General features: G+C 34.8%; 1 protein-coding gene and 1 pseudogene across 1 annotated transcript; both read right to left on the bottom strand.

Annotated features, from left to right (window-relative positions):
- Positions 1–10632: 10632 nt before the first annotated feature.
- Positions 10633–105873, bottom strand: CNGB3 (cyclic nucleotide gated channel subunit beta 3). Its single transcript, XM_051974290.1, has 16 exons — positions 105836–105873; positions 85682–85836; positions 84175–84327; positions 81057–81265; positions 77531–77581; positions 74226–74312; positions 65790–65854; positions 64916–65038; positions 55883–56024; positions 53687–53846; positions 50588–50685; positions 40274–40357; positions 33713–33831; positions 13669–13815; positions 12951–13125; positions 10633–10932 (listed from the first exon to the last, which is right to left on the bottom strand). Exons 1-16 carry the CDS (start codon positions 105871–105873, stop codon positions 10654–10656), a joined length of 2085 nt encoding a protein of 694 aa, XP_051830250.1. The 3' UTR covers positions 10633–10653.
- On the bottom strand, positions 44883–45535 carry LOC127544261 (calmodulin-like; annotated as a pseudogene).
- Positions 105874–144179: the final 38306 nt, after the last annotated feature.

Here is a 144179-nt window from a genome sequence, read left to right on the forward strand (position 1 = left end):
AGAATATTATTTTTTGAAATTGCTACTCTCTTGCCAGTATTGTGGCTGCTAGATATCATCAGTATTATGAATGCCAGTATGGAACAATTCATTTAGTTCATCTTTAGTGACTGATGATTAATTGACTGAATGATTACAATATGGGTTAACTTTCCAGTGGCAAGCACTGATATTCTGTTTGCCTGACATCAGTTACCTTAAATAGATACCATTTAAAAAAGGTTTATTGATGCCTTTTGTTTTTAAATCAAAACGATTTCCAGAAATTTTATAGGAATATATCTTTGTCTTTAATTGGGATCTTTCATAGGTTCTTCCATGCATCTTTTAAGTATGTCCAGTTTTCCCAATATGGAGCCTGCTTTTTCTGAGAGGATATCTCCTTTGACTGGCTGTCTGCATCAGCTGTCTGCAGCTGAGCCTGAGGTGTTTGCTCTCTTTTCCATCTTTTAGCTGTGTTCTTTTCAGGGGCTTATTTCTACTACATCCAATGTGGGTGTCATGAAATGAACCAGTGAAAAGGGAAGGGCTTGTCTTTCTTGGCTTACTTCTCTTTACCTTTATTTGGAGAAACAAGTCTGGTGGTGTTTGTTTCTGTCTTGTTCTTATCATTTTTGTCTTCAGTTCCACATGACAGAAGTGATCAATATGGCCCTTGTTGTCTGAGCCATGGTAACTTTGCAGCCAACATTGCAGGCAAAGTAATGCAACCAAACCAGGCTTGCAAGAAAGCTCTGAGAAACCAGGGTGCCTGGGACTTGAGCCTTACAGTGTGTTTTTCTTTGTATATTTTTTGGTAAATATTTCTTTGTAAAAAATCCAATGTCACATTGTTAAGCAAAATCAACTGATACAGTGATGGTAATGGACAGAATATACAACATTCTGTGCCCTCTTTCTAACAGAAGAGCAAAAAGTGTCTTTTACCATCTGTTTGCTAAAAACAAAATTATGATTGCTAAGATTTTGGCTCCATTTTAGTTTCTTTATAGTTACATTATTGTAGTCATCAGGTATATTGTTCTCTTTATTTTGCTTACTTAATTACATCATTTAACTTAAGTTTTTAAAAAAATAAATATCATTTTTTTTGAGCAAAGAATTATAATATTTAGCTCTGAATAGGCTTCTGCTAATAACTGTTTAACAAACAGGTCTCTGAAAAAATGTATATACAATGCATGTTTAAGTTTAATATGCATTATTAACACTTTCTCCATCACTTTTAAAAGTCTAAACAATCAGCAGTACAATACATTAAGCATTGATTTACATTGATGCTCACAATGAAAATTTAGCAACTGACTCTCAGCAGCTGGTTCAAATTGCCTGCAGCATATTCCTACATCTGAGCAACCTCATCAAAACTAGTGGAAAACATTTAATTTAATAAACATTTATTTAGTACCAGGCAGGGTGCTAAGCATCAGGGATACAAGAAAAGACAAAAGATAGTTCCTGCCCTCAAGGAGCTTGCAATCTATGGGGGTGAAGGAGTAGGGACTGGCAGCATGCAAACAAATATATATAAAGCAATCCCTATGTAGGATAGATAAGAAATAACAGAGGGAAAGCACTGGAATTGAAAGGGTTTGGGAAAGGCTTCCTGTAGGAGATGAGATTTTAGTTTAGACTTGTCCTTTGTTTTCGAAGAGGACCAAAATGACATCACTATGTTAGAATTGAGTTACAGTGTGTTCAACTGTGACTGAGCAGACCAATATGGGCTTAGAATGCTCTGCCAGTTCATATGAACATTGGTGTGATTTCTCTAATTTTGTATATTTTGTGTTTCCTTGGGGTTAATTCAATTCTGCTTTGTTCATATATAGCACAGCACCTTCTCTGATGAGAGCACACCATGCTTGATTCTAAAAATCTTTAGAGATATCTTGAGAGTGTCCTTGTATTATTATTTTTTGACCATCTTGTGAGCTCTTGCTCTGTGTGAATTCTCCATAGAATGATTATTTTTTGGCAAACATTCATTAGCCATTTGAACAATATGGTCAGATCAATGGAGTTGTGCACTCTGTAGTAAAGTTGGAATGCTTGACAATTTAGTTCAAGGAAGGAGTTCGGTGTCTGGTATCTCATCCTGCCAGATATCTTCAGAATCTTCCTAAGACAATTCAAATGGAAGTTTTTCAGTTTTCTGGCATGGCATTGGTACACTGTCCAGGTTTCACAGGTATACAACAATGAGGTCAGCACAATGGCTCTGTTGATCTTCAGTATGGTAGCCAGTCTAATACCTTTCCTTTGGAGCCTACCAAACAGTAAGCTAGTTCTCTGGCAATGTGTTTGTCGATCTCATTATTAATGTGGACATCCCTGGGAAATATACTGCCCCAGAAAGTGAACTTATCTATAGCATTCAAAACTTTGCCATTTGCTATAACTGATGGTTCCACAGAAGGATGGTGTGGTGCTGGTTGGTGGAGTACCTGCGTTTTCTTGGTGTTAATTGTTAAGTCAAAATTCATACAAGCAGCAGAGAATTGATCCATACTTTGATGCATCTCACTTTCAGAGGCTGCATTGAGTCCACAATCATCTGCAAACAGAAAAATCATGTACCAACATCCCTCCACTTTGGTTTGGCTTGTAGCCTTTTCAAGTTGATTTGTCATCAGTGCAGTAGCTGACTTTGATTCCATGTTTGTCCTCATGGAAGGTGTTTAACAACATGGCTGAAAACATGATGCTAAAAAGCATGGGAGCAAACACACAGCCTTATTTCACTCCATTGGCAACTGGGAAAGTTGAAGAGCATCGCCCATTTTCCAGAATCCGGGCAATCATGCCGTCATGACTTACTATACATGTACTGCTCTGGGTAACCTAATTTTGACATAATTTTCCATAAACCTTCACAAGTGACAGTATCAAAGACTTTGGTCAGAACTACAAATGTTGAATGCAGACCTTTGCTCTGCTCCTGGCATTTTCCGAGAGTTGTTGGGCAGTAAATGCCATCTCTGCTGTTCCTTGGCTCCTTCTGAAGCCACACTGGCTCTCAGGTAAATGACTTCTTTCCAGATGTAGAATCATCCTGTTAACGAGGACTCTAGCATCTGCACTTGCTGCTTTGTCACTTGCCTATCTCCACAGGGCTTTGAGATAGGTAGAAACGGCAAATGGTATGTCTTTGGACTCGTGCATAAATTGCATTTCAGAGAGGCAGAGTTCTTGGAGTCATAGCCTTACTCTCTCTTCTAAAGCCATTATTGTTTAGTGGAAGGAAAGAGTCAAGATGACTTAAGATGCGATGGATGACTTTGATCTCTAAGTGCTCCACAACACCTGCTTCACCTGCCTTCATGGCCTTGGAACAAATTGTTCTCATCCACTCATTCTGCTAGGGAAGTCTTTACATGTCTGGGAGAGACACCCCCCTAACTCACAGTAGGGTTTGAGACCCTTTGATTTTCCTCAGCCTGATTTAGCCTGTCTGCTGAAATGGTTTACCATGATACAGCCACTGTGCGTGCTACAGCTTCTTGGGGCCACAGGTGAGAGCTAGGTGGCTCAGGTGGACACCAAAGGTGGAAAGCAGCCCTGCAAAGGGCTCCATAGCCTTCACACCAGCTGTACTAGCCTTCTCTGAACACACCCTACAAATAAGTTTAGACTTAAAAAGAAGCTGAGGAGGTCAGTAGTCAAAAGTCAAAGGAAGGAGAGTATTTCAGGCATGGGGGAACAAAATGTCTGGAGCTGATAGAGGGGGTGTCTTGTTTGTGAAAGAGCCAGGAGGATAATATTGGTCTTTTCAGAGGCAAAGAATGAGATACTGAGAAATGAAATGATTTGTCTAGGTCACACAATTAGTAGTAAAGTCAAGGTAGGCTTCAAAATCCAGTTGTACCTGAGCACTCATCAATACACCATCTTGCCTCATAGTTATTCAGCAATTATTGATTGATGTCTCCTATATGCTAAGGTGTATCACTATTGATTATCTGTATTCTACTTTCTACACGAAGCTTTTTCTGATTTTCCTGAATTCTAATGCCTTCCCTCTGTGGATTATCTGCAATTTATACTGTCTATAGTTTATTTATATGTGATTGTTTATATATTGTCTTCCCTATCTGCAATTTATACTGTATATAGTTTATTTGTATGTGATTGTTTATATATTGTCTTCCCTATCTGCAATTTTTACTGTATATAATTTATTTGTATGTGATTGTTTATATATTGTCTTCCTATCTGCAATTTTTACTGTATATAATTCATTTGTATGTGATTGTTTATATATTGTCTTCCCTATCTGCAATTTATACTGTATATAGTTTATTTGCATGTGATTGTTTATATATTGTCTTCCCTATCTGCAATTTATACTGTATATAGTTTATTTGCATGTAATTGTTTATATATTGTCTTCCCTATCTGCAATTTATACTGTATATAGTTTATTTGCATGTGATTGTTTATATATTGTCTTCCCTATTAGGCTGAGAATTTTTTGAGAGCAGGGACTGTCTTTTATCTTTCTTAGTATCTCCATCACCTAGCACCACCCCAGGCATTTAGGAGGTGCTTAATAGATGTTTGGAATATACAGGGTGTTCAAGGAAGGCCAGCACCTCTGGTGTGAAAGTTTGCTGAGTCCTTTTCAGGGATGTTCATCCATTAGGTGATCTGTCACCTACTTTCATCTGTGGCTCCAAGAAATTATAATATGTCCAGCAGCACACTTGGGTAAACTATTACTGAAGAAGGGCTAAACCAGATTGAGGGTAACCAATATCCTCAAATCTGCTAGTGAGTTAGAGGGAATGTTTGCTCCAAGCATGTGAAGACTTCCCCTGGCAGAATGGGTAGATGAGAACAATTTGCTCCAGTGGCCCTGAAGGCAGCTAAAGCAAGCTCTGTGGAGAGCTCAGGAGCTTTGTCAGACATTGAAGACTCCAGGGTGACTTATTGCATCCTAGACCATCCCCAGTCATCCTGATTTTTGTCTTGCCACTGGACTTCAGTGGCTCAGAAAGAGAGGGTGAGGTTGATGACTTTATGCAACTCTGCCTCACTTAAACCTAGAGTCAAGACATCATCCACAGTATCATCGATCCTCTAAAAATGTAGAACAAACCAAAAAAAAAGATTATAGATTGATTAGAATAAAACTCTCTCCTTCCTCTACAAAAATGAAAAAATCTTCAGGATAAAAAAAATCAGGGAAATATATTTTTTTCTTCCTTTCAGTTTTCTTGGTCTGTTTTCTACTTATCCTTGGATCCCATTCAACCCTCGCCTCCCCCAGCCATCCATCTCCTAAGACTCTCCCATCCTCCCTTCAACACTCATCTAGGTTTTTGTATTTTTTAACATCTGGCAAGAGAGTCATGATTAAGGGGCTGGAGGTTGACTTTGGAGTCAAGAACATTTAGGTTTAAATTCTGCCAATGACAAGTACTTACCATGTGGCTCTGGGCAATCACTTAACTTTGAAGAGATCCAATTATCTCCTTAAAATTATAAATTCTAGATGCTTTGGAGATAGATATTAGTGGAAAAAAAGTCTCTATACCAAAAAAATCACAGGTTCAGATTCCTCCTTCCTCCCCCATCCCAAAGCCTTTAGCACTTACTTATGGGAACTCTGGGGCTGGTGTCTATTGAAAGAAGACAATAATTTGAAAAAATCCAAACATTTCTCATGGTTGTTGGAATTAGCATAGTTAATATCTACAAAAAAATTACACATTTAAGGCTTTTATGGCAAGTAGTATGATGAATAGACTATTGGATTTAGAATAAGGAAGACTTGTTTTTAAACACTGTCTCAGACACTGCCTAGCTTTGTTACCTTAAGCAAGCCATTTTTTTCTGCCTCAGTTTCTTCAACTGTAAAATAAAAATGATAGCCAATATCTCACATGGTTTACATAAGGGACACATGATATCTCATGGAAAAGCATTTTGCAAACTTTAGAGGACTTGATAAATATTAACTGTTAGTATTATGTGTCTACATTTATTGATAATATTCTTTTCTGTTCTATTTTGATTTTTTAAAACATATTTCATATTTGTCATGTTGTGTAAGAAAAATCAAATCAAAAAAAGAGGAGGGGAGAATGAAAAAGAAAACAAAAATAAATGGTGAAAATACTATGTTTCAATCCATATTCAGTCTCCATAGCTCTCTCTCTGGATGAAGATGACATTTTCCATCCCAAATCTGTTGGAATTGGAATCTATCACAGTTGATCATCACATAATTTTGTTGTTACTGTGTATAGTGTTCTGGTTCTGCTCACTTCACTCAGCATCAGTTCATGTGAGTCTTTCCTGGCTTTTCTGAAATCAATCTGCTCATCATTTCTTACAGAACAATATTAGATTACCTTTATATACTATAACTTATTCAGCCCTTCTCTGATGCGCATCCACTTAATTTCCAGTTCCTTGACATGATAAAAAGGGCTGCTACAAACATTTTTGCATGTGTGGTGGACTCTATCTTTTTAAAACCTTCTATACCATGACTTGGAGCTGGCAGAGTAGGCTGTAGACTTCAGCACAACTTATTGATAATATTCTTAACAAAACAACTCATGTACATATTAAAGTTTGGGGCTGTGTGAGCAGAGGAAATGAAGGCATGTGCTGCAGAATCTAGACTCTCTTAGCTGATTGGGGTCAAAGAGGTAGGCCCTAATCAGCTGATGGAATGAGAAGTCTCTTCTGCAAGTGCTATATTTGGGCAGAGCAGTAGGAGGGGCTGGGGACTATAGTCTGAACCCTCTGACTGCCCTTAGTTCTGTTCTGCAGACTCATTAACCAACACAAACTTCCCCTGGCTCCTGAGCACCTGACAAATGCAATTTTCAAGCTTTCTTCCAGACCATACATTAAGCGACCTCCTCTTCCTGATTTTTGTGTTAGAAAGTCAGGAATGTGATGATTTTAATGGCTGTTTCTTGGCTTGCTTCACCCTTCCCTTTTTAGATTTTTATAGGGAAAAGCCTATTTTTAAAAAAACAATTTGATGAAGTATCAAAATGGTTTCAGAGAGTTGTAGCCCCCTCCTTTAGCCTCTGTAGCTGCATTAGTAGCATTCTTTGCTAGGGAGAGGCTTATTAACCATTTCACCATCCCTTTGGTGGAAGGGACTGAAAGAAATGATTATATGTGAGGATGTTCAACTGCTTGCAGGTGAGAAACAGAATGTGGTGGAGAGGAGTGGACAAGAGTATGATGAGGCTTCAGAGAGTTGAAGGTTAAGAGTAGTGAGATGTTGTATACTCATCATTTATATTTCTTATGGGTGCTTCTTCAATATCTAGATCTGTGTCATATTCTGAAAGTATTTAAAAAATTTTTATTTTCATTTTTACTTTTGTCATTTCCATCCATTTCTAACCAGTGATCTTCCACATATAAAAAAGAAAGACAAGTAAAACAGATACTTCATCTGAAAGTATATGATTTTATTTCATTTTTTCAATTAATAAGCTTTTTTTTTCCTTTTCCCTTGCCCCTCAATGAAACAAAAGAAAGTCTTTGTAACAAATAGGCATAGTCAAGGAAATCCCTAAATATCTGAAATTGGATTTTTTTTTGATCATCTTATAGCATAATAGTATTTCATTACATTCATATAACATGTTCAGCCATTCCTCAAGTGATGTCTTTCCTTGTCATTCCAAAAAGAGCCATTCTAAATATTTTTCTATATGTTGTTCTTTTTCTTTATTTTGATCTCTGAGAGGTGTAAAGCTAATAGTGTTTTTACTGGGTCAAATGCCATGCACAATTTAGTGATTTAAAGGGCATAATTTTCAAATTACTTTTGAGAATATCTGGACCAATTCACAACCCTATCAATAGGAAGTCTCATTTTCATGAATTCAAATCTGCCACCAGATACCCTACTAGCGATGTGAACTTTTTGGAAAATTATATTTATTTACATTTATTACATTCAGGGAATGGCTGAATAAGTTATGTTATAAAAAGGTAATCGAATACTATTGTTCTATAAGTCATTTACAAATAAGGGTTATTTAACCCTGTTTGCCTCAGTTTTTAAAGTTGTAGAATAAGCTGGAGAAGGAAATGGCAAATTTCTCCAGGATCTTTGCCAAGACGCCATAACTGAAAATGTCAAATCAACAATATGCCTTTTTTCCTGAACACTCTCCAATATTTGTCCCTGTACTTTTTGGTCATCTTTTCTATTAAGTGTGAGGTAAATACTTTCCAATTATTTTAATTTATATTTCTCTTATTTTCAATTGTTTGGAACGTATTTTCTCATAACTGTTTGGATTATTTTTTATTAGAAAACTTTCTATATCTTTTGATCATTTATCAACAGGGGAGTGGCTCAAAACCTTATAAAACATTCTCCATCTCTGGTTCATTTTCTTCCTATTGAAAACTTGATGCATTTTCTCTTCTGTTTCCTTATCCAAGTTGGTCATTATAATTACAAGGCATTTAGCTGTGTTTTAGTGTTGTCAGTTATCATTTTTTGGTTCTTCTTACTTCACTTATCATTTTATGGTCTTCCCATTCCTTTGAATTTCTAATTTTTTCTTGAAATGCAGTAATATCCCAACTTTTATTTAGTACATTTATATAGTACAACTTGTTTGGTTCTCTAATTGTGGGATCTCTGGGTCAAAGGTTACATGAACAATTCAGAGATTTATTGCATAATTTCAAATTGTTCTCTTTAATGGTTGGGCAGATTCACTGCTCTCTCTATAGTAGATGAGTGTTTGTCTTTCTATAGCTTCTCCAACATTGACTATATTTCCATCTTTTTTAATCTTTGAAAATTTGTTCACTATAAGGCAAAATCTGTTTTAACTTTTATTTCTGTCATTAATGATTTGAAACTTTCACATAATTGTTTATAGTTTGGCAAAAAAATGTTCATATTCTTTGACCAAATATTTATTGGAGGATGCTTCTTGATCTTAGTTTTAAAATTTCTATACATACACCACACATCAGACTTTTATCAGTAGTGTTTCATGCAAAGATTATCCTCCCTCTCCCCCCCCCCATTTATAGTTTCCCTTTTTTATCTTAACTGTATTTACTTTACTCATTAAAAAACTCCTAATTTAAGAACTTGAAACTTTTTTCTTTTATTTTCTGCATTCTTTAGTTAAATGAAGTTATTTATTAAAATGGAAGCCTACATGTCTCTAAACTTCTAATGAGTCTTTTCTAGCTCTTAAAATTCTGATGATTCTTCTGTGAAGAATCTGTCACTATCTGCTTCCTAAGGACATCAGATTTTGTTAGTTTAATTGATACTAATTAAGTCATCAAGCCAGCATCCTAAAGTGTTTAATTAACTTAAGAGATTTTTTTTCAGCATGTTTTTAAGTATACTTCAATTGGACTCATGGATGCAGCTTGTCTCTCTGATCCTGAAACCTTTCCTAGGGCTTGAATTTATCAGTACATTTTAGATCTGCTATCCTTCAGAGTAAGACCTTAAAGAAATGGCTCAGTAATGTATCTTCAATTTGTATGAAAGCCTGGGAGATTTGATTCCTTTTAAAAATAATTAAACTAAAACAAGCCCCAAATGTCTAACAACAATAAAAAATCCTTTTACAGGCTTCATTGAATCACAGATTTTTGGAGTTGTAAGAGGCCTCTGTTGCCACATAGTTAAGTACTATCTACAACATACTCATCTGAACATTGAACCTTTGTTTGAGATCCTTTGATGCTCCATTATTTCACAAAACTTCCCATTCAATTAAAAAAAAAAACTCCAGTGGTTATTTTGAGGCAAAAATTTCCTTTTTGCTTTTGCAACTCAATTTTATGTAGTTTAGATCAAATTATTTGGTTGAATTGTTGTTTTGTGTGTTATGTAGGGAAACTGATAGGAGTATGAAATTTGTTTCCTTAGAACATCATGTAAAGTTACATTCTACCCTTTTTTTACCATATTATTCTAATCTACCAAAAAAAGTTAGATCTGGCTAGTTTCCAAAGTGCTTGAATATGTATGTTGAGTTTAGACTTTTGTATGGGGACATTTTTCATCTGAAGTGCATATTACAAGACTCCTGTTTGTTTCTAGTTGAGTGGCCTGTTTCTTATTTGGTTTTGTGAATACCATTAATATGTACATTAATGTGAAGGGTCATTAATCTTTGAATAGAAGTCATCAGACTTTTGATGGTAATTAAACCCACATTAGTTATCAAGGTAAAGTAGACAGAGAGGAAAGAAGAGAGAAATAGGCATATATATCTAAATAGGGTCACATGAGAGAGGGCTACAAGGTGGGGTTTATCCAGAAAATAAGAGGAACCAAGAGCCAATTAAGAATCAAGATAAAATGAGGATGATAGGAAGAAGCAAGGACCAAATGGAGAAGAAAACAAATGGAACTAGAAAAAAGAAATGAAAAATGAGTAAAATTATCAAGGTAATAACCAATATAAATCTGAGTGATTATTAATATTCTTCTAGATATTCTTATATAAAATAGAATTTTCAAATCAAATTCAAGAGTAATTCAAGTAAGCCAATGATTTGTCTGTGAAAGATCTCAGAAGTAGAAGAAACAAAACCTTTCTTCTTTCATTCATTTAAGCTATGCTCCTGGATATTCTGCCCTTAGGAAAATGCCTAGACTTTTATGAAATCAAGCATTTATTACTGTGCCTTCTCTTTGATTTCAACTGTAAGAATTTCTTCTTCTGCATTAGAGGAAGGGGTCATGGTGATGATAAGTGATTCTTTAGTGTTTCCCCTGGGTAGGAGTGCATTTGGCATAGGTTGGGACACTCCTTCTGTAACAGGTGTGGATTTACATTTGAGCTTGTCCTCTATTTTTCCTGTTTCATCTCCTGGTTTACTTTTGGCCCCATCCACTTGTTTTTCTGCTACTTCATTTCCTTGGTACTCTACTCCTTCAATTTTCTTATCTTTTTCCTGGAAAAAAAAAGTGTTGACACAGAATTAGCCCTAAAATCACAACCAAGGGTTCTCAACTTCATTTGACTAGTGGTTACCTTAATGGCTCAAGGTTATTGCTTAGAAAATGAATCTCTGAATTCTTCTCAGGGGAAGAGAATCTCTGCATGTCGTCTCTACAAGTCGAGTGTAATGTTAATATAGAACTTCTGAGTTAGGTTGAAGGGTAGAGTTGGCCTATGCATTTCTACATTCACCAAATGATTTTCCACTTAACTGTGCCATGATTTAAATAGCAGAAGCATCAGATTTCAAAATACTTAGGAATATCTTTTTTTCTATGGATACAAGTTGCTAAGAAAGAATGGAATAGAAATGATTATCTTTTTCTGAGGAAGATTTCCTTTTATTTGTCACAGATAGGCTTGGACAGAGGCCACTTTGTGTTCTAGATCTAGTACAAGTATTTTAAAATAGGGGTGATGAACTTATTTTGAATTTTTTTTTTTGGATAACTGATAATTTTAACATAATTGATTTTATTTTGTAATCCTATTGCAGCAGCTAGAAGGTAATGTTGCAGTAGAGCCAGGAAGACTGTAGCCCACATGCAACCTCAAAAACTTACTAGATGTATAATCCTGGGCCATGCACTTAGCTCCTGTCTGACTCAGTTTCCTTATCTGTAAAATGATGATAATAGCAATAGCATCCACCTCTCAGGAGTTTTTTGCAAGGATCAAATGAGATAATATTCACAAAACAGTTTGCAGACCTTAAAGCACTATATGTAAATGTTAGTTTTTGTTTTATTGTGTTTGTTAAAAAGCACTTTTCTGGGTTTTAGCTATTTTTTGTCTCTAACTAGACTGGGCCTAATGTTAGTATTTATAAAATGAATTGGTTGGATTCACTGGGTTGCTAAGATCTTTTTTGTCCTAGATCTATAATTCTTTAAATTTCATCATATTTCTGGTCCCTCATTTAGTAATAATTTGAATTAGATATAAGTGCTTATGAAAGGCAGAAAGTGAATAAAAAGACAAATCTGTGATTTCATTGGTTTAGAGAGAATAGATGAATAAAAAACAAATGCTTATTATGTTTGCCACGGGCTGTGCTATACTTTGATATTCACATCCCCAGTATTTGATTAGCATAACCCATGACAATATAGTTTCTTTTTGGTCAGAATCCCTGAGGGTCTTCCTTTCCTAGATTTATTTTATTTTTTGGACAAGAAAAAGAAGCCATTCTCTCCTTCCTTCTTCTCTCCCTTCCTCCCTTCCTCCCTCCCTTTCTTTCTTTCTTCCTCCCTCCCTCCCTTGTTAGATTGTAGACTCCTTGAGAGCATGAATTTTTTGTGGAATAGGGAGTGAGAGGATGGAAGTTTATCTCCAGATCACATAGTTACTTGGTAGTAGGAGTTTAATAAGTGCTTGTTGACATCATTTCTCTCAGCCTCAGTTTCCTCATCTGTAAAACGGGAATAATGCTAATACCCTTCTTGTAAGGTTGTTGTGGTCATCAAAATATATAATTGTATATCACGTGCTTTTCAGACTTTAAAATGCTATATAAATGAAATTTCCCCCTTCCTCTGTCTGACCCCCTCTCCTCCCCAGAAGTTAATTTTTTGTTGTGCCACAGGTTCCCTTTTAATGTCCTGACCCAGTTTCTCTAATTGTCCTACTCAGTTACTCTGCCTTAGGTTATAACCATTCCCTCTTAATGTTTGATAGGATAAAGGTCTTATATTTTAAACATCATTAGAATATCAGGAGATTCTCCAGTTCCTCCCTCCATTATGTCATCCTAGGTGCCTGCCTCCATTGTGTCATCCTCATCCTAGGTACCTTTCCCATTTTGTCACCTTTCTTGTTACTTTTAAAAGAATCTTTCACAGCTGGATTCTTGGGATCAAACCATGGATCCATTTGGTCCCAGTAAATCTCTCCCTTTTAAAAAAAAATATTAAATTGTTCTCTAATCTCTATCCTGCCTCAGTTTCTCCGGCATTACAATTCATGCATTACCTGAGCTGCGATTTCTTTCTTCAGTCTGAGTAGTCTTGCAAGACTTGTTTTACCTGAGCCACCCAATAAAGCTTTAAGCATTTTGGGTGTCTCTTCTTTGGACTGGACAAGAAGGGCAAAACCTTTCACTGGAGGTGGGGCCTCTGTGGGCTTAGCCTTCTGCTTTAGAAGTAATCTGCAAACAGACAAAAAGAGATATCCTTAAGGAGCTCTGGGAAAGTTTGCATAAAATCCTGACCATTACTTCTCTATAAAATATTATCTACTTGTACAAACTAAATTATGTAAAAAACTTAAGAGAAAGCACTAAGTAAGCCAAGATCCTATGGTCTATGGTCACTCTTCCTCCTTTTGTATTGCTTACACACACACACACCCCACACCATTTACCTTATGTTAAAAAAAAAAAAAAAAGGAAAAGAAATAGGATATCATCTAGCTATTATCCTTACCAGTTCAGGGTCTTATCTTACTATTTAAGTCTAAAAATTATATCTTCCTACCAAAGAACACTAATTCTGTGAGCATAAATGGTTTAATATGTCAATTGGACTAAGTTGTCTGTTGCCATCAAGCATCCAGTTCTTCCCTTATGAAAGTTCTCAATAAATATTCAAGGTATTCCTGTCTGATGTTTTCTCCCCTCTTTTCATGTGTGTACTTCTCAGTTTTTTCACAAATTAAAATCCTCTTTCTATGGATTTTCTTAAGGACGTACTTGGCTTTCTTCAGGAGGATCTTTTCAGAGTCTGGATAGTGCACTAAGATTTCACTGAGTGCCTTTTTGTTAAGGATAAAGAGATTGGCAAATCCATGGGCCACCACATTAGCTGTCCTGCGGTTTCCTCCACCTTTTGCCAGAAGGCTGTAAGATAGAAAAAGGTCATTTTTACCTTTTGTGATATCTCTCTCTTTTCTTCCTTTGAGAGTCTTCAGAAATCCCTGTAGTGTCCAAAATTTAGAAATGGTACCACTTTAAGAGGTGCTTCCTCACCATCAAGTGATCAGGTATGCTTCCTGACAAGGTCAGGGATGTTATGGGGACAGAACTTATTTCAACCTGAAGTATATGTGAGGTCTTTATGGCTGTAACACATTCATATATATATATGATCTCATCTGCTCCTCAAATGTTACCCTGTGAGGTAATAATATTAATTGTGACTCACATTTCTGTAGCTTTAAAACTCAAAGGTTTTCCTTACAATGATACCCTTGCCAAGTAGAGAGGGGAAGTGTCAAGTCTCCATTTTCCAGTTAAGCAAAAAGACCTGAAAGATAGCATTTCCTTCAATTGTGAATGGAGGAGAGAAATATTATTCTGAGGAGAGCTTAATAGGCTTCCCCAGACTGCCAAAGGGCTCGATGACCCAAAAAATTAAGAACATTTACTCTAACTAAAAGTAGTCTCTTTAGTCTTTTCAATTTTCACTGTACCATGTATGATATCATGACTCTAGAATGAATTGTATTTAAGTAAGGCAGAGTTACAGAAAGTCTGCAGTCTCACTTTCTCCTCCTGACTCATTGAAGTCTAGTGGCAAAACAAAAGTCAGGATGACAGATGGCCCAGGATGTAGTGGATGAACTGGGTGACCAAATTTAAGTGTTCCACACTGTTTCAGCTGACTTCATGGCTGTTGGAACAAATTGTTCTCATCCACCCATTCCTCAGAAAGGAAGTCTTCACCTGTTCGGGATAGACATGCCTCTAACTCAGGGACAGTTTTGAAGCTTCAACCTGAGTTAGCCCATGTGCAGAAAAGGTTTACCATAGCATGGCTGCTGCCTAAGCTACAGCTTTTTGGAGCCATATATGAGAGTTGGGAAAAGGTGGATACCAATGATAGATGAGCAGCTCTGAAAAAGGGTTGGCAAGCCTTCACACCAGAGATGCTAATCTTCCTTGAACACTTCATGCATTCTTACCACATGGTAAGAGCTATATAAACATTAACTATTATTATTATTATTACCTTAAGTCAAGAAGAATTTTATCTTTTTCTTCAGTGTGAAGTTCTTTGTATATAGCAGATGCTCAACAAATATTTGGTCAAATCTGAGTGAATGTAACTAAAGGATCCAACATACCAATGAATGAGGAAAAAAGGTGAATTTCCAGAATATGACAACCCAAAATAATATACTATAAATTCCCTCAAAGCATTTAGAGAATACATTGTGTCAGGATAAGCAGGAAGATTTTATCTTTAGAGTCAATTAGTAAGAAATGGGGAGTGAAGGAAAATGTTAATCAAAAATAAAATAGTTAAAGAATAAAAAGAATTCAGAAAAGTCCTCAGAAATAGTAATGTAGAGATTCTTATGACACTATCCTGGAATGACAGTTTGGATAAAACCAGAAACAGACAGCTTCTTCATTCTATGGCAGTACTATGCCTAGGAATATTGATCAAGCACACGCCCTGTTATTGCTGTCATTCAAAGTGAGAGAGAATATTGCAAAGAGAACAGAATGTTGATCTTAAGGTCAGGAAGATTTGAGTTCAAATCCTGTCTCAGACACCTTCTATCTGTGGGACTTTGGACAAGTCATCCATTCTCTATATATTTCAGTTCAGTTTTATCATCTTAAATTTAGGGATTGGAGTCCATTGATCTTTAAGGTCCTTTCCAGCTCCAAATCTATGTTCCTATAATTTAGGGCAAATAAAGTAATCCATAATTCCACTGGTTAATAGTAGACTTTATTGCTTTAAATACCCACCTCCCCATAAATCTCACTTTTTTCCCTTTCTATCTAAGAATAACATCTATCTGCTTCCTCCAGAATCCACCCAAAAAGGTACTTTGATGAAATCCAGGGCTCGTTTAAGACTTGTTTCCAAAATGAAATATCTCTGTTAGCATTTGGAAAAAGTCTCTTGAATCTATAGTGGTTAAATCCATTAATACCTTTTTTTAATTGTTATTTTTATACCTCTGTATCTGCTGTTTTATATCTATATAAACCTATAGGGCACAGTGACTTGCAAATAAGCATTTAATAAATGCCTGTTATTGATTTCCCCTTGTTAGTCTTTGCTATTCTTTCTGTTAAATATCTCTCAACCCAGAAAATAGAGTAAAAATTTTAAGTCTCAGTTTTCCATATTCTTTAGGGAAAAGAAAAAAAAAAGACATAGGTCTGAGATTTTGTCCAAAGCAATATCCTTGCTTTGCTTTTGTAGAAGTGAAATAAGTGATAGAATTTAAACATCAATGGCTAACTGGACCCCACCACAGGATTACCCAGTTGAAAAGCTAGTCAGTCACTGAGCATTTGACTGTTGAAGATGGATAAAGGCAGCTCTGAAAGCTGCCCAGTTTTGATCTCTGAGTGAGACTTGAGTGTTTATGCATGGCTGCCAGACTGTGAGAGCAGAACAGAAATAGAATATTTAAATGTCAGGTTATTTTGAGATTTCTCAAGCTTTAATTAAACTTGCCTATAGGTCACAGGTTGAGAGATCTTGATGAGCTTTTGAAGCGGAGTAATAGTCTGTCTGCCAGATGGATTTTACCCAAACTTTCTCAGCAATGTTTAAAATAGCTTCTTTTCTTTCTTGTCCATAGAGTATTTTTCCAGTTCTCTGGCAAAGGAAGGCTTTGCTCATCTAATCACACAGTTGAGCTTCAGTATGGCACCATAGAGAGAAAACTAGTTTAGGAGTCAGGAAGATGCGGGACAAATTTCGGTTGTGTGGTGCTGGGCAAGTCTTTTAACCTCTTAGGAACTAAGAGTAAGTTGCAGAGAAGATGCTTATTGATATTGGAAGAAGTTCATTGACCAAAATCAAAACAGCGAGCAGAATAATGAACTGGTAATGTAAGGATAAAGCCCAAATCCACTACTTATTTTCTGGGCAACCTTGAATAATTCATGATGTTTTATGGGCTTTAATAATCAATCAAGAAGTATTTGTGGGATTTATTAACTGACTATTCTCATCAGAAAGTTTTATACCAGCTAGTGATTTTTTTTTTTTTTTTGGTATAGCACCTCCTAGAATCTTGTATTTAAAAATCTTTTACTGATTCACTGAACAGGGGAAGAAAGAATGTCCACACAGAGAACTTGGTGTTTTGAATGCTCACTAAGTAAGTGTTCAGTGAATCAGAAAAAGATTGTTAAATACCCATGATGACCCAGGTATATGCCAGGTGATGGTAGTGCAAAGGCAAAAATGGAACTGGTCTTTGCTGTCATGGAACTTAAATTCTATTAAAGGCATTTGTACATACAGAATCAATACAAATAGACATAAGAAATAGAAAATAAAAGCCAAACATTAGAAAGGGCACTAAAAGTTTGATGACTCAGAAAAGGCTTCACAGAAAACATACTGTTTGAGCTGATTCTGGAAAGAATTGAGAGATTCTGTGAGACTGAAGTGAGGAGAAAATATATTTCAGGCATAGAAAAAGATTTGTGCTAAGTGTCAGAGCCCTCAGAAATGGAGGGCTACATATGAGGAACATAGGGAAGCCTAGCTTGGCTAGATCATAAAAGGCAGGTAGAGGAACATTAATATATTAGCCATTTTAACAGAAATAAGGAAAATCGATTTTTCTCTTAAGCAGCTGACTCTAGTTGGGGAAAGGAGACCAGGAACAGTGACGGACAACAATGACAGGCAAAAAAGACGATGGTATCGAATTGTAGAGTACAGATTAGAAGTTCTGGAGAAAATCAGAGAGGAGAAAAATGAAAGAAGAATGAAGTACTCAAAGTAGTTATTGAAAAAAGTAGGACTTTAGTTCAAGCATAAAGCCTGAAGGAGAGAACATTTTAAGTGAGGGAACTAATAAGAAGGAATAAAGGCACCGATGTGGAAATGAGAATGACATTCACAAACACTGAGGAAATTGGCTGGTTCAGAGCGGAGGAATATATATACAGAATAGAGGGAAATAAACTTGTAGTAGTGGGGTCATATTAACAGAGAAATAGTAATGGGAACAGGTAGATTGTATAGTGGTTAGAGTCAGAAAGACCGAAGTTCAAATAAGGGTTCAGACACTTATTGGGCAAGTCACTTAAACCTGTTTGCCTCAGTTTCCTTATCTACAGAATGGGGGTAATAATAGCACTTATCTTCCAGAATTACTATGAAGATCAAAGGAGATAGTAGTAAAGCCTTTAACATAGTACCTTTTATATAATACGGGATATATAATATTAGTTATCATTATTAACTATTATTATGAACAGCCTTAAAATTTAGGTGTAGGGGAGTTTAGGTGTAGGTCCAAATCTGATGCAGTAGAAAATAGGGAGCCATTGAAAGTGCTTGAGCAGGAGCATTGAGATAAAATTAATATTTTCATCCTCTTTTCAACAAGAATTGAGATTATGTATTTCTCCTTTTCATAGCTATTTAATGAATCTCTGGTCATTTGTCTGTTTTTACCGCCAATCTCTATATTACTCTCATTGTTACATACGTTCTCAAACAATCATATTTTCCTCTCTCTGACAATGAATCCAAATTGCCATACTTTATGTCAGGTATTGGCAAAAAAAATGAGGAGACAAGTAAGATTTTTGAACTGGTGGAGAACAAGGAAAGAAAATAGGAAGCAAGTATTTTATTAAGCCTACTATGTACCAGGTAGTAGTATGTATTTTAGAAATATTATGTCATGTGATCCCCAAATAAACCCTGTGAGGGAGGTACTTTTACAGTTAAGGAAACTGAGGGAGAGATTAAATGATTTGTCTACACTCACATAGTAAGCCTCTGGGACTGGTTTTAAACTCATGTTTTCCTGAGTTCAGGCCCAGTGTTATGGACCACCTATTTGCCTATAAAAAAGACTTTTTTATTTTGGCACCTTCTGTTGCTAACTAGATTTCTGTTAGAAGTCATGAGTATTACCAGTATTGTAAGGTTATTGGGTAGGATAGAGGAAGTGGGGGATAGATAAAATTAAATTTTGCTTGGGTTTACATTTTAATTCTTAAGATATAATAAGATAAATCACACTAGGGAGTAGAGGTGGGGAGTAATAGGGATTTATTGGCTAATGAAAATTGGTCATAGAGATTGATGGATTTAAAGCTGGAAGAGGCTTTGAAGGCTATCTACTACAACTCCTTAATTTTACAGATAAAACTGAGGCCCAGGGAGATGAAGTGATTTCTTCTTGGCTCACAGGTAGTCAGCATCAAGTGGGATTTAACTCTACAGCTTTTGTCTCCAAGGTGTGGACTGTTTCCACTAGATCATATTGTTTCCTTCTAGAGCTTGTTGCCTAGTGTTTATACCATTTAACTTAGGATTTATATATGAAGCCTAGGATCTGGGAGGCAGAAATTATATAGGGAAGAGAGATAAGGTTGTGGGGTGTGTGTGTGTGTGTGTGTGTGTGTGTGTGTGTGTGTGTGTGTGTAAGAAGTTACATTTATAAGAGAGTGACAAAAATTTTAAGCGCCTACTGTGGGTTAGGCATCTGAGCTATAGAAAGAAATGTGAAACAATCCTTTCTCTCAGGGAGGTTCTGTAACAATAAAATAATTACTTCTTTAAAAAATAGGATTTTAAGGTTTGCAAAGCACAATATTATCTCATGTGGTGGCTGATGATTTTGGGAGGAAAAAGCATTTACTGCTTGGGAGAATGAGGAATAACTGAATGAATGAGCTAAATCTTGAAGGACACAAAAATTCTAAGAAGTCGAGATGAGGAAGGTGTGTGTGTGTTGTGTGTGTGTGTGTGTGTGTGTGTGTGTGTGTGTGTTTCATGTGTGAGAGATAGTCAGTGACAAGACTGAGAAAGTGTCATGTATGAGGAACAGTGAGAAGGTGAATTTGGACTGAATTGTAGATTGGGAGGAAGAAGATATAGCAAAGCTGAAAAGATGAAATTGTGAAGAACATTAAATTAAATTAGAGTTATATTAAATGAGAGGGATTTGTATATGATCCTAGAAATAGTAAGGAGACACTGGACAAAAAGGAGACAAAAAGGGATGACGTGGTCACGCTTGGCCCTTAGGAAAATCACTTTGGGAGTTCTGTGTAGGATGTCTTGGAAAGGGAAGAGGCTTAAGGTAGGAAAACCAATTGGAAGGTAGCTGCAATAGTGCAGGTGAGAAGAAGTGAAGATCTATCTAGGTTGGAGACTGTGCAGCTGGAGAGAAAGGGACTGAGTGAGAGATGCTGTGGTTATAAAAATGATAAGCTTTGGCAACTGTTTGGCTTTGTGGGTAAGGAGCAGAGTATAATGGAATAACTGAGATGAGCAACCTGAGTGACTATTGTACTAAACGGAGACGTGTGATGAGAGAGCTTACCTCAGAAGTGCCAGAGCATTTTGGTACCTTTTCTAGTGTTGGAAGGATATTGAATTTGGAGACAAATGACATTGATGGAGTGTACAGAGTACTGGGACTGGATTCAGAAAAGTTCATCTTCCTGAGTTTGAATCTAATCTCAGAAACTTACAAGTTATGTAGACTGGGCAAGTCACTTAACTCTGTTTGCCTCAGGTTGCTCATCTGTAAAATGAGCCAGAGAAGGAAATGGCAAACCACTCCAATATCTTTGCCAAAAAATCCCAAATGGGGACACAAAGAATCAGACACAACTGAAAAATAATTAAACTACAACAACAGCACTTACTAGCTACATGACCTTTCTGAGTCTCAGTTTCCATATCTGCAAAATGAGAGACTGGGATTAGCTGACTATGGAGGTCTCTTGCAGTTTTAAATACATGATTCTTTATTAGAATGACTATGCATTTTATCTCCCTTCCTTAACTCTGCTTCTGTAAGGAAGGGAAGGAAGAAAACAAGCATTTATGTAGAAACATGTATGAGGTATCATGTTAAGCACTTTACAAATATTATCTTATTAAATCCTCACAATAACCATTATTATTATCCCCATCTTACAGCTTGAGAAACTGAGGCAGACAAAAATTAAGTGATGGGTTCAGGGGTCACACAGCTGGTAAGTATCTGAGTATCAAATTCGAACTTGGGTGTTCTTGACTCCAGACGTAGCCCTGTGCAATTGTGATGCCTTAGTTGTCATATTCACAAAATATTTTCCTTGTAACAGTCCTGTAAAAAAAAAATTGGTGCTAGTGTTGTCTTCATTTTTACAGATGAGGAAGCTGAAGCATGGAGAAGTTAACTGATTTATTCATGGCCACATAGCTGGTATAAAGGCAACATATGATATAAGGTTGTCTACAAATTTAGTTTTCTTTTCCACTACATATACTTTCGGGACACATGGGGGAAAACAGGCAAATAATTGGAGGAAAAGATATTTGGACAAGGAAAGTTTGGGAGACTTATTAAATTAGAGATAATTCTATTCTGACAGCATTCACTGTCACTTGAGATATTTTTTATGGGAGAAACAAAGTCTAGTGCTCTCTATTTAGAGGTCACCACATCAAGCATTGAGATAGATGAAAACTTTAAGCATTTTTAGCATTAAACACACATTTCCAACTGGGGTCACAGTTTGTAGAGAGAAAGGTCAAGTCTTTACTTTCTAGGCCTCTTTAGGGAAAAATTTGCATCTAGGTCAAAGTTATTGAAAAAAATCTGCTGCTAGGGATTTTTAACAACTTCTTAATAATAAATTTGAATATAACTCTTTGTTTCTCTCTTTGTCTCTCTTGCCCCCATGATAATAAGATAATAAATCTGAATAAAACTGTTTCTGTGCCAGTATGTGCACTATGAAAATTTCAGAAGACATTTTAGGTACTTCCTTACTCTGGTGTCTTTTTCCCCATACACACTTTGATATTCACAGATCTGAGGGTAGCAAATAAATGTGGAAGTTCAAAAAGTTTTCTTTTTTTTTTTTAAAAGAAAAACATTTTGAGGAGAATCTGCATCCATAGATTCTTTGTCTATAGATTTCATAGATTCTCTTCTAGAGAATTCAGAGTCTGCAGGGAACAAAACTCAGATTCTTTTTTTTTCATAAAGTTTTGATTCTGAAATTGACTATAGGTCAATTTCAAAAAAGGTAGGGGACCAACTAAAAATTGGGAGATCAGTAAAGACAGGAAAAGAAATAGATTAAAAGCTATCTTTTAAAAGTTGCTCATGACTTGTAGGCTCTCCAGAGAAAGGTCAACTTCATTTCATCCCATATTTGTTTATTTTTTGCTTTTTATCTTTTAGGAGACAGCATTATAATTTCTTGAAAGATGATGTCCAGGGTCTTTTTTTGATCATGACTTGTAGGTAAACTAATAATTTTAAAATTATCTCTCCTGGATCTATTTTCCATGTCAGTTGTTTTTTTTTTCAATAAGATATTTTATATTTTTTCCTATTTTTTCATTTTTTGGTTTTGCATTGTTATCTTAATTTCTCGTAAAGTCATTAGCTTTCATTTGCTCAATTCTATTTTTCAGGACTTATTTTCTTCAGTGAGATTTTGTACCTCCTTTCCCAATTGACCAATTTGCTTTTTAAGGCATTCTTCTTATTAGCTTTTTGAATTTCTTTTTGTATCACTCTCAGTTTTTTCCCTAATTTTTCCTCTATTGCTCTTACTTGATTTTCAATGTCCTTTTTGAGCTCTTCCATGGCCTGAGCCCAATTCTTATCTTTCTTGGAGGCTTTGTATCTAGGAGCTTTGACTTTGTTATCATTTTCTGAGTATCTTTATCTTCCTTGATACCATAATAACTTTAAGTGGTCAGAAACTTTTTTTTTTTTTTATTATCCGTTCATTTTTTAGCCTATTACTCGTCTTTTAACTTTTTGTGAAAGTAGGGCTCTCTTTCCAGCATGGAGGGTGCATTGTCCCACACTTCAGGGGTTTTGTGCAGCTGTTTTCAGGGATCTCGAGGAATCTGACCACAAGCTCTCTTTCCTGCCCTGAAGCTGTCGGGACTGTCCCTGCCCCATAATAGCAGTAAGATCTAGTGTGCCAAAGCAATGTTGCCAGACTTGGGGCCTGAGCTGTGCCAGTGGGGCCTGCCCTGGGATTGCACACCCAACTCCCATCCTGTTGCCACAGACTCTTCCTGCTGACCTTCCTGCTGTCTCTGGGCTCCTTGCTGATGCTGCTTACTTCTAAGTTGCCTTCAGCTAGAAAATGTTCTACTTCATCTCTTTGGGTATTCTGATGTTCCAACATTTGTTTAAAGTCATTTAAAGGAATTTGGAGCAATTGGGGGAGAGGCTGGGCAAGTTCTTGTTTATTCTGCCATTCTTGGCTCCGAAGTGATAGCCTATACAGGAGAAAGAATGCTAGGCTTGAGGTTAAAGGACCAGGCTGGAAGTCTGGCTCCACTGACTTTAAGTCACTTGATTTCTTAGAATTTTAGGTTCTTAGGGAAAGTGGGGGTGATAATATGAAATGGAAGTGACAATACTAGCTTTACCTTGTGCAGGAGTTTGTTGTTAGGAGAAAATGAGATAATGATGTTTGTAAAGCACTTTGCAAATGTCATTCTATTCAAGAGGATGTTCATGGTAACAAAAAGTTGTATGGCTTTGTCTCTAAGTCTAGATCTCAGTCTTTTCTCAGTCCTATCTTTGTTTGTCTTTTCTTTATTTTTGTTTCTGTCTTTCCTTTGTTTCTGCCCATAGAATAGCCATGAGTTTGAGATAGGATGGTCTGTGCTTTTGCTGATGCCATCGTAAAGCCTAGAATCTGACTGGGTACCCTGATATCCTGCAGGATGGTTTTGTTAAAAGACATGGTCCTATCTGTAGTGGGACTGGTCTGCACATATTGAGACTTGGTGGTCCTCGGAATTGGGGATTGCTGATGTCCTTTGTCCGTGGATCCACTGGCAGTGGTGATCTGTGATGGATTTTATCTGACAGATTCCTGTCTTGTGGCAGGGATCTGATAATTTTCCCTTGAGAATAAACAGTGCTTTATAGTGACTAGCATATAGTAAGCACTTAATAAATACTCAACCTACCTGTCTGCTTGTTTATCTGCCTATCTCTCTCCTCTCTCTATGTATTTACTTATCACTAGGATAGAATGAAGACTCTAATTAACAACAATGGTAGTTTCCAATTTGGTTTGAGTCCTCTTACTTCCAATCATATTCTATTGCACTCACCTTAGCTCATAGGCAGGTAGGTAGAGTATAAATAAAGCACCAGGTCTGGAGTTAAAAAAGATCTGAATTCAAATCTAGTCTTAAACACTTAGTAATTGTGTGAGATTAGGCAAGTAACTTAATTCTGTTTGCCTTAATTTCTATATCCATAAAATGCGGTGGAGAAGGAAATTGCAAATCACTTTCAGTATCTGCCAAAAACCTGCCATGAAGAGTTGGACAGGAATGAACAATTACAACAGAATTCTGTCCTATGGAGAATGGATCTTGGAGACCATCATTTATTTATTTATTTATTTATTCATTCATTTATTTATTTATTTATTCATTTATTTATTTATTTATTATTATTTTTTAATGAAGACTTTGGGCAACTTTGCAGAGGATGGATTGGAGACGAGAGAGAAAAGGTAGAAGAAGTCAATTAGGGACCTTTTACAGTAATCCAGGTGAGAGTCGATGAAGACTTGAACCAGGGTAATAGGAATGTGAGTAGAGAATGTAAAGGATGTGAGAGAGATGATAGAGGTAGAATTGATAAGAATTAGCGATTGATTGAGGGGTAATAGAAAGGAAAGCATCAAGGATGATTTTCAGGTTATTGATCTAAGTTATTAAAAATGGTATTTCTTTATAAAATTTACAAACAAAAAAATAGATGGCAAATAATCACATAGAAATGAAGTCTTGCTATTAAATAAATGTAGGTTAAAACTTTAAACCAGAATGATAATTAAATATGGCAAATGTCCATTGTAGGCAAATGTGGTGCTCCTATGTATTTATTTATTGTTGTGAAAGAGCATTTGGGAAACTTGTAACAAAAACTACCAAATACGAAAATAGTTTAAATCTTTTGACTTGGAAAGTCAATTACCCTCTTCCTCCCCTCCTCCCAGGAGAAAAGATAAGTGTGTGTGTGTAGCAACAACAATTATAAAAGTAATACAACCCAGAAGAGGGGAAAGGTTTAACTACATATTCTAGTACATTAGCATAGTAAAATCCTTTAGAACTATTAAAACTTTTAGTGATTATGAAATGCCATTACATATAAAGTGTCTAAGAAATGCTGATGCCAAAAAATAGCATATCAGATAGTTATAATCAATATGACAGGCTATACAAAAATTTGTGTAGGTTCATGAACAAAAATAGGAGAATTTGAAAGAATATAAATAATTGAGAATTTAATTATCAATAGATTGAGTTTTTTCCCTTTAAAATTGCTGGAGTTACTAACTTATAAAGATGTTTTGCTTTGAATATGATTACAAATGAATTTCTGCTGACATGACCCATCGTATGTGCTTTTCTTGCCTTGGCCCTACTGTAAATGGAGTAAGTAGACATTTTTATGGTTTGCTTTTTAGGGGACTTAAGGACAGCACCCAGCTTTCCATAGGGCACTTGGGTTAGGGTATTAACTCTGTAATGTTGGCATTATACCTGGAAGAGAAATACATTAACCCATTACCACACTGAATCTGACAGTTCAAGTGTCACTCTCTACACAAGAAGGATATAATCTATTTCTTGTCATAGGCCCTCTTTGACAGACTAATGAAATCTATGGAAATATTTTCAAAATAAGGTTTTTGATTTTATAAGGTTGAAAAGGAAACCAATTATGTTGAAATATAATGATCAAAATATAAAACAAACCACTTCATAAACCCCATGATACTGTCTACACTACTCATATACTGTTTTCAGCCAGTGTTTCCTTCTAGTCTTTCCCTCCCCTTTCCTCAATGAAAGATCTATTTTGGGTATATTTTTGTATATACCCTTGTGGAGAGGGAGTTGATCAGGATATGCTGACAAATTGATTTTTTTCCCCTTCCCCCTCTCTGCCCCGAGCCCAGCTGACAAAATCACAGATTGGACAGGTAACTGGGCAAACCTGTTCCTGTTACCCCTTTATGAAGTGTGAAGACTTCCCTGATGGAATTGAAGGAAAAGTCTCATCAGCTGGCTGAAAATTGACCACAATCTGGGTGGACTTAAAAAAAAAACCCAACTAGTTTTACAATGAGAAACAGAGGGAGGGGAGGAGAAGGTGGGGAAGGAGAAGGGAAAAGGGGAGGAAGGGGAAAGGGGAAAGAGACACAGAGAGGGGGAGAAATGGGGGGAGCACACATCCAGGTTTATGGAAGAATGTTTTGTAGTTACTGTTCTTACTTTTCCAACTTAGTAGATACCTTTGTTTTGAACTAATTGTGTTTACTGATATTTGAGTGGGAGCTTGTAAATTATTGGTAGTAAAGATTTCTAGAGTACTTTTATGCCTTGAAACTTGGAATGGAAGATGTCCACTAGAGTACCTAACCCATGAATTGAAGCACAACTGTGAATTAGGAGAATAGCCCCAAAGTAAGTGCTATACCTATATAATGCTATTATATAATTTGATTGTAGGCTTCTCAAGGACAGGGACTATTATAGTTTCGTTTTTGGATCTTTACTGCCTGGGACAGTACTTAGCATAAGGGAGATGCTTGTTGATTTATTAACATCAACACAGTTCATTTATCAAATTAGTAGAAAGTAAATTAAGATTCTGGGGGAATGGGACATAAGATAGTATGTTTTGACAGAGGGAAAGGTAAATATTTTAGTTTGAGAAGAAATTTATCATATGTAATATTGCTGTGGAGGGGAGGTCCATAATTAAAGGAAATTCTGGACAGGAAAGAGAGGAGAAAGAGTATTTGGTGCTTTGTTGGTTGGAGAATAGGATTGAGAAAAGAGACTTGTTTAAGATTTTTGGAGAAGATGTTGAATAGGGATGAAAGAGGAATAGACGAAAAATGGTCTATTTTATATTTTTCCTTACATAGCTCAGTCATCAGCAGTATGTCCTTCTTCCATAGCCCTATTACTAATAACACAAATAGTATTTACAAAAGTTCTTTATTGATATTTAATGCTTGCTATATGTATTATCATTACAAAACACAAATATTCTTATCCTAATTTTGCAGAAGCTGAGGCTAAGCTATCAAGTGACTTACCTAAGATTGCACAAATAGAAAGGAGTAGAATTTGTGCTAGACATCCTGTGTATTGGCAAACTATGGTCTATACACCAAATACAAATTTTGTATTTGGTTCTGTTCTCAAATTATGGGTCATAAAGAAAGAATTGACAGACTTATTGTGATCTGTGAGCTAGAGTTTGCCAACCTGTGTTCTATGCCATGCTTCCTTCCCCTTGAATTTTAATGAAACTGATTTTTTATGAATTATAGCAATACATAATGAAGAAACACGTCTTCAGATACTTATCAGTTTGATATTGCTTCACCTAAAGAGGGGAAAAGAGAGAATTCTAACAAATGAACAAGAAATCTGTATGGAAAATTATTAAATAAAATACTTGGACCAAAAGTCTTGCTGCTTAACCCATATTCAGGGAGAATGGGAAAGTTGACCAATAGTACCAAAACATTTCTTGTCTAAGTCCAAGGCTTCTTGTCTAAGATTAGATAATTAAGTTTTCCAAAATGCAATTTTGATTAAAATGTGGACATGTAGTATGCAATTTCTTTGTGGGCCATTATGGATTCTCAGTTTAGTTTTGTCTCCCTCCATATTGATATGTGCTGCCTCTGAAACCTTCAATTCTCCTCTATCATGATTTTTTTCTTTTTGAAAAAAGAGAAGAACCCCCTTAAAAAAAACCCAATGATTCTGCTTAATTTAGCTTTTTTAAACAAAGGTCATGGAATTTTTGAATAGTAAATGCCAGAGGTAATTTTTTTTTTCAGGATTCACATTTGGCAGACATTTGAATGGCACCTCTGGAATAAAAAGCCTAGGGCTCTGCGTGCTAGTGAAAGCTGTGGGGAAGGCATATGGCTTGGGACCATCAGGTAGTTGAACAAAAGGCTGTGGCACTCCTCTGTCTGTATAGACAAAGCACTGAATAGGAAGGAGGCAATTACAAAGTCCATTCAGGCAAAAAACTACCATTTGTTTGAATCATCCAGATAATTGAGTGTGTTTGTGGCTTGATAGATCTACCAGTTCCCTTTTGGCTGAGCTAACCTAGTTGGTAACAGGAAAATTTACACAAGCAGCTGCTACCAGGAATGAAGGATTTCATTCATTTGTGATTGAGTAACACCTGGATTCTATTCCTAGGGCTATTTCCTCCTGTGATAATAGCAACAGGCAGCGATTATAATATTTTTTATTTACAAAGCACCATTCTCTTGGGAGCTCTCAATCCTTTATAGATGTCAGCTAATTAATTTTCACAGCATTTCAGAGGGAGTAGAGAATGGCATGTTTTAAGATCCCAATTATTATAGCTATTATTAGCTAAGTCACAGAAAGGTTAAATTACTTTTGCAAGGTCTCATAGTAAGCAAAGGATAGAATTAGATAGAATTTAGTTCCATGGCTTTATGACCAGTGATATCCTCCATTGCCTTTAAGGATTCTCTAAAAAAAGATTGAATGAATGTAGTCCCAGATGTTCAGTGAGCCAAAAGGGGAAAAAAAGTAGTATTTCATGAAGTCAGAGAACAGAAAAATATACTTGAAAGCATAGAGGCCCAAAATATTTGAAAATAGAAAAATCACAGAATTTCAGTTGGAAAAGACCTTAGAGGCCTCTACTATCTCTTGTATTTGCCTAACAATCTCCTTTTTAGCATCCTCAACAAGTAGTCTTCCTTCCTTTGCTGGAAATCTCAAGTGGGGTGGAGGCCTCTGCTTCCCATGGCACTCTATTCCATTTTTTGGACAGCTAAGAAGTTTTTTCTTACATCAAAACTAGGTCTACCTGTCTTTAATATCCACCCATTGTTCCTACTTCTAACCTCTGAGGACATGCAAGACGAGACTGGTAAGCAATTTAATATAAATATCTAATCTAAAAGCCATTTATTAAAAAATTCATGGGATCTGATAGTTTCTGGAATATCAAAATTTGAAATGACCCAGAAGACAATGCAGAGTCACATAGTGGGTCTAAAAGCTCTTGACTAGAGCATATGATTGATAATGATGTTGGTCAGAACAAGTTGGACAGAACACATCCACAAGTGGAAAAGGATATGGACAGATCCATTATGAGAACAAGGTATTATTAATTTAATAAGCATGTATTAAGCACTATTGTGTGACTACAAGTACTTTACAAATATAATCTCATTTGATTCTTTTTTTTTTTTTTTTTTTTTTTTTTTTTGCTGAGGCATTTGGGGTTAAATGACTTGCCCAGGATCACACAACTAGGAAGTATTAAGTGTCTGAGGTCAGATTTGAACTCAGGTCCTCCTGACTTCAGGGCTGGTGCTCTATCCACTGCATCAACTAGCTATCCTTCATTTGATTCTTAACAGCAGTACTTCAAGATAGGAACAATCATTATCCCCATTTTACAGCTGAGGAAACTGAAACAAACAGTTTAAGTGATTTTCCCAGAATCACACAGCTAGTCTGTATTTAAGACAAGATTCGAACTCATTTTCCTGATTTCAGGCTCAATGCTCTATCCACTTGTACTACCTAGCTGCTGATAGGATAACAAATATACAGGATAAATATTTCAGAGGTCCTTATAGAATCTTAAAAGATCAGAAGAAGATCTATAGTACATTGAGTGGTCTGCTCTAAAGAATGAAAGGAAGGAGGGAGATGAGGATCACATAGGATAAGAAAGTATGAATGGATTATGATCTGCATAGCAGTAGACAGTATCCACACCAATGTGACTGTGACATGAAAAATTGAAGATGTAAATTATCATGTTTGGTTATCACTTTGGCACAAATATATTTAGACTCATAATCATTCTTTATTCATTATAAGTTTCTTCTGAGTTGGAGAGCTTCATTCATTACTTCATTAGGAGTAATAATAATAAATAATTTCTATCTTTAGAATGATAGAAAATGAGCTCTAAATTCTCTTCTAATTTTATGATTCTATTTTTTTTTGATTTTTTTCAATCAACAAACATTGTGTTTGCTCTATATCTTGGCACAATTATAATTCTTACCTTGACCTTCTCATACTTTGACCCTTGCAGACTTATATAAGATTTATTATCTGTCTTGGCAGAGAGAAGTAGATAAGTCAAACCAATCAACCAGAAAGTAGATAATCCATTTGAATATAAATAAAAGCCCAGAAAATACATATTGACTCATCTCATTTGGTCTCAGAGAGGATGGAAGAGGGAATGAAGAAGAAAATGTGCCTAACAGCTTAGGCAGGGTCATGGAACAGAGAAAATGTCTGAACAGTACCTTTCTCTTCAATCACTTTCCTTTAACTTGGTGAGATAGGAAGAAAAATAAAAAAATGATGGTCTATAAGTAAAGGAAGTCCTATTTCATTTAGTCACTCATGAATTATTCATTTATTTTACATGAATAAAAGAAAATTTTGTTTCTAAAAATAGGATAAATGGACAAAGGAATATTATTTTACAAATAGTGATAATTATATTAACTAGTTTAATAAAGTACATATTGATACATATATACATATACACAGACATATACACATTCACACATACACACATATATATGATATAAACGTATAGATTTAAAGCTGGAAGTAACATCAAAGGTCATTTGGACTACCCTTTCATTTTACAGTAAGAAAACTAAAGCTTAGGAAGTTAAATTACTTGCCCATGATAACATAGGTAGTAAATTATAGAGCTGGTATTTGAGCCCAGGTCTCCTGCCCTTAAATCCAGCATCCCTTGCATTATGCTTCTTCCCTGTATTGATGTACCAGGTATCAGCAGTCTCAGCTATTTTCTCTATTTATGGGTTATTACAAGAACTCTCTTTCAGAAAAATTGGCAGTCAATCAATTATATGCTGATAATTTTTTAGGATTATGTAGTGTCAAAGACAATTGTCTGAGTTACAAGGGGTTAAATGCTGTACAAGAGGCAAAATATGATTAGAGACTGGTCACCATACAGTCAGGTAGCAGAGAAATGATGAATAGACATCCTGTAGTCCTTGGTCTCAGAGTCTGAAACAGTGTCTTGATTTTTAATAGACTTTGTTGCCTGATCACTATTGTCAACACACATACAACAGGAGAATTTTTTGGAGTTTGTGGTCAAAAACCAATATGTTAGATGCTAGAGGGTTTCTGCTGTCTTTTAAACCAGAGCAATTTAGGCCAATTTTAGTCTTCTCTCACTTTTCTTTCTTGACGCCTCTTTTTATAGACTTAGCTGTTTCTGATTAGATTTCCTTGTTTTCAGTAGTATTTGTCTGTGGCACCTTTTCAGGAAATATAGGGGAGCTACAGACTTGTTCAGAGGCTAAATTAGGAGCATTGGTGCTTGGACTTTTTAAAAAATATATCACATTGCTTATTAGAGTTATATAATGTGTGTAAATGAATAATGAAAATTTCTATCTGGAAAACACCAGCCTTAAACCCTTGGAAAATGGAAATTAATTGAGTATTAACTCTTTAAGAATATGCATTTTTATTGATTTGTTTCCATATCACCTTTAGCCTATGCTAACTTCAGGGGTTTAATTGCCTTCAGTTTAACAATAAGAAGTTTTAGCCAATTTTTATGATAAATTAATGTTTCTAATGAAAGTAAACCATCTGGATTGAGATTCACTACAAATTTATTTTATATAGTCTCAACTGGGTTTTTGTTTTTGTACATCAATCTTTTTATATTTTCCTAATTAACTCTCTACCAAATTCACAATAGATATTACAAACCTTTTTTCCTTTCCTCAAATCTTATAAATCAAATCCTCTCTTTTCCCTTGCATGTAAGGATCTTAACTGAGAAAATGGAGGCAGTCCTTATTGAGCTGCTTCTTCTCTCCTCCATACCTTAAAAACTCCTTTTCACATTCCTCATTCTCTGGTTTGTTCTAATGCTTGTTCAAGAGATAGTCCTCCTCCTTGTCAAGAGGCAATCCTCATTTGTGTTCTTAATCCTATCTCCTCATGGTCTGCCTTATGAGTTTGACTCCTTGATTGGTCCTTCTTTTTCTCTCATCTTCAATCTACATATATTTTAAGGTCTCCTCATTCTTTTTTTTTTTAAATATATATGTAGATTTTATTTACAAGTTATATGCATGGGTAATTTTACAGCATTGACAATTGCCAAACCTTTTGTTCCAATTTTTCCCCTCCTTCCCCCTATACCCTCCCCTAGATGGCAGGATGACCAGTACATGTTAAATATATTAAAGTATAAATTAAATACAAAATAAGTTTACATGTCCAAACCATTATTTTTCTGTACTTTCAGAATCATACTCTGAAATATTATACAATTAGCCTGTGAAGGAAATAAAAAAAAAATGCAGGCAGGCAAAAATATAGGGATTGGGAATTCAATGTAATGGTTCTTGGTCTCCTCATTCTTAAAGATCTTCACTATGTCTCTTCACTCCCCCTTCTCTTTTTCTCTTCTCTTTTTCAGTCAAACCTTTAGAAACTATCATCTACTCTCATTGTCTCTATTTCCTCAGCTACCAATTTGCTTTGCAAGTCTTTGCAATCTGGCTTCCTATGTAACTATTTGACTAGAGCTGTTCCCTTCTAAGGAATTTATTTTAGGTCCAATGACCTTTTCTCAGTCTTCATTCTAGACTCTGTAAGATTCGACAATGTTGATTGATCCTTTCTCCTATATATACTCTTTACCCTGGGCTTTGCTAACTCTTGATTCTCCTCTCATATGTCCATCACTATCTTTTACTGTGTTTTTGTCTTTCTCCCACCCACTAAAAAAAGCTTTATCCTGGACCTTCTTGTAGGCTCTCCCTATACTTCCTTCCTCACTGATCTCATCAGATCTTATAGGTTTAATTGAATTTTTATGCAAATGTATGTGTTTACAATCCACTCTTCACATGTCTTTACAGTATTTACAATCCTTATGTACTTACAGTCTTGATAACTCCCCTGAATACACCAACTGCCTACTAGAAATTTGTGTTGAGCATACCATTCAAACTCAAATTTCTTTCCAAATGCAGTCTTCCCCTGATTTGACCGATTTTGATTGAAAGAAGTTAAGAAAAAGATGTAATTTTTTTTCCTATGCATCCTTTTAGTCATCCAGGGTCACAACCTTGGAGTCTTCCTTAGCTCTTCTTTCTCAACTCTTCCCTTTTTTTCCCCCAACTTCTCTATACAAGTCATATTGTTTCTGCCTATACAGCATTTGATTTAATTTCATGTATATGTGTTGTTTTCTTCTAGTAGAATGTAAGTTCCTTTTTTATTTTGTTATGTGTCCCCAGAGCTTAGCAAGTCATCTTGTACATAGTGATGCTAAATATATGTTTACTGTATTGTAAATGAAGTTAATCTTCCTAGATTTTTCTATATTTCTTTTTTCATTAATTTTTAATAAGGTTTTTTTGGATAAAATCATGAGTATATCTGTTAAAGGCAAAATTTTGGTAATTATTTAGTTTATGTGATCCAGTAGAAAAATATCAATAAATAATCATTTAAGTGATAGGTATTAGGAAAACAAGTATAAAAGTGTGATAGTCTTTGCTTTTAAGAATCATATATTATATCAGTTAGAAATATCTTTAAAGGCATGATATTGGTAAATATGGGCAATGCCATTGAAAATTTTGTAGGAAGATAAACATTTTTTCCTTGGACGAATGATATTTTTAAAACAATCACACAATGTCTTCAAGATACCTGATTTCTCCAAAGACAGCTCCAGCTTTCAGAGTAACCAGAACTTGTCTGTCATCAGGGCCTCCAAGAACTTGAACTTCTCCTTGTTTAATAATGTACATCTCTCTACCTATTTCTCCCTAGAAGCAAAACATAAAGAAGAAATAATAGTCCATTTTAAAGATCATTTTGTGCATCCACAGAAGAAAAGAATTTGTCCATTAGAAGGAGTGGTTATCAGTCCTACCCCTTATCTTTTTTCTTGGCCCTTTTTTGTTCATCATGGATTCTTTTGGTAGTTTTGTGAAGCAAATATGTCCAAATATTTGTTGTCTATATTGGTAATGGAAGGAAATTCTAAGTTTTAGTTAGAAGTTAGGAAAAATAAAGATGTAATTTTTTTTCTATCCAAGTTCACAGACTCATTGAGATCTGTCCATGGACCTTTCTGTGGACAATAGGTTAAGAACTTCTGCCCTGAAGGAATCCCCACTATAACTTTTTGAGAAGTGGTGGTCCAGCTTCAACCTGAAAGAGAACCCATTATTCAATGTTTTTCTAAGAGTAGCATTATTATAAATAACTATAATAAAACCCCTGCAATATGTAAATTTATATCTCTAAAATAATAAAAAGAAACAAGACACAAGGACAATCAAAGAAAAGCTATTTGTCATAGAATCAAGATTTTATGATACACACTAATTATATATGCTTTGAAACTATAGATCAACTATGATCATAGTATTCTTAATCCCGGAACCAGCTTATATCATGGTTTCACATGCTGTTCATTTCTTTGTCCTGCCAATTTGTGGGAAGGTTTAACTAGTATTAACTAATGTTGAGTTTTAAAGGAGTTAAATGGATGTACCATCACTCCTCCAACAGCAGGAAACAGTACTTAGCTCCGAAATTGCTCTTGCACCTTTGGAATTTTACTCTGGGGCCAAGAATCGGGAAAACCATATATTACTGAATATATTTCTATTTTTAGCATATTTCTATTCATTACTTTTTGATAAAAGAATAAGAAACTTATAAATTGACTTAAGTTGTACATATATCAAAAAGGGTTCTTAGACCATTCTAGCTTCCTACTGTATCACCAGATTTTCACCCCTAAAATAGATCAAGATTGGTACAATGAGATGAGGTAAAAATCATCTGAGTTATTAAAAAATATAATACACATTATTACATAAAATTAAGGGATGTTTAGTTTAATCAAATAATCTGACCTATCATTCTTTCACGTAAGTCAAATTTTGATTCTTCATCATGGTGTGGATGTGACCTTGGGTTCCTAAAGATGTCAGTAGAGTGTAAGGTCTGTGAGATCATAGTGGAAGGAGCACTGGTCCCTTAAATACTAAAGTTCGGGCCTTGACTGATACGTATTCTTTTTAGTTTGATAATGTTCAGCAAGTTAGTTACTTAGCTTTTCTGAGCCTCAATAATTTCATTTGTAAAATAATAATAGTAATAATAATTTTTGTACTGTGTGTCTCACAGGATTGTTGTGAAGAAAGTGTTTTGCAAACTTCAAAACTCTTTAGTTATTACTTTCATTAAGCTACAAAGGCTTTGAATATAGGCCTGGAAATAGATTGTTTGTCATCTCAGGATGATGGATGATAAACATAAAGGGGAAAGATATAGCTATGATAAAAAGATATAAATTTTATCAACGAGATATCCTAATGTTCAGTGGGCTGCCTTGGTTTGTAGTGAGTTCCTTCTCACCTGAGGTTATCTATGATCTTTAAGAGAAGGCTAAATGACTACTTGTTGGCCATCTTGTTAGATATATTATTTATATTGGGGATTTTGGGTTCAATCTGGGTTGAACCAGGTCACAGAGTATCAAGAGTTTGAAGAAACAAAAAGGGTTAACTAATAAAATGTGCATCTGAACAAGACTGCCTTTTATAACATATACAAGATAGTAGCTAGATGGTGTGGTGGATAAAGTATATTTGCCATAGGATCTAGATTTTATTAGACATTAATTAGGTATGCTTTGAAACTTCAGAGCTGAATCAGAATCTGATGGACCTGGAGTCAGGAAGACTTGAGTTCAAATTCAGTCTTAGATACTTATTAAATGGGGAAGTTACTTAACTTTTCTTGATCTTGATTTCTTCTTCTGTAAAATGGGAATAATAACAGTAATACTTCCCAAGATTGTTGTGTGGTTCAAATGAGATAATATTTGTAAAGTGTTTTGCAAAATCATAAAGAACTATATGAATGTAGTTAATATCTAGCCTTTTCTTGAAATCTTCTAATATCAGAATCCACTGCCTACTGAGATAACACACAATATCTGATAGCTTTCATTATTGCAAAGTTTTTTTTTTTAAAAACAAACCTAGTTTTTTCTTTGGAACTTTTGACTCATTGCTCTTACTGCTGCTATCTTGGACCAATCACATTAAATCTAGTTTCTCATCTTCAAGATAGTCCTTTAAATAAAAAAATACAGTTATATCTGTCCGTTTTTCTTCTTTTGTTAAATATTTTAAATTAAATATAGTTAAGTTAATTAAATATTTAAGTTAATCAATTATCAGATGATATGGCCCCTTATCATTTGAATTGCCCTCCTCTGTATGTCTTTAATTTAACTTTAACTTAATGTGAATATAATACTTCAGATGTGATTTCACTAGGAGACTGAACAGTGGGGGCTTAAAACCTTCCTAGTCCTGAATATATCTCCCAATGTACTCACCATTTCACTTTACTGTCTTATACTGAGATTTCAGTATAGCTTTGAAATTTTTTCAACATGAATATTCTTTGATTCCATATCCACTTAACTAAATTTAGAAATGAAAATGGAGTGCTTTCCAATAATGAGGGAGAGCCAGAGAAAAGGCTGGGCAGTGAGAGATGGAGAATCTTGTTCATAGGATGGCAAAGAGGTCAGTGTCATTGGAATGAAGAAGTTGGGCAAGGAATAAGACATGGGAATACTGGTAGAAAGTTGGAGGTGGGGATATGAAGGAGGCTAGATATGAAGGAAAAGCTTGAATACCAAATATTGGGTTTTCTATTTGATAGTTGCAAGGGTACTTCAGAACTTTGTCATCCCTCAGGGACAAACATCATGAATTTAAATTGTCATTGTAAACATGGGGAAATGCTGATTATTAGGATTTCTGGTTGCAAGAATACCAAAGAAACACACTTTTTTTTTTTTTTTACATAAGATTCACAAAGTACTCTTAATTTCTAACAGACTTCCTAATTTATTTCATATTATATCAATACAATTCTTATTTTCACCTTTACTTGATATAACAACATAGTCATTTAAATCAAAGTTTCTTAAACTGTGGGTTGTGACCCCATTCGGTGTTGTATAACTCAATGTACAGGTTACAAAATTATGAATTATTATCAATAAATGTTTGATTTATATACCTATTTTATATATTTATATGCCTGGTATCACATAAAAATTTTTCAGGCCAAAAGGGGACATTAGTGGAAAAACTTTAAGAAGCCCTGATTTAAATTATCAGTTCAAAATCAAAATTAGAAGTAAAACTAGGGCTAGCACTCAGGTCTCCTCCAGATCAGAGATTTCATTTCAAGTTTGTATTTATCTTTAAGCATATATTTGCATTGAATGAAATTTGATTATTTTGTAGCATTACTAGCATCATGATAAAACATTGCTAATAATAAATGAAACATATAAGACAAAAGTTGATTTTAAGTGCATTGGTAAGCAAAATTGCCTTTCCCCCCTTCTCAATATAAAATTATGTGTGTTTAATAAGGAATAATGGAAACATTCTGCAGGCTATAGTTGTTCAAGAAACACTGCAGAAGGTCATGATTAGAAGAGCATCACATAGCAATGTTCTAGGATGACTAGTTGTAAATGACTTTATTATTCTCAGTAATACAATCATCCACATCTACTGTGAAAGACTTATGAAGAAAAATCCTATCCATACTCAGAAGGAATTGATCAAGTCTGAATATAGACTGAAGCATTCTTTATTACTCTATCTCTCTATTTTAAATTTCATTTTTCTTGAGATTTTTATTTTCATTAGGGTGGGAGATCTATGTTGTCTTCCACAACTTGACTTTTATGGAAATACTTTGCATAACTTCATATGTGATTTCTTAATTGTGGATGGAGATAAAGAAAATAATATAGAACTCAAAAATCTTAAAAACAAATGTAAAAATATTTTTAATATAACTGGAAAAAATTATTAAATAAATAAAAATTAAAACAAAAGAATAGTATCACATTTCTTCTCCCTGATATGAATCAACTTGAAAGGACCTGAAATGATTTTTTAAAAACTTGACTAGGGGAAGAAATATATAATGGCTCTTAAATATAATTCAGCGTTTTAAATTAATTTTTTAATGGTGTTTCCATAATTTTCTAAAGAGATTACAAAAAATTAACAAGCTAAGCATTTACCGTTCTATGCATATTTTAAGCTAATTTAAATTTTTTTGGATGTTTATTTAGTATCCAAAGGAAGTAGACATTCTCTAGAGTAAAGAATTACATGATAAAGTCAAATCAATCAGATTCAGAATAAGAAATACAATTTAAACCCAGTCCTAAGCAATATCTGCTAAAAAAGGAAATTCCACCATAATTTTGTGGAGACTGAATTCCAGGGAGGATAGACCTCTTTGCTTTTCTCTATTCCCCCAAATGCAAGCTACCCCATAGCACTCAGGGGAAGCTCCAATTATTCCCTGAACTCATCTGTAATGTTCTAAGTAAAGCTCCCCAGCTGGCAATTGTCCACTGGGGATTACCAGTCCAGATAGATTAGTTAGCAAATTAGTTAACATGCAAAATATAAAATAAAAGCCTTAAAAAAATTTTTGTGGATCTAACTATACCTAGGTGACTAAAATCTTGGGAATTCAGTCTTTAAATCTCACATGAATAACTGAAATAATATAACTGAACATATTAACTCAGTATTAAATAACTGAATAAACAGTTCAGATAATTAAAAAAACAACCAAAAATTCAAACTCACATTTAGATAAACAAATCTATGGATATGGAAAAGTGGCACTGGCTTCGGAGTAGAACTTGAAAGGAAGGTTAGGAATTCCACAAAGAAATTGAAATGCTCATAAACCCAGTCCTATTCTGGGTGCTATTTGGATAAGCATGGATCCAGTCTGTTAGGGAGATGCATTTATAATATATCTCAAAGTTTGCCAAGCAATTAGAGCTACTTAAGGATAAGGCTCAAAATAGGAATAATCATCACTTGCACTTTCTGATGCCATTTGGACAATTTGGAATACTTTTTTGGGGATGTAAGGCTATGTCAACATAAGAACTTCCAAATATAGGGTTGTAGCATCAGTGTCCTGAAAGTAGAATGGAAGAAGTAGGATTGTTCCAATTTATATTTTGCATTTTTGTCATTAGGATTCCTTAACAACAGCCTCATTCTTAACTGGTATAGATTTCGATTTAAAATTTGTTTTCTTTATTTTTCTGATTATATATGCACATTACTTTAAAAAATACATATTTCTTTATGAATCACGTTGAGAGAGAAAAATCAGAACAAAAGGGAAAAACATAAAAGGAAAAAAAAAACAAAAAAGAAAAAAAATAAGCGAAAATAGCATGTATGGATTTACATTCATTCCCCATAGTTCTGACATTTTCTATCCCAAGTTTTTTGGGATTTCCTTGGATATGCTTGGGATTGCCTTGAACTGCTAAGAACCAAGTCTTTCATAATGATAATTGCACAATTTTGCTGTTACTGTGTACAATATATTCCTGGTTCTACTTGTTTCCCTCAGCATCAGTTTATGTAGATCTTTTTAGGCTTTTCTAAAATCAGCTTGTTCATCATTATAGAACAATAATATTCCATTGTTTTCATTGATATAGACTTCTTTAGGACCCGAATTAGTGGGGATTTTTTGACCTGATGGTTGAGAATTGATTATGTACTACTTTTTGTAGTAAGATTCCCAGCCAAATGATTTAATATGTATTCAATGGCTAAGTGATCCTTGGACTAGAGCTGAATTAAGTGATTTTTGCTCCTGGAGCAAGGGACATAAAATATGCCTGGGGAAACTTGTGAAATGTGTCTGAATTCCATTAAGGAGTGGGGAGGGTGGGAATGGATATACTGATTCTGAGATGTCAATGGGGAGAATGGGTCAAAGTGGGATAGTTCAGTTAGAAGGGGGTTGACCAGGAATGAAAGTGTTGGGAGTGAGGGGAGATTTATGAGCCCCTTACTAGACTCTTCATTTTACTAATTATTCTTATTTACAGGTGCTAAGCTTATTTGTTTCTGCTTTGCTGAAGGTGCTATCAGTATCAAAAAATTTTTTTAGACTTCCTGGGACAAAGCTTTGGCTTGGAGAAATAATTTCATCTTTTTGGGGGTCTTAAAAGAAGACTCTGACATAGGATTCTAAATTTAGAGCTGGAAGAGACCTAGGACAATATCATTTCTATCATTTCATTTTTGGCCTATATTCAAACTCCATTTTGAATCTACTGGTTATTATTGCATTTGAAAAACAGAGTTTACTCACCTTTTTGCAGATAAAGTCACCAGGTAAATACACAGTGGATTTCAACTTCAGTAGCACATCATAAAGCATCTGTGTATCACACCCCTATTGTAAATGAAAAAAAAACCACCACATTTTTTTCTAGACTTGAGTAATATAACTTTGTTTATGATCTTTTAAAAAAATAGCCCAAATGACTTTTTAAGCAGAGTAGAAATAATCAATATTGTAAAGTAGATAGCAAAGCATCTGGCAAATAGTGAATTCAAACCCTGGATTCAGATGCTGATTTTAACCTGGCTATGAGCAGGTGAGTACCTATATGGAGCACACTGCCCACATTTATAAAATAAGAAGGTTGGACAACAGGGTCTCTGAGATCTCTTTTAGCTCTTCAATGTTGATTCTATGTTATATCACTGATAACTAGAGCGTGAATTTGTCAATGTGTCACCTTTCTCAGATAGTAAGCATTTTTCATCAAGGATACAAAAGTTTTCTTTGAAAAATAGAGTGACTTGATGCAATTTTTAAAAATGTGATGAACTTTTAAAAAAGGAATTTTAGTTTCTCTTTAATGCTTTGTATCTACATGAAGGCAAGCAAGTATCTAGAGAAGAACACTTTTATCTACAGTTTTGAGTATGAAGTCAGTCTTAGGGAAGGGAGTGAATATAATAATAGGCACTCAATAAATACTCACTAAAATGAATTAAATTCATTTGTTTTATGTTCCCCATTAGTGTACAATCTTCTTGAGAGGCAGGATCATTTCTGGGCCTCAGTTTACTTATCTCTATATTGATTTGCATCTGTGTTTTTGCATTGAATAGGTATCCAATCTATTTTTTTTTTCTTGATGATGATAAATTCACTCCTGGGTCTTTAATCCTTCTTTATGGCTTTGATATGTGTGTCTCTGAATAGAAATTTAATCTGTACTCACAGTATTGTTGGTTTTTTTGAATGTCAGCTATTTTCCTGGGCTTTTATGGTTGGCTTATTCTACCTATTTTCCTTCCTTTCCCTTTGGAATCTTACCATTACTATAGGACCATTTGGGGGGGAAATGGAGACATGAGAATCTTGATTAGGAGAAAATTAGGAAGTACATACAATGGATGGATAACTATATAGCTTTATGATTAGTTATTTTGGTTGGTCAAACAGTAATCAATCATTTTTATTTGATAAAGTAAGAATTGGGCCAAGATTATGGGATTTTTGTTCTGCTCCATGGCTATAGGTTATGACTTTTAGGATTAGCATATTGCCTTGCAAACATATTATTCTTCATACAAAGGGTGTGGGGAGGCAGAGCCGTGCAAATGTATCACGGCTGAGGGAGAAGCATTTTACATAGTGAGCTCTGTTCCCAGGAGGCTGCAGTCAAGTTTGTGCCAAATCACAGGAACATCACTTTGTGACTTCAAGCATCCACCTAATCCAAAGCAACAAGCAATTTAATAAGTTAATATACAATACACATACCCACACACAAAATGAAAAAGTGCTTATTCTAAATGAATTCACATTCTATTTGGGGAAGATGGATAAAACATGAAAATATGGAAGTATACATACATGATTATTATGGGAAAGGCATGTGGTAAAACATAATGGATGGATGGAAGACTTTGGAGTAAGGAAAATCTGGGTTCAAATTCTGCCTTTGACACATATTATTAGCTCCCTAACTGTAGGCAAAATTGATTAACCTCTCAGTGCTCCAAACATCTCTCTGAGACAATAAGTTACAGAGAAGTTTGCTGGTTTGTGTTGCTGGACAGTGTTTTCACACAGGAAGTTTCCCACACTGATAAAACCATAGGTTTGGATGAAAAAAATTGAGGAAGGAGAACACACTAATAATTAGGAGATCAGGAAAGGCTTTCTGTTGCAGGAGTCTGAGCTGCACCTTGATGAATGTACAGGGTTCTAAAAGGTGGACTTGAGCATGGCCCGCATTCTTAACAGGAGCACAGTTATACAAAGGTGTGGAAGTGGGGGATAATCTCCTAGTTTAAGAAGCAAGAAGTAGACTAATTAAGTAGTATATAGAACATATGAAGAACAGTTATATGAAATAAACCTAGAATGGTAAACACGAGTGAGATTATGAATGCCTTTAAAATGCCAATATGGGGAAATTTTGTACTTTGTCCTGCATTGATGACCTCAACTGAATTGACAATATTAAGTTAATTACCAGGTTTCCACTTGAATTAATATAAGCACAGATCTTACTTTCCCTGAGTCACTGAAACTTTGACTCCCCATTTTTGGGTAGGGTACCTTTGAGAGGAGTTTTACTTTTTATTCAATATTTGTTTTTTTAATGCCTTTCCTTCTGAGAAATCTTTTTTCCAAAGCAAATTCTAGGCAGCTAATATTATGATTTCATTTGATGAGTCATCTTCTAAGACTTAGTTTTCAGTGGTGACTCTCAAAATAAATTATCCTTTGGGCACAACCTTCTTATTTGTTTCTCAGTTGAAAAGACATTTTTTAGAAGGAAGGCATCCCAATCATTTAGAGGGGATTTTTTTCCCTTCAAAGCAACTTCAAATTGGACACAAGCTCTCTCCCTTTAAGGCCAGTAGTGCCTTTGATGTTGAAGAAAATGCATTAGACATATGCTTGGTGGTGCCTAAGCACACAAAGATGAAGTCTTTTTTTATTGAGATAGAGTTTACTTTCATATTTCCACACTAATGCAGAAGACTTGGGAAAATAAGTTAAAAATAGTAGATAGAATGAAAAATAAAATCATAAAATATATAGTGGGATTGTTTTAAGGCTTTAGTTTCACAATAATAATTATATTTTGATTAGGTCAAAATCAATTTGTTTGATCACATACCAACTGAGAGGATGTTGATGAAAGGAAAACCACTATTGCTGAATTGCATTGATAGGAATTATTAGTTAATGTAATTATATTTACCTTGCATAACAAGAGTTAATACTAATTCTTATCTAATCTGGATTTGTCTTAATGAGATGTAGTTTCTGTTTAATTCTTTATATTCTGCTTGACTTTGGCTCAGGAGGATCTGAGTTCAAATCTAGTCTTAGAAATTTACTATGTTGTATGATACTGAACAGTTTACTCTTCCTCAGTTTCTTCTGTAAACTCTGTAAAATGGAATAATGATGGTGCCTACCTTCTAGTGTTCATGTGAGGATATAAAATAAGATATTTTTAAAATACTTTATAAACCTTAAGATACTCTATTAATGCTAGTTATTGTTAAAATTATTATTTTCTTTCAATTTAATAGAATTAGTGTTTATTGAGTGATTATTATATGACAATACTTGGTCCTGAAGATATTCAGGATGAAAATGAAAATGGTCTTGTTTATAAAGTTTACATTCTACAAGAGAAAATGATAAGTCCACAGTGACATAAATTCAAAGTATATGCCAAGTAATTTTGGGATGAGGGGTATAATATGAATTTTACTGTTCAGTTATGTAGCTATGTTTGACTTTATGTGACTGCATGGACTTTTGTTCCTTGGGATTTAGTAACAAAGATGAATTGTTATTTCCTTTTCCAGGTCATTTTACAGATGAGGAAACTGAGACAACCAAGGGTAAGTGACTTGTCCAGGGTCATACAGCTAGTACATCTATGGCCAGATTTGAACTTAGATCTTTTTGACTCAATGCCTGGTTCTCTATCCACTGTGATGTCTAGCTTTCTTTTATGATCAATATTAATATTATGAGGAATAATAGATCTGGAATGAGCTTTAGAAACCATCTAAGCTAACCTCATTGTTTTAGAGATAAGGAAATTGAAGCCTAGGAAACTCAATCAACTTGTTCAAATCATACAGGTAATAGGCAGATGAGACAGGATTTTTTTCTAATTATAAATTTTAAAATTGGTAAAGAAATATACAATTTGGAATGCATTTGAGGCAAATTGTTTTCCAAAATAGGCATTTTTAATTTTAAAAATTAAGTGACTAACAACATTTAAAAAGAGGGGCAGCTATGTGATGCCGTGGATAGAGTACCAGTCCTGAAGTCAGGAGGGCCTGAGTTCAAATCTGGTCTCAGACACTTAATATTTTCGAGCTGTGTGACCCTGGGCAAGTCACTTAACCCAATTGCCTCAGCAAAAAATAAAATAAAACAAATGTAGAAAAACATCTGATACAAGACCAGCAGTACAACTCCCCCCCAAAAACAAACAAACAAACAAAAAACAAACAAACCAAAAAAAACACTTGTCATATGAGTAGTTGGATACAATACACCCAAGTGTAGACAACACAATGTTTTATAGCTCCGTATTTCAATAATATGCTGATCTTTCCTGTAGAAAGCTACTTCTTTACTAAAAAAAAAAAGCATAACCTGATGTTCCCTCATTTGACCAATTCTAGCTACATTTAGTTGTGCAAAAGGGCTTAGATATATCCAAAAGAATCCACATGTAATACATTACCTCATCATTTCCCCAAAATAAAATTTTGGCACAAAAACATAAGATAAAGGGAAGAGAGACTTGGAGAAATGAAGTAATAGGGGAAAAGCCTTTTATAAATAAGCAACAAAGGAAAGGCAAATAAAATTTTCTGTATCAGAAATTTAATATATTTTAGCTTTTGCTTCATTTTGCTATCATCTTTTTTACAAACTTCTCATCGTTGACAACTATCACTATTAATATCTGCTTCTCCAATCATTTCATCAACCTCTTTCTCTGGTAACTTCTCTCCAAAGTCTGTCATCCTGTGACCAAGTTCTGCTGTGCTAATTGAACCATCGCTATGCTCAGCAAACACACTGACTGCTTCTCTAATTTCACATACTGTGTCTTTCATTTTCTTGTCATCATCAGCAGCAATTCTGCAAAGTCAACTGTGCCATTCCTATCAGCATCTAATTCATTAATCATATTCTGTAATTCCTCTTCTGGGGGGTTCTGCCTAAGTGACCTCATTACACTAATTCCTTCATCTCCATTTTAATCAAACAGTGAAAAGACTTCTTTGAATTCTACAGTCTGCTCTCCTGTCCGTCAATCAGCTGTGTTTCAAGGATTGCCAATGCCCAGATTTCTATCAGATAATCCTCCTCCTTAGTAGCTGTGCTTAGATTCCATAGGCAAGATTTTAAGTCTAGTCTGACCTTTCTGCTGCAAAGCCAGTATACTTTCCAAAGTTATGTTAAAGCTTATGGAACGTGAACGTCAAAAAGAGGCTGGTTTGTTTGCAATATAATGTAAGGGAAAGTAAGATGAAATGATTTTGGAAAGAAAGATCAGAGCAGATTTTGAAAGATATTAATGACCAAACAGAGAAATTTGTATTTTATGGGAGAGACAACAGGAAACTACTGAGACCCTGTAGCAGGGGAGTGACATGGTCACAACTGGGCTTTGACTGTGTCAGTTTGGCATTTACTCATTGGGAGGATTCCCTTCCCATATCACTTGCTTGTCAGTGCTTCAAGATTTTGGTTGTAAAAGCACTCCAAATTAAAAATTCTTCCCTACATAGGCATTTATAATAATATATCATATGTATAATTTGTAATTATATATGTATATAATATAATAAATATGTAAATATATTTGCAACCTGGGATAATAAAGTCTACGTACTGAGAGATGAAGAGTATTGTTATTTCCTCTGTAGATGTACCTTTTCTCCATTTTACTCTGATGCTCTATCTTCTGATATTCTGTCTTTGACAAAAACAATAGTTTTATCATCGGGAATGGGCCCAATGACCTGCTTCCAGCTCTACTTCAGAGCTTATTTCCTCCCAGGAAATTCAGAATAGATTATTCATTGAGGTAAATAACTAGAGGAAGACAAGGCTTTTTTTTTTTTTTTTTTTTTTTGGTATGTGTCTAATATTGTTTTCATAGTAGTTCTTAATTTGTAATGCATGAATTTGCTTTAAAAATATTTTGTTAATTGATTTCTTTTGTATTTTATTTTGTGCATTTAAAAACATTATTCTGATAAAGGATCCCTAGACGGCATCAGATTATTCCCTAAAAAGATCCATGAAACCCCCATTTTTGTTAATGTTTCTCCTATTTCCAGTGTATCTTTGAGCATTTTTCTAAAACTCTTAGCATTCTTATTAAGTCATAACTTTAATTAACATCATTCTGTGTAGTTCCAGGTACAATGTTACACATTTGTATTTCAAGAATGTGGTGTTCATCTAGGACATGTCAGTTCCTATACATAAAATGAACATAATAATAAAAATAGATCAGGATTTAAGCACACAACAGTGCAAAGTCATATTAGAACAAGTAGTTTGAACCACACATGAAACACATCAGAAAAAGCCAGATCCTAATTTTAACTTGTAAAGCAAAGAAAAATAATTATTTTTTCTCTAGCAGAATCTCTGTAATATTCAGTGTCCAAAATGGATATATCAGATGAGCTCCGATTCAATAGCATCTGAATTTACTGCCCTGCCAACTTGACGAATGGGTTCTTTAGTCAAAGCAACCCAAGCAACCCTATATAAATCTAGATACTCTTACAACTATGGTGAACAAATCCTACTCTGATAGTGACGTTTATGAATCAGAGAAATGTGCAATAGTTTGTTCAAAGCAAAGACACTTAATGAAATAGCATAATAAGAACTAGCTGAATAACTTACTCCAAAGAACAATGATTAATTAATTTATGAACCTTGAGAGAGGTTTCTATTATAGTCTCCTGGATATGTGTCTATTCTTGGTCCTATGCTGTTCAATATTTTAATAAATTGCTTAGATAAAGACATAGGGACACACAGAATTTAGAGATAAAACAAAAATAACCCATCATATGTCAGAGATATTGTCCTAAGAGATATTACTATGCTAAGATGATCTAAATCTAATAAAATGAAATTTTATAGGAATAAATGGAAAGTCCTACAGTTGGTTTAAAAAATCAATGGTATTAGTTGGGAGAGGGGGCAGTCAGACAAAAATTAATGTTAAAAGCCCACTTCAACCTCATTATGTGTCAACAAGGTGACAATAATAGCCCAAAAGCTATGATCAAGCTGCATTAATAAAAGCATAATTCTTGAAATGAGGGATATAAACCATTCCTCTTTAATTTGCTTCAGCTAGGCCACATATGGAGTCATAGAGTCAGATTTGGACATCATATTTTAGGAAGGACATTGGGAAACCCAATTTTAGTAGTGAGACTGGAAACCATTCTATATACATATTAGTCAAAGCAATGGGGGATCATTATTATAGTGAATATTGATTTAGAGATGGTATTATAAATGTTGTTTAATGTCTTAAATGCTATCATGTGGGAGATACATTTTGCTTTTCTTCAGATCACAGAACTAGGAGCAATGAAATGAATTTGCAATAGGAAGACATTAACTATCTATAAGAACAGATATTCCAATATTTAAAACTGTAAAAACACAGAATGCACTGCTACTGATTGTCTTCTAAGGAGAAGATGGATGAACCCTTATTGGAAATGTTATATGGAAGATGTATGTTCAGGTACAATTATAACATATATTTATACATACATATATACATGCATATATATATGTGTGTGTGTATGTATATATATATATATATATATATATATATATATATATATATATATATATATATATATATATATTCCCTGAGATGTAAATAAAAAAATATAGTTTGTGTCACCTTCTCTCTTTGCAGTAGGCTTTTAATGGAATCAGGCTACCTTGAAATTTAATTGACTTGATCCAAAATGGCAGGACTAGGACTAACATGTGGAAGTCACTAAGACAGATTTTTGACTAAACAAAAAGAAAAAAATAACTTTCTAACAATCAGAACTATCCTAAAGTGGAATTGGCTGTCTTGGGAAATAATAAGTTGGGGAGGGATAGAGGAGATTTTTCAGTCCTCAGGGAAAGCCTGGGTGGGTATTTGTTAGGGATATTTTGGCTAAGATTTATGATCTGGATGATTTTGGATAAGATAATCTCTGAGCTATTTTCCAACTCTAATGTCCCACGATTATATAGAATTGCTTTTCATTTAGCAAAAATATAAATGGAAATGGATTGTTCTGGAAGAAATAGGCTCTCTAATGGGAATTTTAGAAAATAATGACTCAATTTATATAGAATCTTAACAAATGAATATTTTATTTTTTCAATTAGATCTGCTTTAGAATATGGACTTTATGGATTTCAAGGAATATATGTTAAAAGAAAACTGGAAAAATTGAGTTACCAAGGTACCATTTTGAAAATAAGAGATAATCTCATATAAGCTACTAGTCTCTGATTTAAAAACTTCTCATTCAAAGAAGGGAATTAATAACTGGTATGAATATGAGAAAAGTAAGTTAACAGAATAATAAATATTTATTCCTTAAATTAGTATGACATTTTCAAAGATCTAAACTAAAGAATTGTATTTAATCACAGGGATAAGGATTGGATCTGTGATTTTATTGGTACGAGGAACTCCCAGATGAAGAAACTCCCTCTACCAAAGCAGATTAACATTGCTTGCACAATGCTTCGAGAAGTGCCTAAAGCACTGATTAAATGATTATCCAGAGTCATAATCCAGTATATCCAGCTACATGATGCCAGAAATAATGCTGGACCTGGAGTCATGAAGACCAGAGTTCAAATCTGGCCTCAGGTATATACTAGTTGTGAGAAACTGGGCAAATCACTTAATTTTTGTTTGTGCCTGCTTTTTCATCTGGTAAATGTGACAATAATAGCACTTACCTCCAGAAATGTTATAAGAAAGAAGTGAGATAAATAGTAAAGAATTTAGCACAGTGCCTAGCACATAGTAAATGCTCTATGAATAGTAATAAATACTAGTGGTGGTGGTGATGGTGATAATGAGGATGTGTCAGAGGAGGGACTTAAACCCAGACATTCCTGGCTTTAAGACCAGCTAGTCATTTCTTTTTAATCAACTAGGCTGTATTAATCATAGGATTGTAGAATCTGAATTGAAAAAAACCTTGGAGACTACCTATTGAAATAACTCTGTAATATGGTCATTCATTCTCTGCCTGAATATTATCAGTGATTTATACCTTCTTAAAATAGCCCCTTCAGTTGGAGTTTGTTGTTATAAAGTTCTTCCTTATTTTGCCAGTCAGTCAAGAAGCATTCATTAAGTGCTTGTTATATGCCAAATACTGTGCTAAATTCTGGGGTTTCAAAGAAAGGAAAACAACAGTCCTTGCCCTCAAAAAGCTGTATTAGAAGAGACAACATGTAAAAAAGGTATAAAGAGTCAGATAAGTACATAATGGATAAAATACTGGACCTGGAAGTTCAAAATTCAAATTCAGCCTCAAACAATATCTCTGTGACTCTGGGTAAATCACTTAACAACTGTCTATCTCCATTTCCTCATTTGTAAAATGACATAATGATAGCACTTATTTCCCCAAGGAATTGTGAAGATCTAATGAGGTAATTTTTATAAAGTACTTTGCAAATTTTAAGGTACCATATAAATACTAGCTATTATATTGTCACAATGATGATAAAGATGCTTATATGATATAGTTAAATATTTATTTATGTTATATGTAGATAACACACACACACATATATAAAACATATATAAAATGAGAAATAATTTCATAGAGAAAGATACTAGTAATTGGGAAGACCACAAAAAACCTCCTGAAGAAATTGGTATTTGAACTGAGTCTTGAAGGAAGCCAGAGAAATTAGGAAGCAGAAGCTCCAAGGTTAGCTAACTAGCTCTCTATGGACTATTCTTCACTTAAAGGGGCTTAACAAAGCTGCATAGTAAATTGTATAAGAATTTAAAGATTTAAATAAATCTCTACTTTACAGATATGTAAAAAGAAAGGTATTTCTACAAAAATTATAGAGAAACCCCCCTGAAAAATTTAGAGGTTTAGAACCCAAAGCCTTCAGAACGAGAGACATCATGAAGCTTGATAATGCAATCTTTGAGCCAATCTGAACCTAACTAGGATCTTGCTCAATAGACTTAGCTAAAGCACATTCAGAAAGCAGACTGCCCATCTGTACCATAATAAAGTAGAATTATATTTAAATTAGTGCAAATTAAATTAACAGTCTGAAGAAATCACTTCTTCCTTGATTTTAATCAAGAAATAGAGGCTAAGAGACAAAGAGGATCAAATGAAAACTTTGCTGAAAAAAGACCTGCAGTGACTTTCTTATACGTATATATATATCCTTAATTTTTGAGTGTATTTTAGCTTAGAGTAAAAGTTATTTCTCTAACCATGATTCAGATTCTACAGACCCCAAGTATAGTGTATTATCCCTCATTGTATAAGCACTTGCTTTGAACAAGTCGATCTTAGTCACGATGTTGAAATTCATATCGATGGCAATGGCCAATTGCATCTTGAGAGGCAGGTTTTCCAGGAATTCTGATTCATCTTCAAAAAAGGCAAAAAAAAGAAGATGTAAACATTCACCGAAATGGGAAGATTATTATATAATAAATAGGAATAGGTAAAATAGATTAGATGAAGGAAATAGAGCAATGAAAATTAATGTTTTGCACATCTATAGAAACAATATTAAAAAATGAAACGAGTCAAGTCAACACGTATTTATTAAGTGCTGCTCTCTATATCAGCAGAGAAAATGCTAGGATGGAAGTAAATAGACCCATATTCTAGATTGAGCTCTGCTGGTGAGTCTAACTATAAAATGATGATAATGGTAACATTTTTTTTCTGCATCAGCAACATGTCTAATGAGAGCCTACAATATGAAAATATTTTTGAACTTTTAGGATGAAAGATACAATATGAAATATTATTAATTATAATCATTATTATCAATATGATTATTTTCTCAATAAGATCACTTTTTCTAGACTTTTTTTTCCCCATGGTAATACAAACAAGACACAAAATAATCTTTCAAATAAAATGACATAGCTGATTCATAGGTGCTAATAGAACATGTTTTGCCTCAGGGGCTGAGAATCATGGAGTACTGGGAGAGTGTTATTAGGAAAGAGGGAAGTATCTTGATTCTTTTAATTCTGTCCTTCTTTACCTACTTTCAAGATGGCTTTAAGAGCTCTTTTAAGGTATATATTCTGTACTGTCCTCCCCACTTTCTTCCCTCCTCCAATCCCTTTTTCTCCATGAAGATGATAGCAGGAGGAGGGATAGCCAAAAAGGACAGGAGGGGAAACAGAGAATGTTTAGCCTTCATCACTAGTAAGAAGCATTGCTAGGGGTTAGTTTTTAGTCTTTAAACCCAATAGTTCCCAGAGGCTCTAAGAGGCTGCCTTATTCTTCTTCTCATTGAACTTTTTAGGGCATAGAGTTTGGCTTCAAGGATATCATTTATCAGCAATAAGCACTGCAAATTGCCCTGGGGGACACAACAACTTTGTGGCCACCAGTGGCATTAATTTTTTAAGGTCACCAAGATACTAGTTAACATACTAAAGAAGCCACTTAGTTGCTTGAATTATGATCTCTCTGTACATACTTATTGAAATCCCTAGGGGTGGGGGCATAACATGGCCTTGGAAAATCTGGTCAGCTTTTTAAGAAAAAAAAATCTCTATTTAGTAAATTCCTTATATGAAAACTATGACTTTTTAAAGACATATGTATTGTGGAATTATTTGCTTTTGAGATTACCTTTTATCAAATCCAACTAGCTCCAGTTTCTGTCTCAAAATGAGGGTATGCTTTTAATAATAATAATAATTCATTTTTATAGATCACTTTCAATTTAGTGTATTTTAATAAAATAAGCATTTATTTAAAGCCTGCTATGTAAAAGGCACTATGCTAGGTTGTTCTTATCTTTCGTGCTTGAAAAAGACCAAACTGATATTGTATTGGGTTCTGATTATGGCTGATCAGACCAATATGAACTCTGAAGGCTCCACCATAGGTTGAGCAAAATATTCATGTGAATATTTGGAGTAGCAATGTCTCTAAATTTATACTTCTCGTGTTTCTTTTGGCTATCACAATTCTGCTTTGCTCACGGAGGACAGAATATTCTCCCATTCTATGCTGGGAAGTTTTTGCCAGCATTTCCCATGTCATGCAAGTGATTCTCAAGTTCTTATGAGAGACTTTGAGAGGCGTCCTTGTATCTATTTTTCTGACCTCCATTTGAGGGCTTGATTCGTGTGACCTCTTTATCAAATAGTCTTTTAGGTAAATGTACATTTGGCATTTGAACAATGTGACTAGCCCATTAGGTTGTGCTTTGTATGGTAGTTTGAACACGAGGCAATTTAGCTCAAGAAGGGACCTAAGTATCTGTTACCTTCTTTTATCAGATGATCTTGAGAATCGTTCTGAGACAATTATATGGAAGTGAGTTAGTTTCCTGACATGCTACTGGTACATGTTCAGATTTCACAAACATACAAGAATAATAAGATCAGCACAATGGCTCTGTTGACCTTCAGTTTGGTAGGCAACCTACTATGTCTTTTCTCCCACATTTTCCTTCAGAGCCTCCTCAAAGCTGAATTGACCCTGGCAATAATATCTGTCAATCTCATCATCAATGTATACATCCCTGGAAATTATGTTGCCAAGGTAAGTGAATTTATCCATAGGATTGAGAATTTTTCCATTTGCAGGAACCAATGGTTCCACATATGGAACCTCATCAAGCTTCATCACTAATGATGGTGACATGGAGCATTCCTGAAAATGGCATTTGTATTGTCATTCACTTCTTTTAGGGGTCATACAAGCTTGTTGACCAAATTTGTTTTGATTTTAAACTGACACTAGCTTTATATGCTGCTCCCCATTACTGTGCCCACTCCAGAAAAACCCATGTCCAGTTCTGATTTTGATCCTAACTCACCAACAGTTATCCTTAACCTACTTTAGCCCATGAGATGCTTTATCAAGGTATGGCCACTGTGTATATTAATTGCAATTTCTTGCAGCCACAGATGAAAGTTGGGTGACAAATATACACCAATGGTGAATGAGCAGTCCTGAAAAGGGTTCAACAGCCCTTTTATCTGAGATACAAGTTTTCTCCAAATGTCCATACACCCCAAATAAGTAATGGGAATATGAAGATAAAGATAAAATTACCCCCATCCTCTGGGAACATTCCTTATTTCATTGACAAAATGCTTTTAGGTAATTTTCTCATATAATAATATAATATGTATAATGTAGAAATTCACTCACCATGTTATGGTATATACAGAACTCATCTCACCCTATAAGATATGTAGTGAATCTATTATTATTATTATTATTTTACAGGTGAGGCAACACAGATTAAAATGGATTTTAAGTGATTTGTGCAAAGACAAACATGACATGAGACAGAGTTCACCCTCATCTTCAAGTCTTTGTAGTCCCAGTCTAATGCTCATATCACTATCTTTCAGGAGTAGAGTGAATAGTTAGGTATACCTACCCAATATTTTTTGAGAGGCCCAAGTATATTCATACCAAGTTCGAACACGGTTCTGTACCAATTTGGGTATTGAATATGTGTTCATATAAGAGACGGTATCATCCATGCAGGAACGGAAGAGGTTCTGATGGGCAGTAGCTGCTCCAATGACATCTCTCATCTGAAAAATAAAAAGTCCATCGTTTCTGATTTTTTATCTGATTTTACAAGTGGTACCAGAAGATAAGTTAAGAAAGGAAAGGTTTATGAAATTAGCTTTTTAATTTGATAATATTCTTATTCCTTACTGATTTATAGGGCATTCATGTTTAAAAATCCCACAAAATACACGGGTGATGGGCAAGAGAGAGGGAAACAACACAAGTATCTATTATGTGCTAAGTACTAAGAAAAATGCTTCATAAACACGATCTCATTTGGTAGCAGAATGAAGTGGAAGCTCAGTAACTTCTTGGCAGAATAGCTGGCCAATCCAGATGTCAGAAGTCAAAGTGAATTATGTACATGGATTATGCAAGTCGAATGTCTAAATAATCCTGATTCATTGGGATAATTGACAACTTCCAATTTCATTTAGTGCTATTTATATAATGTTAGATAAATCTATGTTTAGAATATAGTATACATACAAATTTAAAATATGCTGAAATTATTTAACTATCCTCAGCAGCTATAGTAGTAATGAAGGAATTATTGCATTTCAAGTTATAGATGCTGATAACTGTGATGTAAAAATTCACTGTAAATTAAGCCTGATCTTTAAGATCAGTCTAGAAATACATATATTCCATCCTTTGTATTCATCTCCTATTTCTCTCCTAAACCATGAAATAAATGATTGATATTTGCTTTGTGTATTAAAATGGGGATGGATGGTGGTAATTAATGACCTCTTCATCTAGAAGAGGTGAAACTATATGGCATTTCCCCACCTCTGTCTAGCCCAGGACATGTGCTATAAAAAATACATAAGTGGATGAAAGCCAAATAATATATATATTACTAGTTATTAAAATACAATGTGCTAAAGCCAGGTCCTGGTTGGTGAGAATCATAAATCCTGTGAAGTGGTCGTGTGTATTTAAATTTTTACTATTCAAAGCTATAATTATGTAAAATATGATAATAGTTCCAGTCGAATGGAAATATGCAGTGCAAATAATGTGACCACTTCACAGGATTCATGATTTGAGTTAATCAGGAACAAGATGTAGAGTACAGTAATAATACTGTCTTTGGAGTCGGGAGTGGTTTAGGTTCAAATAACAACTTTCACATTTATGTACCAATCATGTACAAGTCACTAAATTTCTTTAGGTCTGTCTCATTGTCAGTATAATGGGAATAATAAGGCACCTACATCATAGGTTTGTTGTGGGGATTAAATGAGATACTATAGGTAAAGTACTTAGTAAAACATTAATATTCTTCCAATAGCCTCAGAATATTGTCTATAACGCTATTTAAAATAAAATTAACCAATATCCTACCATAAGCTCAAAATAGACTACAACCTGAATGTCATATTATTTTGAAAAAAATAGATGAAAATGAGCTCAAATACTCTACATAGCTTTGGCTAGGAGAAGAATTCTTAACCAATAGCAAAGAATGCAAACGAAAATACATATGAAATTAAAAAGCTTTTACATGAACAAAACAATTGTACATTTTCTTATTTCTTCTTCTTTATGGCAGCAAGAAAATTTGAATTCAAATTCCTTCTCAGATATTTACTAGCCATGTGACCCTAAGCAAGACACTTAACCAAATCTAGCATTCTTGAACACTATTCTTCCCTGCTAACATATATAATTATAAAACCAATGTAAGTGCAAAGGAAAACAATTAAGCTGAGCATTATTTAATTATAATGATCAAACTTTATCTTGAAGAAGAAAGAAGAAAATATACAATCATCCTTTCACTACAAAGATGGAAAACTATGGCGTGTGGAACATTATATATCCACTGTTAGACTCAGTTAATATGTTGGTTGATTTTGAAGATTTCTTTTAGTCTCATTTATCTCTCTCTCTCTCTCTCTCTCTCTCTCTCGGTCATAAGGAATGCTTCTAGATAGGAGAGAGATATTATTTGGAAATGAAGGTGCATTAAAAACAATCATAACTAAGAATATAGATTAATGCTAAAAATGAATCCAATATATATCTCACTTTTTTTTTTCCATTTTACCTGTCCAATTAAGCTGGAGAATACAAAAACCCCAGAGAAAAAATTCAAGAGTTGGAATATAATCTCAAATGTGCTTTGTGGTTCTGGAAGACCACCAATGGTAATTAAAGTTCGTACTGCCCAGTAGTAACATCTCAGATAACTGTGAATAGAAAAAAATTTCATTTAGATTTTTAATCTGACTTTGGTCACTAATATTGAAGAACCATGATGACTACTTATAAACTCTTTTCCTAACTTATCTATAAGCATATATTGACTTAAATATAAGAATATATACATATATTTCAAAAATATAATTTGTCCTGGCAATGGTTTATACACATGCATATCAAAGTTACTATGTATTATCTTAATATATAAAACATAGAGGAATGCTATATGCTAGATCAGATGAATGGAAGTAGGGGAAATGTTATTGGAAAAAGTATAATTTGCCAATGACAAAAATTCACCTCTTGTCAAAAAAAAAATACTGTAAGATCTTCAGTGCCTTGAGATAGTCAAAATTTATGGTTCCAATAAAAAGAACATTTATTAACAAATTGTAGTTTGGTATAATGCTTTGCATTTCCTTTTCATTGGAGAAAAAGAATTAATTTGAAATTCATTTGGACAGAGCCAGAGCAAAATACTTGAGATACCTTACTTATTGCCTTTGCCTTGCTCACTCTCTAGGCACGCCATGGGACCTGGGAGGAACCTCAGGAAAAATAGTTATTCAACTATTGCTGGCAGAGGTTGGGATTGTGTGGAGATAAAATTTGGAGAGGATTAAGAAACCGGACATTCTGTCAATCAATAAATTTTAAAGAAGTATTAGCTGTGTTCTGGGAACTGAGAATATCATATAAAGGATGAACGTCACTAGGAGTTTATGTTCAAATGGGAGACAAAAATAAGAGGCTTCTTTATACCAAAAATTGTTAGTTACCTAGGATCTAAAGATAAAACCAAAACATTTCCTGTTCTCTCAAGGAGTTTTAAAAAAAAAAAGAAAATATATAAGGATATGGAAAATACATGGAAAGCAGGTACAAGGTAGATAGAAGGGAAAACACTAATCGCAGGGGTGACTAGGACAGATCTTATACAGAAGGTGCAACTCAAGCTGAAGCTTAAAGGAAATAAGGAATTCTAAGAAGTTAAAATGAAGAGAGAATATTCCAAAAAATGTAGGACAGCTATTGCAAAGGCCTATAAACTACAGATAGATTGTGGTAGAGGAGAATTAGCTAGTGTGCTAATATGGCTGGATTTAAGTATTGGAGGGAAATAAAAGGTGGGAAGGTAAGATAAGACTATGTTATGAAAGCTTTAAATACTAAGCAAAGGAATTTACATTTGATCCTACAGGGAATAGGGAAGCCACTGGAGTTTATTGCTGAGGAGGTGGGGTTACATGATCAAATCTGACATCAGAAAAATCACTTGGTGGCTATGCAGGTTAACTTTTGGCAAAGGAGTATATCACTGATTTTTTTTTTTGGAAAGACAATTTTTGTATCTTTTTAATGTTCATCTTTATATAAAAGACAATTCTCATCTTTGAATAAAAAGACTCCACAGTGCCTTGCAAACAGTAAATATGCAATTAAAAATAACAAACATGCTTCTTGTTGATTATACTCCATATTAGAGACCAGAGAATCTCTTTGCCTGGAAACTTTTATTCCTTTTAAAATAGATTTTTACTTATTTTGTTAAATATTTCTCAACTATCATTAAGTATATCCCAAACAACCATTTAAAAATTTTTTGTTCTTCCTCTGGTCTTTTTCCTGGTACCTCCCCACTTCTCAAGAAGGCAAACAATTTGATATTTATTATACTGTGAAGTTATGAAAAACACATTTCCATATTAGCTATGTTATAGCTAAAGAAAACACAGTTCCCCCCTCCACAAAGAAAAATTTTTGAAAGTATGTGTCAACCTGAATGAAAATAGCTATTTATTACAGCTGGGGAGTGAGCAGTGTGGAGATTAAAATTTGGAGATCATTAGAAACTGAACTTTCAATCTTTCAAACAATCAATAAATATTTAAGAAGTTCTGGCTATGTGCTAAGAACTGAGGATACTCTATGAAAAATGAAATAGTCATTAGAAGTTTATGTTCAAATGGGGGACAAAAATAAGAGACTGCTATGTGCCAAGCACTGTTATATAGGATGTAAAGTCAAAAGCAGAACAGTTCCTGCTTTCAAGAAGTTTTTCATCATGGGTACTTCGAAATATCATTGTTGATCATAGATCATGTGATCATTGATCATAGAAAGATCATTGTTTTGATCAGGCTAGCTAATCTTTCATAGTTAATCATTCTTACAATATTATTGTTACTGTGTATAATTTCAACTCATAAAAATCTTTTCAGGTTTTTCCAAAGCATCCCACTCGTCATTTCTTATAGGACAATAGTATTCTATCACAAGCATATGCCATAACTTGTTCAACCATACCCTAGTCAATGAAAACTGTCTGTTAATATCTTCTGATCATTTATCAACTGGGGAAATGACTTATTTTTATAAATTTAGCTCAGCCCCTATATATTTAAGAAATGAGACCTCTATTGAAGAAATCTACTATAAAAGTTCTCCCATTTTCCTATTTTCCTTTGCAATTTTGATTGTATTAATTTTGTCTGTGTGCAAATATTTTAATTTCATGAAATCAAGATTATTTATTTTACTTTCCATGATCTTTTCTATCTCTTGTTTGATCAAAAACGCTTTATCAAATCCATTTATCTGACAGCTACATTTTCCCATGCTTCCCTAATGTAATTTTGATATCCATCATTTCTAAATCATTTATCTATTTTGACTTTATCTTAGTATATCTTTGCAGTTTTTGTAACATTTTTGTCAAATGTTGAGTTCTTACTCTCAAAATATGGATTTTTGGATTTATTAAACACTAAAATGCTATGATGATTTACTCTTATGTATTGGTTGACTAATGTATTCCACGATCTATCACTCCTTAATTCCATTACTTTTAAATCAGATTGTTTTGATGATTGCTGTATTGTAATGTTTGAAATCTGGAATTGCTACTCTTCCTTCTTTAATATTTTTTCATTGATTTCTTGATATTCTTGATCTTTTGTTCTTTTAGATGAATTTTGTTATTTTTTCACTCTATAAAATAATTCTTTGTTTATTTGAATGGTATGGCACTTAATACATAAATTAATCTAGAAAGAATTGTCATTTTTGTTATATTGGCTTGCCTTTCCTGTAAGCAATTAATATTTCTCTAGTTATTTTTATTTCTTTATTTGTGTGAAAAGTTCATATAATCTCTGGGTATGTATTGACAGGTATACTCCATGTATTTTATATTTGGAGTTATTTTTTAAGGGAATTTTTCTTTTATATCTTGCTGCTTGGTTTTGTTGGTAGTATAAAGAAATGCTGATGATTTATATGGGTTTATTTTATATCCTGCAGCTTTGTTGAAGTTGTTAATTGCTTCAACTAGTTTTTAGTTGATTCTCTAGGATTCTGTAAGCATACCATCATATCATCTACAAAAGTGATAGTTTTATTTCTTCATTATTTTTATTCCTTCAATTTCTTTTTTTTTTCTTATTGCTATAGCTAGTAAATCAAGTAAAACATTGAATAATAGTGGTGATGAGGGACATACTTATTTTACTCTTGATCTGACTGGAAGAAATGATTTATGTCTCCACAACAGAAAAAGTTTGCTCTTGGTTGTAGATATTTCTTATTTTAAAAAGGCTCCATTTAGTCTTATGTTTTCTAATGTTTTTGTTTTTAATAAGAAATGGGTATTGTACTTTATGAATATTATTTTTGCATCTATTGATATAATAATATGACTTTATTGTTTTTATTATTGATATAAATCAATATGATCGATTATGTTGATAGTTTTCCACCAAATTCTTTCTGGGCATAGCGTATGATCTTTGTTATATATTTCTGTAATCTCCTTACTAGTATGTTATTTAAATTTTTTGCATTGACATTTATTAAGGAAATTGTTCTTTAGTTTTCTTTTTCTGTTTTTGCTTTCCCTTGTTTAGCAATCAAAATCATATTTGTACCATAAAAGGAATTTTGTGGTACTCCTTCTTTCCCTAATTTTTTATATAGTTTATAAAGCATAGAGATTAATTGTTTCATAAATATTTCATAGAATTTACCTTTAAATCCATTTGGTCATGGGGATTTTGTTTTAGGAAGCTCATTTAGGAAGCTCAATATGTTTTTCTAAGATAAAGTTGTTTAGGTTCTGTCAACCTGGGCAGCTTGTATTTTTGTAAAGATGCATCCATTTTCTTAGATTGTCTGTTTTAATATATATTAGTTATACTAACTACTAAGTAATGACTAATAATAATCGTTTTAATTTTGTCTTCATTGTTGGTATATTCCTTTTTCACATTTTTGGTTTCTTTTTCATTTAAAAATAAAATTAACCAGTGATTTGTCTATTTAATTCTTTTCTCTTCTAAAAACCAACTCCTAATTTTATACATTAATTCATAGTTCTTTTTAACTTTCATTTTATTTATCCATCCTTTGATTTTCAGGATTTTCATTTTGGTGTTTAATTGTGGATTTAAGACTTGTTCTTTTTCTAGCTTTTTAAAAAAAGTTTTATGGCCAATTCATTGATCTTTCTCTCTTTTATTGATGTACACATTTATAGATACACATTTTTCTCTAAATACTATTTTGATTGCATCTTATAAATTTTGGAATATTGTTTCTGTTACCATTCTCTTAAGTGAAATTATTAATTGTTTCTATGATTTCATTCTTTGAACCATTATTCTTTAGGATTAAATCATTTAGTTCCCAATTAGTTTTTAATCAATGCTTTCATTGTTCTTAAAAATGTAATTTTTTGTGCATTATGGTTTTAAAACCATGCATTTAACATTCCTTTTATGAATTTAGTTGTGAGATTTTTATGCCTTAATACAATTTTTGTGAGGGTACCACTTACAACTTGGACAACTTAGAAAAAAATATAATCCCTTCTATTTCCATTCAGTTTTCTCCAAAAGTCTATTATACCTAGCTTTTCTAAAATTTTATTAATCTCCTTAACTTCAGAGAATTAAGTTTTATTCTGTTTTGGTTTTTCTATTTACATTGTTGTAGTCATTGTGAATGTTTTCCCCCCAGCTTAGCTTACCCCATTTTCATTAATTTAACCTAATTTTTCCTATGCTTTTCTGATCTTTTCATATTTATTGTTTCTTATAATATAGTAATATTCTATTACATTTTCATGTCACAATTTGCTTAGGTTTTCTTGTGTTCCTAAATATTTGCTAGATGTGTACCCCTACAGAAATCAAAGAAAGAAAGTTTTCACATGTGCCAAATTATCCATCATTGCATTTATTGTCAAAGCAAAGAACCAAAAACAAGGATCTATAGAGAATATATGAAAAATATTGTCAGAGATTGTTAGATACTATTCCAAACTTAACATTTGCCAAATTGCTTTCCATTTTTTTTTCTCTGTAGTTCTTATCAAACAGGGAGTTCTTCCTCAAATATTTTATGGTCTCAGATGAACTGAATGTTCTGTTACTGAATTCAGTGTAACAATGCATTCTTAAGACAAAGTTAACAAGTTTACTGCAAATACTATCCATTGCTTTTTACTTTCTATCTTCAGATCTTCCCAGATTTTGTCCAACAACCAAAACTTACTACAATTTAACTTTTTGACCACAGTAAAAATATCAAGGAAATTCTGAATCTTGACAAAAGTACAGTGCAAAGTTTCAAATTATTTCAAATTCAAAGACTCAGTTTTCTATATTTTTTAAAACAATGTTTCTTAAAACTTTTTAAAATCATAAAATGTTATATAAATTCAGGTTGCTGTTGTCGTTGTCATCATCATCATCATCATGACATAGTCCAGTTGCTTTCTAGTTCTAGTTGTAGTTTTATACATATTTGACAGCTTGTTATTTAGGTGAAAGGTCACCTAAGGTTCTAGGAGGAAAATGGGGGAAACAATTTCTCTATTACTGTGAAAGAATTGATCACCACCAGAATTGTGATTCATTTGTTTTCCTTTTTTATCTAATTTGAAATGGAATGCTACAGTCATCTATCCTCTCTCCCTTTTCCTAAGCCGCTAGGTGGTACAGTGGATAGAGCACTTGAATTGGAGTTAAGAAGACCTCAGTTTGAAGTTAGCTCCAGATGCTTACTAGCTGTGTGTATTCCACTTTATTTTTATCTGTATTAGACTTCAACTATGAGAATGACATTGTATGCCCCAAATGTATTTGATTAAAGTTCCAAGCTAGTAGGTAGATTGGTGACTACACTTGGGTGATGTCCTAGTTTGCTATTTTCTTGTTACTGCTAAAGCTATTCCCCAAGAGGCACTTTTGCTTGTGATTATACTGTTTACTTCTAGAATCTGTGCATCAGAGATGAACCTAGAAATCTGATGAGGGAAATGCCCAGAGCATTTTAGATCAGAAAGATCTTAGTGAAACAAAGAAGCAAGTACTCTGGGAAAATAGTACTAATATTGGAAAATCAAAGCAATCTGGTTTATATACTAAATATCACATCAGGGACTATTCTATTCTTAAAAATGAGATGTTACTGTCTTTTGGAAAATACAAACTAAGTCCTATCAGGTTCTATTTCCAATGTCTCTGGAAACGGTATTAATGGTTCCTTTCTCCATCAACTACCAAGAACCTTCTGAACAGTTTACCACATTGTACATACCAACAGGGACCTGACATAAATGTCAGGACCAAGATCACTTGACATTCTGCATCCAAATTTATCACTAAATCACATCAAGGAATTCCTGGCTCTTAGAATTGCTACATTTTCATTCTTTATTTATTTACTCAGTCTAAAGATGCAATTAATTCACTTTAGTTAAATATAAGTACACATACATTTACCTTTTCTTCTGTGGATCAAAAATCATCTTAGTTGGCGGAATGTTTTTGGATCAATAATATACTTGGCTTAACTCCCAGCCTGGCACTCTTATTTACTCCAGTATTTAGATGCCCTTTCACGTGCACTTTTGAAAGATCAAATTCAGTACAATACTCAGCTTGCCAAATTCTTTTTGAATCCTGAATTGACATATAGTGTATTAGCTATCTTTCTCAGCCTTTTGTCATCTGAAAATCTGGAAAACATGTTGTCTTCTGTGACTTTAGTCCAATCAGTGACTGGACTCCTCTTTCCCCTTCTGGTGCTTATCTGGAGGATTTAATCAACCAGTTCTTTGCTGCTTGTATTTGACAAATATGGATGGTTTTATGGTACCATTTACTGCAATATAAGATTCAGATTTTTGATTTGTGAAGACCTATGATTCATGGATTATCTCTGCATATCCTTGTCTACAAGGAGAGTGACTCTGAGTTTTATAGAATTCATTTTTTAAAACCATCTTTTGCTTCTCTTCTGCCAAATTTTTCTCCACTTCTGCATTTTTGTGCTCTGTCTTTCATTTTTGCTTACAGAACCTCTGTTATTTTAGAAGGAATATTAACTTCTGCATTCTGATTTCACTACTTACCCTCAATTCTGCATTGATAGCTCTGATTTCTGAGCAGACTTCATTCTTGGGGGAGAAAATTACCTGTGTCATCCTGCCTATAAAAGGAAATCTGTAGAGGGGATCTTTTATCATGTGTTTTTATGAAGGATGGATGATCTTAAACCACTGAAGAGACCATTCTTATAAAATTCAGTACAAAAGAAACAGAATTGCTTCTTTTGTGCTTTTCTCACTGTCTAGGTTAGATTCTTATTGAAATGATTCTAAAATTCTTTGGTTCTTATGTCAGAATGCCCATGACTAGTTTTGGACACTGTACAGATGTTCAGGCAGACTGTTCTCCAATGTGAAAGAAGTAATTAAGATAGACTCTGAGTCTCCCAACATTTAGACATAACCCTTTATCATGCAGATCGTTACCTACCCCTACCCCTCATCAATTTTAATTGTAAACTCCTTGAATCTATGGTCTGTGTTCTTTCTATCTGTGTATTATTATTTCTGGACATAGCATATTATATTGTGCTTAAATTATATTTGTTGAATTGAATCATTTCAGAATAAAGTTATGACTGAATAAACTGAACTCATTGCCTGAATATATTGAAATATATGCTCACATATGCTTTCTGTTAGTGTATTTTAAAAGCAGCTTAATTTTCTATCCTAATTAGTCATTTGGATTGAGGGAGAAAAAGGGCAATTCTATTTACATTAGTTTATTTTCCAAAGGAAGGGACCTACAGGATTGGTTACAAGCCTTTCCAACAAACCATTATCTGGTTTTTATTCCTGTCAGTGGGCCTCTATGATTTTAAATTCATTAAAACCAGGTATGGAAAAAAAGTCCAAATACTTTTCTACCACCCCTTGTTCATTCCAGGTACTATATTTTTCTAGTGTTTCCACTTTCTTTCCTTTATCCTATAATTGCTATCCTTCCCACAGCTGCTATGAGTTGCCCTTGATAGTACATACTAATATCTGCTACTTTCCAGCAAGGACATTGCTTTACAATATGCCCATATGTGATTTTCACTGGTGCAGAAAACTAGTGGGGCCTTTTTTAAGCCCAAGGCCTTTGTCCCTTCGGAAAGGAAACTTCACTGTTAAATAAACCAGTGACATCTTGCTGTATAACACATTCTGATTCTACTCCACTAATCTTTTCAAATGATCTCTTATGCCTTGAACACTTGCATGCCTAATCGGCAAGTTTAATTTACAGCCCTTGTTACTTTCTAAATGTTTAATTGAGTTAGTGGTTATAGCTGACTCATAAACCCATAAAACCCCTCAGTGGTAAACTAATTATTCACTGCACCTGCCCACCAAATAATTAGCATCATTCATTACTAACAATCAGCAGTAGGGATGTTGAAAAGTTAGTTATCCAAACTGTTTTTTTTTTTTAAAGACATACCTTGAAATAGAAGCTGAGAAAAATCAATAAATGTTTTTCTCAAAATTAGCACTTACCTATTTCCTGTGCCATCATATACCCATTTACTGCTACCAATTCCTTCATAGTCTGAAGCCCAGTAATAAATGCATGCATTAAGATGTAAGACAAATAGCAGATATCCAGTAGTTCGAATGACTCTGTCAGGAAGAACATATGCCAAGCAAGAATTAATGATTTTACTGAAATATGACCTATTTTTTTCCCTTGAAGTTTCTCCCAGGCCCTCTTGCCTTCACATCTAGTTATATTAACTCTCATTAGGACTATTGAGAATGATGGTGCCTTTTGCCTGTTTTCTGGCTTCAGCATCTTGACTGGATCTGACAAAATTGGAAAAAAAGATTTTGTTTTCTCCATTCACACATGGTATGAATCAGCTCCAAGAAAGACTTGGCCTCCAGACTCACCTCTGTGTTTGGAGCCTCATAAAGCATAGCTTACTAATTTAACTGGATATCTCAGAAAGGCTTATGGGATTCCATCCCACAATTCAATATGACTAAAGGACACTTTGTAAGAAGATCAGAATAGCAAAAAGAATATATTTCAGATTAGGTCTGAGGTATGGTGACAGAGACATACAATGGACTTGTAAAAGAGCTTGTCTGTCTAGAGTAATCCCAACCAAAGCTGGTAATAGTCTTCCCCCACCCCCCACCCACAAGAGCTAAAATCATGTAAAATCATAAAGTAATCCTTATACTTACATCTCATTTAAAAATGTGCCCATCAGATCAGCCTTGTAATGAACCCCCTATGTTTCCATTCTAGAAAATGTCTTCTCTTTGCTGAAGAGGGAGGTCATGACTTAATTCCACCCACAGGTCTGTCTGATTGGTTGGACCAATTAATCTCTTCCCTTTTCCAAAAATTTGAATTATACTCTACCTGTAGATGTATGCTTTGTTCATTCTTGATTCCAGGCGGTCATTAAACTCAAAGAATGAGGTATACTTTGTAGATGGCAAGTGAAATAAATCAAGTAATATGTTAGTTTTATAGATACCTTCTTTAAATGTAGCTGCTCCTAATGAAATTAGCCATTATAATCTGTGTGCTTATATAATGATATATTTTCATTATATTTTCATTTATAAATCTTCCCTCCCCCCCAAAAAAAATCAGCTTCATTTTCTATAGGTACCATTTTAGACACAATACTTTTCTATGTTATTTTAGTAACATTATCAAATTACTGACTTTTTGATTAATGAAAATTGGGATAAAATCAACTATATAATACTAATTTTTACAAAGATTATATAGGAAGACAAAGAGTATAAAGAAAACAAAATTGTTTTAGAATCGGGAGTCCCAGTTCAAATCCAACCTCTAACTAGATGTGTGATTCTGGACAAATCAATGAATGTTTCAGTGCCCTAGGTAAGTAACTCTCTAATACTATAAGTTACCTGTATAGGTAGAGGGTACCTGTCTGGGAGTTTTTACACCAATAAAGCCACAATTTATGATTTATAACAAACAAATATTGTTCTCACATGGATGCTACTCCTGTCCCTTACATCAATATAATTAAGGGATTTTATGGTGTGTATGTGTGTGTGTGTGTGTGTGTGTGTGTGTGTGTGTGTGTGTGTGTGTATGTGTATGTAGCATCTAAATTTTATGCATATAGTTGATTGATTGACCGTTGGAGTCAATAAGATCTGAATGCAAGTTCTGCCTTGGATAATTATTATCTGTGTGAACCCAGGCAAATCACTTGTTTGTGTCTTTTTCTTCATCTACAAAATGGAGATAACAGTAGCATCCCAGGGTGGTTGTGAGGATCAAATACCATATTATATGTGAAGTGCTTTATACATTTAAATATATAAATTTATTATAAATATATATATGTATATATATATATGTAAAATATATAAATGCTATTTTTAGGGAAAAAAGGGAAAGAATAAGCATTTATATAGCATCTACTATGTGCCAGGACTAAAGTGCTAAGGACTTTACAATTATTATTTCATGAGATCCTCACAACCCTAGGAGATAGATGCTATTTTCATATCCATTTTACAGTTAGGGAAACTTAGGCAAATACATTAAATGACTTGCCTGGTCACATAACCAGTAAATGATTGAGTCAGATTTGAACCTGGCTTTCTGACTCCAGGATCAGTGCTCTATCTCCTGCTCTGATAGCTCTTATTTCAATTAAATTCAACAACTATCTAATGGCAGCATTAATTTGTTGTTGCTCAATCATTTCATTCCGATCTGACTTTTTGTGATCCCACTGAGGGTTTTTGGCAAAGCTGCAGGAATAGTTTGCCATTTCCTTTTCCAATTCATTTTACAGATGAGGAAACTGAGGCCCACAGAGTCACACTGTTAGTAAGGGACTGAAGCCAGATTTAAACTTGAGTCTTCCTGACTCCAGGCCCTTATCTCTAGCCAGTGTGTCACCTAGTTGTCCCTAATCTTAAAACTGGCCATAATACATATGCATAAAATACATATACTCCTTTAGGACTTGCTTTGATAATTTTCATGCTTTTAAACATGACAACTACTTTTTCCTTTAAGTTTATTATTTCTCTTCCAGGTTCATAACTACATCCCAAGTGGTTAGAATTGCTAAAAAGTCTTATCATTGGATAAGAAGGATGTTGCTAGATAGGTAGGGTGTTATATTCTTTAAAATATCTAAAATTATATTGCAACATACAGATAAAGTTGCACAAATCTACTAGTAACAGAAAAATAGTTTTAGTTAATTATTTAGTTAGTTTGAAAAAGTTGTTCACATTTCAAAAAAAATTATTCCCCTATTCTCAAAGATATATATTTTGATAATGATTTTTTGATCAGATTTTTTTGGGCATAATGATCCAATAAAACACCCTAGTCAAAAGTCATACAAACAACTGGACATCATTGATATGGGCAAGAGATCCCAAATGGAAAATATGATCCGTTCATATGTTTATGCTTAGAACATGTAGTTTTAGTTCTTGTACCTCAAGAAGATGGGAAAAATACAGATAATGTTAACTCAGAGAGCAGGTTCTAAATGATTAAATATGATGGGAGTGAAGAGAGCAATCTATGACTTCACCAAATCCTGGGATTTGGTCCTGGGAATAGCAGGAAATCCTTGGAGCTTGAAAGAATTTCTTTCTTTCTTTCTTTCTTTTTTTTTTTTAAACAAATGGATACAAATGCTACTTTACATATGTAAAATCAGGGGTCTAATTGGTGAAACATCAGTGTAGATCACACAGTGTAGATCATAAATTTAGAGTGTTGCTTAAGGTTCAGAGAGGTTAGAAAATTTGTCTAGTCACATAGTCAAATATTAAGACTAGAATATGAGTACAGGACTTCTAGTTTCCATGTGTACCACTTTAATCATCATAACTTGCTATCCTTAATTTTTATATAGAAACAATAAAATGTATTTATTTATTCAACAAGCATTTATTAAGTGCAAAATATTATGCTAGGTAGTGGGGATGTAATGTCAAACACAAAATATTCCCTGGCCTTAAGGAGCTTATATTTTATTGAGGGAAACAACTTTTGCATAATGATATAAAATAAGTTCAAAATACTCTTTCTGAAGGAGGATCAAAGAAAGACTTTGTGTGGCAGGGGGAAATTGATCTTAGTCTTATGTAAGAGGCTCTGGACCTGACCCTCCTGGAGTGAGTTGAGACGCCTTTGTGTCAGGCTCACCCTAACCCGGATCCCTGGACTACCACGCTGGCACTGCTGGCATGGTGGAGCCTGGACTGGTTGGGGGACAGGGGAGGCACAGTAAGGTTGGGCTCCTCCTTCGGGGAGGGATTGGGGAGGACTCTCTACCCCGATTGGTGTACAGCAAGGAGGAAGGAAAAGAGCTATAAAAAAGAGCGGGCACAGGACGGTTTGGGGAGACACGGCTGACTTGTAACATCAATAAACATCACTTTGTTCTATCAACCTCGGCTCTCTGTCTGGTGATTCCCTCCTCCCGTCTCCATGAGGAGGGCCGGAGACGTCGGAAGCCTCGTCAGGCTCGGGGAAGCTGGAAGAGCAGTCTCTGTTGTGGTTTCCCGTTTTCCTGTGACCTGGCCCGGCCCCCAACAGTCTTAGAAGAATATTAGGATTCTACAAGGCAGAGGTCAGGAAAGAGTCTGCTCCAGGCATGGACACCTTGCGTATAAGCATGGTAATGGAAGATGGAATATGGAATAATGGGTGATGTGTGAAAAATATCTAGAAAGCCAGTATGGTTGAAAAGGAGAGTGAGGAAAATAATACATAATAATCCTGGAAAAATGAGATAGGGTCAGATTGTGAAGAATTTTTAAATGATAAGTATATATATTTTTGATCATAGAGGCAATGAGACAGAGTTTGTTCAGAAAGGAAGTGGTGTGTTGGACCTGAACTTTAGTAACATCAGTTTGGCAGTTATGTTGAGGATGATCATTCATTGTTTGTCCTGCGTTCTTGAAGAGGATCATGACATCAGGAAGGTGATGTCATGACTTGCAAATGAAATGGATTTAAGTGAGGGAGGATTGTACAAAGTCAGCAGCCTTACTCTTTCCTCCTGAGCCATCTGGGTCCAGTGGCAAGATAAAGATCAACATCATTGGAGCGAGTTTCTGATGCAATGAGAGACTTTCAAAGCTAAATCTTTCCCAGCTCTCAGTTTGATTGAGGTAACTCCCATTCAATGATTAAGGCTAAGTAAGAAATGAGGCAAGGAATGGCCTCTTTTATCTAGTCAATAAATAAAAACAAAAACAAAATCAACTTGGGAGGGGAAGACCCTCAGGATTTCTAGCCAAAACAGAAATAATTGTCATTTATTCTCACTCTAAGTCCTCATGAAAATCACAGACTATCTCATGAATTAAAAGTATTTGAGGCCCCTGGAAGACCCAACTGAAACCTGTGAGCAGTTACTTGAAGGGGGAAGCTCTTGAGGAGCTGCTGCTATACACACACACACACACACACACACACACACACACACACACACACACACCCTTTATATATATCAAAAGAAAAAAGGTAATCACTTTTAAGCAGATTGGGAATTTATAAGAATAACTTGATTCTGCTTTAAAATTTCTTAATGGACCAAAAAAACCAAACCTTCACAACAGACCAACCAAAAGTATGACAGATCTCAAATAGTATTTAAAATATTTTGACATGGAAATGGTATCTTTCTATAAATGTGTTAGGCATTTGTGAAAACATTCATATTAAGCATTAGACATTTTGGGAGAGAGATAAGAAACTCATTTTAAGCAAAAATCACTGAACATTTAACACAGTGACTTGTTTTACAATTGTACAGTTATTTATTTCAACCTATACATTCAATTTATTTGTGATTTGGGAATAATAGAATGAATTTTGAAAGGTAGAATGTAAACTCCTTGAATACAAGGCCTATGTAAATTAAAAAAAAATCTGTTATGACCTCAGCAATTTCCCACAGGACTTTGATCAGAGTAGGGTCTTAATTAATATTGTTGAATTTTAATTTAATTTCCTTTAACAAAGATCATAATTGAGATGCATATTTCCAGATTTTTTGCTTCCATCTTTTTTTTTTTTTTTTACAAAAACTTGTTGCCAATACTTAATTACTGTGCTGATTTATAATTAAAAGACAAACACTTGGTTTAAAAAAAAAAAAACCTCTCTAAGAATTGGTGTCTCAAAATGATACCCTTTTTAGGACACTGAAATGACCTATAGTTTGGTCAAAGTCAAAGGTGGCATAATTATTAGTAAAGACTGCAGGATATCTGTAAGATATTTAAAAGTTCAAGGGCTCTAGTTCTTCTTTGAAGAGGAGGGTGAGTACAGCTATAGATCATGGCACATTTAAGGTCCTGGAATCTCCCAATCTAAGCTCAGAAAGATCCCAAATGCATTGAATTCAAAGGAGCTTAATGGGTCAGGTTTAATACACCTCCACTTGAACTGGAAATTTGGTGAGGGCTGAGAGCTGGGTTATCAACTCCAGGAATCCTGTGACTCTTTGAGATGATTATGGTCCTTGAGGTGGCCACTAAGAATTCCTTAATCTGAACCTATATTCCAGAGATCATTGCATATGGTGAAAATATTTCATGACTTTTTAGTGTTACTATCTTGTATAGCTTAGACAGCATATAATCTTCCAGTTAACTAGCATTTTTTGTTATCTTCTAGAAAGTAATATAATTATGAAGTCTTCCATTTGTGGTTTAAAAATGCAGAAATATAATAGTTTCTACTAAGCTCAAGGAACTTACATACAAATGGGGAGACAACATGTGAACACATATATAAATATCTCTTATAAGTAGTCATATAGAAAACCTGAAAAAAGTAGATACAACATGACATTGAAGGTGAAGCACTACCAAGTGGGGGTGACCAGAAAAGGCCTCGTGCAGCAAGAAACATTTGAGCTAAGGCTTGAAGGAAAACAAGAGGTGGAGATGAAGGACATGAGTGCATTCTAAGAATGGAAGACAGTCCAGAGGCATGGAAATGGAAGATGTAGAATTGCATTTTAAATTGTAGATCATTTGGATAAGTTTTACATAATGAATAGACTATTGATGTTGGGGTTAAGAAAACTTAGACTGAGATGAGATTTCTGACACAATTACCTTTGTCACCTTGGGAAAATCACTAATCTAGATGTTCCATCTAATTATCTGGGGTGACTGAGAACTCCTTTAATAGAGGGAATTCTCATATCAGTAATTAATTATTCATGACATAGGTTTTTCATGTATTGCTATTAATAACAAATATGTAGCATTTCTGACTTTTTAAAAAATGTTTTTTCTTTTTTTAGGTACAAAAGAAAGTTGTTAACTAAATACTTATTCCCTAGATTCTTTTGAAAGTTGTTTATTTTCACATAAAAGAATAGCCTAGATTTTCCCTTTATAAGGAAATGTAAATGTAAACATTTGTACTTTGCAGGGATTTATTTAAAAATGAGCTTACTTGGAAGTGTTAGAAATAACTATTCCAATATGTAAAAAACCCAACATCAGTTTCAATGATTAAAAAACACATTATTTGTTTTTAATTTCTATTATGATTTTTGCTGTTGATTTGGGTGGTAGACTAGAGGGAATAAATCATCATGGAATTGAGAAGCATTTGAAGAACACTGTGTATTTTTTTTGGAGGGTGGGGACTGGACCCATGATTTTATCTATGTAGTCAGTCAACAAACAATTATTAAATGCCTATTATATGCCATGGACTGTGCTATGTTGGAAATACAGATAAAAAGACAATACCTGCTCTTAAGGAGCTGTCACTCTAATGGGGGAAGACAATATACAAACAAGAAAATATAAGTAAGTTAGAGTCAGGGAAAACTGAAGATTATTTTAGAGGGTAGACTTTTAGAAGGGTAGGACAGGAAAGGTTTCATGTAGAAAATAGGGTTTAGCTGAGGCTTGAAAGAAGCTGGTAAGCAAAGATGAGGAAGGAAAACATTCTGAGCATATAGTACAAGACAGAGAAAAATGCCTAGAATCAGGAATTGGATGTTTAATTTGAAGAACAACCAGAAGACTGGTTACTGGATCACAGATTAAATTGGGGCAATGAGAGTTCCCACGAAGGGGTTTCTACTTATGTAGTAAGAACTTTCTCCATAAGATATAGTCTTGGAGAACTGTTTAGGTTATTGAGAGATTAAGTAATTTGCTTAGGGTCATTCAAATGGTATGGATTATAAACAGGATTTAGATTCTTCTTGACTTTGAGTTTGGCCCTCTATTCTATTATAAACATTCTTCATATGTGTATATGTAAATGAAAACATGTGTTTTTTTTTTATGGGAGGGGACGCTGAACCTATAATTTTATTTATTTGGAAGTTTCTAGATATGGAGATTATTTTTACTCAGGCAGATCATCAATCCATTGGTATATTACTAATTATTATTATTTTTTAAATGAAGCATTAGGTGGCAAAGTGGAATAGTATAGGTCTGGAGTCAGGAAGATATGAGTTAAATTTGGTTAGTTACTTAGCTTCTCCTCAGTTTCCTTAACTGTAAAATGGTAATCATAATAGCATCTACCTCTTGTGATCATCAAATAAGATAATATTTATAAAACTTTTAGCATAGTGCCTGGCACATAGCAGGTGCTTAATAAATGGTCCTTTTCTTTTTCCTTTCCTTCTCTTCCCTGCCCCTTTCCTCCCCTCCCCTGTCCCCTCTCTTCTCCCTTTCCATCTCTCATCCCCTCCTTCCCTTCCCTTCCCTTCTCCTCCCTTCCTCTCCCTTTCCCCCCTTCTCTCCCTTTTCCCCCTCCTCTCCTTCTGTCTCTCTCTCCGTTCCTCCCTCTCTCCCTCCTTCTTCCTTTTCTCCCTCTTTCTGTTTCTCCCTTCCTCCTTCCCTCTCTTATTCCTTCCCTCCCTCATTCCCTTTCTCTCTCTCCTTCCCTCCCTCCTTCTTTCTTTCCCTCCCTCCTTTTCTCTCTTCTTTCTTCTCTCCCTCTCTCCTTTTCTCCCTCCTTCCCTCCCTTCACTTCCCTTCACTTCCCTTTACCTACCTTCCTTCCTTCCTTCCTTCCTTCCTTCATTCCTTCCTTCCTTCTTTCCTTTCTTCCCTCCTCCCTTCCTTCCTTCCTTCCTTCCTTCCTTCCTTCCTTCCTTCCTTCCTTCCTTCCTTCCTTCCTTCCTTCCTTCCTTCCTCCTTCCTTCCTTCCTTCCTTCCTTCCTTCCTTCCTTCCTTCCTTCCTTCCTTCCTTCCTTCCTTCCTTCCTTCCTTCCTTCCTTCCTTCCCTCCTCCCTTCCTTCCGTCCTTCCTTCCTTCCCTCCGTCCTTCCTTCCTTCCCTCCGTTCTTCCTTCCTTCCCTCCCTCCTTCTCTCTCTTCTTCCTTCCTTCCTTCCTTCTTTTCCCACTGTCACAGCTAGTCTATGTCAGAAGCAGTCTTTCTGGATCCAAATACAGCACTCCATCCAGATTGTATAGTAAATAGAACATGGAGTCAGGAAGACTTTTAAATCCAGTCTCAGATATTTACTAGTTATACAAGTCACTTAACCTTTCTTGCTTTAGTTTCTTCATCTGTAAAGTGAGAATAATTGTAGCACTTACCCCGAGAGTTATTGTGAGAATCTAGGGAGATGATAATTGTAAAGCATTTAGTACAGTACCTGACACATAGTAAGCATTGTAGAAATGTTAGCTTATAATGATGCTATCATATAGACTGTGGAGATTAAAAAAAATTAAATTTAGAAGTAAACATCTGTTGAACTCATTAACTTTGTGGCTGTTTCACTTAAATTGTTTCAGAAAGAAGCATGAATTATAGGTAACTCACCTTTAGTGTCCTATTTATTCTAAATACTGGATTAAACCCCAAAATGAAGTAAAGAACATCAAATGGTATTATTGACATGAGATCCAGCTGTTGAAAGAGTACAATTGACAATTATAATGGGTTTACACCCCTTTCTGAACATTGCTGGATTCAACAGTCATTGCGTAGAAAAAATTTGTCTGTAGGCCTCTATTTGAAGGAGCTTTCCACAGTGAAATTCAGAATCTTTCTAAAACCACATTATCATCACAAAACAAGAATTCTATTATGTTTCATAAATGCTATCCACTTTAAATTTATTATGGATTAACAACCATGAACTTGATCCTTTTCTAGTCACTGAATCCTAGGGGAGATTTTTTACCCCTTATACAGCACAGCTTGAGTTATCACATACACTTAATTTATGGCATAGCTGCTGATGCTTAAGTACATTCTAATAGTATTTTTAAAATACTGCTGGGAAGCAGCCTTTTGGCCTAAAAATCAAACCTCTCCTTGGCTTTATTTGAAACTGAACATGCATTGCTTCCAGTGTATTTTTATGTTGCAGCCAAATTCTTGAGTATTCTGAGGCTCATTATCTATTTTGTGGATTATCTGGGCCTTTTGTTCTGTTTTCCCATTATCTACCTTTGGACTGATAATTTACTGCTTTGGGCAGCACATTTAGCAGAGTCCATGTAAGGGAATGAAGAAGGGTTGAAACGCAAAGTCAGTTTCTTTTGCAAGTCTTCAGCAGTTTTCATACACGGTCTGAAGGGAGGAGCTGTTAAATAGCTAAAGGATCATTTCAGATTTTTATTTTGGTCACCAATTGTATTCAAAGCCTATTATATGCATTATTACATCATTTATTTATAACAATAGCCCTTCAGGGTAGGTATAAAACTTTGACTATCCTTATTCTAAAGATGAGGAAACATAATCAGAGATATTAAATTACTTGGGCAAAGTTCCATGGCTAGTAAGTAGTTGAGCTAGGAGTGAAAACTAGGTCCCAAATCACTGTTGTTTCCATTATACCTCTCCACGTCTGTATGCAATAGTTATTCTTCCTCTTCTGTGGATAGTTGTAAAGTTCTTATACAACACTTGTATTCTATCTTGGTGGCAATGCCTTAACTGAGACCTTTCACCCACCATTTAATCTACTCTCAGAGACATTCTCCCTTCTTACCTTCCCTTTTCTCCCTCTTCTGACCCTTTGTCAGCCTAGACCCCATGAGGTGACCTGGCAGCAAGATCTGCCACTGGGAAAACCCTGTTTCATTTTCTTTCCTTTGCTCATTTCCCTAATCCCAGGGCTTTCTTCACTCCAGATCCCATGAGATGGCTGGGTAGACTACCACAGAGATGCCTTCTCCCCTTTCCTTTCCCTTTCCCTTTCCCTTTCCCTTTCCTTTCCTTTCCTTTCCTCATAAAGTTTGCATCAAGGCAGCTGGTGGGAAAATGGTATGAACATTTACACGATTTGGATGAATTGAATACAACTCTTATCCTCCAAGTGAGATGGAGGACTATATTTTTTTCCCTTTGCCACTGAAAGTTTGGGTGCTCTACTTCTTACTATCTGGGCTGATTCTATATCCTCCAGATTCCCAGCACTGTCATCTGACTTATTACTAATAAATCCTAAGGACCTTCAGGTTTTGCCATCCACCCAACTCTTGTACCTTAAGGACTCCAGGTTTTACTCTCCTACATGGAATGTAGCCTGGGAAAGATGGTTTGCACTGGGAATAATAGAGGACTAATTTCCATATAACTTTGAGTAATAGATATATGTATATTTTTATAGACATCTTAGAAATAGTAAAGTTAATTTATAGAACAATTAAAGGTTTTATTCAAGGTCACAGATATGGAATAGGATATAAAGACAATTATCTGGGGAACTGAAACTTGGGAATAAAAATGGAACTTTTACTCTGAATTAACCAGACCATTTGTTATTTGTTAATATATTACTGATATAGTAAATAAAGTAATATAATAAGACTTCTTATTTTGACTCTTAATCTCATTTCCCAAGTGTTATCTGTTCCTATTATAATTTTGAGAAGGAGATGGGACAGCCTCAAGTTCATTTTGCAAATGAGGGAACTGTGATCGGGAACTGTGAATTAACTCATTTGAAGTTACCCCACAGATCTACTGGAAGAAACCAGAATTCCTGAATGAACCTAAAGCTCTTTCCATTGCCCCATCAGGCTTTGGTTCCTTATTTCACTTGACATGTGCAGACTCCATCATAAAACAGGATTAGTGTCTCCACATTGCCACAAATATAAGTTGGCCACAGATAAGAGTTGAACTTTTTACTCGTCAAATAACTGATGTCCTATGCTACAAACTAGATACATGTTTTGGTAAGAAGAACAAATAAATGCTTCCATTCATATTTAGATTAAAAAGTAATTGAGAAAGACTCTGGAATGAATTTTATGATATTCATAGACGATATTAATCTTTGATATTCTGAAAGAAAGAGACATTTATTAAGTACCTACTTATGTATCAGGCTAAATGATGTCATTTGATCCTCATAACAATCTTATGGTGTAAGTAGAGTATAATGACAGGTTTCTACTAGGAAATAGTAACTGAAAAACTTATAAAGGAATTTTAGTCGATATTAATTAACAATAAAGATAGTAGGAATCTTTAATTCTGCTTTCAAAGGGCCATAGATTTAGAACTGGAAAGGACCATAGAAGTCATGTAGTCCAGTTCCATTATTTTACAGATATGGAAACTGACACATAGAGAAATTAAGGTACTAGCCCAAGGTTATACAAACAATAAATGAGATCATGGGGATTTGAACCCAGGTCCTGAGGATCCAAATTTACTACTCTTTCCATGGAACCACTTGCTTAAAACTTTTTTTTCCCCTTAGAAGAACTATGTTCTGGGTTTTTTCTTTTTCATTCTGTTAGATAAACAATTCCAAGAAGCCAAGAGTAGAAATGAAAATTTTCCGGCTTTTATTTCTATGTACTGCTATGAATTAGACAAAATACACTGCATGATAGGCACTTAATAAATGCTTAAACCTTTCATTTTTGATTTTAGGTTTAAATAAAGGCATGAAGTAACTTTGCTTAATATCTATTAAACCATGTAATAAAATACAGTGCATTTGATAAGGAACAAATATTTTCTATTTACTTGTGGTCAATTAATTTTCAACTATATGATGCATTTCTTTAAAAGGTATAACTAATTCTAGGAGAGAAGGTCTTTTGTTTTAAGAAACTTAATATGAAGGGATTGCCTGGATTTTTAAAGACTATACTAACCTTAAATTTTATTGAAGTCCGGTAGTGCTCTTTCATCTCCTTTGGATCTATCTAAAATATATATGTAAATGCAATATTAAGAACATAAGAATTCACATTTCAAACTATATAACCTGATTAATTTTAATACTGGATTGTATTTAGTTCTTTTCTTTCTTCGTCTGGTTTTTTCTGGGTGGGAGCTATTTCCTAGCTCTCATTTGTCCTAGTAGACTGAAAGTCAATGCACCTTCAAGAGGAGAGAATAGAGTAACTTCTTCCAATGATTTCTTAGATTCTCTAAGGTGCTTGGACTTGTGTCTCTGCTATGGTAAAATTAGCAGGTTTTTTATGTATTGCTTTTTCAGTCTGTCTTCTAGATAATGAAGGGAAGTCAATAAGTGCTAAGTCAAAGAACACTCTTCAGCTCTTGCCTCCTTTTTGCTGGGCTTTTGCATCTAGATGTATTCCCAGTCATGTCCGGTTACATTACACCCATTTTAAGATAACAGACTCCATAGTTTTTCCTTTAAGACATTTCGCTCCATAACCTTTTTCCAATCTCCAAATTTCATTGATATTTGTCAAAAAGTCATACTTCTGACTGTCACAAATCAAACTTAAAGTGTATCTTTATACCCTTTAGTAGTGTGCCGAATCTGAACAAAATCAGTTATCCCCATAGGAAAGCTATTGTGAGCAGACACATGGGTAGTGCTGAGTGGAGAAGTTAAAACAAAAAGTTCACTTTCTGGGGTCAATAACAGCATATTCAGCAAATTGTTTCCTTGGCTTTGATTCACAGTGTTGTCTATGGCCATAAGATTGGATATATGGGTTAAATTCAGCTGAAAATATCCCTTGTGAAATTATATGCTATACTGTTTTAGATCAAAATTCAGCACCATTGTAAATGACATATGAACTGAAATTTTTTAAATCTATAAATTGGAGGTACTGTCTATCTTAAGAAAAGGTTGTGAGGAAATCCCTTGTAAGTTATTAAGAACAATAGAAATTGTAATTATTGACTGTGCAACCCTCATTTAACCTTTCAAGGTCTCTCTATTCTCTAAGTCTATAAATTGTAGAGCAGTTGTCAGTCTGCATTAGCAGAAAGTGTTTTCTTACTGGGAAGTCAATGAAATCACAGATCCTGCCCAATTCTCCCCCTCTTTGCTTCAAATAAATAAACAGTATATTAATAGCTGAAAATATAATAATAGATTGTTTAGTACTTGTGTAGCAATCTACATAAAGTGGATCCTTGATTCAACAATAATAATTCACATTTGTGTATGAACCTTATTTGTATAGTATTTTATATTTTCAAAACACTTTACCTGCATCACCTCATTTAATCTGCATATTACCCCATAATGTATGTAACTCAAGTATTATCATCTCCATATTCCATATTAGGAAAGTGGAAGGAAATGAAAAGAACATTCTTCTTAATTACTGTTAGAAAATTGAGGTTTCCTTTATAGCACTCATTTTGACAGCCTAGTACTAAGCATTTATCTTGCCCAAGAACAATCTTGTTCATATATCTACATCTACAATAATTCCAACAGTGCTTCTATTGTCTTGAAAACAGATCAATAGATCGAAGATACTTCACAGTCCTGGACTGTCACTTTAATTACTGTTTGCCTCAATTTCTCCATCTGCTAAAATGGAGAAAAATAGCACCTGCTTCCCAGAGTTGTTGTGAAGATTAAATGAGATAGCTGTAAAGGGCATGGTATAATGTCTAGTACATACATAATAAGCTCTATATAAATGTTATCTATTATTAATTTATTGCTAGTAAAGTTCTCTGACTTTAAGAAGGAAAAAAAGTTCTTCGGTTAAATGGAAAATCTTGCCTCATATACCCAACTAGTTTCGTGGCATGTAACTGAACCTAAGAATTACATGGGTCTTTAGATGTAGATAGTGGTGCAGGTTATACCCTAGCCCTATATGGTTTTCTTACCACAATACTAGCTAGCAACATTTCTAGCAGTCAAGTACATAATCTAAGCTTTGTCATTTAATGCTTTTGTGATTTTGGGTAAATTATTTAATCACTTAGGGCAAGCATTGTTAATCCTTTTTGTGTTGTGCACTCTTTTACTCCAAACACAGCTTCTTGAAGCTATCTTTATACACATAAAATAAAACAAATAGGATTGCAAAGAAAACCAATGATCTTTAAATACAATTATGAATTTTTTTAAGTTCTTAGACTTCAGGTTAAGAACCTCTGTGTTAGAGTCTTACTTTCTTGCCCTGTAATGAGTGAATTAAAATATATGACTTATTAAATTCAGTCCATGTCTAATCCCTATGATCTTATTCACCTTTGAACTATTTTAAATGAGAGAAAGCTTTGAATTTCTCTTGGTAGTTTCTACCATGTATTAGTAACCCATGATAATGGATTTTAAATAGATCCTGCAGAGAGTGTTTTTGGAGGTTATTTTTCTTAGCTCTAACTCTCCACTGTGTGTGAAGGCTTCTTAGAAAATTGAAAATAAAAGTCTTTCCTTACTGATTTTGTCATTTTCCATTTGTCAAACATCGATTGCCCCCCCTTGTGTATCTAATGGAGGTTGAAATTAGCATTCTTTTTTGTTTGTTTTTGTTTATTCTTTATTTGTACACTCTCATCATCATTTCTCAAGCTGTCAGTGAGCTCTGGGGATATTGTTGGCAAGTTAACTAATGCTCTGGAGCCAGCAGAAGGAATGCATTGGATAGATTCTGCCTGAGTGTTGACTTGATATGCTACACTGGCTATTGTTGAGTAAATCTGGTTCTAAAATTATAAGATTTCAAAACCTTGCCTCTCCTGACTTCATATAAAAATTCACTTATATGGTATTGGGTTCAGAGAGACTAGAATGCCATTAACAGGTGTTTTTTTACCTTTTGGCAAATGCCTCACATACAAATAGAATATTCACATGCCAAGTAAAATTATTTGAATGATAAAATAAAAATAATAATAAAAATAAATTCCCTCCTTGAACCAAGGTTGGGGAGTGCAAACTATAGCTAGCGAGCCAAATTCTGCCCCTCAAGGATCAAATCCAGACTTTAGTCTGTTCTTGCATATAGTGAGCTTAAGAAAATATAGTTATCTTTTTTACATCATGGGTGTTAAACGGGACTCAGTGTCCTTTTGATTTGGAAAATGTGCATAAAATTTTTTTGGCCCGCTCTTCAAACCAGAGAAATCTGAATGTTTCCCCTATTTTTAATATTTTTACACTGTAAAATTTGGATTAAGTTTTGATCACAGGTTCTATGTTGTCTGTGGTTTCCTTAAAACTCCCCCCAAATTCTTATTTAGTTTCTTATACCAACCTGTGATAGATTAAAACTGTGATGGGGAAAGTAATGATGTGGAAGGGATAACAGTAACTATTACATTTTGAATAAAATTTTATTGTACAGGCATATAAAACTAAGGCAGTGTTAGAATTAGAATTCAGGCTATAGTTTGTCAACTATATTAGCCCAATCTATGGAAATTTTCCTACCATTTTTCACTTACTATTTTGTTTCCACCTTTTAAAAATTCCAGTCTGGGTTGGATCATCAGCATATCACTCAGGTATATTATATCACAGATGATGTCAATTATAAGCCAGTATTTCATATTATTTGGTGTTTGATAGGGAAAAGTTAGGCGTATTGGAATTAACCAGCAGTTCCAGTTATAAGCAATTGTGACTAACAAGAGCCACAAGATATAGGAACCATCTAGGAGAAACAAAACAAAATGAATAATACCATCAACATAAAATAAACATTCTTTTAAATCATCTTTTGTTTATCTTTTCTGTTTGGAATAGGAAAGGATTTCCATCCCAAAATGCAAGTTAATTGCATTTTGCATTTGCATTTGCAATTGCAATTTGCATAAATATATTAGCTTTTAAGCTCAATTCTTCATGAATATCTTTTATATACATATATAATGTAATATATAATTCTATTCAGGTATATACGCATATATAATAGAGAGCTTTAAAAAAAAAAGACTATAAAATAGCCTTAGTTTCCCTTCAAAGGGAGAATATCCCTTCTATTTCCTACTATCTCATCAGAAGTGGTTATTTACCACAGTAAGGCCAAGGAAAATCCCAGAGTGCTCCATGGAGAAACCAGTAATTGACAAAACTACAATTCATTTCTTCATTTGGGCACTAGACAGCAGGATGGCTCTGAGCAGATAGTGAGGGTATGGAGTTTCTGAAGGGGAGACCAATAATGAGAAAGAGGCAGTTTATTAATTCTTCTTATATCTCTTAAGCTCATTGACTTCACCATATCAGCTTAAAGAAGAAAAAAAGAGTTCTTTCTTAATAAATGAAACAGCAAAATATAGGTGAAAGAGTATTAAATTTGTGGGCAGAAGATTTGAGGTGAAATCTTAGTAATATTACTTGGTACTATTACTCTCCCTATTCATAGTTGAATGTGTGATCTTGGTCACAGAAATCACTTTGTCTCTATGTCTCATTTTCCTTAACTGTCCAATGAGGAGATTAGACTAAATAATCTTTAAGGGAGTTTTTCCAAATTTCTTTTCAGAGCGAGAAATCTTAGCTAGTGATTTATTTCATTGGGGAAATGCCCATATAGTTAATTCCCTGTATCCTTAACTATACTCTTAAGAGAGGTGAATCCAGATCCTTCTGAGTACAAGACTGGCCTCTATCTATTATACCATACTGCCCCTATAATAAGATCATAGGATCATAGATTTGAAGCTGAAAAGTCCAACCCTTTATTAAGAAAAGAAACTGGGTGATATTCTATTTGAAGCAATTAAGGTGACTGAATCTAGATTATCTCTTGCAAGCCATTATAATACGTGTTCTCTTATCGGTCTAGTAGGATAAACAATCCTTTACTTTATGTGAAATTTAAATGTTGTTGTTTGTTCTTTGTTTTCAAAGAGAACCAGTGACATCAGGAAGGTGCTGTCTTGACTTGTGTGAATTGGAATTAAGTGAGTTAGGACTGTGTAGTCACTAGCTCAGTCTCTCCTGCAGAACTATCTGGAGACTATTATTCAAATAAAAAATCATTGTAGGAAGGGGAAGACAGGGTAAGTGTTCATGTGGTGGTCAGAAAAAGCCATACAAGAACACTTTTAACATCTCTCTTAAGAACTTTAGAACTGACTGTATGACATGGGAGACATTGGTACAGGATTACCCAACATGAGTGCTCTCATCAGAGAAGATGCTGTGCTCTATGAGCAAAGCAAAATTGAATTCGCTCAGAAGAAATGCAAGATGCTCAAAGTTAGAGAGATCACTCCAAATGTTCACAGGAATTATCTATGTCAAATCTGTGGCAGAGCATTTTGAGCTCATATTGGCTTGAACAGCCACAACTGGACACCCTGTAATATGACTCTAATACAAAGATGCCATTTTGGTCCTCTTAGAGAACGAAGCACAACAACCAATCAATCTCTAGTCTCAGCATGTACTAGGTGTTTAATAAATGCATGTAGACTATTAAAGAAAACAATTTGTACACAAATATATTTGAAACCTATACAAGGAATATACAATGTAATTTTGGAAGGAGGTAATAGCAACTATGAGAAAGAAAAGAATCAGGAATCATTTAAAAAGCCAAGTCACTGCATGATCCACTGAGGACTTTTTTGACCTGTTCTGACCTAAGAGTTTAGATTTCTCTAGTAAGCAACATATAAACTTCCTTACTTCCCTCCCACATGCTTTATGGGATCTTTCCTTTCATCTCCCCATCATGCCTCATGATGTCTTTCTCCTTCTTATAGTTAACTAACTCTTTTAGAGTGCTAAATTCCTTTATGGATTTAGTCTACCAGTCAAGGGTATACTCCCACCTCATGGAGAATTTACTTTTCCCTGGTTAATTGTGAATTCCACTAGGTAATTTATCTATTTCATTATTAATTGTTAAAACTCCCTTTCTTGCTAACTATATGCTCTCCTAACTCTATTTCATATTTACCATTTCTGGCATCTGTTGTATTTCTTCATTTTGTTTATATACTCTTCTCCTAAATAAACCTATCTTTTGCCAGAGAGAATCCTAACATTTGGTGCCAATTGTTCTTCTAAATCTCATTATCTGGTCCCTAAGCATCAAACACATAATTTGGAGCCAGGAATTACTACCCTGAACACATCAGGTCTCATTATCAGTGTGGACATCCTTGAGGAGTATACTGTCAAAGCAAGTGAACTTATCCACAGAATTCAAAACTTCACCATTTGCTGTAGTTGATGGTTCCACATATGGATAGTTTGGTGCTGGCTGATGGAGTATCTGTGTTTTCTTGGTCTTAATTGTTAGTTCAAAATTAGCACAAGCATTAGAGAATTGATCCATATTTTGTTGCATCTTGATTTCAGAAGCTACATTGAGTGCAATCATCTTCAAACAAGACTAGAGGTACAAAGAATAGCAAAAGATAGCCCTTGTTCTTGAGGAGCTCAGTGTCTAATGATAGCATGTAAGTTATATAAAGATAAAGACTGTTTCATTTTTGTCTTTGAGACCTCAGTGAGCCTAATGCCTGATATAGAGCTTAGCACCTAATAAATACTTGCTAAGTGATTAATCACTGACAGCCTTCAAAGCTCTTGCCACTTATTTACCTGTGTGTGAATCTATATTGCTTGGCAATTTCATCTTCTTTAGAAACTCTTTCAATGGGACTTTCTTGAATTTGCAACACAGCATGTCACAGTAGTGTTCCTCTTCTTTCTTAGTCTCTTCTTCTGGCTGGGGAGGAACAGCTGCAGGTGCAGCTTAATGTACCATGAAAGAAGAAAAATCTTTCTTAAGGATTAGATGTGATCTATCTCTACTCTCTTCAATCTATCCTTCCTATGGTTGCCAAATTAATATTCCTAAAGCACAGATCTAATACACCTTAGACTCCATCACCAATCACTATTGATTCTTGGGTAAAAAGCAAATTTCTCAGTAGGATATTCAAAGTCTTTCATTATGTGGCATCCACTTACCTTCCTAGCATTATTTCTTTCTTTTAATCAATTAATTATTTAATTAATTTGAAATTTATGGAATCAAATAAGCATTTGCATGACAGTATAATTATAAAAAGATGATCTGCATATGAAACTGCAAATCTCTTATGTACAACTTGCTATTCCTTTAAAATATATAATGAAGTTGTCATGTATTTTTTTTTTCTTCCCTATGCCCCCATCCTTCAGAGATGGCTTCTGTGAGACATAAATATGTTATCTACATAGAAAATCATTCAATACATACTTCTAGTTATTAGTTCTTTTTCTGGATGCAAATAGCATATTCTTTCATGTGTGCTTTGTAGTCAATCTGGGCATTTATGATAGCCAAAATGACTTAGTTGCTCTTCACACATGCCCTATTCAACTTAACACTTTTCTATGAACAGTTTTCTGTATGTATTCCATCTTCCATCGCCTTTGAAATAAAGTATCCATTCTTTAGGAATTTGTTTTCTCCTCATTGAGACAGTGTTGAATCTTAAGTTTCTTTCTTTCTTTTTTTTTTAATATCTTTTTATTGATAGAACACATGCCAGGGTAATTTTTTACAGCATTATCCTTGCATTCACTTCTGTTCCGATTTTTCCCCTCCCTCCCTCCACCCCTTCCCCCAGATGGCAAGCAGTCCTTTACATGTTGAATAGGTTACAATATATCTTAAGTTTCTTTCAAAGAACAGCTCAAGAGCTGTCTCCTATACAAGGCATTTCCTGATACCCTAGTTATTACTATTATCTCTATTTTGAATTAATTTATAATACTTTGCATATATTTGTATATATTTATACTCCTGTTGTCTTATTTCCCTTCCCAGTAGACTATAATCCCTTGAGGAAAAGAATGTTTATTTTTGTATAATCAATATTTGTTGAATAGAATCAAATCGAGCATGCATTGTTTATGATACAACCTTACAAATATTTATTGAGGACTTATTACATACCTAATATTATTCCAAGAACTGAGGATAGAGGTAGGTGAAAAGGAGAGAGGATGATTTCTACTCAATGATCATTGATTCTAATTATGGCCTCTCTGTAAAATATTTCTTAAAGTATTTTGGCCTAAATTTTCCTTTTGTGAAACTTTGATGAAAAATACTTACCAACTTTGGGACTGGCTTCAGGAGAAGACAAATCATCCTCTTTCAACTTTTCCTTTTGGTGGGCTGTCCTTTCACGCATTTTCTTAGCAAAGTCCTGGAGCTGAGTTTCAACATACTTACTTGTGATGAGGTTCTGATTTACCTTTTGTTCTGGGCTAATTAAGCAAAAGAGAAATGTCATTTGGAGATGGTCCAGAGGAGGGGTACACACCAAGAGAAAAACACATAGTATCTCTAATAGGCTATAACTTCTTTAAATATTGAGGGTTCTTAATTTTTTAAATTTACCCTCACTGTTATTGAAAAGACTTGTTCTAATAGTAAGTAGACTAATGCATGTCTGCTATTAAGAAACTGACATCTTGAAGTGAACAACAATTAGGTTAGGACTACAGAATTTTAGAACTAACAGAAATCTTAGATCTTTACGGGCAAAGAAATTGAAATCTAGAGAACTTCACATGGTATAGGTTACATAGTTAGTTGGTGTGTGACAACTGGGACTAGAACCTGGCTCTTCTGACTGCCAGTCCAATGTTCTTTTCTGTGCAGTACTCTGTATCCCTTGTGGTCCTGGGGTAGCAATGCCCTTATACAAATTGCCATTTAATTATGTCACAGTAAAAGTGAAAATAATGAATCCTATAAATTATAGCCTTAGTTTTATCTTAGACTTTCCTTTGAAAAAAAGGGGATTTATCAACAATGAGCTAATTAGTGCAGGGTTTCTCTAGAAAGCATAATTTTGTAAAGATAGACTTCATGATTAATTATCTTTGTGTCTCCCTCAATACTTAGAATAGTGCTTTGCACATAGCAGACATTTAATAAAAGATGGTTTAATGAATGAGTGAATGAAAGATCTTTCTTTCTTCCCTCCCTTCTTCCTTCCCCTCCCTTCATTCTTTTCTTTCACTTCCTTCCTTCCTTCCTTCCTTCCTTCCTTCCTTCCTTCCTTCCTTCCTTCCTTCCTTTCTTCTCTTCCTTCTCTTCTTTCTTTTCTTCCTTCCTTCTTTTCTCTTTTCCTTTCTTCCTCCCTTTTCTCTGTTTCTCTGTCTCTCTCTTTGTTTTCGTCTCTTTCTTACTTTCTCTCTTTTCTTTTTATTATTTTACTTTTAACTAATGTTACCCAAGAACTTATATGGTTATTTACATTTTTTCCATATTAACCCATGACTTTCCCTTTGCTATCTCAAAGGTCAGTTCAGTTATGGGCTTTCCCCAGGCAGGACTCATCAATATTAGTAATAACAACAAAACAGTTATTACATACCTATTACTATGTTAGATATTGGATGAGAATCTAAATCTAGAGTTACTATTTGCCCTCTTGGAACCTACAGTCTAGTAGTAGAATATTTCCCTGCTACCTATGGGACAAGAGAAATGTATACCGAGTGAGCCAACCAGCATTTATTAAGCACCTACTAGCACTGTGATAAGTTTTAGGTATACTCTCCGTCCCTCCCAAAAAAAGCTAAAAAGACAATCCCTGCTGTCAAGAAGTTTACAGTCTATGGGGAGACAACCTGCAAAAACTGTACAAAATGAGATAAAAATGATGACTTGTGAATTGTCTTGGGGAATGCATTATGATTAGGGAGGACTGGGAAAGACTTCTTGCAGAAGGGGGGAATTTGTTTAAGACCTGAAGACAGTCAGAAGAACTAGAAGTTAGAGAAAAAGAAAAGAAAATTTTTAGGCATTAGGGAGAGCCACTAAAACACACAGAGTAGGGAGATGGAGTGTCTTGAGCAAGGAACAATAAGGCTAACATCATTGGGATCCCAGAATTGGAGGAATGGAGGCAAGAGGGAATCAGATTATGAAGTACTTTGACAGTCAAATAGATTTTATATTTGAACCTATAGGTAATAGAGTGCCAGAGACATAATACAAAATAATATGTGATAAATAGGAAACAGATTAAAGCAAATAGTTTTGTGAAATCAGAATAGGTAATGGTGATTTCTTTCTAAGGAAATCAAAGAAGACATTATGGAGGAGGTGAAAGATGAGTTTATGCTTCAAAGATTGGTTATGAACTCAATAGGTAGAGAGGAAGAGGAGGACATTTCAAGTCTAGGGAAAAGCATGAGTAGAGATGTGCCATAAAGAGAAAGTATAGATGTGTTTAGTGTATGGCAAGGAACTAGTTAGTCATGACCTTAGAGTGTATGGAAAGAACAATGAAATAAAAATGTAGGTGATCCTACATTATGGAAGGACTTGAAAGTCAGCAAAGACTTTTTTTCTATGGAAAAGTTTTGAGTAGAGGGATTACTTGATCAGATCAATATGTAAGAAGGAAAAGTCTGGCACTGTGTGAAAAATGAATTAAGGAGAAAGAGAGGAGAAAATAGGAGGCTTTTGTGATAGTCTAGAAGAGGCTGGGCGGTCATTAAGTACAGGCCATACCAAAGTTTTCTTTTGACCAACATTACTACTAAGCTAATAGTTAGCTTAGGGGAATGTTGTAAATATAGTTCAATTATCTAAGTGTTTAACAATTTTTTCCTATCATAGTCTTATAGAAAGCATAAATGTGGGTAAGTTAAGTACAGTTAGATGAATTTAATGAATAAACAAAACTAATGAGTAGTCATAAATGGATCATTGTTAATTTAAATTGTTTCTAAGTGTTTTAATTTAAGGGGTTGACTGCAAATAAGATTCCAATCAGCCTTAGACTATTTTGTCTATGAGAGATACTCAAATAAGTAGAGGAGAGAGAGGGAGGAGGAGAGGGCAGAGGGAGAGGGAGGAGGGAGGAGAGAAGAGGAAGGAGAGAGAGAGAGAGAGAGAGAGAGAGAGAGAGAGAGAGAGAGAGAGAGAGAGAGAGAAGAGAGAGAGAGAGAGGAAAGAGAGAGAGAGAGAGAGGGCGGAAGGGAAGAAGGGAGGGAACAGAGAGAGGGAAAGTGGGAGGGGGAGAGAAGGAAAGGAGGGAGGGGGGGAGAGAGAGAGGGAGAGGGAAAGGGAGGGAGAAGAAGAGGGAGGAGAGGGAAAGAGAAGGAGAGAGAGGGGGAGGAGGGGAGAGAGAGAGAGAGAAGAGAGAGAGAGGGAAGAGAGAGAAAGGGGGAGACAGAGAGGGAGGGAAAGAGGGAAAGAGAGAGAAAGAGGGGAGAGAGAGAGAGAGAGAGAGAGAGAGAGAGAGAGAGAGAGAGAGAGAGAGAGAGAGAGAGAGAAAGAGAGAGAAAGAGAGAGAGAGGAGAGAACGTGTTCCCGGGAAGAGTGTCTTTTATTTTCTTATGTTTTCAGTATATAGTAGACCAAAAAACAGAAACCATTTCAAAAGAGCCATAATCTTATCAATAAAGTTTTGCTTTAAAAACCAGTCTTTGAAATGAAAGAGATCTTCAGTGGAGTGTCCCATGGATTTATGTTTGTCCCTATAAAATAGCATTTTTATCAGTAATTTAGCTAAAGTCAAGGATAGTATATTTATCAAATCTTCAAGAGTTAAAGTGGCAGATTAAGGTCTTCCACTCAGCTATAGTCTCTCAATATTTCCCTTCAAACAACTTTAAAATTGGAGGGAGACAAAAATTCTAGGCCAAGAAAACTTAAGAGGTTTATAGGAGAAATCTATACTCTGGAGCTACCAGCGGCTATCTCAGGGGCTCTCAGCATAGAGACAGAAAGAGGATCAGGCAACTGGTTAGAAAGAGATTATAGGAGACTCTTTTGCTGGCACCTACAAATAGCTGGCCTGATTGGCAACTCTGTTGTTCATAAATAGTTTTGTGTCACAGGAACAGAGAGGAGAGGAATGCTGGTGGTTGGTCACAAGAGAGCAGGGACCAGAATCATAGTTCCAAATGCTAGTTTTTGTTGTTGCAGGGCCAAAAGTTCAAGCCCTTTCCTGGCTAAATTTCACAATGCACATCAGGAAAGCAGTGATCATGCCTTTCTCAGGATCACATTGGAAGCACCCCAAACTTACAGACCTCCAGAACCAGCTCTGCAAACAGCAGCATGAAAAAGTCTGAAATTTAGGATAGTGCCTTCCCAACCCCAAGTGATCAAAGTCCAAGTTTGACATAAAATTCAAAGTCAAAAATTAGGCTGAAAATTGAGCAAACAATTTTTAAAAATGGCCATAAAAGTTGCTAATGTGTCAGGAAAGAGCAAGGCATAAACTCAGAAGAAAAAAACAGTGTGAAAACAGCTGCCCAAAAAACCAAAAGTTCAAAGAAAAATGCTAATTGGACCTAGAGACTTAGAGAGATGGTAGAGGAAAAATTGGGGGGAAAATTAGAGTAAAGCAAGAACATTTTAAAAATAAAATTAACAACTTGATAAAAAAATCACCAAATATGATGAAGAAAATAGCACCATAAAAAAAAGTAAAGAGTAAAATGAAAAAGAAGGTACAAAATTCAATGAAGAAAACAATTCCTTAAAAGTTAGAATTGGGCAAGTGAAAGCTAATGACTTTATAAGACAGCAAGACACATTAAAACAAAGTCAAAAGAATGAAAAAAAGAAGAAAATGGGGAATATTTTATTGAAAACACAATTTTGATCTAAAACTAGATTGGGAAGAGATAATTTAAGTATTATTGCCAGAAGGCAAAGAAGCTAGGATTATAATCAAGAATAACTCATCCAACAAAACTGAGTATAATCTTGTAGAGAAAGAAGTGGATATTTCATGAAATAGAGGACTGTCAAGCATTCCTGATGAAAAGACCAGGACTGAATAGAAAATTTGACATTCAAACATAAAGCTCAAGAGAAGCATAAAAAGGTAAGCATGAAAGAGTAATCATTAGGGACCCAATAATGTGAAACTGTTTATATTGCTATATATGATATATGTAATTCCTAAGAACTTTATTATTATTAGGGCAGTCAAAAAGAATTAATATAAACAAAGTTCATGGATGTAAGTGGTTATGTTGGAATGATCTCCAAGAAGAGGGGAGAAGTAGAATGGGGAAATTTTTCTCAAGGAAGAGAATTACAATTACAATGAAGAAGGTAATGTCAGGAGCAATGGTTAAGTCTCATTCTTATTGAAATTGGTTCAGAGAAAGAAGAGTATACAAACACATCCAACTGTGTGTAGAAATGTATCTTACTCAATGGGAAAGAGAAGAGGATAAAAACAAAAGGGAGGGGATGATAAAAAGGAGAGCAGATTAAGAGATGCAGTGGCTAGAAATAAAATAGATTTTTGAAGAGGGACAGGATAAAAAAAAGAAAGAAAAGAAGAAAGAGAAAAAATTGCATGAAAGGAAATAAATAGTAACCATAATTGTGAATGTGAATAGAATGAGCTTACCAATAAAACAGAAGTAGATTGCAGAATGGATTAGAAATCAGAATCTAATAATGTGTTGTGTTCAAGAGATATACTTGAAATAAACACACAAAAGTTAAAATAAAAAGTTTGGAGTAGAATCTAATATACTTCAGCTAAAGTAAAAAAAAGACAAGATAAAGAAAAATTAACCTAATTAAGAGAGATAATCAGAGAAATATATTATGCTAAAAAGTACTATAGACAATGAGATAATATCAATAATTTTTACAGCAAATTTCTCCAATAAAAATCTTATTGTTTCTAATGAATATAGAACTGAGTCAAATTTACAAAATAAGAGCAATTCATCACTTGGTAAATGGTCAAAGGATATAAACAGACAGTTTTCAGAAGAAGAAATTAATAGTATCTGTAGTCATATTGAAAAATACTCAATTTTTTTGATAATTTTGATTTGATTTTTTTGATAATACTATCAATTAGAGAAATATAAATTAAAACAACTCTGATTTGTCATCTCATATCATCAGATATTACAAAAGCTGAAGAGGATGAGAGTAAAATAGGTACACTAATAAACTTCTGATGGAGTAGTGAGTTTGTCCAATCAGCTGTGCCCAAAGGACTATAAAATTGTATGTTATCTTTGACCTAGCACTGCCACTAACAAGTCTGTATCTTAAAGAGATCAAAGAAAAAGGAAAATGTCTATAACTATAAACATATTTACAGTAGCTCTTTTTGTGGTGGCCAAGAATTGGAAATTGAGGGGATGCTCATTAGTCTGGGAATGATTGAACAAGTTGCATATGATTGTGATGGGATATTATTGTTCTATAAGAAGTGACAAAGATGGGGGTTGTTTTAAAAAAAATATCTACTAGCATGTGAACTGATGCAAAGTGAAGGCAGCAAAACCAGAAAATTGTAACAAAATAACAAAGTTACTTGTACAATGATCCTAGACAATTCCGAAGGAATTATGAGGAAAAAATACTATCCCTCTTCAGAGAGAGAACTTATGGACTGACTCTCTCTCTCTCTCTCTCTCTCTCTCTCTCTCTCTCTCTCTCTCTCTCTCTTTCTCTCTCCTCTCTCTCTCTCTCTCTCTCTCTCTCTCTCTCTCTCTGTCTCTCTCTCTCTCTCTCTCTCTCTCTCTCTCTCTCTCTCTCTCTCTCTCTCTGGATTAAGGCTGTTTATTTTCAGCATTCACCTTTGCAAAACTTGTGTTCCAATTTTTTTTTTTCATTTCCTTCCCCCTAACTCCCTCCCCTAGATGTCAAGGATTCAATATGTTAAACACCTGCAATTCTTCTATACATATTTCCACAATTATCATGATGCACTAGAAAAATCAGATGAAAAAGAAAAAAATGAGAAAGAAAACAAAATACAAGCAAACAACAATTAAAAGATAAAAATATTGTATTGTGATCCACACTCAGTCCCCACAGTCCTCTCTCTGGGTACAGATGACTCTCTCCATCACAAGACTTTTGGAAGTAGCCTGAATCACTTTGCTGTTGAAAAGAGCCACATCTATCAGAATTGATCATTGTATAATTTTGCTGTTGCTATGTACAATGTTCTCCTATTTCTGTATTCACGTTACTTAACAGAATTGATGAATTCTGAGTGCCAATTGAAGTATAATTTTCTCACTTTACTTTTCTTGCTTTTTTTTTTTTTTGGAAATATGGTTAATATGGAAATAGGTTTTTTTTTTTTTTTTTTTTTTGCGGAGGCAGTTGGGGTTAAATGACTTGCCTAGGGTCACACAGCTAGGAAGTGTTGTGTCTGAGGCCAGATTTGAACTCAGGTCCTCCTGACTTCAGGGCTGGTACTCTATCCACTATACCAAGTAGCTGCCTCCTGGAAATGTTTTGCATGATTTCAGATTTATAATAGATATGACATTGTTTATGGGTGGGTATGGGAGAGGGTGAAAAAGAGAGAGAGAAATTTGGAACTCAAAATTTAAAAAGAAAAGAATATTTAAAATAAAGAAATAAATTAAAATGTTTAAAAAAATCTGAAGATTAAAAAAAGTGAGAGGAAAATATAACATTACTATGATAAGATACAAAGACGGTCAAAAGTTAGAATCATAATCCAAATCTAAAAAGATGAATTTCAATAAAGTTAAATGCAAAGTCTTTCATTTTGGTTCCAAAATCTTGAGTAGAGAATGAGGAAAACATGATGAGACAATAGTTGATGTAATAAAATGTCTGAAGGTCTTTGTTAGGAGACTACAACTTCATATGAATCAGTATTGCTGTAGCCAAAATGCCAATAAAACTGTCAGTTGTATTAAGACAAGCAATATCCAGAATTAAGGAGGTGATAGTCTGGATCTTGTATTCTATCCTAGTCAGGCCACAAAAATATGATTAATTCTGAATGCATGCAGGAAGAACATTTGGAATATATTCAAAGAGAGGTGACCAAGATACCCAGGTATAAGCAAATAGCTCTAGTAGTCAGACAAATAGGGAAAGCATAGAGTTAAAGGAGCATAAAAAGGGAAATTGGAGCCCCTGCCCTAACTCTCTTCAGGATTTCTCTCTTCCTAACTCATTCACTCCTTCCTGCAGATTGAGATAGTTTCTTAGAGAGGGTGACAGGTACATGTTGCTGCATTCAACCCCAGAGTCTTACATATAACATTATTGTGTGAAAAATACATGTCACATAATAACATTTATATAGCATGTACTATATGACAGGCACTTTGCTAAATTCTTTACAAAAATGACTGCATTTAATCCTCAGAATAACCTTGGAGGTTAGATGCTATTATTGTTCCCCTTTTACAGTTGAGGAAACTGAGATTGAATTTAAGTGACTTTTCCAGAATCCCTTAAATAGTGTCTACATTCCAACTCAGGTCTTCCTGATTGCATGTCCATTTCTCTATCCACTGTACCATTTAGTTACCTCATGATTCTTAGCTCCTGGAATTCAGATTAGTTCCTCCTATTAGTTGTACACCCTGCTTGCTTTGTCAGCTTCTGCGTTTTGTCTTCAGCAGGCAGCTTCTTTAACTGCCTTCTCTGAATGTTTTCAGTTGTCCTGTATGGTTAATTCCCATCCCTTCTCCCTCCAGTATCTCCCACACATGTATTCCAGCATTATCCAATTTCTCTTCTCTATCTCAGACTTTTAGTGAAATGGGTGAATTCTTCACTGTCCTATTCTCTTGGACCATTTATTATATAGTTGATTGTACCCTATCAAACCTCAGCCTCCTATTACTTCCACTATTCACTACCTTTGCTCCCATGAATGTGCTATTGAATGAAGATGGAGAAAATCATGCAACTGTTTTGACTGGGTCCACTATAAATTAAAGTTATACAACCTCATCTGGACCCTCACTTCTGCTAGGCAATCTTATACCTCCCTTATCAACTTATTATGTTACTCTCCACAAAGACTCTTCCAAATCTTTTCATTTTATTTGTCCTGCCCCAATCTCTCTGTTGATCAATTTTGCATCTCCAATTGCGTTTCAAATATTTCACAAGGAATGTCCAGCAGACATCTTTTTCTTTTAAATTTTCAAAAAAATTATTTTTTAAATCAATTAATTACTTAACTCCAAAATGGAATTCAATATCTTTCTCCTTAAACCCTCTCTCCACTCTAAATGTTCATATTACTTACTTATTCACCATCCTTCAAGACTCCCAACTGTAGAAGACAACATTCTTTTCCCTGTCCCTTAGGTTCACAACCTAACAGTCATCATTGACTCCTCATTTTTTCCCCTTCCATATCCAATCTTGAATACCCTCCTTCTCTCCTCTGATACTACTACTAGCCTGGTATAGGTCCTCATCACCTTATGTCTGATCTATTATAATAGACTTCTTGTTGGTTTGCCTGCCTCTAGTCTCTCCCTACTCCAACACATTCCTCATTTAATTGTCAAAGTGCTTTTCCTAAAGCACAGGTCTGACAATGTTCCCCTGCCTTGCCAACTCTCTACCAACAAACTCCAATGACAACTCATCACTTCCCATTAGACTGTAAACTTGTAGCACAGTTCCTGGCCCAAAGTAGGCTCTTAATAAATGTTTGATGGATAGACTGGCTTCTCAAGCTCTTATTTCTCAACCATTTGATTTAACTTCTCATGCCTAAGATAAGGGTCTGAAAATGTGTGGTGACTCATCTCTTAGACTGAGAAATCTCATAACCATGTTTTTGCTAGATGTGAGGCAGATCGGGTCCCAGAGTTCCAAAATATTCTTTAAATTCTGTGTTTCTTAACAATAAGCCCTCAATTCCTAGAAACAGTCTAATATAAATTAGATGCTAAGAAACAATTCACTGAACTCCCCATCAGTCAGTACTTTTGCCTTAGAGAGAAGCTACTTTTTTCTTAACATTTCAGAGATAAGCTCATATGTTGAGGGGCTATTTTATCTTAGACACTCAGAACTATTTATTTCTTGAAAAGCTGCTTTTTAAACTGCTTCTCATAGAGGTCCTTTCCCCATCCCTTTCAATAATTAAAATGCCCATGTAAGTTAGGGCCAGTATTTACATATAGATTTGGGAGTCCTTTGGAGAGAGTTGTATGTATGGGAATAGATGCATTGCTGAAGAAGAAGTGTGGAGTGAGGCAAAGGGAAGGCCAAGGAAACTCATTTTAATGGCTCAGATAAAGGAACAGATAGAGAAATAGGAGGAGAATCAAAAGAGTATAGTATTTTTGAAGTGGAGAAGAGTTTCTGTAGGAATTTCAAGTTCTATGGAGAGGTCAAGGAGTATGAGAACTGAAAAAAAGCCATATGATTTAGGTTTTTGGCCTTTAAGATGGGTGTATTGAGTGAGGGGGAAATAGAAACTAGATTGCAAGGGAAACAAGAGAGTAAACTATGGAGTAGTTGGGGTCATTAAGTATAGACTTTTTTTTTTTTTTTAGAAGAACATAGCTTAAAGATAGGGCAACAAAAAGAAGGGACAATAATTGTATGGTATTGAAGGAACAAGGAAAATCCTTTTTGGTAAAGGGGAATCTGAGCATGTTTTGAGACAAATGGAAAGAAGACCATAGTAAGGGAGACACTGAAGGTACATCAGAGTGAGGAACAGGAAAAAGTCTCTAGAGGAAGTGTGTGTGTGTGTGTGTGTGTGTGTGTGTGTGTGTGTATGTGTGTGTGTGTGTGTTTGTGTGGTGTATTTAAGGGGAGAATAGGAATGTGAGAAAAGATATAAGATTAGCTTTAGTCATAAATGGAAATACCTTTTCTGACATAGGAGAGGAAGAGGAAAGAGTAGGGAATGAAGCTGAAAAGTTTTGATATGGCAAAGTGAAAAAAGCACTGTATCTGAAGTCAAAGAACCTGAGTTTAAATGTTGCTTCTAATCCTTACAATCTTTGTGACTGTGGGCAAATTGCAATCTCTTTGAGTGTCTTTTTCCTCATCTCTTAAAAAAAAGTGAATTGGCTAACTGGTCTCAGAGGTCTCTTCAAGCTCCAAATTTATGACCAAGTAGCCTTGGTCTTTTTTTATGAGATAGGAGGCTAATCATCATCTCATAAGTGTGGTGGATGAAAGTATGGTTAGAGACTTGAGAGAAAGGAAAAAAATTCAGCAGAGTCACTGAGGGGAATGAGATTGAGGGCAATAGCTGAACTATCGTTATTTCTTGGATATACACCCATTTTTCTTTTTCTGTCCTCTCTCTTCTCTCTTCATTATCATCATTTCTGGACTCGAGCAGAGTTTCATCATTGGGCATAGGATCCTTCTTAGGTGTGTCATTGAGAAATTTAAAGTTTGCCAAGGAATGATGAAGGCTGACATGAGCAGTCTAGCAGCATTCAATCTATCTTAAACAACATAGAAATGCCTGCAGTTACACCCTTATCCAAGGAAACAAATTACTTGATAAAGAAATCCCTATTCCCCCATCTATTATGCCAGTGATCCCATTTAAAAATTTTTATTTAGTATGCTTGAAAGTTCAGCATTCACTTGAAATTGAACAACCTTTCAGATGAATAACAAATAACTCTTTACTACAATAACATCTGTGCTGAATCTATTATCGAGGGATTATTGGGAACATTTTTAAAAGGAACCTACAACCACTAAGATGAAATATAATCTTCTCTTCCCTCTCAAAATAAAGTATCATAATTCGAGGCACATTCATCAAGTTTCCTCTGCTACACCCACTCTGTTTGTCTTTTATTTATTTATTTTTTTAACAGAATCATCTATTTAGCCAATTCAATTTTACTTTTCCTCTCTACAGCATTACTTTAAAAAAAGAAGGAAGAAAATGCAGATTTATAGTATGAGCACATGCTAGGGATGGGAAAAGATGTAAGAGGAAATTTTCATATAGAAAAATAAGATTGCCATGTTAGCAGGCTGTTAATGGGGAAAGAAGACAAAACTGAAGCAGCCATTGAGGCACTGTGCTCTTGGAATGAAATAAATGAATGTTGGAATGCTTTTTAACAGGATTCCTAGCTGAACCCAGGTAGGCCTGCACAGTGCAAATTGATGTAGAGGGTTGGCAAGTTTCTGGCCAATTAGAGATCAGCAGATAATCCAGGGGAAAAAAGCCAATTACATTGGCACTTAGACAATCTAGATTGGCTGCCCATGTAGCCTGAATTTATTGGTTATTGGCCAAGCTGCCACTTTAGTTTGTGTATTCTGCAGACTGGCCCGACTTGCTTAGAGGATTCTGCATGCTTTAAATGAAATATGATCATGAAAGTTAAAAAAAAAAAGGTAAGGAGTTAGGTAGGAAAATGAGAGTAGCTATTCATTTTGACCAATTTATAATTATTTTTTCTACTGATGTTAAGAGCAGGTTCCCATGACAGGGACTTGGAATGTGTGTATACTCCTCAAATAGTGTTTTGGACAAATATGTGTTTCTGGATATGTTTTTCAAGGCCATTTTCAGAAATAGTTATTTCCTCCTAATAATTCTTTTCTGCTGGAGAACAGGATTCTGACAAAAGGAATCATATTGATCTAAACTTTGCTGATTGATGGATATGATTGCTGTGTATGCTCATTTGTTTTGTCCTTCTCCAATTCCAGTCATCCAAGTTGCCCTAAAATCCGCTTTATTTTTTTGTTTGCTAAAATAATAGACAAGGGTAGAGTAGGAAAATATTCTGTACCCAATTTCTTTTGCTTCATTTTTTGGGTAATTTTTTTATTTTTCCCTTCCTCCCTACCTCCCTCACTTCCTTCCTTCCTTCCTTTCCTCCCTCCCTCCCTCTTTTGTTCCTTCCTTCCTTCCTTCCTTCCTTCCTTCTTCCTTCCTTCCTTCCTTCCTCTCTCCCTTCCTTCCTTCCTTTCCTCCCTTCCTCCTTCCTTCCTGCTTTCCTTCCTTCCTTCCTGCCTGCCTGCCTGCCTTCCTTCCTTCCTTCCTTCCTTCCTTCCTTCCTTCCTTCCTTCCTTCCTTCCTTCCTTCCTGCCTTCCTTTCTTCCTTCCTGCCTTCTTTCCTTCCTTCCTTCCTTCCTTCCTTCCTTCCTTCCTTCCTTCCTTCCTTCCTTCCTTCCTTCCTTCCTTCCTTCCTCCCTCCCTCTCTTCTTTCCTTCCCTCCCTCCCCCCTGCCTCCTTCCCTCCCTTTCTCCCTCCCTCCCTCTTTCTCTTCCTGCCCAGCAAAAACAAGTTCTCATGCTGGGGAAGCAGGAAGGAGGAAGTAGAACAAGGGAGGAGAAAAACCAGCATATTGATACTAGTGGAGCCTAGGTGCTAAGTTGTTTATAATTACTGAAAGACTGATTCTTTGAGCCCTGTAAATTTACACTCTGGAGCAAAGCCCCAGTCAACTTACCCTAGTTTTGCTTTTTGGGAAAACCAATGTAAATAAGTATAAGACTTAGAAGTTTAGACAGTGAAGACATAACCCAACTTATCCCTTTTCTAAAACTGCAGACATTTTGAGTTGTTTATCACATTTGATTTTTTGCATATGGTTATGTTTCTACACATTCATTTGTACATATGGTTATGTGCATATGGAAGAAGATGCATAATTTTCTAAATGAAATTATTCCTGATCCTTGTAGAATAAGTTACAGTACAATGATGCCTCCAGAGATTTGTTACTCCGGTGTTAGCCCTACTTGACAAATCTTTTCTTCTTCTATTCCATATGTCTTCGGGTTGTGTCCTCAATGTTTATTTCTGTTGTGAGTGAATCAGATGCAAGTGGCTCACAAATCCAATGGTGGTTCTTGTGACAAGAATTAGAACTGCAAGGCTGGAAAATCATGATATCACCAGTGATAGAAATAGATTATTTGGGAGAGACCCTAACATTTACTGGATGAATTGATGGACATAGATTGTGTGCAAACTCTCTACTTATAGAATGTCAATTCCTAAGGGCAGAGACTATTTTTTGCTTTTCTTTGTGTTACCATTAATTAGCACAATTCCTGGGACAGAATTTTTGTTGTTTAGTTGTTTGTTTAGTTGTGTTTGACGCTTTGTGACCCCATTTTGGATTCTCAGCAAAGATCTTGGAGTGATTTATCACTTTTTTCTCCAGCTCATTTTATAGATGAGGAAACTGAGGCAAACAGGGTTTAGTGACTTGTTCAGGATTATTCATTTAGGAAGCATCTGAGGCCAGATTTGAATTTAGGAAAGATGATCTTCATGTTTCCAGGCCTGGTGCTTTATTCTTTATGTCTGCCCAGAGTAATCACTTAATAAATGTTTATTGACTGACTTAATGATATATATATATATATATACATAATATGCTATCTCCATATAATATACAATTGTATATACTATATACAGAGTGACAGTGCAAAGTATCAAACACACCAGGTGACTTGCAAGATGTATCGCCCTAGTAATATTTCATAGTGCAGCAGGATCACACAAAACTGGAAAATAACAAAATAAATGAAAATATAACAGAAAAAAATTATGGTAATTTGTGTTTTTTTAATATGTGGCTTACAAGAACCATTATGACCCCATTTCTATTTGCTTTTTGAGTACATAGCCTTGGACTCAAGAAGACCAGGGTTCAAGTCCTTCTTAAATAGACTAACCACATGTCTCTGGAAAATTCAATTAACCTCATAGTGCCCAATATAACTCTCAATTTATAGTCTTAAGATTATGCACAATCTTGAGATTTTTCTTATTCTCAAGATTACAAATTGTGGAGCAGGTGCTAAGCAATGTTGGCAAAAAGAAATTTTCTTATGAGTAGTTCCATATGCAGTGAGATTGCATTTCTAGTCTAAAAAATTGTGGGTTATCCTCCATTGATAATAATTTGTATTGATATAGCATTTTTAGGTTTTCAAACTGCTTTTTTAATATGACTGACTGATTATCCTTTCAATAACTTTGGGAAATAAGTACTATTATAATACCCATTTTACAGATAAGGAAATTGAAACAAGACTGAAGCTAAATGCCTTTGCAGAATCACATGGCTGATAAGTATTTGAGAGTGTACTTAAAATATCTCCAGTCTTCTTGACTTGAGGACTAGTGCGCTATCCACTGTGCCACCAAGTTTCCTAAAATCCTTTTCTGAAGCCTCATCAACACATGGAAGTGACTCTGTGCTCTTGAAGGATATGCTAGTGGTATATTTAAAATTTAAAATTCAAATTAAAATGAAAACAGATGTGAGATTTTACCTTCTACCCAAGAAATTATCAAAAATGAAAAAAGCTAGAAGTAGAAAATGTTGAAGATGTAGGAAAATAGGCATAATTTTAACACTGTTGATGATGATGATTTGGTACATAACAATTTGATACCCACTCTAGAAAAAGTGACTATAGTTAGGGATATACCTTCAAAAGGTCAAAGATAAAAAAAGAGGTTTCATGTATAAGTTGATAGGTTTAGAGCTGGAAGGAATCTAAGAGGTCAATTAATATAACCCATAATTTTTACATATATGGAAACTAAGGATCAAAGAAATCAAGTATTTTGTTCAAGTTCCCAGATTATTAGTAGCCAAGCTGGAATTTGATCCCAGTTCTTCTTGCTCCATGTCCGTTTTTTCAATAGCACTTTCTCATAGCCAAAAACTGCAAGTAAATGGAATATGTGTCAGTTTGGGTCTTGGTTGATTATTGTATAGTATATGAATATGATGGAATATTATTGTATCACAATAAATCATTAATTAGAAGAATTCTTAGAAGACTTGTATGAACTGACACAATATGAAATAAATAGAACAAGAGAAAAATTATAAAATGACAATAATGTAAAAGAAAATGGTGCTAAAAGAATTCAGAAATCAGATAAAATGGAGTTTTCAATCTTGACTCTCAGTGAAGAGGTAGTAGTCTGTAGGAATAAAATTACTGTAGATATAAAATAATAATGGAGCAGTTAGATAGCTCAGATGATAGAGTGCTAGCTGAAGTCAGGATGACTCATCTTTCTGAGTACAAATCTGTCCTCAGACACTTATTAGCTTTGTGAGCTTGGGCAAGTCATTTAAACCTGTTGGTCCTCATATGTAAAATGAATTGGAGAAGGAAATGGCAAATGACTAAAGTATCTTTGCCAAGAAAACCCCAAATAAGGTCGTGAAGAGTCAGACAGCTGAAAAACAACTAAATCACAATATATTCTGGGCACTGTGCTAAACACTGAGAATACAAAAGAGGCAAAAGTTATTGCCCTCAAGGAGCTTACAGTCTAACATTTGAGATTACATGCAAATGAATATATACAAAGCAAGTAATATATAGGAAATAATTAAAAGAGGAGCATGAGGGCCTGGGGAAGGCTTTCTGTAGAAGATGGGATTTTAGTTGAGATGTAGAGGAAGCAAGGGAAATCAGTCATTGGAACAGAGGGAGGAGAGAATTCCAGGTATGTGGGGCAGCCAGACAAAATGTCCATATGCAAAAGATGGAATGTCTTGTTCATGGAACAGCCAGAAGGCCTATGCAATATATTAGTCTGGAAGATTTGCAAGTCTTTTTAATCTTCAACACTTAGCAAAATTGCTGGCATAGAATGAGAAGAGAATATTATTGAATTGAATTAAATTTTAATCAGTCTCTACTTATTTTCCCCTCTTTTTTCCTTCAGCTTCTTCTCTCCCCTTCTTAGGTAATGTCCAACGAGTATAAACTACTGAGGAAAATTAATTTTAAGGCAATACCCTTGATTATTAAGATTAATTTATAATATCCTTAATCTGTTTAAAATCTCCATTTCTTTGTTTTAGCTCACATAGAAAAAGAAGGGCTTCCAGAATCTGGCTGAGGAATGTGGTCACAAAGCAGTCCCCTTCCAGGACTTGGTCTGGGACTTTCTGTGTATCCCATAAATAAAAGCCAAACTGAACTGCTTTAAAAAGCTAAATTCACCATCAAAGGTTTTCAAGTCCTTTGTGTGAGCTTGTCCACCTCATTAAAATTTGGTTCATGAAGGTGAAATAAAATCAGAGAGAAACTTATCAGGATGTCCAGATTGCTAGAAGAGCCTGAAAAATCATGAGCCTTATTTCTCAGCTCTATTCCCTCTATTCCCCATTAAGTAATCAGGAGAAACTGAGAATTCTTAGTCCACTTTCTCATTTAACATCTACCAATCAGGGGTTGCTTTTTTCTTGTCAGGGATATTCCCAGTAATTTGCTCTGAAGAAGACAGGCCGGCATTTATACTATTATGGGAATCTTCCTTTGAGTCTTTGATTACCAAGAGAAATCACTATCAATTTATTGATTATTGGTGACCTAATTAATAAATTGGTTTTTAATGCCGGGAAATTTTATCTTGTAATTTTATTTCTGACATTGCTTGTGAACAGAGATTCTGTCTGTTCTTTAATACAGTGGAATCAAACTTAAATAGAAATAAAGGGGCCACTATTCTGTAGATGAAGATCTTGTCTTAATTAAAACTTTAATATTATTTATGTTTTATTGCATTTTTTTGGTTTATGTTGTTAATTATTTTCCAGTTTTATGTTAATCTAGTCCCAGCCAAACTGGGGAATGTTGTAGACTGTAGGGGAATGTTGTAGGCTGTAGGAGAATGTTGTACAGGGGTGTGTTAGATAACTTTTGCTCTAAAATATATCTTATCTTTGATAACTAGTACTCTGCTATGCATTTTATAAACCGTTGACTTAGACTAATAAATTTTTGTTTTTTGTTTGATGATAATTCCTTCATCTACTCTCTGATTTCTGAGAATTGGATGTTATTGATAAGGGTAGATATTTTCAGATACGAACTCCTTATTCTCTCTCTCTTTCACCCATTCATTCTCTCTTTTCTTCTCTCTCTCTCCCCATTTTTGTTTGTCTTCCTACAAAAGTAAGACAATCCTTCTTTAGCAACTCTAAAATTTAGTTACTCAATTTCACATTCATTTCCTGCTCATCTAGGACAGTTCATTGTTGTAGAGGACCTCTGAGTCTGGATTGATGACTTGATCACCTCCATCATCTGCTTTCAATTCGATTTAATAATCATTTGGAGGCTATTCGGCATTGTGTGGGCTGCAGAGATAGATGCAAAGATGATTATATTGGCTGGCTCAAAGCCTGAGGGGTATATTTGCCAGCCACACTTGCATGTGAAAGCAGGAATCTGAGGGAAAAAAACTGTTTGAGATACAAGGAATAACCTCTGTTGGTCTGTCTTTTTTTTTTTTTTTCCTTGATTTCCTTTATCTACTCATTTTCATGGTAGACGCAGTAGATATTGGGAGTAGAGGGGAAAAAAAAACTAGTCACAATGACTCATAAAAGTCTTATGAGTTTTCTTTGTCAGAATTCTCTAAAGCAAAATTTTTGATTAAACAAATCACAAAGGTTTTCTCATTAAAAATCATATAGAAGCTTGGAAGGGGGGAAGGGGGAAATGGGAATTCAAAATCAACTTGATTTTAGCTCTGAAATGTCCTTTCTACCTTCTGTTTTTGCCCATTAGGTGGATGTGGTAGCTTATATAATCATAATTATGGGCCAAAAGAGCTGTTATCCTTCATATCAGAGAATGTCTGTGAGAGAACTGAGGGTAGTAGGAGATCAAGTAGTCAATCGTGGGAACTGAGAGAATCACACTGACTCCATCTTTGACTCAATTCTGAAGCTAGTTTAGTTTCTGTTCAGTTCTGATTTTTATCTTGTAAGAAAACTTTATTTAATTGTGGGAATTGAAAGAAAACCTCATTGCATTATTCGAACCTAGCACTCTATGGCTAATAAAATGGACTATCTTTTCTTGTGGCTTGGAGATCCATAATCAGAGAGCTAGATTATGCTGATTAGAAACTCAATAGATAGAAAGATTGATGTAAGGAATTTTGTAACAACTGCACATTTCAAGTAAATCATGGATAATTTTTATCTTTTGTTATTGAAAGGACCAAAAAGGACATCACTATGTTAAAGTCAAATTATGGTGTGTTCGACTATGACTGATCACACCAATATAAGCTTGTCATGCTTTACAACAAGCCAGACACAAATAGATCATGGGAACATTTGGGGTGGATTCTCTAACTTTGTGCATTTCACAATTCTTTTAAACTATTTCAATTCTGCTTTGCTTATAGAGGACAGAATCTTCTTTGTGAGGGCACATCATATTGGAAGGTCTTGTGCAAGTATCTCCCAGGTCATGCAATCAGTTCCAAAATTCTTCAGAGAAACTTTAAGAATGTTTCTCCTGATCCCCATGGGACTGCTTCCCTTGTGTGAGTTCTGCACAATATAGTTTTTTAGGCAAGTATACACTGGCATTTGAACAATGTGGCTAGTTTTTTGGAGTTGTGTTCTCTGCAGTAGAGTCTGAATGCTTGGCAGTTTAATTCCAGAAAGGACTTAAGTGTCCAGTAATTAATTTTGCCAGGTGATCTTCAGAATCTCCCTAAGACAATTTAAATAAAAGAGATTTTGGGGTGCTGGTAGATGCCAAGGTTTCACAGGTGCGATGGGAAGCAACCCATATGTCTTATCTGAAAAGTGGTCTTGTACAGATGAGCTACTGTTTCCATATTCCTTTGATTATTTATAGATACTTGGGGGAGTGAGTAGGACATTCTTTTTCTGAATTCAGGGAATTGTGTCTTTTCATTTACTTTCTTCTGCCTAATTTAAAAAGTCCCTAATGTTTCATCCAATTAGAAATTAAATTACCTAATGTTAGACTGTTTTCTTTTAATTAATTGGCTTTATTTGATTAATTGTTTTTAATAAATACAGGTCTGTCTTCTCTCTGTATTTGGGGTCCAGGCCTAAGATGAGGAGGTCTGGTTTGACTTTTTTAGGCAATTGGCATACATTGCTTAATAAATGGATATACTTGAACCATTGAAACTTTGTTTTCCTCAGTCATTTAAAGTTTCACCCGCCACATTCAGAAGTAGGAAGAAATAGTTGTGTAATAGGTTTCATTTTGACCTTCTCTGCCATTGTGATTTTATAATTTCCACTGTTGTCCAGCACCCAAGACCATAAGTCTTCTGTAAGTCTTTCTCATTGTGACATTTGCAAGTCTTTGTCATCTAAACCCGTACTAATAAATCTACTTTTATAGTTAATCAGAGCACATAATTAGTTCAGAGGTCATAATCTGAAGCAAAGACATTTAATGAAATATGATGGCATGAAAAATAGCAATCTTTTTTTCAGCCCACAAACCTGGGATTTTTTACAAATCCATGTATCATCAGTAAAAAGAATGGAGATCTCTAGGGAAAATGTAGAACGTCATGGACATGTGTGAATGACATACAAATAAAGAATATATGTGACTATCTGTGAAGGACACACATGAATGAAATACAAATGATCAGAGAAAATGTATGGAGAGATACAAATCGGTAATCTGTGTTGAGGTCATATGTATCCAGAGAGGCTTATTTCTCACACTGGGAGGACAATGAAATCCTCTTGTGATGGCGTCATGCTGATATTTCTCCTGGCTATAACTACTGACCTTGTGATCACTGCTTGGTTTGTGTCAAATAACTTTTTATCTAGTAGGGAAGATAATGTATTATCATATATGTATATATATATATATATGTATATTACAATGGAGATATGCTATAAGTGACACGAAAGATTATGAGCACAGAAAAGTGGAAGGAGAATTTATCTGATATGTGCACAGGGTGGTTCAGGAACGAATTCATGGAAAAGATCACATTTGACATAGACAGCTAGCCTCCTAGAGTTGTGAGGATCAGATGAGATAATGATTATAAAGAACTCAGCCAGGCACATATGAGTACTATATAAAATGTTAGCTATTGTTTTTTGATCTGAACTTTGAGAGATGGGTAGAATTAGCACAGGAAGAATGAGGAACCAATATAATGAAGACTGGTATTATTAATATTTTAATAGTTCAATGGCTCTAATTAAACACATAAGCAAAAGGATTAGAGTCTGTGTATAACAGGATGCTTCTTGATTGTGTCTTAGGTGCCAAACCTTCACTGCAATTGAAGAAAGTGCTGAACACAGTGGGTGAGCCTCCTGGTGCTAGCAAGAAACCGGTAGTAATCTCAAAGCTCAGAATACAAATAGTATCGTTTGCTCTCATGGAGTTAGACACTGAAGCAAGATGAAAATGAGAGGGAGCGATTTGGGGCATAATAGTTAAGCGTTCATTGTCTCTAAGCTAAAGTCAGCTTTTATAGAAGTTCCAATTTCAAACCCATCATCTGGAATGTATTAGATCCCCTTTGCTAAGTTCAAAGGTTTGTCATGGTTGTTGCTTTGACAATCCTGCTAATCTTCCAATCACAACAGGTGGTGAATCCTCTAATCTTCCTTCCCAGCCTTGCTAAAATGACTGTCAGTCAGGGCCAAGGATAGAGTTCTCAGATGGAGGGAGATATTAGATTGAAATTTGAATTTTGTTTTCTGCCTGCACCAGATTTGAGAAGTGTAGTGGAGAATGGGGGGCTTCAAAAGGCTAGTTAATTTGTTTAATTTCTCAGTTGAATAATACAAAGAGAGTTGATTGCATTGAATTTTTTTTTCTTGCTGCTACTTAAAAAATCAAAACCAAAGGCAGAGGCTTGAACCTTTCTAAAACTAATTACCACAGAGTGAAGATAGTCTATGAGATGCAGCATTTTATAGTATAATCTCACTTAACATAGTCACACATCTGGAACCCTGGAGCCATGGGGTTTTCCTACTTGGCAGTGATTAACTCTGTTCTATCTCGGGCATCTTTACAATTTATCTCAGGAATTATTGAAGTACACTGCTTGCCATTTTCAAGCACTTATAAACTCAACATGATTTACTTAAACACTAGGTAATTTATACCTAGGGAATTTTCCTGAATGTTATTTTCAACCATTTTTTTCCTCTCCTACAACTGCAGTTTTCAGTAAGAAGAAATAAAAAATTTTTCTAAGAGTTAGGTTTTCCTGTTTGACTATCTCTATCTATCTGTCTGTCTGTCTATCTATCTATTTACTTACTGTCAGAAGTTCTGTCATTAATTCAAACCTATATACTCATTTTCTTATAGTTATGGGTTAGAGGTAGCATGACTTCTAGATTTCAATATGTAGATTTCAAATATAGACTCTCAAACTTTATTCTAATTAGTAGTTTCATCTTCTTTGCCACCAAATCTTCCTCTCAGAGGGGTCAAAAATAAATGAGACTAAATGCTCTAATCTCTTTTTGTATTTCAAGTCTCTTTTCTAACCCTGATTTTCCTCACCATCCTTAGGTGAAACTGCTGAAAATGGCCATAGTTTAGCCCAGTAGGAAGCTATGGCCTGGATAATGTACAAATTGGACAATTATCCCCTAGATAATCACTGTTATATTCAGTGTAATGGGAAAATATAGACTATTAAAAGAAGCGTGATATGCATATGTTAAATTTTAGGTTCCCAGCAATTTCCTTTTGAAAATCAGAAAATGTATGTTTGTTTATATTTTTCTAGTGGATGGTCAGTGAAATTATATTTCATTTTTATTATTCTCATAGTTCTGATCTCCAGATTCTTCAAACCCAGAACTGATTTTGGAACACCAATTACAGTTCATCATTTTTTTCTTTACATTAGCTGTTTATTGCAATAAGCAGGTTCTCCTTTAACAATTTAACAAACACTGAAGAGAGGAGGCTATAGACTTAATACTTTCTATCTTCTCTAAGACAAAAGTCCTTAAAACTGGAGATATGAAAGATTTATAAAGTCAACAGATTTCATTCCATTGTGGTACAGTGGAAATCCCATTAGTGACACTTCAGTGTGACCTTGGGGAAATCATATAGTCTTCATATAGTCACATATTTTTATCATAGATAAAGTGATGAACTTAAGTCAAGAAATGTGTTCAAAAACTTCCTGGAACGCTGATTAGCCATATGAAAGTGTGGATAAGTCACTTTGCTTATTGGTAATGTGGGATTAATATTAGCACCTACTTCACAGAGTTCTTGGGAGGAATAAAAAAGCATATACACACATATACACATATGCAAAGACATTTGTAAATCTAAAAATGCTCGTTATTATTATTTTCATATTTCTTCTTTGGGATCAAGCCTGACTTTATACTTTCACATTCTTGAATTTCATTAATTTTGCTAGTTTTAAAATTTACATTTATATTGTTACAGATATTGTACATATAGTTTTTTGATTTGCTTACTAGATTTTATATCAGTTTATGCTTTCTCATGCTTTTCTGCATGATTCATATTCATTATTTCTTACAGTATAGTAATAATCCATCACTTCCATGATTTACTTTGGAAGGATTATCTTGCTTGCTATGGCAAGGCAGAGTTATCTCCTGAGGTTTTAAGAGTCATATGAAAATTTGGAAGTCACCTAGGACAATGTCCTAGGGACAATTAAAGTGGCTCAGTGGATAGAATGTCCTGTCTGGAGTCAGAAAGGCCTGAATTCAAATCCAGTTTTAGACATTGTGTAACCCTGGGCAAGATAATTTGCATTTGTATGCCTCAGTTTCCTCATCTATAAAATCAGTATAATAACAGCACCTCTCTCCCAAGGATATTATTAGGATTAAATGAGTTAATAATTATAAAGTGTTTAACACAATGCATGAAATATAATAAATGCCATATAAACATTAGATAATGTAATTTATATTTCTATAACTATGATTATACATTATTTGTATATATATGTGTATATATAATGGCAAATATGTATATATACATATACATGGTATGTATATATATATATGTATGTATGTATATATATGCACTTGTATATGTTGGCTATTCCATTAGAAGATGAGGGTAGGGACTGTTTTTGCCTTGGAATTTAGCATAGTACCCAGAATTGCAAGCTTTAATAAATGTTTGTTGACTGACTGATAAGATTAGAAATACTCAATATATTTTATTTTTTTCCCATTTCCATTAAGTGCCTAGATATTCTTATATAGTATATTTTCTCTGGAACTCTTATTTCCTAATGTAATACATTTTTCTCTAAGTGGTATTTTCATTCTCACATTTCCCCTTAAAGTTTGTTTTTTTAATGCCTCTTCTAATTACATTCCTTTCCCTGACTCACACAAGGCTACATAATCCTTAGAATTTGCAGTATAAATAGTTAAGACCCCCTTCTCTATAGTTTTTGCTTTGTACTCAAAGAGATTCTGTTTTCCTCTTTATCCACCTCTGTTGCCCACCTCCTCTCCATGTAGAGACTTATAACATGAAGAAAAAGTGTGTAGAAGAATGTCAGAGGGCATTCCTACTTTTTATCTGTAGAAGATAATTCATTGGGTGCATACAACTTATTTCTTCTCTAGTCAGTCCTTTCTTTCGCTTTGTTGTGATTCTTTTCTGATATATTGTCTATTAGTTTCCCAAGAACATTCAGAAAAAGGATGCTAATGTGGTACTACCCTGTTTAGCAGCAGAGGGCACTGTGGGTACATTTTCTCTGGTTCTTAAAATAAACAGAGCTGGGGGAAGGAGCAAAAGTGTAGCTCTGTATAGAGCTATGTCTTTGTTGAGACTGATTGCTCCTCAAAATAACCCTCTTTCTTAATGCCATTCATATTTTTGTTTAGCAGAGGTGTGGAATGGGATGAAATGTTTCCTATCTCATCTCAGACCTAAGCACAGACATTGGTATATGGTGTGTTGGGAGTATACAAGCATACTTTAAAATCTCAAAAAATTTTTTTGAGTAATTTATACTTCATTCTCTAGTTTTTAATTAAAAAAATAATTTGAATGAATTTTTAGTTTTCTTTAGTTTATTTGATAAACAAAAATACATCCTTTATGATTCTTATTTGGTAAATGTTCTTAAAAACATTCCCAGTGTATACATCTGAATGAGATTTGTTACGTATTCTTATGCTTTTATACAATCTATTCATCCATTATCAAGCATTTATTAAGTGACTACTATGTGCCATGCCAGCTAGGCACTTGAGTTTAAAAAAATTTGAAAGTCTCTGACCAGCAGGAGCTTATATTCTATTGCCATGACAGTGATTTCTCCTTATTTTAATACCATAGATTTTACACACATTGATAGTCAATGTTGTCTATTTATTTGAGTATAGTATGGGGAAAAATATGAATCTGGACAACAATAGTGCAAATTTGAATTTCCTCAAGCCTAAATTTTGGAAAGTGCCCTTCCTTTGGTTACTGAGTTCATAGAAAAAGTATTTATTTAATTCCTTTATAAATATGAAGATGGGCTTTAGGAATGGCTTCTCAGAAATTCTTCTACTGCCCCCATTTTTTTCACTTGGAATTTCTTTCTTTCCCTCCTTGCCATTCTCCTTATTTCTCCACACCCTCTGTCTAGTGCCTGGGATTAGCCTTGTTCTCCTAAACTCACTTTCTACTTTTGCCTACATGCAATGTTATGGACTATTTTCAGTATCGGGATTAACTAGAGGTTGTAGAGGGTTGAGATGGGTAAATCCTCACATGAATGAATGCATGAACATTTATTGTGAGTCAGGCACTGTGTTAAATATTGCAGATTCAAATATAAAAAGAGAGGCGGTACCTACCCTCAAGGAGCTGACAATCTTAAAGGGGAAAGTAACACATAAAAGGGATAAGTGTACAAAGGAGTGAGTCACTTGTGACTGAGGAGTCACAGATAATGGTGAGTTGATATGTCAGGTAGTCAGTTGAGATACCCTGTCCAGATATAGTAGCACTTTTGATTTGATTTGATTTGAGATAGAAAGAGCACAAGGAAAAATATTTGAAAGTATGAAAATGGCAAGACATCCTGGTTTGGGTCACCAGATGACTTCAATAAAAGTGAAGCTAACACTTAGGGTTACTGGTCCTCCACCCAACTGTCCAGCCACCATTGCTGAGTAATAGCTGAAACTTCTAGTCAGCGAAAAAAAATACATCAGTCATTTTCTTGGCAATTTGGGAATAGGAGCTATTTCCATGCTTTGCTTAGAAAAGGTTTTTTTGTCAGCCTAGTTATTAAAAAAATTCGGAGAGATTTTTCATTTCCAAGTTATAGGCTTTGGTCTATGAATTCTCTTTCATTGCACTGTGTTCTCTGCATTATGAAATTATTATATAGCACATATTTATTCATTCCTTCTATAATATAAATATAAATATATTTATAAATCACACACATATATATAAATCTCTCTCTCTCTCTCTCTCACACACACACACACACACACACATATTATATATCACAACCCTGCTTGTGAGTTGTCAGGGCTGCACATTAAAGGAGCTGTAAGAGCTCATGATGGGGGTGTGACCTAGGTGAGTAAAAGGATAGGGAGAGGGGGAATGGTGGCACAGAGGACAGTCAGAACATAATAAAAATTAGAGCATTGGATTTCTCTAGGGGCAAGAGTAATCTCTAAATACAGGCAGGCAGATTTCTTAAAGAACTTGCTTAGGAATCCTTCGTAAATGCCCACAACTACAAAAGACTTTTCTATTGCCTACTATTCTATGAATATGGCATATGTAGTCTCATTTCTTTCCCCCTGTTTGTTGAGCTGCCACCTTCCCCTACACCCCCATATGGAATTTCATTATCTCCTTTTTCTATTCATTTTAAAACAAATTTTTAATGGCTAATAATTTTACTTCTCGTCTTGGTTTTACCATCTGGAGAATGAAGTAGCTGGATTTGATGATTGTTAAAAACTTTTTCCAGCTCTAAATTCTACAATCCTTCCATCTTCCTACCCAGAGTGTTTTCCTTATCCTCTGAACTTCCACCATACTTGAGTCTTTACTACATAGCTCAGCACCTCTACCCTTCCTTCTGACACATACTATTTGTGCGACCCTGTGTAAGTCACTTAATAGCTAACATAATAATTGCTAACATTTATATAGCACTTATGTGTCAGATATTTGCTAAGCACTTTACAATTATCATCTCATTACAATTAACATCTGATCATTACAACAGCTCAGATCTTCCTAACTCTGGGTTGGATGCTCTATTCTTTATTCCACTTACCTTGCCTAAACCTCTAGGTTCTTAATATTGTGTTACAAAGCAGGTATATTATTGATCTATCTTGTGAGAAGGAGTATCTTTCACCAAAGAAATGATCAACCTGGTAATGAATGATGATGAGATAATAATAACAAATCACATTTATATAGAGCTTTTAAATTTACAAAGTGTTATACATCTATTCTTTCATATAGTCCTCACAATAATCCTATGAATCAGTGTCATTATTCCCATTTTGCAGATGATGAAGTTGAGAGTCATAAAGGTTAAATGATTTGCCAGAATCACACAGCTAGAAAGTACCTGTGGCAGGATCCCATCCCATCTTCTTGATTCTAAGTTTTCTATCCAGATATTATGTAACTTTGAAGTGTAACATAAATGTCAGTTACATTATTTATTAGAATTCACTGTATCACATTTGTTGGCCACCTCTCTGAACAGACTGCAAGTTTGTTAAGAATGGGACCACTATTTTACTGTTCTTTCTATACTCCACAGCATCATGCATTGTGCTCTGTGTAGGAGTTACTGTTACTTAGCTGTGAAACAATGGATGCAGACATTAACTCCTAGTGAATTTCACTAGGCAAAAGAATTTGGTCTCTATTTAGTCAGAACTAAGATCACTGATAAGATCTAACTCCAATGCAACTCAAATTTAGCTCAATTTTAATTTAAGCTCATTCCATTTAAGCTCCATCCAATAACTCAATTCCATTTTAAAACCCATATTGCTAAAGTAGAAGGGGAATACTTGTTGATTTATAAAATACCTTCTGCTTCTAATTTAAGACTCACATAAGTAAATATATATTACTCATTATATTGAGAAAATTGCAGTTCCATGATCCATGTAGGTAAAAGTATAACAGCAATAGCTTCCCCAGGAATGCTTTTACGTGACCAATTTGTTGCCTCTTGATGTTGGCCTGGAGCGTTAACTTCCTACAATTATCTTGGCCCAGAAAAAGTTGCAAGTCTCATAGAGCTTTTGCTTGTGGACTAATGCCCACTCATCATTTTTCTTTCATTTGAATCTTAAATCATGTTCAGGACTTCAGAGATGAAAAATCAGCCTACCAACCTTTTGATTACAGAGCTCCCTCTGAACCTGGATATTGTATAAATCATTAGAATAATTATAGTTGAAAGTAATAGTTGCAGAAATGGAATGTGCTTGCCTTATTGGAAGCTATTTTATTTTATATAAATCATGAGGGTTCAACTTTACACCTGAATCTGGTTAGGTTAGAAGCACATTGAAGGTGACATTGGTGGAGCTTCAGAGGTATAAAGTATGATAAAGTATGTTATACAGTTTGGAATGGGTTTTGATTAGCAGGAATGGATAAAGGATAAATGGAGAAAGCATGTCTCACTTAGAAATTCAGTTGATAGTATTGTGAATTTCTTTAGCAAAAGTTTCTCTCTTTAAAACAATACCTTCATACCACTTCCTCCACTAAAAGAAAAAAAAGCTTTAAGACTTTTGGAATCCTTATTATGTTGTCCCTTCCACTATTCTTAGCTGTAGTGCACTATTCCTGAGATTTGTTAGCTAATCTCTTACTGTGATCAACAGTTTGTCAGACTCAGTAAACACTGTGTAGGTATATTAGTAATTCCTCAGTAAGAACATCAGCCACAAATTAAATAAACCATTGGTTGTGAATGTAATAGTCAAAATAAGCATAATCTATAAAATCAGTCAATGGTTAAATAGTCTGAAAAGACATAAGGTAAGATTTCATTAGGCAAATTTTGGATATTTCAGATTCTATTGTCTCTTTACATTCAAGAATAAATTGCAGAGAGAATAAAGAAAATTATTTAAAAAATACAACAAGAAGTAATTACCTTGCATGTAAAGTAACAAGTATTAAATCACGGCAAAGAAGAATCAGCTTATTTTACTTGGAACAAGAGGCCAAACCTTAAGTGACAAAGAAGAAAATAGGCTTGATATAGGGTGGAGGTTGGTGAGGGAACCTCCTATGAATTAAAGCTGAGTTAAAATGGAATGAGATGCCTTTTGTCCCAGTACTAATTTCACTATTGATATAATGCACGACCGAGAGTCTAAAGATTCAAGTAAACAATCCTTCTAGTGAATACATAGTGCTCTCAGCTAAAAGCAATTCTCAAGGTGGGTAGAAACAGTTCAGAAAGGCTAGAACAGGTAAAAGTCCCCTGTAAGAAGATTAAAAAAAATCAGCTAAATAATTTCCTGGGATTTCAGGAGTTCTTATGATAACATTAATGATAATAATAATGTCTTTTATATTGTTCTTTCCCAGTGGGCCCAGTTGGGTCCTTGGTCAAACTACTGGGAGGGCCAAGGCTCTCCAAACTCTCCCAGGTCTGGTTTCAATTTCTTTGTTCACAACTATTTAGGCCATTGTTGTAGGAGTGTTTGTGTGTGATTGATTTATACTTCTTCACTTTTACCAGTGTCCTGACCTATACCATTTTTCCCCTTGATACTTGGTCACTAACAATAGGGATGGCTAATGCTATAAATATCAGCTTTTTAACATAAGAACTCATTCTCTTATCCTCTTAGCAAAACCAAGAACCTCATCAAAATAGCAAAAAAGGTCTACATGGTACTCTCCCTCTTACTAGTTAGGACTTATGTTATTTTGAGCCTCCCTAGTTATTTTTCATTCTTGGTTGGACTTGCCAGGGATTCCTTGAGGCTTTCTTGGCTTAGATATACCCTGTATTTGTTTCTCTCACATGTACCTCATAGCTGCTTCCATAACAGGTTACTGATTTAAGTTTGTTTTCAGATTGTTTTAATGGTTAAAGGTCCCTGAGAATTTTGTTGGGACCTTGACACCAAGGGGTGGATTGTAGTGGGAACTAGGTTGGCTGTTATTATAGCTTTTATAGCCTTAGCATGTCCCTTGCTCAACTCCTTGGTTTAGTCCAGTGTGATGGTTTGCAGATCTGTTTATTTAAATTAAATATTGGGCTGGGAATTGGAAGGGGGTCAAAGGAATGTACAGTTTCTCTAGATTTGTATGAGTGGAAAGGAGGAGAAGTATGTGAAGGATGTTGTGGAAGAGGAATTTAAACCTAGACCATGACACTTTTACTCCTGTCCATACAAAATATTTTATATCTATCTATATGTATGGTATATATGTATATATTCTTTTTATTCACATATAACCCTAGTTTAGGCTTTCATCATCTTTTATCTGAACTATTGCAATAGCCATAATAGCATATACATAGTACTTTAGGTTTGAAAATACTTCACAAATATAATCTCATTTGATTCTCACAACAACTCTAGGAGGTAGGTATTATTAGTATTATCATCTACCTTTTACAGACAGGGGAACTGCAGTCAGAGTCTGAGAGATTTGTTGAGGGTCACACATCTTAGGCAGAGTTTACATTCAGGTTTTTTTTCACTCCAGGTCCAACACCCTATCCATTTTTGACATAGCTGTTTATAAGAATCAATGGCCTTCTAGTTAGTGTCACTGCCTTAAGCTTATTCTCACTTCAGTACATTCTTTAGGCATTCATCAAAGTGATTTTCCTTAATGTATAGGTCTAACTGTGCCAACCTCCTACTCAATAAACTCCCATCAAGAACAGATTATATTAAACTTACTTTCCTTCTTTTGGAAAAGGTTACCAAACTGATAGATCAGGGAACTATACTTATATACATATATACATATACACATATATGTGTATATATACACACGTGTGTTACCTAGCTTTTGGTATATCTTAGCTTTTGGTAAAATATTTGATTATATATCTCATACTATTTCTGTGGAAGGAAATGGAAAGATGTAGACAAGACAGTTGGAAGGATTCAGAACTGTTTGACTGATGACTCTGTTACCATAAATGATTCTATGTTACTTTGGAAGGACGTCTCCAGTGAAGTGCTCCAAGATTCTGTGCTTCACTTTGTGTTGTTTATATTATCAATAACTAGGAGAAAGGTATGGAAAGCATCTTAATAAAATTTTAAATAAATATAATATTTAAATAAAAAAAATAAAAATAAATAGCACAAACCTGGAGGTATAGTTTACACAATGGATTCCAAAATTAGTATCCTAAAGGATTTTACCAGTCTCAAAATTTGGACTGAATTGAATAAGATGAAATTTAATAGGTATAAAAATGAAGTCTTAAACTTGATTTTAAGAAACCAATGCTACAAGTGTAAGACAGAAAAGGTATGTTTGGATAGCAATTTATCACTGGGGATCAAAGGATTTTGGTGGACTTCAGGCATGTTGTAGCTCTACAGAATACCATATTGACCAAAAAAAAAAAGGTAATAGCTTATAGCAATAAGAAAGTGACAGTCCAATTGTACTCTGCTATGGTCAGAATACTCTCTGATCATTTCCAAATCATGCTGCCTGTACTTTGGCCATATTCTTCATTCTCCCCAACCTACTAGCACTTTGATTTCTCTCCTGGGACCCTGATTTGCTTAATATTATCTGGAATCAGGTCTGTACATAATTTCCTATGCATTTCCAAACTATTCTGTGAAGATTTTATCTTTCTGTCTTTTCCTAGTTCCACTTTATGTCTTATCTTCTCATCTTAGAATATAAGCTCCTTGAGTAGAGGATCTGCCTGTCTTCCTTGTGTTTTTATCTTCAACATTTACCACAATCCCTGGCTCATAGTAAGTACTTAATTAATGATTTATCATTAATTCATTCAGCCCATTTGGAATACTGAATGCACTTTGGGATACCATATTTTGGAAAGGACACCAAGTTTAGACTTGACCTAAGGAAAAAAATCTTGACAATGATAGAGTTATCCCAGTGTGGGATGTATTCCCTTGGAAGATGGTGGACTCTCTTTCAAGTGAAATCTAGATGATTCTTTTTTGGTTGTGTTATAAAAAGGATTTTCTTTTTCCAAACTTGGTAGAACTAAATGGCTATCAGTGTGCCATCCAACTATGAAATTTTATAATTCTGTGTGTGCCTAGTATTTAGGCATTAATGGGCTTATTTCAATACTAATAGTTGCTATCCTTCATAAATGTTCCTTAGCATAAAGAAAAATGCTTTTCCTTTAGCTGTGTGACTTGAAAATATTTGTAGCACATACAGGTAGGGTTTTTTTAAAATTACATTTACAGGCTAAATTTGGAAGGCAATGAAAAAATGAAATTCAAATTTTAGCAAATTTGGTTGGAATTTCACTTGTTCTTAAATTCTTTTTACATTTATATCATTTCCCCTTTAGATTATAAGATTCTTAAGAGCAGGATATTATATATATTTTCTGTCCTTGGTTTCTAATACAGTACTTTACATAAAGCTGTTCAGTTGTTTCAGTCATGTCAACTTCTTTGTTATCCTCTTTGGGGTCTTCTTGGCAAAGATACAGGAATGGTTTGCCATTTCCTTTTCCAGCTCATTTTATATATGAGAAAACTGAGGCAAATGTAATTAATTCTTGCCCAGTATCACATAATTAATAAATGTCTGAAGCCAGATTTGAACTTAAGAAAACGAGTCTTTCTGTTTCTAGATCTGGCAGTCTATGCACTGTATTATCTCGTAGCACATTTTTATATAATAGGCATTTAATAAATGTCAAATTGTTGAATAATGACACTGTCTTTTTTTGGTTATGGTAGCCTATAATTTGAAAGCAATTAAGGAATCAAGAGATAAGCTTCAATCTGGAATCCTTTAGGCATGAGATAATAATGATTGTAGGACAATCATCTTTTTAGATGACATCAAAAGGTTGGTGAGAAATAGTTTGTTTATTTGCTTGCCTTTTTTTTTTATATAAAAAGGAAGCAAAGGAAGGAAGTTTCATGCGTCTTGGCTGATTTGTTTGAAATACGGACAATTGATGTGTCTTTCCTTCATGACAGATAAATTGTCAGTGCTAAAACAGGACCACAAACTAAGCCTCTGGGCGGCTTCTCTCTTGGGGCCGATACACACCTTGAGGGAATTTTTTTCCCCTTGGCATGTATCTGCAGACTCATTTCTTAGTCATCTACTTTAGCACTCTTGCTGTTTCCGATATAGGCCTGTCACCTTAGTATAAGGATTTAATTCATGTCGTGTCTCTAATAACTTGAAAACACTAGCAGGCAATTCTCTACTGAGAAATCTCCTCTCCTATCATTAGGATGAACTTAGAGCCTGAACACTGCATTTGGAGTCAGGATTTATGTTTCTAGGATTACCAATGACATGCTGAATTCCTTTAGGCCAGTGATCAAAAGGTGCTATGCTCTTCTCAGCTTTGGAAAAGAACAAATGGGAATAGTGATAGTAATCTAAATCATTCAGATGGATCTCTGATCTCATGGAGTTGAAGTTTTCCTTCAGTTTTGCAGATTGCAAGCCATCCATTCCTACCCATGTCAGGTAACTCTTGTTCACGCAGCATTCAAAGGTTTTCTTTGTTTTCTTCTGATATCTCAAAAGTAGCAATGGGACATTCTGGCTATCTGTTATTCATTGACCTCAACATGTGACTTGTCATATAATTTCTTGATGACATCTTTTGCTTCTGTTACTTTTTAGAGTTTCTCATTGGTTTTATGTTGTACTCTGCTCATAATCACAGTGTTCTTCTCCTTTTCCTTCTGTGAAATAAACATTTGTAATTAATTCTTCAGTTGCAGAGATATATCATCTTTCAAAGCTCAGAGATATCAAAATGACTAAATCTTTAATGCCTTTTGAATGTTTGCCATCTAAAATGGAATATAAGTACTATTACTTCAATGGGCTGATTCTTCTAATAAAGAGTAGATCTCAAGCTATCCCTTCACCTCATATTAGCTTTATTCATGTGTTCTCTTAAATTTTCCAAAGAGGGTCTATCCAATGTATTAGAAGACTTCCTCAAGTTGTTCTAATGCATTGTGAGTATGAGGACAACATATGGTGGATGTCTGTTATTCCTTGCTTACATTGCATTATCTTTTTAAATCACGTACTACATTTTCTGAATATTTGTTTTTTTTTTTTTCCTATGTGCAAGTCAGTGTTGGTAATATGCCATGGTCTACTTATGGCCTAATTATACCCAGTTTACTTATGCAACATCTCTTTGCTGTCATTTGCCTGGACTTCAATGTTTTTTCTTTGGAAATTATGACTTTAAAGCATCACTGGAAGAATGCCCCAAAGAATCTGATTTTGCTTATTAAATCTACTGCATTGATCTGATGATGAAGATTTTGAAACATTCATACCTAGCTATCCTTTTGCAACTATTGGTTACTTCCATTCACCACATAAAGTTTACTGAACAAACTGGAAATCCCCATTTTTTTCAATATCATGTGTTTTCCAATGGAATACATGGGCTAATCAATAGTTGTCTCTCATTTTTGCCACATGATAAGCCCATCTATGATAACATCATTTATTCTATTTCTTTAAATCCTTTGTTTATAATATGTTGCTTATACTTCCTGTTGTACCTCTCCATTGCCCTTTGAGTGATTTTCATTGTCAATTTTTCAGAGGCTACAGGTTTTCTTGACTTATAAATAATTGTTGTGAAAAAGACAGATTTTGACTTCTGGGAGAAAACTGAGATCATCAAAATTGCAATGCGATTTTCCAAATGCGCAGAAGATTTGAGAATCTCGTATTCTGATTCAGGCCCATTCATTATCTATCTATAGTATCTGTCCAAGATGTATGTATCCATACAAAAAAATCAATGGATTGTATATCCAATAGCCTGACTTAATCAGAGCAATAGGCATTATTATCCAATATCAAGTGAAGCATAAAATGGGGAGACATTAGATAATCAAAAGTGTTTGCCATTGTTGTGAAGAATGACCAAAGCAGGATCCACAAAGAAGGAGTCTTTCCAGATACTCAATTTTTATTTTATTTTTCTTGCTGATAACATTGAACTGATCACCATAAATTCCAGAAATACTTATTTCTGTTCACATTAGTATCATGCATGTAGAAATATGGAATTAGCTAGATGAGGCCAAATTCACTCTAGTCATGACCTTTTTTTACTCAGAAATTTTCAGAATGGCTTGGAATCATGAAAAATCTTTACATATTTGTCAAACCTTACTTAAAACTTATAACAGTTTTCCCATTAATTATGGGTTAAAAGCTAATCTTAAGTTTGTACATAATAGTTAATAGTTATATAGCCCTTGAAAATCTGTCAACTATTTTGTGCATATTATTTCATTTCATCCTCATGCTATTTTTGGATTACTACATTTTATAAATAAGGAAACTGAGGCTCAGAGAAATTAAATGACCTGTTCAGGGTCATCTAGCTAACAAGTATTATGGCAGGACTCAAACTCACATCTTCCTGACTCCATTATTCACTCAACCAAGCTGTCTCAGTGATCTGATTCCTATCCAACAATAAATAATTAATATTTGTACAGAGTGAGCTTTAAGGTTCATAAAGCACTTTAAAAAAAATATTCCTTTGAGGTAGGTAACACAAGGAACTGAAATCTCTTTCACAGATGAGGGAATTTTAATCAAACTTTCTCAAATTTTGCTAAGAATAAAAGTGGAATAGTAATCTAACCTATAGTTTGCAGATATTAGCCTATTCCCTTTTTAAATAGGAAGGACATTTGCTTTTCTTCAGTCATACATACATCTTCATTTGGAAAATCTTTCAAAACTCTTAGAGAGAGACTCAGAAGTCCCATCTATCAGTTATTTAAGTATTCTAGGCTGTAGTTCATCTGAGCCTGGAGTCTTGATAATTTTTTTGAGACAGCAAAGTGTCTTTATGAACTCTTCTTTTTTTTCTATTATAGTTTTTTATTTACAAGGTATATGTATGGGTAATTTTTCAGCATTGACAAATGCAAAAGCTTTTGTTCCAATGTTTCCCCTCCTTCTCCCTTCCTCCGCCCCCAGATGGCAGGTTGACCAATACATGTTAAATATATTAAAGGGTATCTTCTTACTTATTTTGGATTTCAACTCCTTGTTAACTTATTTTTTTTTCTTTTTGGTTTGAAGGTCATTCTTCTTGACAGAAAATAAACAAAAATCAGAAGCAAAATAAGAGTTGAATAGTTTTGCCTGAGAGAAGGCACCATCCATAATTATTATTCCACTTAATTAAAGGCATGGTTTTATTCCTATTTGAATGTTCCTTTATAAGAAAATCCTTAATTTACTTAAATTACTTGCTCTTTTTATATCCTGTATGTACTCTAATAAGAAGGTTATATATTTTTATATGTATATGTTCCTATGAAAATATGAACGTGTATGTGCTTGACAAAGGTCAGATTACTAACTTGGGGCATGAAGAAGGACTTCATGTTCTGCTAGGAGACACTCTTCATGCGTAGCCTCCTTTGTTTGGCTGTGATTTAAATTCTTCACACACTGTGTAACTGAAATAGGCTGGGGAGACTGAATCTCTTGTGCCTTTTCTGCTACTACTTTTTTTTTTTTTTAAGATTTAACTTTTTCTTTCGTGCATGAGTCTTCCTGATGTATATACAAAGGATGAAGATCACAGTTCACCCACAGCAGGAATGGCTTGGACAGAACTATCTATAGTTAAGTTCATGGATGCAGAAGAAAGGAGCATTCCAGGAAAGAGAGAGTGAGATCCAGAAAGAATAGTATAAATAAATACATACATATACACTAATACATATGTACATACACACATACATGCATATATCTTACCTTGCCAATTTAATTTTGGGTACCTTAAGCTAAAGGATCAATTACCAAGTATTTATTAAGAGTCTACTATATGTCAGACACTGTGCTAAGTCCTGGACATACAAAGACAAACATGAAACAGTTCCTGCTCTCAAAGAGCTTACCTTCTGTTATATCTGACTAAAGCCTACAAAGGCTCTTTTGGCAATGATGACATGACTGACTCATCATTAAACTGTAGGGTTAACAGATGGGATTGATTAATTCTGCTTGAGGGTGGAAGAGATTCAAATCTGCTACTCAGAAAGTAAAACAAGGCTCAAACTCACTTCAAATGAACATCAGGTTGCCAAATACCTATATAAATAATAATTATAGCTAATTTTTATAAAGCACTTTGGGTTGCTATACTGGATAGAATATTGGAGCTTGGGTCAAGAAGAACTGAGTTCAAATGTGGTCTCTGATTTTTACTAGCTATGTGATCCTGGGCAAGCCATTTAACTCAGTTTGCCTCAGTTTCCTCATCTGCAAAAGGAGCTGGAGAAAGAAATGGCCAACCACTCCAGTATCTTTGCAAAAAAAAGACAGTGGTATCATGAAGAGCTGGACATGACTGAACAATAACAAATAAAGCACTAATTACATGCTAGGCACTGTGCTAAGAATTTTACAATTATTGACTCATTTGATCCTTACGACAACCCTGTGCAGTTCAGTTTAGTTATTTTTCAGTCATGTCTAACTCTTTGTGACCCCAGTGAGGATTTTCCTGACTCTAGATCCAATGCTCTATTCACTATGTCACCTAGCAGTCAGGAATAAATTTCAAAGCTAACTTTTCCTCAACTCAATTCAGCAGGAATCAGTGTGAAGAATTTAAATCACAATACCCCATTTTATTTTTAGTAATTCAATGCTTACCAAACTGTATATTAGGACTTTTATTGTCATAATTCTCAATTTAAACATTACTATATAACATTTTCTTTATTGTGGTTAAAAAATCTTCGTATATTAAAATGTCTGTATATGTTGATGATAAATTCAAAATAATAATGAAAACTTAAAAATGTAATTATAGAAATATGATCTTGCCAATAAGAAAATTTCAAATTTTAAAATAATTTGGTTTGTTGCATATGCACATTAATGTAGAGATATCAAAAGCTGTACTGATATTTCTATATTTCTACATGTTTGATGTAAAAAAAATCCCTATATTTTATTTTTACTAACTTGATATAATATATTTCTTTTCTAGTCCTAACTATGACATCACTTACTAATCTTTCAACATTATTACTCCTTTGGTTTTTGCTTTCCTGGCTATAACATAATATAAACTTCAGTGTCTTCTAAATGCTGATAAGATTCAGAATTCCATTCTCTTCTCATTGTTCCTGCTGTGAAGTGATTGCATATTTTAAAACCACCAAAATAGAGACTGATTACTATTGTGGAGAAAGAATCACAGAATCACAAAATCTCAGAATACCGGAACAGTCTATTCATAGCCATAACCTTGCTTCCTGACATTATGGTTAGGGATGAATATATACTGAACTGGAAAAATCGGCTACCTTATCACTTCCCTGCCCCAGCCCCCACTCCCTACTCCTGCTTAGTTGTAGCCCCTGAATACTTCCTTTCATTGCTTGTTCTTCATTTGGCCACTGGGCCCATCAGCCATTCAAGTGTATATTCTGTACAGAGCACTTTGACGTTTCCAGGCAAAACACATCTCCTTGTGCTGGCTATTCATTAATGTCCATCAGATTGTATGTTTTATATTTAAAAATGAGAATGTGCTGAGATGGAATGCCAGAAATAGGTCATTTTTCTTAGTAATGGGCAAACAGCATCAGTGGGACTTTTCAGGGGGTGAACTCTGTGTCTGTCAGGAGCTAAGTGATTTGTCTGACAAGGTAATGAATTGGTTTTTTCTCTCAGAGAAGATTTGCAAAGAATATTTTCCCCCCTTAGGATGGGAAATTTAGGAAATGTTGTGATAGAAGCAGAAAGCTACCTTAATGCAGATGGATTCCAATCAGAGATGTAGACAGGTATCCTGGAAATATCTTGAAAAATCCCCTGCTGGGTTGACATGTGGCTGTTTGAGATACATTGCATTACTGTGGCAATGAAATTAGGGATAGAATCTATCCTATTTAGATTCTTATCAAAGAGAAGAGGTAAAACCACAGAAAAGGTATGCCAGCCTTCTGAAAAAAAAATCCTAATTTTGATAGAAATAAACATTGCATTTACCTAGAACCTTTCAAGAAGCTGGTGGGATAACAAATGTTTAAATGCATCCAATGTATATTTTTCACATAGGGTTTTTTGTGGGATGTGGGAAAAAGGGAAGAGTTTTCACTTCTGTGATATCATTGGCACAGAAAGATCCAGGTAAAGAAGGACATTCTGCTAATGCAGACATAATCATTCTGTAATATCAGTTTCCTGGGTTCACTGAGGAATTGTCACACTGCCTGCATATATGCAAGAGATGACAAGCCTAGGACTTCTGGTCTCTGAGACAAGCTTTCTATTTAGTCTATCACACTGGGTTTCAGAATAATATAGTACCGGTTCTAAAATCAGAAGACCTTTGTTCAAATTCTACTTTTGGTATCATTTGAATTCAGTTTTATTAGATAGAATCTAAGATAATTCTTGATGATTTCTAAGGTCCCTTGTAGCTCTTGATGGACATCATCTGTGCTATTTATCTCCCCTGGATTCCTTCAAGTATCAGCTAAAATCTTAACTTTTATAGGAAGTCTTTCCTGATTTTCTGTAATTCTTGTACCTTCTCTCTGTTGAGTATCTCCAATTTATCCTCCATCTTGTTTATACATTGTTATCCCCAATGTATATGTATAATGTGCAATGTCTTCCCACATTAGAAGGTAGCTTCTCTAGAGGAGGAATTGTCTTTTACCTTTCTTTGTATCGCCAGAGCATAGCAAAGTGCCTGGCATATATAGCAGGCACTAATAAGTGTTTATTAGCTGACTGACTGACCAACAGCATCCTAGCAAGAAAAAGTGATGCGTTTCCCATTTTACGTACTGGATAATGAATTTCTATTTTGTTGCCTTACTAGCTCTCATTAGCACTTAAATGATACTTAGATAAAGAATATTTTTTCCCATTTATTTAGTATTTGTTTGGCAGGTTTTCCAAAGATATGCACAAACCTGCACTTTTAGTTATATGTAACAGAATCACAGAATTTTAGAGCTGTAATTCTGGCATCTAATTCAACTACCATATTTTATAAGTAAGAAAACTTAGTACTTGAGAAATTAAGTGATTTCCAGAAGAACAAATAGCTAGTAAATAAAGTATTCCTGAAGCATGGATCTGATTGTTACACCCTGGTTTTATAAACTCCAGTGGCTCCCTATTGCCTCTAAAACCCAATACGAACTAATCTATTTAGCAATAAGAACTTTCACAACCTGGCTCGTTGAACCATGTTATTAGGCACTTCAGTTATGGTTCAATAAAACTGGCTTTGGTGGTATTCCTAACACATGATTCCTTCTCTACTATCACTGTGCCTCAGGTATTGACTGTGCCTGATACCTGACATACACTTCCTCCTCACCTTCATCTTCTAAGAACTCCTGGATTTCTTCAGTTTCAGCTCAAATATCACCTTGTACATGAAGCTTTTCTTGATCTCTTTTTTTAGTGTCTTTCTTTGAAATTTACTTTATATGAATTTTATACTTATATGTGGCCTCGTTGTTCCCGCTGATAGAATGCAAACTTTTTGAGGTCAGAGACTTTCACATTGTTTTTTTTGTATCTTTAGCATCTCTCACTATTCCTGATATGTAGTGGGTGCCGAATACTTGTTGATTCATTGTTGGCACTTAATAAATGCATACCAATGCATTGATCAAAATGAAGACAATATAAAAAGGGACAGCTGAATCTGTGAGGAGAAACAGGTGATAGAAGGATAATAATGATTTTTGCTTCAAAATCTGGCTAACTCGGGAAAGGGATGGTGAGTAAGAAGGAGAATGGTAGATTGGTAAGAGGAAGAAACTTCAAAATAGTTTTTATTGAACATTTCTATCCCCCTGAAAAGTCTCTGCTCATGACATTGCTTGCTCTTAATATTAATAATAATAATAGCTAACAGTTATGTAATATTTTAAGGTTTGCAAAATATATTACAATTATCTCATTTCAACCACATAATCTTAGACAGTAGGTACTATTATTACTTTCATTTTATAGATGAAGAAACTGAGGTAGGCAGAAATTAAGTGACTTGACCAGAGTCACACATATGAAGTCTGGATTTGAACTCATGTCTCCTGACTCCAGTACAAGCTTTTTATTCTTTGATTTACCAGCTTGCCTTTTCTGACCAAACTGAAATCTATACTTCTCCAGCATGCCCCAGAAATCTCTTCATATTGGACAATCATTTCAGCCCCAGTGTTCACACTTTGAAAGTACTGTGGTCCCTCTCTTTGATTAGATGGCTCCTCCCAGAACCTCCTTTTAAAAACAGCAGCCAGACCAGTCATCACATCTCATCAAGCTGCATTCCAGACTCCATTGTGCCCCCTTTTGCCTCCCTATCCCATTCCCTAAACTTCTTCAACTTCCTTTTTCATGTCTTCCTCAGTAGATAAGATTCCTTAAAGACAGGTACAGATTTTCTTTTATATTTCCTGCCCTTAGGAGTATCAGGCACAAATTAAGTAGTTAATATATTCTTGTTGACTAACTGACAATTATTACAGTTTTAAAAAAGTGAAAAGGGGGTCAAAATATTTGTGCTTCTATCTTCTTTTAGAAGCTCCCAAAATGAAAGATAATTCTGAGGGCTTGAGGAAAAACTTAAGATATTTAGAGAGGCTGATGGGGAATGATAACTCTCTCACCTTCTGAATCCTCTGTGATTCTGTCCCGTCCTCATGTAATGAGATCAGAAGAGTTAGCTTAATCATGCTGAACTAAAATTAGTTGCCAAGGAATGGCTAGTTAAATGGAGGGACCAAATGGAGGAGGCAACGCTTGGATGAAAAGCAGAAGTGTAGTGTCAGTTTTAAGAGTGAACAGAGAGAAATTGGAATGGAGTTAAGGTTGAAGGACTGATATTGAGTTATTGTCATCTGGGTTCTAGATGCAGTTTATACATTTAGAGGTCCTGATTCAGGGCTCATGAGTTTTATATTTAACTGCATTAGGATGGTATTATCTTCCAGCTTGCTCTGTGATAGATGCAGGTTGAAATATCCTCAGTCAGGGAACGTATATTCTCTATGGAAATGTTTGACTTTAAGTGGCAACTAGAACAGCAAGTAGGGAATTCTGGGACCAGCTATTTCAGTTGGAAATTGGCGTAGTAGTGCAAGTGGGTTTTGAGAGGGGCAATCTACTTGCTGCTATTGCATGTGGAGAATCGGGGGCATTTCACCCCCCCCTTTTCTCCTATGACTACTTGCTAGTCTTTGTCTTATCTTTTTTCTTTCTCTTCCAGGATCTCCTTCTTCTTTCCTCTTTTAATCCTTGCAAGGACATAGATTGAGTACCATGAGGCAGAAAAACAGCATTCTGAACATCCTTTCATGGAGGAAATTAGCATGTAGGGAAAAAACCTTATTATCCCATCCTACTCTTCTGCTTAGGATTCTGAGGACTTGACTTGAAACTGTTGTTGTTGAAAGTTCTCCATGAATTTGGGAACATCAAAGAGGTGTTCAGGCATTCACCTTCTTCCCTCCAGCTCCTATCTTTGAGTTCTTGATCTTAGCAATCAAAACTCTTGGATGAGGAACTTCTCCTTTCCCTGAGCAGCAAAGATTTAGCAATTCTACTACAATCCAGATCCACATGTATAGAGCAGAAACTGGTAAAATCTCAGGTGATTATTCATGAAAACTAAGAGCAGATAGCACACTTGAGTTATTAGTAAAGTAATGGGGAAATCATATGACTCCATCCATCAACTTCTTAGAAAACTTGAATGCTTTGTGCAGTTTGGGCTACCACTGGGTCCTTCTTTTTCAAGGTTCATAGACATCTTTGGCCACTTTCAGCATCTTCTATAGGGTTATATATAAGGGCTATTTCCAATTTTCTCAGGAAGTTATCACCAATGGTGTGGTGTGGCTGTGTAGGGAGTGAATTCATGGGATAAAGTAAAGGCAAAAGATCTATTTGCAAAGATACTGGAATAAATATTCAGGCAGAAGAGTACTTGCATTGTTATAAAAGAACTCTCTAATGAGCAAAGAGGTATCTCCTACTTACCAAATTCTGATGGTAATAAAAGATAACATTAATAAGCCACTGGAAGACTTCCTGGCTAATTCACAACTCAAATTACTCAGCCCTTAAATACTCTCTGGCTATTTGTGCTGTCTGTAAAGCACTTTCCCCCATTCATCCCTTTCATGGATCTGAATAAAGTTATAGGCTCCCCAGTAGGTTAATTCTGGTGAAGATGCAGCTGGTTCAATAAGTTAGAGATCAGGGGTGGAGAAAACATGCTGTGATAGCACAGAGGGCCTGATAATTAGGCCTGAACTTCTATTCCCCATTCTTTTCCTTTATGAAGAATACCAGGACCCTAAGGGGAGAGGTGGGAAGATGGATGAACCTCTTATGCATATTCTTTCTCCAGAAAGCTTGGCATGATTCCTCTTGGTTCTGGTCAATAAAGAGCATGGCTCCAGGAAATGCAGATACTAGTAATAAAATGAGTCATGCAGTCTGTTGTTCTGTTCAAGAGCAACATTTCCACCTGGAGGGCTCTTAACTCATCCTGCAGCTCTTGTTAGCAGCAACAGCAGTGTTTTTTTTTCTGATTCAGAAGACCACATGCTCACCTTCCCTGAAATTCAGGTGTAGCTTTCAGAGCAGGAAGAGAATGACTTCCCCTGAGGTTCACACAATAGCTGGGTGATTTGAAACCAAAAATCTAGGCTGAAGAATGATTATACGTTCCCGAGATCAAGTGACAGTAGGTAGAGGTAGTTACCATTTTGGAGAAAGGACTAAACCAATTCTCCCATCATTCTCTGGAATGTCACTAAGCCTCCACGGGGTACCTAAGCCTTTTTTCCATTTTTCAACTCTTTTTTAATGTATTATCTCCCCCTATTATAATATAGGTCCTTGAGGGTAGGGGGCTTTAAAAAAAAAACCTTGTTTTTGTGTTCCTACTATCTAACACAGTGCCTGGAACATAGCAACTGAGTAATAATATGAATAATGGATTTAATAAATGTTTATTGATTTGTCAGTTTTATCATGTTCCCCCCATTCTATGCCCCACAATGATTTTATTTTCTTGAGCCACTTTTCTCAAGCTAATTGACTATCAACCAACCAAGCAACCAAAAAAACATTTATTATGCTTGTGTTACTGGAATTCTTAAGACTTCAAATTCTGGCTATCTTCTGCCTTTCTGTTTTCAATTTTTGAAGACAAGTCAGAGACTCTAGATCCCAAGAAAGAATAGTTTTAGCCTTGTGGACAATTCTGAATTCCTGAATTGGAGACTTCTGGAGTTTGATGTTCCAGCATGTCACAGATGATCACAGATAGCAATGATTTAAAGTAGAAGACCACCAACAGAAAGACTTTTTAATTTTGTGAATTTTTAAACCAATACCAAGTTGGGTAGGAGTTCTGAACTTTGTCAACCATTCTTGAAAATTCTATGAGTTGTTTGAATAGTACAGGAATGAGGTGAATGGCAACAATCTAATAGTCCCCACAAGGGGCATTTTTATCTTTGGATTAATATAATGAATGCCATGGAATTCTTGAGTATTTTATAATTCCACAAGTGTTCATGGATTCTTAGCCATTGTATGCATCTTATATACATCTTATACATTGTATACATCTACTTTCTGTGGATGAGGATATAAAAAGCTGACTCATACCTGATATCCAAATCACTTACTTATTATTGTTTTGGGAGGGGACCTTGTTACTAGACATGAACCATATCTAAGCTTTGTTTTAGAGATTTGCCTGGAGTTTTGCTTTTTGGTATGGAAAGTCAGAAAGAGATTTGAATCCATTATTGTCAGAACCCCTTACTCCTGTATTGAACCCATAGAGTCCCCTTGGGGTGCTCTGGACTATTGGCTACCCCTACAATGCGCTTTAAATCTGTCTCTTGGAACTGCTTAACTCCCTTCATCTTTTCCTGATTTTATAATTATTGGTGACTTATTCCTTTATGTATGTATAACCTTTATAGACTCATATGTTAATATGTTTTATTGCTCAGGTAGATTTTAAACTATTAAAAGAGGGGGCTGTCTACTTTTGTATATGTTCTCTAATGCCTTGGACATGTCTGATAATGATAATAACAATAGTTAGCATTTACACAATGGTTTAAGATTTGGAAAGTGCTTTATATGTATTATCTCATTTGATCCTCATCACAATTCTGTCAAGTTGGTACTATCATTCCAGTTTTACAGATGAGGAAACTGAGGCACTATGAGATTAAGTGACTTACTTTGGTCCCAAGCAAGTCAGTGTCTGAGGCAGGATTTGAAATCAGATCCTTCCTATTCCAAGTCTGGTACTCTATCCACTATCTATATAGCTATCTCCAGTACATAATAGGTTTAATAAATAATTTTTGATGGATTGGTCCAATTGCTACACACTCTTTTGAAGGTTGGAGTAAAGGTACAAAATGTAAGACAGTCTTTGCTCTCAAGGAACTTATATTAAATAGGGGAATATTATAGGTTTTTACATGAGTAAAACAGGATAAATAAAAAGAAAAACACAGTGAAGGGGATATTAATAACTAAGGAAATTGGAAAAGGTCTTTTGAAGAGGAGTCATTTGAACTCCCTCAAGAGCTCAAGAAATATTTTTTCCTTCTAGGTCATTTCACATGCCCTGTGCTTGCTGAGACCCTTGGAATCCACCAAAATGTGACCCTGAAAGACCTACTCTCTGGGAAGTTATAGTGTAAGGGGCATGAAAACAAAGTATTTGGAAGGGTGGGTGAAATATCTTGCTTTTAAAGGAGGTATCTTTACCATAAAATAGTGTTCCTTTTGTCCTATTCCCTATTTGGGAAATTTGTCCTGAATAGTGCTTTGAAAGCTCAGAGAACCAACACACATCCTTAATGAAGCATTAAGCCCTTTTAGTCCTGGCTAGCCATCTGTCAAGATTTCTAGACTTATTTAAGAATGGACTTTGCTGATATTTATTCCATTTGCATTATGTAATTACTCCCACCATCATTATCCAAGGAAGCAATTTCTTGGAAAGCTGGGGTCTTTTCCCACCAGCTGCCAATCCCTTGCCACACAGGACAGGCAAGCCAGCTTAGGTAAAACAACAAGATACCCTAAATCACATACAGGAGGCAGCATTTGCTGGTGTAAGCCAAATTGCCACCATTACCTTAACCAAGATCCGTGATGAAGGCAGCCCAGAAACTTGAGCCTGAGAACCTTGGAAGTGTATTGCCTCCCAAACCACCAAGCATGCTTCTGACCAGCCCCATTGCCAAAATTGAGAGCAGAAATCATTGTGGAGAGAAATCATTCCTTACTACCATCAGCAACAACTGCTGTACAACTGTCATCAAAAGGACAGAGGCAAAGGAGCTAAAGGGCCCATTCCCCAGGCCATCAGTTTTATTTCTAGCCCATTTCTTACAGCAATTGTCTAGAGGAAAATTACTGAGAGGAAGGAGTCAGCAATATCCACTGATTGTCACCTAGGTGTAACCCACAAGACCGGCAAATTAGCTTACCTAAAGCAGCATGGGAACCTTGAAGGAAGTACAAGAGCATTGTATGCCAAGCAAACCAAATCACAACTATTACCTTAACTACCACCTTTCCTCAAGCCCTGATGGAGACAGTTCAATATAGGAGCCCAAGGAACAGAAACTCTTCTGACCCTAATTGTCAGCCACCATCCTGGGAAGCCATTTCTGTGGAGATGCTGCCTGACCACTGCTCTTGTAGGTGCTGCAGTCAGTTACTGAAGACCCTGGAAGGAAACTTCTTGCTACTAAATTCTTTGGGATTGGCAACTGTTTCATCATCAAAAATTGATAGAATTGTATCAGTGGAAATGACATTAAAGAAGAAACATAACCATCTGCTTTGCTGTTGTACCCTAAAAACCATAGGATCTTTCCCTATGACTTAATAGCATTCCCATTAATATGTGAGCTTCTTGAGAGCAGGGTCTATCTTAGTTTTCTATTTGTATCTTTGATGTTCAGCACAGTGCTTTGGACATAGAAAGCACTTAATAAATGCTTCATTTGTTCATTAAAGTAAATGATACATGTCCAATTAATTTATCATGGGCTTAAACTAAAAATGGAAAATGCTTCTGATAGACCTGGGAAGTTAATTACATATTAGGAATGGTCTATAAATTATGAAGCTAGAAGACTAGAGTTATTTGAGAGGCTGAAGGATCTGTGCCTTTTCAGTACACCTTTGAGGAGGAACTGTGGATGGGGGGATGGAGTGGAGTAGGGTGATGAGATGAGAAGGAAAGAGGCTTCAGTCATGATAGGTTTATCTATCTGTAAAATAAGAGACGAATCCTATGTTTCCTTCTAGTTCTAAAAATCTCTGCTCCTGTGATCTATGAAGTCTTAGACAGTATGTGAGATGGATTATTCCAGTGGTCCTCAGGCTATAAAGAACAGTTGAACTAAGTGGAAGTTGATTGTCTTTAATGTATATTAGAGTACTTAACCAGATCCTAAGAATGGGATTGGTGTATAAATGGACAGGCTGTCACAGATATAATAGTGAATAAAGCTGTGGTGAAGAGTAGGTGATACGATTTCAGATGGAGTTAACTAGCTCAAGTTGGAAGAACAGTGGTAGCTGCAGTATTTGTGCCCAAGTTTTTCTATTATGTGTCACAATAATGAAAGTTGGACATTTCATGGGTGTCTTCATCAATCTGAGGTCCTGGATCTTCCGACTCCAGGATTACAAGCACCAGATTTGAATTAGTAAGTGGTAAAACAACTTCAGATCTTGGGAAATTCCATCTAACTGAAGGGTATTTCCTAAACTGGAAGCAGCTAGGTGACACAGTGGATATACTGCTGGAGTTGGGAAGATCTGAGTTCTAATGTAGCATCAGGCACTTTGCAGCTATGTGATCCTGGTCAAGTCTCTTCACACTGTTCGCCTCATTCCTCATCTGTAAAATGAGTTGGAGAAGGAAATGGCAAACCACTCTAGTGTCTTTGCCAATAAAATCTCAAATGGGATCACAGAAAGTAGGACACAACTGAAATGATTTAGTAAAAACTTCCTAAGCTTTTCCCTCAGTGATGAGTGTTGGGACTCCAAGTGGTGGACTACTACTACTAATGATGATGATGATGATGAAGATTTACATAGTGTATTAAGATCTGCAACTTTTCATGTTTTCATTTGACTCAGACACAGAATTGTATCTTATTCTTCTTTTATGGACTATAATGCTTTTGAGTCTGTACTCAAATATTTACTTTTAGTACTTGACCTAGGACCAGGGCTTCTAGGAGGACCTGAGATGGTTTGGTTGAGAGCTGCTTCTCTCTCTAATATAACCAGTCTAACCAGAGATGCTGACCTGGATTACCATCATCCTAGTCCTTTGGTTTCAGTGTTGGAAATGAAAGACAAAAGCACTGTTTTTACATTTTTGTATGCTACAAAGTAGTGTCAGGATGAAGTGGGACCCACAAGATCATGGGCCAGATGACACCACTAGAAAGGAGCCCTTCCTCCAGAAAAAAAAAAACTCTCCTCCTGAATTCATCCCTAGTTCTACCATTCAAACCTTGTTTATTGCATAAAGTCAGGGAATCAAATATCATAAATAAATAAAACTGTGTTTCAGAATATAAGCTGAAAAAAGGGACTCCTTGAGGTTATATGAGAGGAAAAGGGTCAGTTCAGAAATTCAGAGGCTAATCCTGCCTGGGTTAGCATGAGCAAGTTAATTAACCTCTCTGTGCCTTAGCTCCTTATCAGCAAAGTGAAGGTTATAATAGGATTGCTGATTGTACTACACACTCTGCAAACACGATGACAGAAAAACCTTCTGCAAATATTGTTAATAATGCCTGGTCCCAGTTGCAAGGATCCAAATCTTACCTAAGAATTTAATCACCTTCCATTTTCTCTGCTTAAAGACTGTCACATAACATCTTTTGTCTAACTGCATTTTTCATTGCAAGCCTGTATTTATTTTTGGACATGCACAAATTTATGTTTATCCCAAAATGTACTCTCTGTTTTTGAAGCCTGTTGTTCCATAGCAATATACTGGATACTAGATATTCGGTCTCACACATATTGACAAGCAGCCATTATAGCAAATTAGAACAGCTGCTGGAAGAGGAGAGGAGGAAAGAAGGTATTTTTAACTTCTCCTTTTCAGACTGACAACTTTTCTTGCCTGTTGAATGAGACATGTACGCCTTTATTGTCCTATAAGCATATTGCAATTATATTAACCATGGTTAAGCAATTCAAAATTGGATCAGCAGGCACATAATGACACGCCAAGAAGTGGCACAATGAAGGAGCTCTTAGTTGGGCTTTATTGTGGATTTGCTGATTCACATTTAAATTGCCAAGTCTTTTGTGACATTTCCAGTAATTCTAGTGGGAGGTATTTATATAACTGTATTCCTTTGGTGGTGTAAAGATTACTAGTTCCCTTCATTATTCCTGGTCATTATGCCATAGCTTCTTTAGAAGAGGAAAGGGAATAATACAAAATTTTATTTAATAATAAAATATTTACAGCATTGGAAAAGCCATTTTTGAGTTCTTGGAAGAGAGTCATGCAGTATTTTTCTTGACTTTTTTTTTGTATTTATGCCTCATAAAGATATCCTTATGTCTATATGATGATCCCATTGAACTGAATCTAAATTGAATAGTCTAGCTTGTTTGGTTTGATACTATCTCAATCTTTGAAGATCAAACTGCAACCCAGTTCTGTTGGCTCTGCTCTGTAGAAACTACATTCCACTCAAACTGAAAACTAACTTTTCTCTGAACTCATTGTTTTATCTTCAATATCTGCATTCACAGAATGCATTTCCCTAGATTTGTACTTTCTTTATTTGCTCCTCAGAATTCTTAAAACTTAGTTAAGATGACACCTCCTGGGGGAAGCCTTCCTGAATCCCTTTAATTATTAGTGTTTTCTCCCTCTTCAGCTTATTTTTATTGTTCTTATTTGTGACTATAACATAAGCTCTAGGATTATTCTTTCAACCTCCATTTGTACTAACAGGCTTGATCCCTAGAACAAGGCTAGCCAAATCTCCTCTTCTGGGCTACAGGGATATCCCTGAGGTATATAGGGTTACCTTTCTAATATTTTAGCAGATGAAATTTTATGATCTTCTTTCCCCTGCTCCTTCATGGTTATTAGTCAATATGAATTAGCCAGTCAGATTTATTTGATTTTGAGTTAGTGGTATTATATTTGAGATGATATCAAAACAAACTCCAACTACAATGGCTATAAAACATTCCTTTCCCCCTTAATCCTATAAACATTGGGACTCACTCTTTTACAAGTCCACTAAGAACCTGAGGGAAAACATGATCAAACCTAGAATATTCAGTAAAGGAGTAACTCATAACTTGTGGCTATTGGAAGTCATTTTGTCTCCTTTGTGGGATATGAAGTTCCTTGGGCATACTATATTTTCTTTGTTGGGGTCCTTGCAGAATCTTGAAGCTGTCTTTCCTCAACATATCTAGTTTGTCCTTGCCTCTTGATATAGACACTAAATTGGCTATTCTGGGGACCTGATATGACTAGTTTTTTGAGAGAAGTTAATATCCTCTGATTCTCTGAAATTCACAGGATCCTCCTCTTGCCAAGAAGGTGGGGCAGAGATCAAGGCCAAAGCTAAGAATTAGGCTATTGTTCTCCATTCCCAAACTAGTCCCTCTCAGGCACTTGGCTGGAAAGTTTCTTTCTCAAGTTGCTAGTCTTGAATCTCCAAATCCAAATTGGTGCTGATTTTATATGACCCAGGATGTGACAAAGTCCCTCAAACAACCCAATAATTCATCACATCTAGCTGAAATGCTTTTGGTTTGTTTGATTTAATAATTCCAGGCTAATTGGACTTGGTTTTTATTTGTACTTAATTTATCCTTTGATTGATTCAGTCCAGATGTATAGAGATATATTTTCATATAATAAAAGTATCAGGGCTAAGCAGGGTGAGGTGATTGTTCAACTCAATCAAACTCCACCATTATAATTATTATATGCATGCTCCATTAGAATGCAAGCTTTTTGAAGGCAATAATTATTTCACTTTTTTCTTTGTATTTTTGGTGTTTCTTAGCACTAATATATGGTAAACATATAATAAATGCATTATTAATTGCTTGATTTATGTTGAAATGCCCTAGTAGGTTATTTCCTTGAAAATTGACACTAATATTTTTGTGCTGTCAGTATTTAACAAAGTGCCTTTTATACAGTAGGGGATTACACACTGAGCTTTTTGAATTGAACTAAATGGACAAAGGGTGGTGAATGGGACTGAATCAATGGTTCAATCTTGGATTATTTCTCTTGTAGTAGTATAGATATGGTGATAGCTGTACTATTAACCTCTACAGTAAAGAACAATAGAAAAAGTCTATGAAGAGCATATGTTTGAATTTCTCAGTGCAAGCTAAACTTTTAAAAAATAACATTTATTATTGTTATTCTCACCTGATTGCTTCTTTCTCCCAATTGTTTGTTTCTTTCTGCATTGATGTCATTCTGATTGGTTCTTCTGAATTTAGAGGATGTGCTGGGTCAGAATTTGAGTGCTGCCCTGTGGGAGAATTCCTGGCAATTTCATCTAGAAGGAGGCAAAATACAGATATAATAATAATATAATAATAATATGCTCTTGGCAAAATTATACCTGTATTCAAACTATGCAGACTTTACTTGCTTTTTTCTAAGACACAAATTGTAGTAATTTTTAGGCAAAATTGTTCCCTCTGGTGATTCCTTCAAATCAATCAAGTAAGAGAGAAATATAGCAGAACTCTTATATGCCAATGATCATGGTATTTCAATGTATATGCCTTATATAATAAAACCACGTTTCATAGGCTATTTTTTTGTGACTCCTGCAGAGCCTTGGGTAGTTTGATTTGATTTTAATATAATACCTGTTCATTATTTAAGAGAGGGAAGAAGAAGGAGAAAGAAGAACAAGTCTTTGTTATGAGAAAACAAGTAAACAGAGTTAATGGACTCGCTCAATGTCACATAGCTAGTAAGTGTTTGAGACCATATTTGAACTCAGGAAGATAAATCCTTTTGACTCTAAGCCCAGCACCTCCACTGCATCATTGAACTAGTAGATGCTTTTATCATTTCTATTTTACAGTTAAGGAAACTGAGGCAAACAAGTTAAATAACTTGTTGAGGGTCATACAGGTAGGAAGTTTCTAAAATTATATGAATGCAATCTTCCTGACTCTAAGCCCAGCACTATCTAATTGCAAAATATTCATTTTTCACCCATGAAGTGAGTTATGACTTCCATAAAAGTTTTCTTCCCTAATCTTCCTTTCCTTCTTCCTTCTCCATGCAGCGACCCCTTATTGTAAAGTTCAAGAATGAACAGAGAGTTTATTTTTTGTCTTTGTAGCTCTAGTGTTGAGCATAGTAAATACGTGGACTTAATTAGTACTTGTTTATTGATTGTTTTTTTTAAAGACTTTCTGATTCCATTTTGAATTCTGGCAAGTCCAACTAGGTGAAAAAGGTTTTCAGTGTGGATGAACCTGGCAGTGGACAGCTATCTGCCACCTGGGGACCAGCTTAACTAAGGTCCAAGAAGCTCATCAGTAGCATTTCATAGTGAGTGATAACATTTTTGGCCAGTACAATTTATGAAACTAACTGATAGGCGTGAAAATGTTCTATTTTGCTTCAGTGGAGGAGCCACATGTGAAGAAATCCGAATGGTTTAAAAAATTGAAACATTAATCAGGCAATTAGCATTTATTAAGTATCTGTTATATTCCAAACAGGGTGATAGGAGGTGAAGATACAAATCATGAAAATGAAACAGTCCCTACCCCAAGAAACTTATATCATATCAAGGTAGACAATATGTACATACATATATATATTTTCAAATGATATGCAAAATAAATATGAAGTAATTTTAATAAGAAAGTGTAAGGGGTATTGGGAAGCAATTTTGGGAAGGAGATTCTAATATAACAGATGGAATTTCATTCAGCTCAGATGCAGAGTAGGACAACAAAGAAGGATAACACAGAAGAAATACTTGAAATGAAATTGTTGATACTTTACATAAAATCTGAGTACTTGTCTTTTATGAAATTAAACTTTTAAAGGCTGTAGGTTAGTTTCCACAATTGCCTAGAACTGGAAGTTCCAGGATCAATAATAAAACTGATTAATAATAATAATAAATAAAATTTATTATCATAAGAAGACAAGAAAAAAGAGACCCTCTCCCCACAAAGTCCTACTGTGTAAGGAACAACTTGTTATTGATTTGGTGATGATCAAATAAGTCATCAAAAAGTTCCATAAAATTTCCTCATTCCAGTGCCTTCCTTCCGTTAATTATTGCTTATGTATTTCTTTACATAACTTATTTGGACATATTTGCTTGCTTGCTGTCTCTTCTATTAGATTGTGAACTCCTTAAGGGAAGGAACTGTCTTTGGTCTCTTTATATTCCCAGCATTTAGCACAGTGCCTGGCATGGTACTTAATATTTATAGGCTAATTTATTGATATCACTTTTATTGATGATTGAAAAACTTGGTTCTTGACTTACAGCTTAGTCATGGATTGTATATAAATAAAATTAACCTAAACAGAGGCAGAATCAAAGTATTTGATATCAATGTGGAAAAAACAATTATCTATTTAAAATACTTCACTATCACAAAATAATTTCAAGGATACTTGATATCAAATGTGGCAGTTTATATAGTATCTACTATATACTAGGGCACTCTAGTAGATGCTGGGATAAAAACACCAAAAATCAAATAAGTAAAGAAAGGTATGTGGTTCAGTAGATAGAGTACTAGACTTGAAATCAGTAAAACCTGAATTCAGATCTGATCTTAAACATTTACTAGCTGTGTGAATCTGTGTGCCTCAGTTTCCTTATCTGTAAAATTAAAGTACTCCAATATCTTTGTTAAGAAAATCCCAAATGGAATCATAAATCAGGCATGCCTGAACAGCAAAAACAATAGCTGGACTAACCTTGTGATACAAAGACAAAAAGTGAAAAAAAAAGGTTTCTTCCCTCAAGGAACTTACATTCTAATGTGGGAGGCAAATATGTACATAATTATATTCAAAATGAATAAAAGTAGCTTTAGGTTGGAATGCACTAGTAATTGAGGTTATTAGGAAAAACTCATTAGAAATTTAAAGAGGCAGAGATAGATAAATAATTTATTTCAGGCATGGGGGGTCGACAATGGAGTCAGGAGATCAAGATCACTATGCTGGGAGCATAGATTATGTAGAGAGGAGTAAAGGAATACCACTAAAGGTGAAGGATACCAGAAAGGTAGGAAAGTGACAGATGAAAAAGAACCTTAAATGCTAAAAGAACTTATTTTTAATCTTAAAAGTAATGAAGAACCTTTGGAGTTAATTAATAGAGAAGGGGCTGCTTTGGGAAATCACTCTACTATCTGGAGGATGAAAAGGAATGGGAAGAAATTTGAAATGGGCTGATTAAATAAGTATCTATTGTAATAGTCTAGGTGAAAACTAATAAGGTGGTGGCTGTGTAAATGGAGAAACAATGTATGGGAGAAATATTGTGGAGAAAGAAGCAAGGTTTGATAACTAGTTGATTATGTGGGATAAGATTGAGAAGTCAAGAATAATACCAAAGTTGAAAATATGAATGACTGGAAGTATAGAGATATCTTCATCAGCAATAAGAAAGATTAAATAAGAATTACATTTTTTAGGAAAGATAATGAATTCTGTTTTTTATCATGTTGAGTTTGAGATGTTTAAGGGACATCCAGTTTGAAATGTCCAATAGGTAGGCCTGGAGTTCAATCAGTCACAGTCTCCTTTCAAATGGACATATCATTGCAGATTGCAAAAATCTAGCATCTACCAGATACCTAGAAAGACATGACCAGATAATTTGAATTAAAAATCAGACGCTCATTGTCTTTTATAAATAGATGGAAAATCCATGAAGTACAAATAAAAACCTAATGACATCCTTGAGAATTCATCAAATAAATTATATTGGACCTGGAACATCAATCACTGATAAAACTGTTGCCTATAACTGTATGGACATAATATTGATCTACAAAATTTATGAACAATATTTTAAAATATTTTCATTCTAAATATTCACACTCTCCAACCAAATAGAATGTATAGCTTCCCATATAGAAAGACTTTATGAAAGAATTGAAAACAATTTGGGAAGAAGATAAAAGTATATACCATCTTTTCCATCACTTGTAGTGAAATTGTTTTCAGTGCACCTAGAGAAGATGAATTTACATTCCAATGTTCTTTTCCAGTTTCACAAGCAGAATTTTATTCATCTGTGCAATAATCATCAAACCATTTAATATTTATGAATACTAGCAGGAAAGTGATTTTCCCTTGGATTATTTGTTCTGAAATCTATCAAAAAAGACAAGGAGATAACAGTGATAATAATGATAATGATGATTATAAACATACCAGGTAATAAGTGATGTAAATTAAGTAAAACACTGGTTGTGTGGTAGTGGATGAGTCACAAGTGTTTTCTAGTCAATTCTCTAAGATCCTAAGTTGAAGAGAAGGTGTCAAGATGAATTCATCACTCAGCAATTCCCTATCCAAATGAAATCACAAGTCTGGTCTCTGTCCCTATATTTAGATGTCTATGAAACAAGCACAATATGATGTTTTGCTGTGCTATCCTCACAACAGCACATTAAAATCTTGCTTTTTGTTTAGTATATGAAACTGTTTCCCTCAAATTGTACATATAGAGCAGTCCATTAATAAAGATTAAGATCTGCCCCTGGAAAATTCATGTGTAAGTAGTGGAATTTCTGAAAAGTTTTAATGAAAGTAAATTACTTTAATGTAGAGAGAAAATATAGAATAGGAACAAGAAAAATGATATGAGAATCATGTAAAGTATATTCATGGTCTCCAGTTAGTAATTTGTTTTTAATTGGATGCAGTCTACTTAAGAAATTATAATTGCCCTAGGAAAACTTTCCTTGTTTAGTTTTCTGAATTTGCTTTTGAACACTTTAAACAAACACTATATATATGAAAATCTGGATTTACGAACTGGGAAATTTGAGTCTATCCACTTAAGGCTACAATTGTCTTTAAAACTACAATCTTCCATATGCATTTAAAATATGATTTGACTTATTCAATTTGATTTTTTTCATGTAACTTTAGCATTTGCATGAAGTGAGACACTTGCACCCAGCATAAAAAATTGGATAATTAGTCATATTTTTAAATGAAGAGAAAGTTTCATACTATAACCTTCCCAAGATGCTTTTGGTTTTTATACCTCTTCTACCTAGATTGACTTTAGAGTGGGAAGGGAACTTTTTGCCTGAAGGTAGCAAATATAAAAATCAAAAAAATTCTCAGTTTATTTTAAACTCCAATTCCCACAATTGCAGCAGACCCCCTGACTCTATCAATATGCAAACACCCAGCAGCCTCACTCTAATGCTGTCCTGTAGGTCTAGGCAGCAGGAACATGTTTTAGGTAAAACACTGCTATCTGTATAATGAGGTCCTGCTGTTATTCCAGTAATAAAGCCAAGGGTTTATTCCAAGGGAACTACCAGCAGGACCTCATTATATGTATAGCAGACATTGGAAAGGGGCCATCCCTTTTTACCAAATTCTATACTAGAAGGTCATGATATAGCAAGATATAGAATTTAACAGAGAAAATCCAACATTTGTAAAATAAATCACTTTCTACTATGAAGGCTTTGAGAATAACAAGAGGTACTGTTTCTCTCACTTTTTACATGTTAGGTCAGGGCAGCATATTTCACACATACAAACAAAAATGGATCCACTCTTAAGTTTATGAGCTCACTATTGCATGTTAAAAGTGACCTAATCTGTCTAGGCTCATAAATTTCATCATTTTGGGTCAATTACAGAAAAATAAATTTACATATATATTCAGGTCTTTCTCTCTTCTCTTTCCACCCCTCCCCTTCCCAGAATTAGTTGCCTTGAATGTTAGCATTGGGGAAAACTTAGATGAAAGATTTAGTATAAAAGGTAAGTTTAATGATTGGCTGTAAAATCTGAACGCCTAACAAGAAATGTCTTCCCAGTTGAGAGTTTAGAAACACAGAGCATGAAACCTGGAACAGATCTTGGGTATCACTTAGCTCAATCCCTGCATTTAGTAGATAAGGAAAATGACCCAGGAAAATGAATGTCTTAGACTACGGTCACCAGTTTTGTGAATATCCACACAATTATTTATAAGATGGAGGTTACTTGGTCTAGTGAAAAGAACATAGGAATTGAAGTAAAGAGACCTGAGCTTAACTTTAGGCTCTTCAATTGCCTGCCTGTGTGACTTTGGGCTAATTTATTAACCTGGAGCTTCAGTTGTATTTCTTAGTAACGTCCTAGTATTAAGGCTTGTCACCACCAATCTCACACAACATGGAGATCCAATGAAATTATGTATATATTATATTTATGAAGTAGTTGATATTTATATAATAGTTATATAAGGTTTGCAAAACAAATAAATGACAACAACTTAACAATGAAACTTCAAAACCTTTCCATAGAGTATTCTGTTCTATCTTTGATAACCGAGTGAAGTGGATACCGTGATTATCCTAATTTTACTAATAGGGTAATTGAGAATGAGAGAAGTTGTCATCTGCCTAGGGTCACATAGCCAGTAATAGTTGAAGCAGGATTTGAACCCAATTTTCCTGACTCAAATCAAGTACACTATCCACTACTCCTATGCTATAGATATATTTTTTTTGTTATGACTATGTTATTTTCTTTGTTTCATCAATTTTCATAATCTATAATCTCATCACTTTGTGGGCAATCCTTAATGAATCAAGAGAATGGTTATTAACAGAAGAGGCAGTGGGAGAATCATGTAATGTGAGTGAAAAATAACAGCTAGCCCATATGTAGCATGTGATGTCAAAACATCAAGAAAAATGTACTTAGTGTGTTGGAAGGACTCCCTGTGGGAGTATTTAGGGGAGTATATGTGCACGAATCACACAAAATGAGAAAGCATGGATGAATTATGATTCACAACACTGGAGAAAGCATCCATATGGATGACATCATAGGTCCATGGTAATTTTATAGTAGAATATCCAATTCCTTACTATTCTCACTAATTCCAACTATAGCAGCCCACACATCTGATCTTTTATCAAGGGAATGGTATTTGTGATATTCCACTCCCACACCCTGTTATTATTCCAACGTGACTGTCCTGTGGTTCTCTCCCACTCTGATGATTTTATTAATGATCATTCACATTTCCTGGCTGAAGCATTTGGCTTAAATTAAGTCAAAGCAGATCTCAAGCTCCCCACCGGGGCTTTTCTTGTTCTCAGAAGTCATGAAGACCTTGTAAAACGACACCGCCTCTGTTATAAGAGGAATAGTAGAAGTAGCACTTGATCAACAGTATGTTTTTCTTTCTGGAAATAACCACAGAGTTGCCAGGTAAAGCCTGGGAGAATGGCATGTTGATGAAGAATAAGGAACCTCCAGATAACTTATTGCACATTCTTGGACTCACAGCCAAACCACTATCTAAGGAAAAAAATTTTTTTTGCAGACTTCAACAAAAACTTCAACAAAAGGACTCGAGGCAACTATAGTGTAGGGTGGGTGTTTCTTTCTTAGTACAGAGTATGATTTTTTTTTTTTTTGTTTTGTTTTGGAGCAGCAGATGGTCAGATTGAGTGCATCATTTCTGACATGAAATAG

The sequence above is a fragment of the Antechinus flavipes genome, chromosome 1 (assembly GCF_016432865.1).
Source record: "Antechinus flavipes isolate AdamAnt ecotype Samford, QLD, Australia chromosome 1, AdamAnt_v2, whole genome shotgun sequence".
NCBI classification, from domain to species: domain Eukaryota; kingdom Metazoa; phylum Chordata; class Mammalia; order Dasyuromorphia; family Dasyuridae; genus Antechinus; species Antechinus flavipes.

Excerpts from the sequence above, each read along its gene's own strand:
- CNGB3 (XM_051974290.1), bottom strand. The coding sequence starts at position 105,873 with ATGACGCCATCACAAGAGGATTTCATTGTCCTCCCAGT. Across the intron at positions 81,266-84,174 it reads CAATATAGATTCACACACAG|ATGGTTCCTATATCTTGTGG; the intron begins GTAAATAAGTGG and ends TGTTTCTCCTAG. Across the intron at positions 56,025-64,915 it reads TATGATGGCACAGGAAATAG|TTATCTGAGATGTTACTACT; the intron begins GTAAGTGCTAAT and ends TTCTATTCACAG.